Here is a 144,179-nt window from a genome sequence, read left to right as displayed (position 1 = left end):
GGCGGGGAACGTTGGCTTCCTCCATCACTGAAGCAAGCAAGCCTCATGTTAGCTTCAAGCTGCCTGGCTGCTGGCTGCCATCTTGGCTGGCAGTTAATTTGCATATCACCCTGATTAGCCAATGGGAAGGGTAGCGGATGTATAGCTAATTACCATGTTTCTCTTTTATTAGATAGGAGATATATATATATATATATATATATATATATATATATATATCTGTCATTTATTTAGGCTCTGATCTTTATTATCTCCTTCCTTCTGCTCACTCTGGGGATTTCTTGTTATTCTATTTCTAATTCTTTAAGTTGTAGAGTTAGATAATTATTACCAGTTTTTCGTGTTTTTTGAGGTAGGCCTGTAATGCTATGAACTTCCCTCTCAGGACTGTTTTCACTGTGTCCCATAGATTTTGGATTATTTTGTTTTCATTGTCATTTGTTTCCTGGGTGTTTTTAATTTCTTCTTTGATCTCTTTGGTAACCCAATCATTGTTTAATATCTTGCTATTTAGCCTCCAACTGTTTGAAGATTTTTATTGTTTTTATTGTAGTTGATTTCTAATATTATGCCATTGTGATATGGGAACATGGTTGATATGAATTCCATTTTCTTGAATTTGAAGAGACTTTTCCTCTGACCCAATATGTGGTCTACCTTTGAAAATGTCCCATGTGCACTTGAGAAGAATGTATATTCCGTACCTTTGGGGTAAAATGTTCTGAAGATGTTGATTAAGTCCATCTGATCTAGGGAGTCATTTAGGATTGCTGTTTCTATGTTGATTTTTTGTCTAGAACATTTATCCAGTGGTGTCTATGGGGTATTAAAGCCCCCAATCATGATTGTATTGCTGTTGACCTCCCCCTTTATATCTTCCAGAAGGTTTTTTTAAAGTTTTGGGTGTTTCTGCATTGGATGCATATATATTTACCAGATTTATGTCCTCTTGTTGTATCAATCCCTTTAGAATTATGAAGTGGCCGTCCTTATCTCTTGTTATCACCTTCACTTTGAGGTCTAATTTGTCAGATATAAGTATTGCCACCCCAGCTTTTTCCCATTTCCGTTTGCTTGAAATATATTTTCCCATCCCTTCACTTTCAGTCTGTGTGAGTCCTTGGTCTGAGGGGGGTTTCTTTTAGATAGCAAATATATGGGTCATGTTTTATTATCCATTCAGCTACCCTATGTCTTTTTATTGGAGCATTTTTAAAAATATATTTTATTGATTTTTTACAGAGAGGAAGGGAGAGGGATAGAGAGTTAGAAACATCCATCAGCTGCCTTCTGCACACCTCCCACTGGTGATGTGCCCACAACCAAGGTATATGCCCTTGACTGGAATTGAACCTGGGACCTTTCAGTCTGCAGGCCGACGCTCTCTATGCACTGAGCCAAACCGGTTAAGACTTATTGGAGCATTTAATTCCATTTACATGTAAGGTTATTATTGATAGGTACTTGTTTACGCCATTTTTATTCTTTATGCCTCTACCCTTCCTTTTCCTGCCTTTTATAGCAGTTCCTTTAGCTTTCCTTATATTGCTTCCTTAGTGGTAATAAATTCCCTTAGCTCATTTTTGTCTGTGAAGCTCCTGATTTCACCTTCAATTTTGAATGATAGCCTTGCTGGTTATAGTATTTTTGGATTCAGACCCTTGTTTTGCATCACTGTGTATATTTCATTCCATTCCTCTCTAGACTGATGTGTTTTTGTTGAGAAATCAATTGACAGTCTAATGGGAGATCCCTTATAGGTAACTTTCTGTCTCTTTCTGGTAGACTTTAAGATTCTTACTTTGTCATTGGTGTTTGCCAATTTAATTATTATTTTGGTGTCGGTCTTTTGGGGTTCATCTTGTTAGGAACTCTGTATACTTCTTAAACTGTGTGAGTTTTTTCTTCCCAATAGCAGGGAAGTTTTATGTTATTATATTATTTTTTCAAACAGGTTTGCTATCCTTGCTCCATTTCCTCTCCTCTGGTCACCCCTATTATGTGGATGTTGTTTCATTTTATGTTATTCCAAAGTTCTCTTAGGCTCTCCTCCTGCTTTTTAAGTATTTTTTTTCAGTTGCTGCTCTGCTTGGTTGTTGTTTCTCCCTTGTCTTCTAGCTTGCTGATTTGGTCCTCAGCTTCTTCTCATCTACTGTTGATACTTTCTGATACTTTCCATTGCATTCTTTATTGAAGCTATGTCATTCTTAAATTCTCGAGTTCTTCATTTCCTCTTGATTCTTACACGTTTTGTTGAATTTGTCTTCCATCCTTTTCATTGTCTTATGATCATTGCTCTGAATTCTTTCTCTGAAAAATTACTTGCCTCCATTTCATTTACTTCCTTTTCTGGTGATTTCTCCTTTTCTTTCATTTGGGGTTTGTTTCTTTGTCTCCCCTTTTTTTCTGTTCCTTTTGGTTATTTCTATGTATTAAATGAAACCTCTATGTCACCCAGATTTTTTTTATGTTTGTCTTATATAGTAGATGTTTTGTGGAACACAGTAGTGCAGTCTCTCAGGTTTTCTGGGCTTGGTATTCTAGGCATGCCCCCTACTTGGAATATTTGTATTCTCTTGGTGTAGTTGGGTCTTGAGTGTTATGGTCCAAATCATGGATGGAGTCTCCTCTCAGGGTGTCTGGTTATGTGGCTTACTCTCTTCTACATTGACTAAACAGTAAAAATTACAACTCAACAAAGCACAACACAAAGGGAAGAAAACACGAATGTACTCATGACACTGATAACCCCAATAAAATTGGCCACTGGAGAAATGAGAATTAGGAGAGATAAGAGAGAGCAAAAATGATATTGAGAAAAGTAAAAATGTAAGAGAAAAAAGAAAAATAATATACATATATGTGGAGAAAACTCCACAAAACAAACAAACACACACCCAGATAAAAGGGGAGGTCAGAATCTGTAGAAGCAGAGCTTATATCCAGAAAGTAAAGGAATTTAATAAATAGGGGAATGGCCATGGTTCAGTATAGTGGAGGTAGAACGAGAGTGAGTGGATAAGAAGAAAAATACAAAAACAAAATAATCAAGTTAAAGAATAAAAAAGATAATTTTTTAAATTTATCTATCCATATGTTCATCTATTTTTGGAAAAGGATAAGAGAGAAGAGAGCAGATAGGCTTGAGTTTAGTGAGTGAAACTAATTAAGCAATTAGGAGAATAAGCGAGCAAGAGAGTAGAGGAAAAACAAAAGCATTTTAAAAATTGGCCAGCAAAGAGAGAGAAAAGAGAAGGGTGCATGGACTTGGAGCAAAGGACAGGAAATTAGGTATATGAGTAAGCCAACAGAGACTACAATAATAATAATGCATCACTAAAGCAGATAAAAAGATCAATTTTTAACAAGGGGTAAAAAGAAAGGAGAGAGAAAAACTAAAGCTGGGGCAGGAGAGAGAAACAGGATGAAAAGGGAGAAGTGAGGAATAAAAGGGTGGAAAAAAACAAAAACTAAGATAAAATAATGATATAAAAATATAATGAAGAAATATAATACAAAACTAAAAGGTTAAAAAAAGAGAAAGAAAAATATTTTTCTCTCTTAAGTAAAATATAAAAATAAAATAGTGAAGTATCATTTGCTTCAGCCAAGTTTTAATGTCCCGTGGGGGCTGGTTTAAGACTCCTCTCTACCGTTCTGTCTGCCACTTCTCAGTTTTCTGTTAGATAGTCAGCACTGTGTTGAAAGTTCCTAGCGATCCACCACTCCTCTGTGTCTGTCTCCACAGTCTTGGTTGCAGACAGGTGGGATCAATCTGCTCGCTTTGTTTGTCTGCCTGCTTTCAGGCTTATTTACACAAGTGTCAATTTCTTACACAGACTTTAGCTGGGGGTGCTTCTGGAACCAAACAGTCCCTCAACCCAATCCCCCAGGGCTCCCTGGGACTATTCAGATTTTTTATTTCCTCTGCAGAGCTTGAGCCTGGGTGAGGTTGTACTAGTTGCTCTGTGGGTGGCCCGACACACTGTAGTTTCCCAGAACTCATGGGAAGGGTGGTGCAACACGCTGCTGGGTTTCTGAAGCACATGGCCTGGGAGGCAGGGGTCCCAATGTCTGCGGCTGACATGGTGAGACTTTGGTCAGGGTGCACGCACATGGCGACTCACTTCAGGGGGTTCCAGAGCCAGCGGTCTGAATGGCAGTGACTCTGGCTGGGGTGGTGTGCACTATGCGGCTCACTGTGCTATCCCCTATCCGAGATGGTGTCTAAAGCCAGTGTGGGTGGTGGTGAGGCTACGCTCCTAACCCTGGCTGCTCTCCCCTTCAAGATGTTGTGGTTTCTGTGCCAGAGCCACACAGTCTGGAGAATGCCTACAGTGGTAGCAGGGGCTCACTTTCCAGGAGAATCTGATCTGCCAGCCTCTGAAACTCCTGTGAGATCTAACTGTCCCTCCTACACACACACACACACACACACACACACACACACACACACACACCACATGTCCGCACACTCTTTTCTCACTCCCTTACTCACACTTTCTTCCTCATTCCCGTCCTGCCAGCCACCATGTTTTGTTTTGTTTATCTGTGTATTTTTTAAATTTGGGCTTATAGTTGCCTAAAACTAATTTGTAGCTTCTGTCTCTGGCAAATAACTCATAGTGTAGAGACCTTCTAGGTGGTTACAGGAAAAGGAGGGAGAGAAGAAAGGTTCAGTATCCTGCCTCTAGGCCAGCCGGATCCAGCCTGTTTGAAATGAATAAAACTAAAAAAAAAAAAAGACCGTACCCTTTTATGTAATGATGTTTACTTTTAATTTATATTAGTTCACACAAACACTCCATCCATGCTTTTGTTCCGGCCCTCCGGTCCAGTTTAAGAACCCATTGTGGCCCTGGAGTCAAAAAGTTTGCCCACCCCTGCTCTAGGCAGTTGTTTCTTATTTCAAGGTTTCCCAATCCACTTGCCAGTGTTGGGATTTGAACCCAGAGAGCTACAGCAGCCTCTCTTTGGGACAGTGCAGTTAGCCCCCTTATCTGAAGTCTTATTAATCCTTTGTCATTACCTTTTTGAACAAAATCTTTTAGAATAGCTTTTATCTCTAGGCAGATGAAATTTCTGCATTTCTCTTTATTATTTCTATCATTTTTCTCTCTTTACTTTTATCTCTTGTATTTCCTTAAATAACTTATTTTAATCTTTTAGCTGCTTACCAGATAAACTCCTGGTACTGCTAAGAACCCATTTTAATTGATCAGTCTAGGTGTCCCAATTGACATCAGATGTGTCTGGATACACTTCTAGGAAAGTGATAGTGGCACTATCAGTATTTTTGAGTCTTAGGTATTGAGCATAATAACCTAGGCATGCTGGTAAGGAATAGTACTCAGTAAAGCATTTTATATACTCCTCAAGGATCTTAGGTGGGGCAGTAATAAACTGTCCCCTCCCTCTTTCCTTTTTAATTATGCATTGTGCCATGTATCTCAGAGTGACAAGTAGCCTTGTTCCACACTGGGTCAGACTGAAACTGGACGCAATGGGTCCGAGGCTGCCTGTCAATACTTGAGCCAAGACAAGGTTGAATCCTATATGAATGCTTATTCCAGTAATGCTAGCAGTATAGGGAGAATAGTCATCATGGAAATTCTGCTCTGACCCCTCTAGCTGTAACCAGACAACCAAGGGGTCTGGGCTGCCTGTCATTACTTGAGCCAATTAAGCACAAACAAGGTTAAATCACATATGAGCATTTATTCAAATAATGCTGACAGTATGGGAGAGCAGCAGGTCATTCACAAAAGTCTATTCTGCCTCTCCTCATAAGCCAGCTGCTTATATTGGGTAGAAGGACAAAGATTATGTGGGAAAGTTGGAATTACAGGTATGGGAAAGTGGGCACAGGATAATCATTATAGTTTACAAGTCATGCGGACTCAGGGGATGGTCACAGAGGGTGAGTGCCTCTGGGTGCCCTGGTACCAGATTACAGGCAATGGGGGCTGAGGGTTGTAAAGAGCAGATGCATCCAAGACTAGATTGTTTCAGCCACAAGGTTGTAAATGCTTCCATAATAATAGGCAGTTCTCGGGACAGGAGGATGGACTGCATTCCAATGTTAGCTCCCATGTCCAAGGGCGTACAACTCCCCTGCCAGGTGAAAATGTGCTTTCTCTAATCATAAAAGAACCATCATAGTTAACAGAGCATGGTTAATATTTCTTATAATTGTAGTTGGTCCCCAATATTCTATTTCTGCCCCTAACATAGCCAGTTGGCTAATTATACACACACGAGGGAGAAGATAGCTACATGAAGCTGCGAGCTGCAAGTGTAACATGGAAAGGGGAAGGGAGGGCCTGCAGTCTGGCCTTCAGGAGCTCAAAGTCCAATAACAAGATGGCTAATCCTCTATGATGTTACAGACAGTTCAGCCTTTTCCTGAGACCGGAGAATGATCAGTGTTCCTGAGAGAAACTCCCGGAGGGGGTCAGGGACTGGGCACAGCAACCAAATCAAAGCATGTCCTGTCCTTGGTCTGTTCTCAAAATGTATTTTTTTTTTCTGAGTAATGGACCCATTGAGGCATCTTATCTTTTTTTTAGCTTTGTTTCATCCTCCAGTTTCCCAGGGTCTTAAGAAAACTTCTTATCTATAGTTATAAGGTGAATAATTATTAAACAACTGTGGCTCTATTCTTATTACATGCCCTTCCCCACTATCAAGATGACTAATTGCAACAGCAGCAAGGCAAGCAGCAACACAAGGGTTTATATCCAGAACAACACTTTTATTTGTGGTTTTATGCCATAGTCCGTAAGGTAGATGTTACACTGACTCTGTTTGTGCGTAACAGCATGTGGGCACCTCTGAAAAGCACTCTCCTACTCAACTGGGAAAGCAGAAATATCTGGGGAAAAAGCAACCCAGCTTGTTCTACCACTTGTCAGTGTTGACTCAACTAACCAGCTCCTTCCCATGGCATTTAGAGAAAAATCACATCTGGCTACATCCAGAAGAGCTTTTCACAAGCTTAGCTAGTCAATATGAAGGGGTGCTCCTAGGGGCACTGTCTAGGAATCTAGGCAATTGAACCCTCTCAGACCAGAATTTGAGGAGGACCCAGCTTTTGAATTCTGTATTTAGTCTGGGAACTCATGGTGACACGCAGCAAAAGGAACACCCATAGCTGTACAAGTACATGCATCCCAGCAGGCAGAAATAGTGTCCCAGGCAGTCTTGTGGAACCAGCTAGTAAGTCAAGAACAGTCTAATGGCATATCATTTCAGACTGAAGTGAAACTATGCCAGTCTGATCACTGTGCTAGTTATTTTAATAAGTTGTATTATTTAGGTAGGATAAAACCAACAGATCAGGAGATGATTGCCATTGCAAAGATAATTTATTGTACTCATAGATCCTAAGGGCAGGGAGCAACCTCCCTCTGGGAGTCCACATAAGAAATCACAAGGGTTGGTCTGGAGGCAGAGGGGTGGGGGGAAATGGGAAAGAGACTTCATGTAGCTTCCACAAAAGGAAACAGGCTAGCCTGGGTAAGCAGATTTAAAATTGACTCCTTTGTGTTTCAGTGGGTTCTGGGGCGTAAGAGGTGACTCTAGTTGTCTGGTACCTGCCCTTGGGATGATTAGGGCAAGTAGATACTGGCCCAAAGTGTGAGAGCCTGATAAAGAACTTGGTTGGAATGTGGGCTCTGAATAAGTTGGTTTGCATATACTATCTCTAAGAATTGGCCAACTTGGGAGGGGCAATCCTTTCAGAGTCAACAAGGCCCCAAATGCCAATGCATCAGAATACAGAAAATAGAATACATGGTTTATACAGTGAATTACATATCAATAAAAAAGACTTCTCAGAGCCTTTAATAGACTCCTGTACATTGTGAAGACAGAATATATATCATTTTCCAAATTATTAGACAAGAAATCTTGTGTGTGTGTGTGTGCGCGCGAGTGCGTGTGTGTGTATTGGAGCCTTTCATAAGACTAAGGTTTTAGGAAATACATTTTGGAAAATACCAGATTAGAATAATCTATTCCTTGAAGGAAAAAAGAACTCTTTTCAGGATTGGTTTTGGATGAATCTGAGTGTGTTTATAGTGTCTATTATAGTATTTTACTAGCCTCACAGCTCTAGGTTAGAATGTATAAAAAATAAAACAAGAGTATTAAATGTTGATGTAATGCAATAAACTATCTATTTTTGGATAGTGAAAAATTTTATAATCTGATTTTCAACACTATTTAACAATTGAATGATGTGGTTTTTACTGTATAATATAATGTTTTGAACTTAAATTTTCTTTCAGATTGTTTCTGTGAGTCAAAAATTCCTACACAGACATAGTCAAGATGATCCTGATGAGTTCATCTATTTTCGTCCTATCCATGCAGAAGCTCAGGAAGAGGCCAAAAGACAAAAACAACAGAAATCATCCATAGTCTCCCATCAACACACTCAAGAAGGTATTTATCAAAGGGACTCGGGGATTATAAGTCAAATAGTTATGGTGACCACCCCCACCCTCACTAACCAAAGAGTTAGAGAGCACTGCCCTTATAAGACCAAAACCTTCAGGGCTTCTTCACCTAGAGAAAATGCCAGTTAAAGTTCCAGGGGTTCCAGAATCTCAACTCCTAGAAGTTACAGGAACTGCCATTCCAGAGGAAAGGAGAAAAGGCACTGCAATATTTATTGCTGGTGTGTCTGGAAATGAGGAGCTAGATGATATAGAAATTCCAGCTTTGAAAATCACCGGCCTTATCCACCTGCTAGCTTTAATAAATAAATATTTTCCATCCTCAGAACACAGTCGCCCACGAACCCCAATAAATCTGTGGCTGGACTCTCCAGAAAATGCAAAGTCCCTAGGAAATGATGACTTCGAAGTAGCAAGAAGCATGTACCCTTTTAGAGAAAGATCCGTCATTCGGCGTTCCTGGGAGGAACTCTTAGAGGCACCGCTAAACAATGAAGGGCTCCACATTCTCCAAACTATTCCTGCAGAACAGAGAGAGATTGGCTACCTTCAGCTGCCACCAAAGGAAGAGAATCAAGCAACCACCTCACTCAGGAGTCACCATCTCCATGTTTTGCAAGGCCCTTTCCCATTGTTGCCTCAACATACAAAGCTCCAGAGGCAGCACAGTCATATTTCACCAAGATACAGTGATGTCAGAAGCCAAAAACTTATTGCACCCATGTTAAAAGTAAACCCAGAGGAGAAACACTTCTTACCAAGTGATCATGCTTTGTTTACACGAGGTAAGATTTAGAACTTGCTATAACTCCTTTTATAAATTACATATAATTTTTCAGACAAGAAAACTTTTATCAATAAATTTATTTTCAAACTCACTACCTATAAATTTACTTATTTCTATCCCATGAAAATTAGCTTATTCTAAGAGAAATTCTTACCATCCTACAATTTCAATCCTTGTATTTGGTAATTATGTTCTGACTTTAAATTGTATAAATTCAATCAGACACTAGCAATAATCATCCTATCTAATAAAAGAGTAATATGCAAATTGACCATCACTCCAACACACAAGATGGCCACCCCCATGTGCACACAAGATGGCCACCACAAGATGGCCAACAGGGGAGGGCAGTTGTGAGCAATCAGGCCAGCAGGGGAGGGCAGTTGGGGGGAACCAGGTCTACAGGAGAGGGCAGTTTGGGTGGACCAGGCCTGCAGGGGAGGGTAGTTGGGGGGGACCCAGGCCTGCAGGGGAGAGCAGTTAAGGGCGACCAGGCTGGCAGGGGAGGGCAGTTGGGGGTGACCAGGCCTGCAGGGGAGAGAAGTTGGGGGTTACCAGGCCAGCAGGGGAGGGCAGTTAGGGGCAATTGGGCTGGCAGGGGAGCAGTTAGGCATCAATCAGGCTGGCAAGGAACTGGTTAGGGGGTGATCAGACTGGCAGGCAGAAGGTAGGGGCAACCAGGCAGGCAGACAGACGAGTGGTTGGGAGCCAGCAGTCCTGGATTGTGAGAGGGTGAAGGCTGGACTGAGGGACACACACCACTCCCGTGCACAAATTTTGTGCACTGGGCCTCTAGTGTGAAAATAAAACCTTAAATTATATAGACTTGTTATAACATGAGAATTTTTATTTTTCTTATTTTTATTTTTTTAAATAATCCTTTATTGTTGAAAGAATTAAATATGTCCCTCTTTTCCTCCCATTGACCCCCTTCAGCCTGCCCCTGTCCCCCCTTCCCCACCCTAGGCCTTCAGAACCCTATTGTCTGTGTCCATGGGTTATGCATATATGCACTCAAATTCTTTGGTTGATTACCTCCCAACCACCCACCCTCCCCTGCCTTCCCTCTGAGATTCCTTACTCTGTCACATGCTTCCATGTCTCTGGATCCACTCTGTTTATCAGTTGATTTTGTTACCTATATTCCACATATGAGTGAAATCATGTGATACTTGTCTTTCTCTGACTAACTTATTTCACGTAGCATGATACTCTCCAAGTCCCTCCATGTTTTCTCAAAGAGTAATAGATTCTTCTTTTTTACTGCTGCATAGTATTCTATGGTATAAATGTACCACAGCTTTTTTATCCACTCATCTACTGATGGGCACTTGGGCTGTTTCCAGATCTTACCTATTGTAAACTTTTCTGCTATGAACATAGGGGGGCATATTTTCTTTCTCATTGGTGCTTCTGGGTTCTTAGGGTATATTCCTAGAAGTGGGATCACTGGGTAAAATAGCAGATCCATATTTAATTTTTTGAGGAAACTCCATACTGTTTTCCATAATGGATGCACCAGTCTGCATTCCCCCCAAAAGTGTGCTAGTGTTCTCTTTTCTCCACATCCTCTTCAGCACTTATCATTTGTTGATTTGTTGATGGTAGCCATTCTGACAGGTGTGAAATGGCACCTCATTGTCCTTTTGATTTGCATCTCTCAGATGATTAGTAACTTTGAGCCTTTTTCCATGTCTCTTGGCCATCTGTATGTCCTCTTTGGAGAAATGTCTATTTAGGTCCTTTGCCCATTTTTTAATTAAATTGTTTGTCTTCCTTTTTTAAGTTGTATGAGTTCTTTATATATATTGGATATTAACCTTTATCAGATGTATCATTGCCAAATATGTATTCCCATACAGTGGGCTCTCTTTTTGTTTTGTTGGTGTTTTCTTTTGCTGTACAGAAGCTTTTTATTTTTAAATAGTCTCAATTGTTTATTTTCTCCTTAGTTTCCTTTGCCCTAGGAGATGTATCTGCAAATATATTGCTATGAGAGATGTCTAATATTTTGCTGTCTATGGTTTGTTCTAGGATTTTTATGGTTTCATGACTTACATTTAAGTCTTTGATCCATTTACAGTTTATTCTTGTGTATGGTGTAAGTTGGTTGTCTAGTTTCATATTTTTTTTTTGCGTGTATCTGACCAATTTTGCCAACACCATTTTTTGAAGAGACTCTCTTGATTCCATTGTATTAGTATGCTCAGCATTTGTCAAATATTAATTGAGCATAATGGCTTGGGTCGATTTCTGGGTTCTCTGTTCTGTTCTATTGATCTATATTCTTGTCCATGTGCCAATACCAGGCTGTTTTGAGAACAGTGGCTTTGTAGTATAACTTGAAATCTGGTATTGTTATTCCTCCAACTTTGTCTTTCTTTCTCAAAATTGCTTCATCTATTCAGGGTCTTTTTTTATTCCATATAAATTTTTGGAGTATTTGTTCTAGCTCTGTGAAATATGCTGTTGGTATTTTAATAGGGATTGCATTGAATCTGTAGATTGCCTTGGTAGTATGGACATTTTAATGATGTTGATTCTACCAATCCATGAGCATGGTATATTCTTCCACTCATTTATATCTTCTTCTATCTTTTTCAACGTCCTGTAGTTTTCTGAATACAGGTCTTTTGCGTCCTTGGTTAAGTGTATTCCTAAGTATCTGTCAGAGCACAGCCAGAGCCCTGCACAAGCTCTGGTGCTCTGGGTGATTTTGAGTCCATGTATTCTTCCAAATTCTTCCATTCAACTATGCCAATCACAGGACAGGTTCCTTCTTGAACCTTGCCTACTGTACTAACTATTGGGAACTTAGTCCAAGTTTCACCTTTATCCTCTGACACCAAGTGTCAGAGACACAGCAGGTCAATTCTCAGAAGTGGGGCAGATGGAGAAGCCAAGCAAAGTTGTGGGTGTATAAGATGAATCTTTATTGCAGAAGCCAGTGGCTAAATAGCCATCAGACAAACTCCTTACAGCAAAGTCCACACATGCAGACAGCCGGATACTGACTGGTAAATACATATCTTTCCCTTAAAGCAGCGTCAGTCTCTGTACCCACAGTTAGTATCTGAACAGCATCATGCTGCCCCAGTATCACTGCCTTACATCATAACAGTATCAGCTCTCAGCTCCATCTGAGCTCTCTAGCCTCTCCTTCACACACAGGAGCTACATTCTCTATGCCTATAGCTTCTACTTCTCTGAGTGCTCTCCTGATCTGCTCTGCTCTGCTCTGCCCAGCTGCTCTCTCTAGCAGACATTTTTCACACACTCCAGCTGACTAACCCACTTTAACACTATTTAGGCAAAGGAGGCTTCTTGCCAATAGTTACATCCATCATACTGGCTACTGAGGACTCAGTGTACCGTGAGAGTGCTGTGGCCTTGAACCCGCTCATGGTGTCTTGATTAGGATTCCCAAGCTCAGCGTCCTTAGACAGAGCAGCCTTTCTGGTGTATTGATAACAAGGTCTCTGTGCTCCTATTGGCTTTGACTATCCGAGGACCTGGCGTGGTTTCCACAGTATCTTAATTTTTTGTTGTTGCAATGATAAATGGGATTGTTTGTTTAGCTTCTATTTCTGAGAATTCATTATTGATGTATAAAAAAGACATTTACTTATGGGTGTTGATTTTCTACCCTGCTACACTTCCAAATTCATTTATTAAATCTAGAAGATTTTTGGTAGAGTCTTTCTATGTACAATATAATTTCATCTGCGAATAATGAGAGTTTTACTTCCTCCTTTCCAGTTTGGATGCCTTTTATTTTTTCTTCTTGTCTGATTGCTGTGGCTAGGACTTCCAGTACTATGTTGAGTAAGAATGGTGAAAGCGGACATCCCTGTCTTGTTCCTGTTCTTAGGAGAAATGCTTTTATTTTTTGCCCATTGAATATGATGTTGGCTGTAGGTTTGTCATAGTTGGCCTTTATCATGTTGACATATGCTCCCTCTAGTCCCACTTTGTAACATCAGAAATTTTAAATACAATTTTCTTGTAAAATAATTTACAGCCCTAGCAAGTTTGGCTCAGTAGATAAAGCGCTGGCCCGTGGACTGAAGGGTCCAGGGTTTGATTCCTGTCAAGGGCATATACCTCAGTTTCAGGCTCAATCCCTAACCCTGGTTGGTACACAAGCAAGAGGCAACAAAGTCTCTCTCATATCAATATTTCTCTCTTTGTCGCTCCCCTTCCATTCTACTCTCTCTAAAGCTATCAATGGAAAAATATCCTTGGTGAGGATTAACAACAACAAAATTTACAGATAGGTGGATGATCTTGAGAAAATGACAAGTCCTCACTCTAGTACAGTTTTTACCCTATAGAACAGAAGATTTTACCCTCTAGCACACCCATCACCCAGTACCTAAATAATAGGCGCTTAGATTAGAAAGTGAAGGAGTTAATAGACCTGACCCTACTGATTAAGGGAAAAAAAATAATAATTTTCTCCTATATGTGAGCTCTCTAGTGGCTAGAAAGTATTAATGAACAAATGAATGATTAATATTATAGCCTATGACTGCCTAAAATCAATGTTAATAGAAGTATTTATAATGTATTTTATAATTTGTTTATAATGTATTTTTAAATCCTACATTGATGTTTGCTATTAACTATAAGGCATTATTGTGTTTTCATCATTACAGCTACTTAAACATATACAAAAATGCTACTATGGATATAAAATAGTACTAAGAATTTTTAATTATAGCTCATATTAATAGCCTGTCCCCATAACTTCCTGAGATTAGTGCCATCAATCAGAAATCTTTTTTAGAAGTACCTCCACCAAACATCTGAAGGTAGTTTGAGATAAGTACCTGGAATCTAGTCCACACTTAGTTGGAAAATTATAATCTGGCCATTATGTAGTTTGTTTCTTTTCCTTCACAAATTTAGTGCTTTGATAAGTTATTTATCAATAGCTGAAATTCAAGTATAACCTAAAGCCAGCTGAGATCACTTCATTCCTTGAAATATTTTTAAAATTGGCTCAACCCCAATTACATCCAATCTCTTCCTCAAGATTTCTGAAGTTTTGGGGTACTTCCATTCTTATGGTTACCCCCTCTCTGATTTAATGTAACCACTGAATTCTTAATCTCATTAATTTATCATACTGCAAAAGAAATAACATTACTCTTTAGCCATCACCACTGTAATTTTTCATTGGCTAACATCCTGCTGCATTCCCCCTTCTACTTAATGTTTCTCATCCTCTCTCTCCCTCCCCTTTCTCCCACTTTTACATTTTTCATTACCTTCAAATTTCTGGTAATTGTATCGACTATTTAGTCAGAATTTTGTTTTTACTATCTTTCACACCCAAAACAGCTTATCAAGATATTTTTCCAAACAAATGTGGTGCTATCACCATGTGATTTTAAACTGTTAAAGTGATTGGATTGGGATCAAATTTAGGCAAAATTGTGTCATTCTAATTTATAGAAATTCTTCTCAAAACAGAAGCCAATCTTCAATAATTTAAAAGCAACCTTTATTTATGTTTGTTTTAGAGAACACAAAGAAGGAGAACATCAAAGAGACTTGGCAAAATGCCATTTTGTCAGCTTCTGGAGGACATTCTATCAATCCCAGCATTGCGAATTCTACTTCAATGAGGGGTAAACTTGGAATTCCTGGAGACAATGGTAGACATCTGAGGGACAATATTAGAGTCCCCATAGATAATGTTATCATTCCCATGGCTAATGTTGGGGGTTCCATGGATAATTCTGCAGTTCCCTTGAATAATTTTGGAGTTCCCAGGAGTAATCTTGAAGTTCCTAGAGGCCTTGGTGGAGTTCCCAGGTGCCATGCTATTAGAATACCAATGTTTAAGGTTGAAACCCCCAGGAATAATGTTGGAACTTTCAGACGTGTTGTATCCTCTCCACTTATTGAGCTCTCAAAGATAGGTGAACACCAATTATAAAACTGGCACCTTACAAAAACAGTCCTGATGGTTAAATGAACGTACCAAGACATTAAACATAAAAACAGAGCTGTATCAAATCTTGTAATCCAAAATAGTAGATGGAAACCTAAATTCAAAAAGCATAAGTAAATAAATACTGTATATAAATACATTTATTATGGATAGTCTTATCAGAATTTTTGAAACTAGATTTTAATCTATTTGTTAGTTTATTCTGAATGACAACCTTTTGTTAATCTGTAGGATACTTTATTTTGGAAAGTGGTGGACTGTGTAATAGTAAGATGCTTAATTCATCAAGCCTAGATTTCTATTTAGTAGAGATACACCATCTTTATGATTGATAAAAACAACAACTAATCTCCAAATAATATCATACATCTCATAGATTAAAAAAACTTCAGGTTTCCCTGGATACATTGATGGACAAATGAAAGCAATCTCATAGTTAACTGGGAGAGTTCAAGTAAGTGTTCAAGAAACTTATTGACTAAAAGGTCCAGAAAATTCAGCAGAAGATTGTTGAATACAGTGCTTTTCTGAAGTGTCCAGATAGGACCTCTGAAAAAAGTTCACTAACAAGAGTATTTAAGAATACATATTTATTTTTTGTGACATATATCTGAAAAAATTGTAAATATTTACTGGAAGCCTTAAAAATACAAGGAGACAACAACTGTAGAACTGTAAATAGTATATGTGATTGTGATGTAAATACTATGGGTAGGAAAAACTAACAGCACCACAGGATGCCTAAAATATTGCATGCTAAAACAATATTTTTCTTTAAGAAATTAATTTTGTTTATTCTTCCCAACTACTAAGTTATTTTGGCATAAGAATATACCAGACAGAAGGGAGAAAATATTGGAATATTTTTACTAAATTACTGAACAGGATTCCTTTCTTAGAGAAAAGAGAACCACTTTTCATTGTCCTAAATTATTAGTATAGTATTCAAATCACACAAATATATTTATCTATGAAAACTGTTATTAAAATTATTTCACAAATCTCTTAGGCTTGATAAGGTATGACTATATGGTAATGAGACACTATAAACTACATGGGTAAATAATCTCATTGTTTTATATTCATACATAATATGAATTTTGTCCAAATTTTCAGGGCATATGGGTCACTAATCAGTTTGTACATTTAAATTTGCAACTTTCTTGGTAGCTGTTGTATTTACAAAAACAAGGGCAACTTAAATGATGGATGCCACCTAACCCCTTGTTGTGTGCCTTACCACATAGGGCAAGGGTGGTAATCTGTGGTCTGAGTGAAAACTCTTGCCCACTCACACGTTCCATTTGGCCTATGAGAAAGGAGGTAAAGAGGCTAGTTGGCCTCCCTCTTTCACTCTCCTCTGGTTCAGCGTGATTACTGAACTAGAGCCTTGGCCTCAAAAGAAAAGGAAATGTAGTGACATTTCTCTTTACTACTTCTTACCAATTCAGAAGATTGGTTACTGTTTCAGACTACAGTAACATGAATCTTGTATGGGCTAGCAAAACCACAGAAGTAATGGAAGAATATAGGCTGCCATACTTCAGTTACTGCCAATCCGGACTGAGAAAAACCAAAATTACAGTTCACCTTGTTTAACAGATAGCCTACACTATATGCTCTATTAAAATACTGACTTTGTGAAACAGAACTATTACATTTCTAACGTTCAAAGGGAATCACCTTGTGAGTACAAAAAGAGTACATTAAGGTGACAACTGAGAGATGGCTTACTAAGAACTAATATTTACTTAAAACATCAAGGAAAGGAAAGACAGAAAACAAAATTAAACTCAAATGTAGATAACACTGATATATAGTTGAAGATGGTTACTAAAACTAAAGAAAACACCATCATTAAGAATAACAACAAAAAAACAACAACCTTGCTTTGTGATTGTGATTCCTCATGCTTATGATTCTTATAAATTTTGATATTGTGTTTAGTGGCTTAAAATTTAAATACAAAAATTATATGTAAAATGGCCAACTGCTTCTTCATTGTACAACTCTAAGAAATTGAGGCTAAGTTTGTTAAAAAATAAAATGTGAAGATGGTCTCAGAAAATAATGATCAATTATGTAAAGAAAGTTACTTTTAGCATTGGTTTTACTCTGCTAAATTGTGTTAGTTCAGAACTGAGCAATGTAAACCTTTCAGTGATACATAGTTATCTATCTGCAAAGATTGTGCCTTGTCTTAGGGTTATCTATGTCAAGTAAATTATCTGAAGTCAATCAGTAATCATCGCAATTCTACAGAAAAGTAGTAAAGAGCAGAGGATGTAATATATTGAGTATGAAAATTTCATCACAAATTTCACAAAAAGTGGATCTAAGGTTTTCATTGAAAGTTTTAAATTGGAAATCTAAATGTGTAGTGTTGAAGAAAGAAAACAATGAACCATTTCTAACTCCCTTGTTCTTACCAAATAAAAGATTAAATTAGCTTTCATATATATTATATATATTAAAATATATCCACTATAAAATAAGAACATTACTTGCTAAAATCTATGATGGCATACAGTTGGAGAAGTAACTCTAAAGTTATCCTGCATAGTGTACTATGCAAGAAAAAACAGTCACAAAACAATAATAACATATAGTTAGCTTAACAACCCTAGACATTTTTCTTTCAAGACTCTAGAAAACTATAAAGTGTGCCATACTCAATGTGAGTAGAGATTAATTCTTCTAACTTTACCTATTATTTTTACATCAAATCCCCTGATTAGGGATTTAAACCAAATAGATTTTTAAATTAAATTGCACAGTGTACATTCAGAGAAGTCCAAATGACAGTTAATTCACAAATTACTTAGCAATTCTAACTTGAAAAATATTTAAAAAAAGAATTTTTAATAAATAAAGTTTTATTAACCTCTGGTTAAATTTTTAAAATTAACAAATGAAAAAATATTTTCAATGGTTAATAGGATAAGGGAAAAACTAAGAAAAACACCTCTCTAAAAACTAACAAAGATATGGTATTCAAATCACATAACTGACACTTTCATGTCAATCAACATAATGTTAGAAAAATATCTCACATTATTGAATTGAATATTTTTGAAGGATTCCTAGTAGAGAATTCATTCATCCATAAGCACAACAAGAAACTTGGACTAAAAAAACTTAAACAATTTGTGAACCATATTTTTAAAAAATATTTAAAATAATCTGTTTATAATTAAAATTTGTAATATCCATAAAAACCGATTTAATTTTTACTGAATAAGAACAATAAATTTAAAACTCACATAAAGTAGAAATCTTCATTTATATATTGATTGACCTTTTGTTATTTAAAGTTGAAGTTTACCAAAAGTGAGACATAACACATTAGAAATTACTGCTGTCCAACTAACAAAGCACAGTGACCACCTTGTGTACAAGATGAACTGGCTGAGAAATACAATATATTTTACATTAAGAACAACCTAGGAAAACTGAATTTTGACTAATGAGAATTATGTTAAATTTTAAATTCTGACCAAATTGTGCCCATATTTTTTTTAAAAAAGAAGTAAAATGGAGACTTGAAGAATAAGTGGAGAAATATATGTAGTGAAAATTTTATTTCAGAAAATCAAATATCAAGAGTTATGGAATTAAAACATTCAACTATAGAAAAAATGTTTAACCCAAAGAAATCCAGGGAAGGTAATTCTTTTTTTATGATTATTCTAATAGCAGATGAATGTATAATGGTATCTCTGTTTAAGAGTGAAGCAAATATATGCAATATGCATTATTTATTCCAAAATCCATTAATTGGTAAGAGGGCTTCATTAATTACATGGGATATTCATATCTAATGATTATATTTTAAGTATGTTTTAGAAGTGAAAATTCAAAATATAGCAAAGTGCTTTTAATAGGTTATAGGTTATAAAGTACATGTGCCTTGTTCATATTTCAAAAGCAGAGAGCCTCGCTGATGTGTGACAATCTAGTGGAAAATGAGACAAAGAAAAGAGAAGCACAAACACTAGAATTAAACTGTAGCTTTTAAAGTAAATGCCGTTTTCTTAAAAATATTATTTGAAGAAAATGTTTTCCTTTTTTTGCTCTTTCAAAAGTTGTCATTTTTTTCTTTATTAATATGAACAAATAAGCCTTAAAGTTATTTAGTCATTTATTGTCCACAATCTCCTAATTAATTTTCACCCCTTATACATGTTCATCACAACCTTTATTCCAATCCATCCGTCACCTTATTACCCCCCCACCTCTACCCCATCCCTGACCTCTTCTCCATACCTTCATATCTTATCCCTACTTAATCCTTCCCTTGCCCTTACCTCACCTTACTTTATTCTGGATACCTTCTTCATCTCTTACCCTCAACCCATTTGCCACTTTTTTCTCTTCCCATCTCATTCTAAGCTCACACCCTATCTTTGATCTCCACCTCCTTATAAACCCTACTATATTCCTTATTATCACCCTTTAACTCAGCCTATTCCTAAAATTTATTCCAACCCTCACCCCACCTTTTACCTCATGCATTCTAAGCATCACCACATCTTTGACCCTTCAACTCCACTCCAACACTAATCTTAAACTCTCCTTCAATCTTGACCTTCAGAGCTAAGGATAGAATAAAGACTATTAGAATAAAGGTGCACTGCAAAAATATGCCTATTAGAATAAAACCCTAAAGTTGCATTTTTTCAGATGTCAAGATATCCCAAATTATAACATTTATGATATCAACACAGGTAAGTCAAAATTATTTTGTCAAATTATGGGGGCCTGATTACCATTTAGCCCCCAAAGAAATTCTTAATAGGGAAAATAGACTGGTTTGTGCCAGCCTTTCAAAGATTAGAAAAACACATATAAATGTGATTTGGAAAATCTGTCTGCTTTATTTTTTTTAAATTTTGAATGATTTTTTAAAAACGTGTATATTTTTTCTTCTTTCATATATTATAAAGATACCTCTCATCTAAAGAAATACTCATTTTATGCTCTTTGAGTACATGAATAGATATACACTACCAATTTCTTAATATAAATTGTAAAATATGTTAATGAAAAAAGATAAAATATGCACTTTTTGGATTTATCAAAGCGTATTTTTGCTATTAAAAAGTTATATTTTAACATTTTACTTTTTAAGCTCTCACCTCTAGTAAATGTTATTATCTGATGTAACCAATGTCCATCTAGAAATGAAGATCTCTATTATTATACATACATTAGAATAAAATTAAAAAATTATCTTTAAAATAAAATTCACTTTAAAATGCAGTGACATTCAAAATTATAGTTATTATAATACAAAACAGTGTTTGATATATCAGCAATTAATAAAACTGATTTTTCCCAAAAGCTCCCAAATCTTGAAGATATTGACAAATTTTAAGAATTCCTTCATATCTAGTCATTCAAAAATAATTACACACAAATTTGATTATTTTAAAGTTGCAGGATTATAATGACCAAAGTTCATTCTTTAAACCTTCCAGTACTATGTAATGAGAGTTATTGCTAATGCATGTGCAGTACATGAAGGGATTCAAAAGTCTATGAATAAGAAAAATTAATAAAAAGTGTTATTGATTTGGAAATACACATTACTGTAAAACTTTGGTAATGACACCTCTACACATTATACCTTCTCAAATCTTTAAACCCATCAAGCTCAGACCAACTGTTTCAGTTTGTTGTGACTATGTCCAGCATGTTTAAGAAAGTCACTCCATATTTCTCTTTTGCCATATCACCAGTGATTAGAGAACAAATCTGTCTTTAATTGGGAAAAAAATAACAGCCCTCAAGTGTTCCAAGGAAATCAGTGAAAGCTGATGCAAAGCTTATGGTTTAAGTATTCATTATGGATTTAAAATGTCCACCTTTTGAAAATGAAACATCTGACTTGGTTTTAGTTTCAAAGACAAGGAAGACAGTAAAGTCACTGGTATTGTGAAACTCTTTCCATTTCATACTCATGCTGTATTTACATTTTTAAAAATGTGTATATTACCATTAATTGCTGGCCATTTTTGAATTTTGTCTCATTAATTAAGTACCTATTGTAATATGTTTAAGCATTGTACTATTCAAGGTGAAATTTTAATGTATATGTGATATGTATATCTTGGCCTATATTGTATCTTTAAAGTGTGGTGTAGATTGATGTGATGCATTTATTTATTCAGGGGTTGAATTATCACAGCTCTAGTCTCTAGAATTGCTGCTGCTCAATCTATGAAATTATCCTAAACTTTCAAAGCTTACAACAGTTATTTTAATATTTTACTAAGTTAAATTTCTAATACAGAATATTATAGAGGGATTAAGATTATTTAAAATCTTAATTACTAAATAAATTTTATTTCTGTAGCAAAGTTCACCAAACATTCATTCGGGTCGTTTTAAAAAGTGGACAAAACCAAACTTAACTTCTGTACCTGCTGATTGATATACCTGCTGCTTCTATTCCACGCTCATTTGTCCAAGAGTAATGCCATGATGTGGACATTTTTAATTTTTGGATTTTTCTCTCTCTCTCTGTGTGTTTGTTTGTGTGTGTGTGTGTGTGTGTGTGTGTGTGTGTGTGTGTGTGTGTGACTCAGAGAAACAAGGTCATTTGGAGAGAAATGTATACATTATTATTAGCACTTTCTTTAATCATTGACAGTATTGGCAGTACAATGTATTTTTCTTAGCATGCCAAAAGCATTATTTTACAATTTGCAAGAGAATAATTGTCCCCACATTATTGAACTTTCAATATCATTTCATCTGCATTTGTAATATAAGCTTGTAGTTCTTAACTTTGCTCTGCTAAGTTGACAAGCTGGAGAAGAGATATTTTGAATGTTGACTTTTGTGTCCTAATCAACTATGAATAAAAATAGAAAGTACAACTAATCTCCAGATTTATACACTGAAAATCTTGGTTGGTTCTGTATGTTTCATGTGTTTAATTTATATACAAAATCGCATCTAAAGTTTAGTTTCTCTTTTTTCACAAGGTGAACTCTACTCAAACACAAACATGATTAGAAACCTTATAAACTAAAACACTAGAAATGTTTGGTACTACAGAAATAGAAATTAATTACCTCCCCTCATATCTTTAAACCAAATTTCAACTCCTGGATAATATTGTTCTTCTTAAATATTTTCAGTTTTGTGTTTATACCATGTTTGGACTTATACTTACTAGGTTATATAAGCTGAATTACTTTTTTTCTTCCACCTCTTCAAGTAAATTGTGATTGATGCCATTTTCCTATCATATTTCTGCCATGTTACCCTGTTAATATTTTGTGTCTGGTAAAATTCATTGATGGTAAACATCACTGTGTTGTCTTCATTAGGTATATATATTTCTAATACATTACAATGATGTGTAAGGTGCACTGCAAAAATGTTAATTTTTTCTAACATTAATTTGCTTAAAATATATATTTGGCACAATAGTGAAAAGAATATATTTCTTCCTTAAATGAAATTTGCCTTTTGCTTTATGAACTTCATTTGTAAGTGTAGATTTCAATAAATGGTGTCATCTGCATTTAAATATTGGGTTTTCTTTCTTGTGTCTTTTAGAAACACTTTTCTTAGAGTTATAAGCATCTCTAACTAGATATCTAATTCAGATATCTGTAAGGCAGATGACAATAGATTTAACTACTTGAGTGCTCGAAAACTTAAAAACAATATCCCACACAACATAGTCCAATCATTTAAAAAATTGTCAAGCAAGTTTGATGGTACTACTTTAAATATTGAGTACTTGATTATTCAACTTAATTGTTTATGAACAAAGCTTATCAAACAACCTCAAGGTTTCTGAGAAACAAAAACTTTATTATATCTCAGGATTCTGTCATGAATGGGTGTCCATCTATAACTTTTTTTTACCATCTTATTTATTTATTTTTAAAATTTATCTTTATTATTGAAAGTATTACAGATGTCCCTTCACCGCCATTGACCCCATTCTCCCCACTCCAGCCCCCTCCCCAGGCCTTCACTGAACTATTGTCTGTGTCCATGAGCTATGTATATATGCATATAAATTCTTTGGTTAATCTCTTCCCACACTTCCCTTTCCCTCTGAGATTCACCAGTCCGTTTCATGCTTCCATGTCTCTGGATCTATTTTGTTTGTCCTATCACATGATCTCACTTATAAGTGGAATCTAGCAAACAACTATGACTTTTTAAAATTTAAGTATATTTGGTGTACATTATATTCGTTTTAGTTGTACAATATAGTAATTTTATGTTTATATACTTTAATGTGATCACCACACTAAGTCTAGTAACCATCTGTCACTATGCAAACTTATCACAATATTATTGACTGTATTCCCCTTGACCTGTTTCACCAATCCCTCCCCCTTTTCCTCTGGGGCAACCATCAATTTAATCTGTTTCTATGAGTCTGTTTTTGTTTTGTTTTGCTTGTTTGTTTTGTTTTTAGATTCCACATATAAGTAAAACCATTCGGTATTTGTCTTTCTCTGATTTATTTCACATAGCATAATACCCTCTAGGTCCATCCATGTTGTCTTGAGTGGCAAGATTTTATTCTTTTTATTACTGAGTAATATTACAGTGAGGGAGAGAGAGAGAGAGAGAGAGAGAGAGAGAGAGAGAGAGAGAGAGAGAGAAAGAGAAAGACCTCTTCTTTATCCATTCATTTACCAATGGACGCTTAGGTTGCTTCCATACCGTAGCTATTATAAATAATGCTGCAATGGACATAAGGGTTCATATATCTTTTTGATGTTTTTGTTTTCTTTGGATAAATACCCAGAACTAAAATTGCTTGATCACATGGTACGTCTACTTTTGTTTTTTGATGAATCTACATATTACTTTCTATATTGGTTGTTTCAAATTACACTCCCATTAGCAGTGCTCAAGGGTTCCTTCCCTTTTCTGCACATCCTCATCAACACTTGGTATTTGTTGACTTTTTGATAAAAGCCATTCTGACTGGTGTGAGGTAGTATCTCATTGTGATTTTTATTTTCATATCCCTGAAGATTAGTGATGTTGAGCAACTTGCATGCCTGTTGGCCATCTGTATGTCTTCGTTGGAGAAATGTCTCTATGGCTTCTGCCCATTTTTTTTTATCAGATTGTTTATTTTTGTTATTGAGTTTTATTGAGTTACAATGCATTTAACTGGTAAGCTGTTTGTATATGTCCTTATAAAGAGCATAGTTTTTACAACTAAGTGTAAAAAATGGACTACATGTTTGGCTGGTGTGGCTCAGTGGTTGAGTGTCGAGCCATGAACCAGGAGGTCATGGTTCGATTCCAAGTTAGGGCACATGCCCAGATTTCAGGCTCAATCCCCAGTGACGGGCATACAGGAGGCAGCCAATCAATATCTCTCTCTCATCATTGGTGTTTGTATTTCTCTCTCCTTCTCCCTTCTTCTCTGAAATCAATAAAAATATATCTTTTAAAAATGGGTAACACAGTGGAAAAGGTGAACAAAAAAACTTGAGCAAGTACTTAATCAAATATAATACCCATATGGCCAAATAAAACATGAAATGGTGAACAATTTCATTAGACATCAAGGAAATGTAAATGAAAACTTGAAGGAGATAACACTACACAGAATGGCTGAAATGAAAAGACAATGACCAATTATTGATGAAGATGTTGAGCCTTTAAACACTACTGGCACAATTACTGGAAAATGTAATTTGGTACAATCACTTTTGAAAATTGTTGCTTGTATGCCGTAGACCAATTCCAGCATGTCATAATTTCAAGAGTTTCATCAAAAGGTTGATGAGCCTTGGGGACTCAACAGGGTTGAGTCACACATGTAGTCACCTGTTGGGAATGGCTAAAGGCATTTCCCCAAACCTGAATAGGAAACTGATTGTGGCTGCCAGGCAGCTAAAAAGCATCTTAATCTACATGTTATTGCCTCCTGTTGGCCAAACACCTGAACAGTTGTAGGCTATCCCCCAAACTGACAATGCTTCTGTACCCTTTGAAACCTTACCCTTTGAAGTGTATTATCTCCACCTTGCCTTAGGACAAATTGTGTTAATAAAAGCAAGGGTCCTAGACAAGGAGGGGGTCTTCAGTTCCTTTAGCTGAAGGTCCTTTGACCCCCAATGCCTTTCAAAATTATATCTCATCTCTGGACTCTTTATTAGTCTCTGGATTCCTATGTCATCTACGCGCAGCCCCTTTTCCAGATTCCTGAACCCTTCTTGATGCTGGGACAAGAACCCCAGCACTTGTATATATTAAATTTGAACAAAGGCATGTATTATGACCCAGCAGTTCCACTTCTGCCTTTTGGTCAATTATTATGTACCTGCTTCTGAGGGACAAAATAGCTGTACATAAATTTGGATTGAATTTATCAGGGGCTATCTGACGGCACCTTGCCTTATGCTCATGCTCTACTCCTTGCCTTGCACTCAAGGGCTCCCCCTGCTGACATACAATGCTATAGACCCATCCAGCATCTATACATGTGCAACCTCGGATTTGAGGACAATAACCTTCTGTGTCATATACACTGAGTGGCCAGATTATTATGATCGGCCAGATTATTATGACCACCCCATCAGTACTTTGTTGGGCCACCTTTTGCCTTCAATACTGCAGCGATTCTTCTTGGCATTGACTCCACGAGATGTTGAAAGGTGATGCAAGGAATCTGACACCATGCCTGTGAATAGCACTGTCCAGTTCTGTGAGATTTGATGGTTGTGGAAGCACCTGCCTGATGGCTCTTTTAACTTCGTCCCACAAATGCTCAATTTGATTTAGATCTGGTGATTGTGGGGGCCACCTAAGCAAGGCAAAGTCTCCTTCATGTTCTTGAAACCACTCCTGCACAATACAAGCACCATGGCATGGCACATTGTCTTGTTGGAAGAAGCCATCTCCATTGGGATACGCCATCAACATGATAGGATGAACTTGATGAGCAATGATACTTAGTATGTTGTGCTATTCAGACGTTTGTAATTATCTGGTCCTCTAGCAACTTCAGCATGAAATTATAGCTAATTTGCCTACAAAGGTCAGGTGGTCATAATAATCTGGCCACTCAGTGTATATTTAGTGAATAGATGCTAGGAATGAATGAATAAATAATTTTCTCTTTCTTCCCACATCCAGACTATCCTGAGATGGTCCTTATAGCCTCTCAAAGATGAGATTAACTTTGAGATTGAGCAACATAACCTATTAGATATGTTTTCTCCAAGTGGTGGTCAGCTCAGTAACACATCCTTTTGTTGACTTCCCCATCTTCTGAGACTTAGTTACCTTGGGAATATGCTCCCTAATAAAGTAATAGCACATAAACTTTTTTCTCAGGCTCAGATTTTTGAGGAACCCAGGCTAAGGAAATACCAAAATGAATCACATACATAGGTGCATCAAAAGACATGTGCAGGAATGTTTATAGCAACATTAGTCACAATATTTAAAAACTCAAAACAACTTAAATGCCCATCAAAGTATGCTAGATTAAAAATTTGACAGAAGGCCTGAGGTGGGGTGGGAGCCAGGTGGACAGGGGCACAGAAGGAAAAATTGGGACATCTGTAATACTCTCAACAATAAAAATAATATTTTAAAGATTGACAAAGGAAGTAAAATACAAAAGAGAATCTATTGTATGCTTCCACTTATATAAAGTTCAAATGTTGGCAAAACTAATATATGGTGCTAGAAGACGGAGTAGAGGTAATCTTTGGATAGGAGGGTAAGTACTGACCTCAGTCAAGCACAAAAGACTTCTGGAGTGCTAACAATGTTTTATTTCTGTGTACTGTTACATGAATGATTGTACTCTATAATAATTCCCATTTATACACTTTTTTTCTACAAATAGGTTATACTTCAATTTAAAATCTTAAATGACTGATATAGTTCCACCTGACAATTTTTGCTTCTTTTGTCTGTACTTTGTAGTCACACAACCTATAGAATGGGAGAACATATTTGCAAATCATCCTATCTAATAATAGAAAAACATGGTAATTGACTGTACCTTCGCTATGCCTCCCTCCCATCAGCTAATCAGCATGATATGCAAATTAACCACCAACAAAGATGGCGGCTAATTTGCATACTACAGGCTAGGTGGGACAGCGCAGCCGCCAGTGCGAGCCACCATCCAGGCCCCCATGTGCGACCCCAGAAGCCGCCTGCCTGCCGCTCATGATCGGATCTGATCTGGGCCACAGGCCAGCCCCAGAAGCCCCAGAAGCTGGTGATCAGGGGAAAATGGGGATCCCCTGCCTGGGCGAGGGGCGAATCCAGCAATCAAAGGGTGATGGGGGTCCCCTGCCCAGGCCTGATGCCTGGGCCAGAGGTGTCAAGCCTAGACGAGGGGTGGAGCCGGCAATCAGAGGGGCCTGGAAGTCCCCTGCCCAGGCCTGATGCTTCTGGCCGAGGCGTCAGGCCTGGGTGAGGGGTCGATATGGTGATCAGAGAGAGATGGGGGTCCCCTGCCCAGGCCTGACACCTCTGGCCCAGGCGTCAGGCCTGGGCAAGGGGCCGATCCTGTGATCGGAGGGTGATAGGGGTCGACACCTCTGACTGAGGCGTAAGGCCTGGGCGAGGGCAGAGCCAGTGATCGGGGGGGGGGGGGGTGGGGGTCTCCTGCCCAGGCCTGATGCCTCTGGCTGAGTCGTCAGGCCTGGGTGAGGGGCCGATCTGGTGATTGGAGGGTGATGGGGGTTGATGCCTCTGGCTAAGGCGTCAGGCCTGGGTGGGGGGCAGAGCTGGTGATCAGGGGGAGATGGAGGTCCCCTGCCCAGGCCTGAAGCCTGGGCCAGAGGCATCAGGCCTGGGTGGGGGGTGGGGGGGGAGCAAGCAGGCAATTGGCGTGAACTACAGAGGAAACACCTTTTCTGACCACTCTTTGGCTAAGCTCCCTGTATGCCACTGGTAATATTCTTAGCAACTTGGGTAATAAGAATCCAAAACGGTGATCTAGGGTTTTTTACCACATTCCTGGTGAAAAAAACAAAGGTCCATTGCTGGAGGGCTAAGAAATGTCATATCCTGCCCTAGCTGGTTTGGCTCAATGGAGAATGCCTTGGCCTGCCGATGGCAGGGTCTGTGTTCAATTCTGACCAAGGGCATGTACCTAGGTTGCAGGCTCCTCCCTGGCCGAGGCCCAGGTCAGTGCTCATGGAAGAGGCAACCAATCAAAATGTTCCTCTCACTTTGATGTTTCTCTCTATCTTTCCCTTTCTCTTCCACAATCTCTAAAAATCAATGGAAACATATCCTAAGGTGAGGATAAAAAAATAATAAAGAAATTATTATTATATGAAAGACACATCTTAAAAATGCCTAAAGAAAGTTGTCATTTTTTCATGGTGAAGGGACTGGAGTCCGTGTTGATGAAAAAACGTTGCTGGCTGCGGTGACTGGCAGTGGCTGCAGCAGCAGGGTTATGGGGCTGGTTCTTTCCCCTGATCAGCCTGATCACCTCCCACAAAGGGAGGCCAGACTGCGGCTTAGGTCCTATCCCCAAGGGGAGCAGGGAGCAGGCCTAAGCTGTCACTAGGACATCCCCTGAGGGCTCCCAGTATGTGAGAGGGGGCAGGCTCAGCTGAGGGACACCCCCTCCCCGTCCCCCAGTGCACGAATTTCGTGCACCTGGCCCCTAGTATGTCTAATAAAGAGATAATTTCCAAAATATGTAAAGAAACAAAAAATAAATAAAACAAGTGTTTGCAAGGACATGAAAGAAATTGGAAGCCTTGTACACTGCTGCTATTGTGGAAAAATGTATAAGGTTTTCTAAAAAAAATTGGAAACTGCCTAAGTGCCCATCAGCAGATGAATGGATTAGAAAACTGTGGTACATCTACACAATGGAATACTACTCTGCTATAAAAAGAAGGAATTCTTACCATTTGCAACAGCACAGATGGAACTGGAGAGCATTATGCTAAGTGAAATAAGCCAGTCAATGAAAGAAAAATACCACATGATCTCACTCATTTATGGATAATAAAGACCATTATAAACTGATGAACAAAAATAGATACAGAGGCAGAGCAGCATCAATCAGAATGTCAAACAACAGCAGGAAGCCCAGGGAGGGTTGGGGGTGGGGTAAGAGATCAACTGAAAGTCTTGTATGCAAGCATATAAGCATGACCAATGGACACAAGACACTGCGGGGCGGGGGGGGGGGCGGGTAGGGGATGCCAGGGGGAGGTTAAGGGCGGGAAAAAAGGAGACATGTAATACTCTTTGTAATACTTTATGCAATAAAACAAAATTAAAAAAATAAAAATGAACTACTGTATGAACCACAAATCCTACTCCTGGGTATTCCAATCCAAAAGAATTAAAATCAGGATCTTAAAAAGATATCAGTACTGTCATGTTCATTGAAGGATTATTCACAGTGACCAATACATTAAAACAGCCCAATTATTCATTGACAAATAGATAAAGAACATGAGACATTAACATGCAATGAAATGACTTTCAGTCCTCAAATAGGAAATATATATATATATATATATATATATATATATATATATATTACCATTTCAACAACAAGGGTTGGCCTGGAAGATCTGATGGTAAGTGAAATGTCAATCACAGAAGGACAAATACTGCATGATTGCACTTACATGAGGTATCTAAAATAGTCAAAGTCATAGAAGCAGAGAATAGAATGGTTTTCCTAGGGAATGAAAGGCAGGGAAAATTGAGAGTTTTTCATTGGTTATAAAGTTATAGTTGTACAACATAAATAAGTTCATAATAGACTACTGTTACTTCGAAGAAATAGAAAAATTCTTAGGGATTCTGTAACATTCCTCGTCTGAATCATGAAGAACTGGAAAATCTAAATAGACTGGCTAACTGTGAGGAAATTGAAACAACCACTATAAACCTCCCAAAAAGTAAAAGTCCAAGACCAGATAGCTTTACTAGTTAATTCTAACCAACATTCAAAGAATAGTTGATACTTGTCCTTTCAAATTCTTTTAAAAAAATTGAAGAAGAGGCAATATTTTCTAACACATTTTATGAGGCCAGCATAATCCTGATAACAAAACTTGTCAAGGATAACACACACAAAAAGAAAACTACAGACCAATATCTCTGATGAATACATATACAAAAATCCTAAACAAAATAATAGTAAATCGAGTACAACAATACATTAAAAAAAATACATCACAGCCTTGCTGGAGTGGCTCAGCTGGCGTCATGTATACCAGAAGTTGCTAGTTCCATTCTCAGTAAGTGCACATGCTTGGATTGTGGGTTTGGTCCCTGGTCAGGGTGGATACGGAAGGCAACTTATTGATGTTCCTCACATCAATGTTTCTCTCTCACATTGATCTCTCCTCTCCTCTCCTCTCCTCTCCTCTCCTCTCCTCTCCTCTCCTCTCCTCCCTCTCCTCTCCTCTCCTCTCCTCTTCCTTCGTCTATATAGCATGTCTTCAGTGAGGATTAAAAATATACATCACAATGAAGTGGGGTTCATTCCAGGAACACAAGGATGATTCAACATAAGCAAACTGATCAAGGTGTTACCCCACATTAACAATACAACAGATAAAAATCATATGGTCATATCAATAGATGCAGAAAAAAAAACATTTGACAAGATACAACATCCATTTATGATTAAAATACTCAATAGAAAGTGTATAGAAAGTAAGTAACTCAAAATAATAAAGGCCTCATGAGAGACCTGGGAGCAGAATGACACAGTTAAGCTACTTCTAAATTCCTGATCCACAGCAACTGTGACAATGTTTTCTTTTTATACTTATAAATTTTGTGTAAATTCTTATGTAACCATAATGCAGACATCAAGGCCTAGAGATCTTGATGAAACCAAAGAAAAAGTGTGTTTCAAAGAGCTTTAAGAATAATAGTTGTGGTCAGGAAAGAGAATGTTTGAATTTAAAATTTCAGAGGTGGAAGTGATAATAAAATCAAGAGTATAGCTACTATTGTGGATGGCTGAGGTGGAGTGGGAGTAAAGTTTACTATATATGAAGATATGTGTCCAGAAGAATACTGATATTACCCAGAGTCCTCAAATTCTGTTAGATAAAAACCCTGATGGAATTCTAGAATGCCAGTGCTAGAAGTGACATAGCATTATAAATCATCTAGTCCAGGGGTGGGCAAACTTTTTGACTCGAGGGCCACAATGGGTTCTTAAACTGGACTGGAGGCCGGAACAAAAGCATGGATGGAGTGTTTGTGTGAACTAATATAAATTCAAAGTAAACATCATTACATAAAAGGGTATGGTCTTTTTTTTTTTTTTTAGTTTTATTCATTTCAAACGGGCCGGATCTGGCCCGCGGGCCGTAGTTTGCCCATGGCTGATCTAGTCCATCTAACTGGACTTTATTAGTTTCTCAAAGTGTGCATCAAAGAAATGCCCACATTAGAAACAACTGAGGAACTCTTTTTGCAAAATTTTGTTACATCCGAACAAATGATGTAAAGTAATATGCAGTAATCTAAATTTATGAAATTGTCCAGGTGATTCTTTTGTATACTACTTTCAGCACCTCTGACTTAGTTCAACTCTATTTTATAATACTTCTCTTATAAAATCTTACTTTGATTCTAGTACTTTCCATTACACAAATCTTCTTTCTGCGCCCAAAGCAAATAGTAGCAACTGGTAAATCTATAACTATAAATCAAACAACATTTAAATAATATTTTGAATTATTTTTATAAAATGAAAATAAAAATTCTTTACATGTGACATGGCTCCTGCCTGATTCTTCTACCCCTCTCTTCCTGCCTCTAGGTGCTCCCACCTTAGGGTTTTTGCATCTGTTGTTCCCTCTGCCCAGACCCTTATGTTACTCAAGTCTCAGCTCAACTGTCTGTTCCTTGAAGAAGTATTCTCCATTCTCTCAAATTAAAATAATTCCCACTCCATCCCATTCACCCTCTTATCACTATTCACAATTATCTTGTTCCTTTCTTTTTTGTTTTCTTTTTAAATTTTGTTTTATTGCTTAAAGTATTACAAAGAGTATTACATATGTCTCCTTTTTTCCCCCTTGACCTTCCTCCAGCCTCCCCTACCCCCCAGTGTCTTGTGTCCATTGGTTATGCTTATATGCATGCATACAAGTCCTTCGGTTGATCTCTTACCTCCCCCACCCAACCCTCCCCGGCCTTCCCGCTGTAGTTTGACAGTCTGTTCGTTGATAACACACACACACACACACACACACACACACAAAAAAAAAAAACAAACAAACACACAAAACACACACAAAAAACACACCTACAATTAGGCTCTACTATGCCAGAGATTATGTTTGTTTTGTTCATTGTTTCATATGCAGTGCATATAACAATAACAGGCTATGGTGTCCCATGGCCAGGAATGACAGCAGTCATACCTGAGTGTGGGCACTAGGAGATTAATTATCTTTAGCTAATTTAAAATTAATTTAAAACAAAATAAAATTATTCAGCTTTTTATTCTCACCACACACTGGCAATTCTATGCAATGTCAGTGATAAAATATTCATTCCATAGAAAACCTTTTTCTTGATCTAAGTTTTAAACAAATTTTGTGGTACCCTTGACTTTGTTCTGTACCTTGAACGAGTGCCTGGCATACATTAGGCGCTTAGTGACATAGTTTTAGAATGTATGAACTTGCAAGTCTATTGCAGAGGTAACATTTTCTTTGTGACTATATAGTTTATTTATTAAGGCAGCCGGATTTCAGGTTTTTAAAAAAATGTATACTTTATTGATTTTTTACAGAGAGGAAGGGAGAGGGATAGAGAGTTAGAAACATCGATGAGGGAGAAACATCAATCAGCTGCCTCCTGCACACCCCCTACTGGGGATGTGCCCGCAACCGAGGTACATGCCCTTGACTGGAATCCAACCTGGGACCCTTCAGTCCGCAGGCCAACGCTCTATCCAGTGAGCCAAACCGGTTAGGTCCGGACTTCAGTTTTAAATCCTTATCTAGATAAATCCCGTGTACCTGTTACAATGAACATAATGAAAACTTCTGCACCCAACAAAGTAACTTTTAACTAGACTACGGAGAATATTCTGAAAAGATTTATCAGGGTTACAGTCTCCCATAGGGACAAACTGCTTCTCCTGAAGACAGCGGACCAATCATGAAGCAGCTTCCCCAAGAAGCTCTGGAGGGCGGAGAAAGGGCGGGAGCAGGCAGACAAGAGGCGTAACCAGGCGGGGCTGTAGTGAAGGGAGCTGAGTTGAAACGTTTTGTCCGTCTTTGCTCTCCGTCTGAAAACTTGGGTGTGACAGGGTCACAGACATGGCGGCCGTAAGGGTAAGTTAAAAAAACACAGACATACATACAAAAACTTGCTTAGTTTTTTTAGGGGCAGACAGCATTCTGGTAACTATAGAAGGGAGCCCTCTAACTTCAGAAGGGCGCCCCACAGCAAGAGGCGGGGTTGTGAGAGAATTGGCAAGATCTGGGAATCTTTTAATGTTTGAAACCTGAAGACACCCCGCCTCTCCCCTTCAGAGGTTTCTCAGCCGGGGAGTACTCTTTCCTGAATCCCCTGCGTTTGACTGTTTTTACAGCGGCACAATGAAAAGTGGGGAACTGCTGGGTGAAAATGCCCCGCTGGGCGACAAGCAGCAGCAGACTTTTGGCTCTTGATCTGAAACAAAAGAAAGAATCCTGGGCATATGGGGGGGGGGGGTGCTCTGGATCGGGCCTCCTGACCCTTTGAAGGACTTTGTTAAAATGTTATTTGGGGTGAAATAGACCAGGATAGACAGATCTCAAGACTCTCTGAAGTGCACAAGTTTGTATTACTATTGTTAACTTCCGAGTTTGAATAACAAGCCTTTTTGTTTTGAGTTCTGTATGGGAAAAGGTGCTACTTGGGAATCTGCGTACAGGAAGTGACTAGGCTGGCCGCTAGCTTCAGTTCCCTAAGTAGGTTTCAATAACAATAAGGTAGTTGAGAAATATCTATATTTGAAGTGGATTATAGTTATTAAGTGAATTGCTCTTAGTAGATACAAATATGAATAATTCACTTCAGTTAGTTTTTAAATTAGCTCAATAACTGGCTTGATTCGCTATTCTCACTTCATTTCTGCAATTCTGCTTCTTAGAGTTAGCTGAGTTATGAGGACACCTTTTTAACTGGACTCACTGTCTCTAGCCTGGCTCTCATTGAATCAATTTTTCCCTTCACTGGCAGGGTAGTACTTACACTAAAATGCAAATATGATTATGCCCCTCCCCTACTTAAAAACTGTTATTGGCACTCCATTACCTGTCCTCTGGGGTCATGTCAGACTCCTATATCCAGAACACCCTGCCTTGACTCTAGAGCTTCACCTCCTGTCTCTCAGGAACTCTTCTAACATTTGTACTCCAGGCCTTTTCCCTTTCTTTCTCTGGACCTGAAGTGCTATTTCCCATCCTCATCTAGATAGTTCCTGTTTATAGTTCATCCACTCATTTAACAGATAGTTGTGTACTGCCTCCATGTATGCTAAGCACAAAATGCCTTTTTCTAGAGAGTGTCCTGAACCACCTCTCCAGTCTAATTTAAATTGATTGATTGATTGATTTGAGAGAGAGAGAGAGAGAGAGAGAGAGAGAGAGAGATTTGTTGTTTCATTTATTTATGCATTTATTGGTGGATTCTTGTAGGTGCCCTGACTGGGGATCGAACTCAAAACCTTGGTGTACCTGGACAATGCTCTAACCAACTGAGCCACCTGACCAGGGCCTCCAGTCTAATTTAAATAAGTCCTCATTGTGCTCCAAAAAGACCCTGGGCATACTCTTACCTTAGGACTTACCACATTGCAAGTAATAGACAATTTACTCAAATGTTTTACCTTTCTAAACAATAAGCTACTTGAGGACAATACTTACAACATTATTTTTTGTATTCTTAGTACATAGCACAGGTATGACTTATATTAGGTACTCAATAAATTCTACATGAATAAATAAGTGCCAGACAATGAAGATAAAAGGTATTAAGCAGTGAAGATGCAACATGTAACATAAATGACTGTGATTTGAAGATAATTGCCTTGCCTCAGGAGCAAACCAGAATAGTACATTGTCACTGAAGCCTAGAGGAGAGAGTTGAACAGTCCTTTTATTTGGCCATTAATAAGTCATTGGTAGCTACCATTTTTAAAAAAATATATTTTTTATTGATTTCAGAGAGAAAAAGGGAGATGGGGCGGGGAGGGGGGGAGAGAGAAACATCAATGATAAGAGAAAATTATGGATTGGCTGCCTCCTGCACACCTTCTACTGGGGATCGAGCCCACAACCCGGGCATGTGCCCTGACCGAAAATTGAACCTGGGACCTCCTGGTTCATAGGTTGATGCTCAACCACTGAGCCACACCTACCAGGCTGGTAGCTACCATTTATCAAGTGCTTACAACAAGGCCAAGCACTATGCTAAATTACATGTTATTTCACTTAATTCTCAAGACATCTTTATGTTGTGGATATTATGATCACCAGTTTACAAATGAAAAACTAATGCTTAAAAAGTTAAGTAAATTGCCCAAAATTATAATGCTAATGAGAGCTGAAATGAGATAAAGAGGTATGAGTAAAATGGAAGAGGGAGAGCCAAAATTGTTTGGAGTTAAGGAAAGGATAAGGGGTATGAAACTGGCATTCATTTAGCATCTACTTTTATCAGCTGCTTTACCTATATTATTTCAGTTTAATTCTCTTGATGACCCTAAGAAATGGGTAACATCCCCATTTTACATATGAAAAAATTTAGGATTAGAAAAAGTGCTTGCTCTAAGTCATAGAGCTGATAAGTGGAAGAGCCAGTTTCAAACACACATATATTTTTCTCCAAAATCCATGATCTTTCCAGTAATCCTTGATCTTTCTGAAAGAATGGTATATATTACTCTTTAGAGGAGTGTTGTGGTGAATGGAATAAATCTTGGGAAGGGGTGGCAAATTTTTTAAATGTATTTTCATTTTAAAAAGTCAGGAAACTGTATGTTAATTATATTTCAATTAAACTGGGGGGAAAAGTCAGGAGACCTGAGCAGATTTGGAGACAAGGGGAACTGTGCCAAGAACTAGTAAAAAGGAAATATAGTAATAGTAATCCCAGCTATGTTATTGAACATTTAATGAGCATTATGCTAAGCATTTTATGTGAATTTTCTCACTTATGTTTCACAGTGGCCCTTTGAGTAAGTACTTTTTTTGTGAGCATTTTACAGTTAAGGAAACTGAAGTTTAGAAAGGTTGAGTAACTTGCCCACAGTCAAACAGTAGTATGCAATAGAGCTGGATCTGAAATTGCATGATCTGAGTCCAGATCATGGGATTTAAGCTTGAGGAAGCACCTGTGAGGCCAAAGTACCAAAAGGGTGATCTGTGTTAATTTTGAAAACCCAGAGTTTAATCCAAAGAGTAAGGTAGAGAGGATTCCGGAAGGTTGGTATAATTCTGAAAAAAGTTTACATACAGCTTGAAATATTAGAGCTTGTTGAATAGATGTGATAGTGGAACATTGATGTGGAATTAGCCTTAAAGAATAAGAATTGCTAATTCCTCCTGCTGACTTATTTAAAGAAAAAATTATTGTCTTACTAGATTTTAGTAGAATTTTTCTCATTAAATTCAATAGGGTTTCATTGGTTAATAACAGTATATAAATAAAGGTGTAGAACTTTATAATATGACATCTGTATTGTATACTTACTCCCTAGTTTCCTTCCTTCACCATGTATTCGACCCCCTTTTCTTTCTTCATCCCCGCCCCTACCCACTTCTCCTTTAGTAACCACCATTGTGTTGTCTGTATCTATGGGTTGGTTTTCTTATTTGTATATTTGTTTTGTTTGTTCATTTATTGCTTTTTGTTTTATATTCCACATATGAGCAAAATCACGTCCTTCTCTGACTTATTTTACTCAGCATAATATTCTCAAGATCCATCCATCCATCCATAATGACACAAATGGCAATATTTCATCTTTTTAATGACTGAGTAGTATTACATTATATATATGTGTGTGTTTTAAAATTTTTAAAGTAGGTAAAGCGATTAAGAAGTACAAATTGGCAGTTATAAAATAGTCATGGTGATGTAAAGTACAGCATAGGGAATATATAATATTGTAATAACTATGTATGGTGCCAGATTTGCCATGGTGATCAATTTATAAGTTATATAAATGTCTAACCACTATGCTATACACCTGAAACTGATACAATATTGAATGTGAAGAGTAATTGAAAAATTAAAAATAAATACATATGTTAGGAAAAAAAAATGGGGTGGGAGAATAAGATTCCCAGAAGAGGGATCCCACCTCATACTTGTTACAATAGCTTCTATTAATAAGACAAGAAATAACAAGTGTTGGAGAGGATGTGGAAAAGAGGGAACCCTTGCATGGAATGCAGACTGGTGTAGCCACTATGAAAAACAGTATGGAGGTTCCTCCATATTGTTGGAATAGAGTTGTTTATAGTATTTTTTCATAATCCTTTGTATTTCTGTGGGATCGGTTGTTACTTCTCTTTCATTTCCGATTTTGTTTATTTGGGTCCTCTCTCTTTGCTTCTTGGTGAGCCTGGCTAGAGGTTCATCAATTATTGTTTAATAGCTTGCTATTTAGCCTCCAAGTGTTGGATTTTTTTTCATTGTTTTTATTGTAGTTCATTTCTAGTTTTATGCCATTGTGATCTGAGAGGATACTTGATATGATTTCTATCTTCTTAAATTTGAAGAGACTTTGCCTGTATCCCAATATGTGGTCTGTCTTTAAAAATGACCTGTGTACACTTGAGAAGAATGTATATTCTGTGGCTTTGGGGTAAAATATTCTGAATATGTCAATTAATTACATCTGGTCTAGTGAGTCATTTAGGATTGATGTATCATTTCTGATTTTTTGTTTAGAGGATTCATCCAGTGGTGTTAGCGGGGTATTAAAGTCCCCTAATATGACTGTATTGCTGTCGATCTCTCCCTTGATATCTTCCAGAATTTTTTTATGTATTTGGATGCTCCAGTATTGGGTGCATATATGTTTACCAGAGTTATATCTTCTTGTTGAATTGCTCCCTTTAGTATTATGAAGTGACCTTCCTTATCTCTTGTTATGGCCTTCACTTTGAGGCCTAATTTGTCAGATATAAGTATTGCTACCCCAGCTTTTTTTTTTTTTTTCATTTCAATTTGCCTGAAAAATTTTTTTCCATCCCTTCACTATCAGTCTGTGTGAGTCCTTTGTTCTGAGGTGGGTCTCCTGTAGACAGCAAATATATGGGGTCATGTTTTCTTATCCATTCAGCTACCCTATGTCTTTTGATTGGGCATTTAATCCATTTACATTTAAAGGTATTATTGATAGGTACTTGTTTGTCACCATTTTTATTCTTTGTGCCTGTGTTCCTTCTTCACTACCTATCTCTTCTTTTTACAGCCATCCCTTTAGCATTTCTTGCATTGCTGGTTTGGTGGTAATAAACTCCTTTAGTCCTTTATTTGGCTGTGAAGCTCCTGATTTCACCTTCAATTTTGAATGATAGCCTTGCTGGGTATAGTATTTTTGGATTCAGACCCTTGTTTTGCATGACTTTGTATATTTCATTCCATTCCTCTCTGGCCTGATGGGTTTCTGTTGAGAAATCAGTTGATAGTCTGATGGGAGATCCCTTATAGGTAACTTTCTGTCTCTCTCTGGCAGCCTTTAAGATTCTTACATTGTCGTTGGCGTTTGCCAATTTAATTATAATGTGTCTTGGTGTAAGTCTTTTTGGGTTAATCTTGTTTGGGACTCTGTGAGCTTCTTGGACTTGTGTGAGTTGTTTTTTCCCAATATCAGTGAAGTTTTCTGTCATATCTTCAAACAGATTTTCTATTCCTTTCTCTGTTTCCTCTCCTTCTTGCACCCCTATTATATAGATGTTGTTTCATTTCGTGTTGTCCCACAGCTCCCTTAGGCTCTCTTCCTGTTTTTAATTTTTTTTTCCAGTTGCTGCTCTACGTGGGTGTTTTTTCCTACCTTGTCTTCTAGCTCACTGATGCAGTCCTCAGCTTCTTCTAGTCTACTGTTGATGCTTTTAATTGTGTTCTTTATTGCAATGATGTCATTCTTCATTTCTTCTTGGTTCTTCTTCATTTCCTCTTGGTTCTTACACATGTTGTTGAACTTGTCTCCCATCCTTTTCAGCATCCTTATTACCATTGCTCTGAATTCTTTCTCTGTCAAATAGCTTGCCTCCATTTTATTTATTTTCGTTACTGGTGATTCCTCCTTTTCTTCCATATGGGGGCTGTTTCTTTGTCTCCCCATTTTCACTCCTCTCAGGTTGTCTGGTTATGTGGCTCACTCTCTACCCCACTGACTTAAAGGTACAAAATACAACTCAACAAGACACAATATGCTGGGGTCCAACCCCAGCAGGTCCAGGGGTCCCCAAAGGTGTGGACGGAGTCGGCGAAGAAGGAATTAAACAGAGACAGCGTTCAGTTGATCAACAGCCTAGCCAGGATCTCTAGCCAAGTTCTGGTCAGGATCTCCAGCAAAGTTCTGGTTAGGATCTCTAGCCAGGTTCTGTGTCCATGTTCTCTTGCTAGGTTCTCCAGCCAGGTTCTCCAGGTTCTCCAGCCAGGTTCTGTAGCCATATTCCCTCGCTAGGTTCTGTCCAGGTTCTCCAGCCAGGTTCTGTAGCCATGTTCCCTCGCTAGGTTCTGTCCAGGTTCTCCAGCCAGGTTCGGTCACCAGGTACTAGTCAGGTTCTCTTGCCATGTTCTATCCAGGTTCTCTCTCTAGGTTCTTCAGCCAGGTTCTCTCGCTAGGTTCTGTGTCTAGGTTCTGTCTCTAAGTTCTGTATCCAGTTTCTGTCCAGGATCTTTTGCCATGTTCTCTCCAGCGAAGTTCTTCTGTCTCTAGGTTCTGTGTAGGTTCTGTGTCTAGGTTCTGTGTCTAGGTTCTGTGTCCTCTTGTCTTGTTACATCTGTATTTATACCAGTTGATTCCAATCCTATCAATCTCTAGTCCAAAGGTGAGGGAGTTTCTTATCTCCATTCCAGAGAGTAAAGATTATGTAGCTTAAGCATGATTGTTCGTAGTTAAAGTGATTAACTACCCGCCTGGCACTTAGTTAAGAGGTTTTATTCCCTCCCTAACTTCAGGGGAAAATCCCTACCTGGGGAAACAACCTTTCTCAGAGAGGTGACCTTGGTTAAAACACATAGTGCCAAGAAGGTGAGCAAACATATTAAGAACAGTATGCCATATATGCCAGGTCCCTTGAAACAGCAAGGATGGACCGGCTCCCAGCATCAATACAGGGGGCACAAAACATGAATGTGTTCATGATACCAATAACCCCAAATAATGGTGACCACCAGAGAAAAAAGAATTAGGGGAGAGAAAAGAGCACAAAAAGTGATATTGAGCAAAGGAAAAAGGTAAGAGAGAAAAAAAAAGCAGAAAAAATAAGGGGAAAAATATATGTATATGGGGGAAAACTGCAAAAAAAAAAAAAATACAACCCAACAACTAATCCAGAAAATGCAAACAACAAACACCCAGAAAAGAAGGAGGGAAGCTGAATCTGAAGAAGCAGAGCTTATTTCCAGAAGGTAAGGTTAAGGAATTGAATGAATGGGGAAATGGCTACACTTCAGTATAGAGGAGGTACAAAGAGAATGAGTGTATAAGAAGAAAAGTAAAGAAAATAATAAAAAAGTAGCAAATAATAATTAAAAATTAATATATATATAAAAATACATTTATAAAAGAAAACTTATAATCTATCTTTGTATTCATCTATTTTTGGAACAGGAGAATAGAGAGGAGATAGGCCTGAGTTGGTGATTGAAACTAATTAAGCTATTAGTAGAAGAAAAGAACAAGCAAGGAGAGGAAAAACAAAAATCATAACATAAAAAACAACAACAAAACAACAAACATTTAAACAAACAACAACAAGAAAAATGAAAGAAAGAAAAAAGGAAGAAAGAAACAAAAATTTAGCTAGTGAAGAATGAGAAAAGAGAAGTGTACATGGACTTGGAGCAAGGGAGAGGAAATTAAATATATGAGGAGGCAAAGAGAGATTACTTTAATAGTAATGCATCAGTAAAGCAGATAAAGAAGATCAATTTTTAACAGGGAGTAAGAAGAACGGATAGAGAACAACTAAAGCAGGAACAGGAGAAGAGAAACAGGATGAAGAAGCAAAAAGTGAGGAAGAAAGTTGGCATAATGAAAAAAATGAGATAGAGTAAAATAATGATAAAAACGAATATAAAAATGGAATGTAGAACACTAATCTAAAAAATTAAAAAGAAAATGGTAAAATAATAATAAATTAAAATATAATAATAAACATAAAGTGAAAAGAAAATTTTAGTTTCTTAAGTAAAAGATAAAAAATAAAAATGTGAAGTAGTGAAGTTTGTTCGCTTCAGTGGTGCTTCAGTGTCCCATGGGGGCTGGTTTAAGACCCTTCTCACTGTTCTGCCTGCCAAGTCTCAGTTTCCTGTCAGGTAGTTAGCAATGTTGTAGTTCCCAGTGACCCACCACTCTTGTGTGTCATATGCCACAATCTTGGTTTCAATCAGGTGGGATCAATTTCCCCATTTTGTTTTTCTGCCTCCTCTGAGTCGTATTTACACAAGCATCTATTTCTGACATGGCCTCTAGGTGGTGGTGTTGCTGTATTAGTTTCCTATACCAACTGGCCCCTCAACCCAGTCCCCCAGGATTCCCTGGGGGTATTTAGAATCTTCCTTTCCCTTCTGTACTTTAGACTGGGTGGGGCTGCGCTGCTAGGAGGAACCTGGTCTTCAGGAGAAAATGTCTGTTCAGGGTTGGAGGGACGAACTGTTCCAGAGCTGGCTTCCTGCTTGTTTCTCCCTATTCTGCTCCCCAGTTTCCACCAAAACCACCTTCCTCTGCAGTCTCAGTGAGTGTTTTTAATTGAAAGATCCTATTTATTGCGTTTAGCAACTAGAAGTAAGGAAGTTATAAAGACAGAGCACCCATGCTGCCTCGCATCTTTCTCCCCCGGCACTGCGTGGCCAGTATAGAACTTCAGGCTGCCTTTCTGGGTGTAGTCTCCCATGGCTGTGGGCTTAGATCTAGAGTCCCCCCACCCCCCACTGCCAGCAGCCCTATGGACTCCCTTCCACATTCGAGGGCTACACTGACCCCAAGGGCCACGGATTTGGTGGGGCACAGTCTCCCTCTGAGACTCTAGTCCTGGTTGCGTGTGTTTCTTCCTCTAGCACAGATCCCCTATTCCACCTCTCTCCAGCTGCTCTCTGACCTTTCTGTCCACGGATTGCCTCACCAACTGTGTTTAATTTGCCAATTCCGGGTGGATGTTATTTGATTCAGGTGTTTCTTTGGCTCTGCGAGAAGGTGCAGGATCTGTCCGCCTATTCAGCCTCCACCTTGTCTCCCCCTGAACAAACTTTTTAGGCACCTGTGGCCAGGGAGGCTGGAGTCTTGGTGTTCGTGGGTTCGCAGCTGAGGCAGTTGGTCCCTGAACATTGTGGCTGTAGGGTCCTGGGTGGTACCCGAGGTGTCCCCGGGTGAAGGTAAGGCTGGGCTTCCAATCAGCTGCTCACCCCTTCAAGATGGCAGAGCTGGCCGCCCTGGGAGAGATTTCAGCGGTAGTGGAGGCTGCCTGGCCAGGGGAGCCTGGTCCGCTAGTCCCCGACAGTCATTATCTTGCTCACTGCCATCCTGTCGGCTGCCATTTTGGATCATTTAATTCTTTCAAAACATTTTTTAAGGTACATAATTTTATTAGCTCAAAAAATAGGATTAGAGCCCTGATTAGGTGGCTCAGTTGGTTGGAGCATCTTCCCATATACCAAAACGGTTGTGGGTTCCATCCTCGGTTGGGGCATGTACAAGAAGCAACTGATGGATGTTTCTTTCTCACATCGATGTTTCTCTCTCACTCTCACTCTCTCCCCCTTCCTTTGTCTCTAAATAAAAACATATCCTTGGGTGAAGATTAAAAACAAAAGAGTAGAGCAGTGAGGAAATCAAAGTTGTAACAGGAGGTTCTATTCAGAGAAAAGTTTGTTGAGTTTATGGTTTGAGCTATAACATGTTCTGAGTAATGGTAACTTCAGCATGTTCTCATGGAGTGGGTAGCATATAAAGGTCTATGGAGGTGAGGTAAGAACAGTGAAGTAAGGTATTTGGATGGTTTGACCACATGGACATTAAAGTCACTTAGAATTATGGCAGGATTTGGAGTATAGACTAAGAGTTTATCTAGGATCCTTAATCTTTAATTGTGATGAAGTGACCAGGAGGTAGGCAGATGATAGTGCTAATGATGAATAGATGGATGATATGAGTTTCAAAGGAGCAGAATTTCATTCCTTTATGTAAACTTTTTATTGTAATATATCATACATATAATAAAGTACACAAGTCATAAGTATTTTGGTTAATTTTCACAAAAATGATCATACTTGTTCAACAAGCACCCAAATTAAAAAATAAATAGAACATTACCAGCAGCCCATAAGTACTCCACTTTCTTCCCCCACAGAATTAGCCTCCACCATAGATTAATTCTGCCTATTTTTGGCCTTCATGTAAATGAGATTATGCCTTATTTACTTTCTTATGTCTAGCTTCTTTCACCCAATAGGTATTATGCTTCTGAGATTATGCATGTAACACTAGTCCATTCATTATTCCTGTGTGATATTCCAGAGCATAATATAACATGATTTATTTATCCAGTCTATTATTGATGGACATTAGAATTATTTTCAGTTTTGAACTATTACAAATAGTACTCCTATGAACATTATTGTACATGTCTTTGTGGTACATGTAAGTGTACATTTCTTTTGAGTATATACCTAGAAGTGGGGGCACCAGATTGTGCAGCTTTGGTATATATTGCCATATAGTTTTCAAAAGTGGTTATATCAACTTACATTCCCATTCCTGAAGGCTCCAGTTGTTCCATTTTCTCACTAATAAGGAACAGAGGTTTTTATGTAAAGATGGAGAAGTAATGGCTTAGAAGCAGCATTGGAAATTAAGAAGACAAACTCTACCTTCTATCCCTGAGACACATGAAATAGCCTTCACTTGAGGGTGACAAGGGAAGCGGTGACCTCAGGAGTCAGTCATGCTTCATTTCAGGCAAGGAGAAGGGAGAGTAGACACATGGAATGGCTTTTGGAGTTTTAGAAGTATCAGGAAATTTAGAGAGAAAATACAGAGTTTTGTAGGAATTAGAATACAGGAGATGATTTATGACTCTGGGACTATGTTTTGGGGTTTGGGCCAAGGATGGCGGGGATGGGAAGGCACATGGCCATCAAAAGTTTTAAGGTTTCAAAATTCTTGATAATACCAGCTATATATTTCTTTGTGTCAACTGTAGTCCTTGGCTCTTTCCTCTTTTTTTTGGTTAATCCTCACCTGAGGATATTTTTCCATTGATTTTTAGAGAGAGTAGAAGGAAGGGAGAGGGACACACAGAGAGAGAAACATCGATGTGAGAGCAATACATCAATTGGTTGCCTTCTGCATGCACCCTGACCAGGGCCAGGAATTGATCCTGCAACCAAGGTACGTGCCCTTGACCGGAATCAAACCTGGGACTCTTTACCAATGCTCTATCCATTGAACCAAACTGGCTAGGGCAGCTCTTTCCTCTTTTTTTCTTTGAATGTGACTGATACCAGAAAATAGTTGGAACCTAACAAAGTGAAGTTTGTACTTGGAAAGACTGGTGATTATTACCAGCAAAATCAGCTTTTTGTTTTTTGTTTTTGTTTTTTGGTTTTCTGTCAGCATTGTTGAACATCTTAATTTCAGTGTAACTTTGAAAGTTGTTTTGAAACTCTTAGCCTACTTAACCATGTTTGGTATGATTCCATGATGTTGCTTTATGCCATAAAATGAAAATGACCCTCACTGAATATGGAAATAAAATTTTGCTTTCATAAATCCCAAGGTTCTCTAGTATCGCTCAACACTATAAGTCAATATTTCCTAATCCTAGCTGTGCTTTAGAATTTTCTTGGGGAGCTTTAAAAGGTACTGATGTGGGTGGGCATGGACTAGAAGGGGTAAATGGGGAAAGATGGGGACATCTGTAATACTTTCAACAATAAAGATTTTTTTTAAAAAAAGTACTGATGCCTTAGCTCCACTTTAGATGGGGCATTCTACTGTTTTAAAAGCCCAGCAGGTGATTCTGATGTGTTGCTAGGTTTGGAAACCACTAATTGGGGGAGGAGTATGCATGGTTTTTATACAGGTTATAGAGAATAGAGTATTAGGCTTTTCCAGGTGATGAAAAACTGAGGAATATTCAAGTTAATCTTAAGTGCTGTTTTAGTAAAAGGATACTGGAACTGTTCCGCTTCTATTAAGCCATGTGCTTCACATCTAGACTTTCCTAAAGAGAGGATCTAATTGGTTAGCTAGTCACTAATTACTACAAAAATTGCACATCAAGCCACTTTATAAGACAGACTGTAGTTAGCTGCCTTTGGCTCAAGTACCAATTCCTGTTCCAGTCAGTTTTGGCCAGTGCATCAGCCCCTTAGTTCAAAGCATATGTTAGGAATCATAGAAGTGGGCATTGTAATTGGCAGGTGCTCTGAGGCCTCTTAAAAGGGGCAAGGCAGTGGATGGATATTTCTGGGGTTCGTGGTCTTTTTTTAATACTTTCCAGAAATATGTAATGAAGTTGTTGAAAAAATGCTGGAATATTTTTAGAGTTGCTATTAAAATCTAACTTATTAAAGTTCCTGCAATTTAAATTTGGAAATTGGTTCCTTGATAAAAAAAAACAACAAAAACAAAAAAAAACCCCAACACTTTAAGACAACCAATGTAAGTAGCAATCTGTAAAGGACCATGAAAGTTGCTTAATATAATTCGAACATTTGTGGGGGGATGTGACCCATTCCTATAATCGCTCCTGAATGAGACCATCTGTTTGTTATATAGACTTGATGGATATTATTACTCTCAGCCAGGGGTGGGCAAACTTTTTGACTCGAGGGCCACAATGGGTTCTTAAACTGGACCGGAGGGCTGGAACAAAAGCATGGATGGAGTGTTTGCGTGAACTAATATAAATTCAAAGTAAACATCATTACATAAAAGGGTACGGTCTTTTTTTTTTTAGTTTTATTCATTTCAAATGGGCCGGATCCGGCCCACGGGCCGTAGTTTGCCCACGACTGCTCTAAGCCCTTGGTCGGCAAACTGCGGTTCGCGAGCCACATGCGGCTTGTTGGCCCCTTGATTGTGGCTCTTCCTAAGCCTTAGGAGTACCCTAATTAAGTTAATAACAATGTACCTACCTATATAGTTTAAGTTTAAAAAATTTGGCTCTCAAAAGAAATTTCACTTATTGTACTGTTGATATTTGGCTCTGTTGACTAATGAGTTTGCCGACCACTGCTCTAAGCCAAGGCATGAGTTACACAATTAATGTAGATTTGGCCTCCTTTTTTTTATCTTTTCACTCAGTCATTCTGAAACTCACCAGGAGCTTCTCCTATCACTAGGCTAATTACTACCTCAACAACCCTCCTCAGCCTGGCTCCATAGTTCACCTCATCTATCCTATCTAATAAAAGAGAAACATGGTAATTAGCATACAACCGCTACCCTTCCCATTGGCTAATCAGGGCAATATGCAAATGAACTGCCAGCCAAGATGGCAGCCGGCAGCCAGTCAGCTTGAAACTAACATGAGGCTTGCTTGCTTCAGTGATGGAGGACTCCAACGTTCCCCGCCTGCTGCTGCAGGCCTCTAAGCAGCAACTCTAAGCAACTATGTAACAAATATAGAAGCTAAACAAAACCCCAGAAACCTGCTTTAGTCCGCCCGGCTTCAGCCAGCAGGATCGCAACATTGTAAGCAAAGGCCAGAAACCTGCTTTCAGCAGCGGAGGCCTAAGAGCTGGAGCCAAGTCTCAAAGCTAAAGCTGGCCCAGAATAAAAAAAAGAAAAAGAAAAAAAGGAGCGGTTGGGAGCTTCAGTCGGCCTGAAAACAGCCCTCAGCCCCTCACCCAGACTGGCCAGGCACCCCAGTGGGGACCCCCACCCTGAAGGGTGTGTGACCAGCTGCAAACAGCCATCATCCCCTCACCCAGGCTGGCCAGGCACCCCAGTGGGGACCCCAACCCTGAAGGGTGTGTGACCAGCTGCAAACGGCCATCATCCCCTCACCCAGGCTGGCCAGGCACCCCAGTGGGGAGCCCCACCCTGATCCAGGACACCCTTTAGGGCAAACCAGCCGGCACCCAGCGTGCACCAGGCCTCTACCCTATATAGTAAAAGGGTAATATGCCTCCCAGCACCGGGATCAGTGTGAGAGGGGGCAGCGCCCAAACCCCCTGATCGCCCTGCAGCTCTGTGTGTGACAGGGGGCGGGGCCACAACCTCCCCATCCGCCCTGCTCTGTTCATGACAGGGGAAGGCGCCCCAACCCCCTGATCAACCCTGCTCTGTGCCTGATAGGGGGGAGCTCCCCAACCCCCTGACACTTCTATTATAAAGGGCGAATAGCGAAATTAAAATATTTTGTATTTTAATTTTATAATACTATATTATATATACTATTTTGATTTGTAATTTTTGCAGTAATGTAATTACCGCACAAATCTTTCTTCTAATTAATTTCCTTTCAATGTGCATGAATCTGTGCACTGGGCCACTAGTGCATTCATATTTCCAAATCCCTACTTGATATCTTTAGGTATATCAAATTCAACGTGTTCAAAAATTTCTTTATCAAATTTGATTTTTCTTTTGTGTTCCCTATTTCACTTAAGAACATCAATATCTAATCTTGGGATCATCATAAAGTATCCCCCATATCCAAACAATTAACAAGCCTTGTGCATACTTTATTCTTTCTTATACTGTTATTCTTTTACACATTGATAAAACATTTTAATGCCTATAATGAGCAGGAGATGGTGAAAACATTGGGACAAAGACATGCTCACAATAATTATCAGATAATTGCATATTAAAACAATGAGATAACACTTTAGTAAGTTGAAAAAGATGGAATGATGGTGAAATCCTAATGTTGACCAGGATGTGGGAATATAAGCACCCACATTATACTGGTAGGAAAGATGATTGGTACACTATTATGGAGATCAATCTTATATATTTAGTGAAATAAGTATATACACTTACTCTATGGCCTCGTAATTCTGTCACTGAGGGTATATAAAAAAGATATACAAGTGCATAAGGGCACTTATACAAGGATGTTTATTGCAGTATTATTTATGGTGGTGGGGAATTGGAAGCAATATAGTTGTCCATTGCTGAAGTGGATAGGTAAAATAATGTACTAGAGGCCCGGTGCACAAAAATTTGTACACTTGGAACGAGGGTCCCTCAGCCCGGCCTGTGCCCTCTCGCAGGCTGGGACCCCACCGGAGATAACACCCTGCTGGCTTAGGCCTGCTCCCGAGTGGCAGAGAGCAGGCTCAATCCCTAGGTGCAGCCCCTGGTCGGGCTCAGAGCAGGGCCGATTGGGGAGTTGCGCACCGCAGGGCGGATCGGGAGGTTGCGATGCCACCCTCAGTCATGCTCAGGGTAGGGCCGATTGGGGGGTTGGGGCACCGCCCCCTGTCACACTCAAGGCAGGGTCAATGGGGAGGTTGCGGCACCACCCCCTTTCACACAAGTGCAGGGCCAATCAGGGGGTTGGGGCTCTTCCCCCTATCACTCACAGAGCAGGGCCCATCAGGGGGGTTGGGGCTCTGTACCCTGTCACACACAGAACAGGATCGATCAGGGGGTTGGGGAGCTCCCCCCTGTCACGTACAGAGCAGGACCCATCAGGGGGTTGAGGAGCTCCCCCCTGTCACTCACAGAGTAGGGCCGATAGGGGAGTTGGGGCACCGCCCATCAAACATAGAGCAGGGCGGATCAGGGGGTTGGGGCGCCGCACCCTGTCACACTCAGGGCAGGGCCGATGGGGAGGTTATGGCTCTACCCCGTCACACACAGAGCAGGGCCTGTGGGGCGGGGGGGTTGGGGCGCCGCACCCTGTCACACACAGAGCTGCAGGGCAATCAGGGGGTTGGGGAGCTTCCCCCTATCAGGCACAGAGCAGGGCTGATCAGGGGGTTGGGGTGCCTTCCCCTGTCACGAACAGAGCAGGGCGGATAGGGAGGTTGTGGCCCAGCCCCCTGTCACAGACAGAGCTGCAGCGCGATCAGGGGGTTTGGGTGCTGCCCCCTCTCACGCTGATCCCGGTGCTGGGAGGGCTCATGGCTCTGCCGATCCCGGTGCTGGGAGGCATAGTACCCTTTTACTATATAGGATAGAGGCCTGGTGCATGGGTGGGGCCAGCTGGTTTGCCCTGAAGGGTGTCCTGGATCAGGGCTGGGGTCCCCACTGGGGTGCCTGGCCAGCCTGGGTGAGAGGATGATGGCTGTTTGCAGCTGGTCACACACCCTTCAGGGTTGGGGTCCCCACTGGGGTGCCTGGCCAGTCTGGGTGCGTGGCTGAGGGCTGTTTTCAGGCTGGTGGGTAACTGAAGCTCCCAACCGCTCTGTTTTTTCTTTTTTTTCTTTTATTCTGGGCCAGCTTTAGCTCTGAGGCTTGGCTGCAGCTCTTAGTCTCCGCTGCTGAAAGCAGGTATCTGGTTTGTTTGGGTTCTATAATTGAAACACTATTTCAACTCCAGCTCTTAGATCCAGGCTGGCTGAAAGCAGTTTTCTAGGGTTTTGTTTAGCTTCTATATTTGTAACAATGTTTCAAACTGCAAGCTCAGAGGCCGGCAGCGGCAGGCGGGGAATGTTGGAGTCCTCCATCACTGAAGCAAGCAAGCCTCATGTTCGCTTCAAGCTGCCTGGCTGCCGGCCACTGTCTTGGCTGGCAGTTAATTTGCATATCGCCCTGATTAGCCAATGGGAAGGGTAGTGGTTGTATGCTAATTACCATGTTTCTCTTTTATTAGATAGGATATCATGTAGTCTTATATAGGAAGTAGAAAAAATGGGTTATGTATATACATAGGAACACAGACCAATATAAAGGCACGTTTTATGAAAAAGATAAGCAAAAAAACAATACACCATTTACTTTGTGAAAAACTAAGAAACAGATATATAAAAAATTTAAAAATATGTGTACACATTACTACAATATGCATTTTGTAAGGACTCAAAGAGTTAATTATTAAACACATTAAAGTGCCTACCTTTGGTGATTAAAGGAACGGAATCAATCAATATTTTGAAAATGAATCATGGGACACAGCAAAAACTGCCCTGAGATGGAAATTCATAGCATTACAGGCCTACTTCCAAAAACAAGAAAAAGCTCTAATAAACTGTCTCACACTACAACTAAAAGAATTAGAAAGAGAACAACAAGAAAAGCCCAGAGTAAGTGGAAAGAAATAATAAAGATCAAAGAGGAAATAAATGACATAGAGACTAAAAAAAAAAATAAAAGAGTGAATCCAAGAACTAGTTTTTTGAAAAGATAAACAAGATTGATTAAGCTTTAGCCAGACTCATCAAGAAACAGAGACCACCCAAATAAAATCATATATGAAAGAGGTAAAGTAACAACTGACACCACATACTACACCATGGATGAATTTTAAAAACATTGTGCTAAAGAAATGATGACAATAAAGGCAACAAAATGCAAGACTCTACATAAAATGTCCATAATAGACAATACATAGAGATAGAATAAAAGATTGTCTAGGGCTGGTGGAGTATGTATCAGTACTTCATTTTCATTGATGACTAATATTTTTTTATTTTTTATTTATTTACTTATTTATTTTTTATTGTTTTATTGCTTAAAGTATTACAAAGGGTATTACATATGTGTCCTTTTTTTTCTCCGCCCTTGACAATCCCCTGGCCTCGCCTACCCCCCAGTGTCTTATGTCCATTGGTGACGCTTATATACATGCATACAAGTCCTTCGGTTGATCTCTTACCCCCTCCTTCCTGCCCCCCAACCCTCCCTGGCCTTCCTGCTACAGTTTGACAATCAGTTTGAGGAAGCTCTGCCTCTGTATCTATTATTGTTCATAAATTTATAATGGTCTTTATTATCCCTGAATGAGTGAGATCATGTGGTATTTGTCCTTCATTGACTGGCTTATCTCACTTAGCATAATACTCTCCAGTTCCATCCATGCCATTGCAAATGGTAAGAGTTCCTTCTTTTTTACAGCAGCATAGTATTCCATCGTGTAGATGTACCACAGTTTTCTAATCCATTCATCTACTGATGGGCACTTAGGCTGTTTCCAGATCTTAGCTATGGCGAATTGTGCTGCTATGAACATATGGGTGCACATATCCTTTCTGATTGGTGTTTCTGGTTTCTTGGGATATATTCCTAGAAGTGGGATCACAGGTCAAATGGGAGTTCCATTTTCAGTTTTTTGAGGAAACTCCATACTGTCTTCCATTGTGGCTGCACCAGTCTGCATTCCCACCAGCAGTGCACAAGTGTTCCTTTTTCTCCACATCCTCTCCAGCACTTGTCGTTTGTTGATTTGTTGATGATAGCCAGTCTGACAGGTGTGAGATGGTACCTCATTGTTGTTTTGATTTGCATCTCTCAGATGATTAGTGACTTTGAGCATGATTTCATATGTCTCTTGGCTTTCTGAATGTCCAGTTTTGAGAGGTGTCTATTAAGATCCTTTGCTCTTTTTTTTGATTGGATTGTTTATCTTCTTTTTGTTAATTTGAATGAGTTCCCTATAAATTTTGGAGATTAGGCCCTTATCAGATATGACGTTGGCAAATATGTTTTCCCACGCAGTCGGCTTTCTTGTTGTTTTGTGGATGGTTTCTTTTGCTGTGCAGAAGCTTTTTATTTTGATGTAGTCCTATTTGTTCATTTTCTCTTTAGTTTCAAGTGCCCTAGGAGCTGTGTCAGTGAAGAAATTGCTTCAGCATATGTCTGAGATTTTGTTGCCTTTGGATTCTTCTAGAATTTTTATGGTTTCCCGTCGTACATTTAAGTCCTTTATCCATTTTGAGTTTATTCTTGTGTATGGTGTAAGTTGGTGGTCTAGTTTCATTTTCTTGCATATATCTGTCCAATTTTCCCAACACCATTTATTGAAGAGACTATCTTGGCTCCATTGTATGTTCTTGCCTCCTTTGTCAAATATTAATTGAGCATATTGTTTTGGGCTGATTTCTGGGCTCTCTTTTCTATTCCATTGATCTATATGTCTATTCCTGTGCCAGTACCAGGCAGTTTTGAGAACAGTGGCTTTGTAATACAGCTTCATATCTGGTATTGAGATCCCTCCTACTTTTTTCTTTCTCAGGATCGCTGCAGCTATTCGGGATCTTTTTTTATTTCCAGATGAATTTTTGGAGAGTTCGTTCTAGATCTCTGAAGTATGCCGTTGGTATTTTAATGAGAAGTGCGTTGAATTTATAGATTGCTTTGGGTAGTATGGACATTTTAATGATGTTGATTCTACCAATCCATGAACATGGTATGTTCTTCCATCTGTCTATGTCTTCCTCTAGCTCTTTTTTCAACGTCCTGTAGTTTTCTGAGTAGAGGTCTTTTACCTCTTTAGTTAAGGTTATTCCTAGGTAGCTTAATTTTTTTGGTGCGATGGTAAATGGGATTGTTTTTATAATCTCTCTTTCTGAAAGTTCACTATTGGTGTATAGAAATGCCTCAGATTTCTTGGGGTTAATTTTGTATCCTGCTACATTTCCAAATTCATGTATTAAGTCTAGTAGTTTTTGATGGTGTCTCTAGGGTTTTTGTGTATAAATATCATGTCGCCTGCAAATAAGGACAGTTTTACTTCCTCTTTTCCAATTTGGATGCCTTTTATTTCTTCTTGTCTAATTGCAATGGCTAACACTTCCAGTACTGTGTTGAAGAGGAGTTGTGATAGTGGGCATCCTTGTCTTGTTCCTGATCTTAGGGGAAATGGTGTTAGTTTTTGTCCATTGAGTATGATGTTGGCTTTGGGCCAGTCATATATGGCTTTTATTATGTTGAGGTATGATCCTTCAATTCCCACCTTGCTGAGAGTTTTTATCAAAATGGGTGTTGGATTTTGTCAAATGCTTTTTCTGCATCAATTGATATGACCATGTGGTTTTTTTCTTTCAATTTGTTTATGTGATGTATCACTTTTATTGATTTGCAGATATTGTACCATCCTTGCATCCCTGGGATAAATCCTACTTGTTCATGGTGTATGATCTTTCTGATGTACTGCTGGATCCGATTTGCTAAGATTTTGTTGAGGATTTTGGCATCTATGTTCATGAGGGATATTGGCCTGTAATTCTCTTTCATTGTGTTGTCTTTACCTGGTTTTGGTATTAGGGTGATGCTGGCTTCTTAGAATGAGCTTGAAAATGTTCCTTCCTCTTGAATTTTTTATAGTAGTCTGAGGAGGATAGGTTTTAGTTCTTCCTTGAATGTTTGGTAAAACGATGACTAATATTTTATTGTATGGATACACCACATTTTGTTAATACAGTTGCCATTTAATGGACATTAGGGTTGTTTTCACTGTTTGAATATTACCAGTAATGCTGCTATGGACATTTTTATGTAGACATTGTTTTCATTTCTCTTGGATAGAGATCTGGAAGTGGGATTTTTGGGTCATAAGGTAACTCTATTTTTTACCTTTTTGAAGAACTGCCATATTATTTCTCAAAGTGCCTGAACCATTTTGCATTCCCTCCAGCAATGTATGAGGGTTCTAATTTCTCCACATCCTACAAGTACTTCTCACTGTCTATAATTTTTATTATAGCCATTCTGTGTGTATTGGTAAATGGTATGTCAGTGTGGTTTTGATTCCCATTTCCCTAATGACAAGTGATGGCAAGCATTTTTTCATGTGCTTATTGGACATTTTTATATCTTTTTTGAAGAATTGTGTATTCACATTTTTAGCTCATTTTAAAAACAGGTTATTTGCCTTTTTATTAATTTGTAAGATTTAAAATATATATTCTGGATACTAGACCTTCATCAGATATATGATTTGCAAATATTTTCTTCTATTTTTTGGGTTATCATTTTACTTTATTGATAGTGCCCTTTGAAGTGGGAAAGTTTTTAATTTTGATGAAGTTGAATTTATCTTTGTATTCTTAAGTTGCTTGTGTTTTTAGGTGTAATGTAAGAAACCATTGCCTAAACCAAAGTCACAAAGATCTGCATCTGTTTTCTTCTAAGTTTTATTGATTTAGGTCTTATATTTAGGTCTATTATCAATTTTGAGTTGTTTTTGTATGTGGTATTAGATAGAGAATACTTTTATACTGTAGCTTATGAACTTTTGCTTAAAGGACTATTCATACACCCATTGATTTGTCTTAACATCTTTGTAAAAAAAACAGTTGACCCTAAATGTAAGGGCTTACTTTGGGACTATCAGTTTTATTCCATTGAACTATATGTCTATCTTTATGACAATATCACAGTCTTTATTATTGTAGCTTTTTAGTAAGTTTGAAATGGGAAAGTATGAGTCCTTCAATTTTGCTCTTTTTCAAAATTTATTTGATTTTTCTAGGTTGTATGTATTTTCATATGCATATTAGAATTAGCTTGTCAATTTTTACAAAAAAAGCATGTGGGATTTTGATAGTGGTTGCCTTGAATCTTTAAGTCAATTTGGGGATTATTGCTATCTTGACACAACTGAGTCTTCAGATTTATGAACATGGGATGTCTTTCCATGTGTATGTCTTTTTTTCAACAATATTTTGTAGTTTTCAGTTTAAAAGTCTTACATTTATTTTGTAAAAATTATTCTTAAGTGTTTTATTCTTTTTAATAATATTGTAAATGAAGTCATTTTTGTAATTTCATTTTCACATTATTCATTGCAGGCATATACAAATAAAATATATTTTTGTGTGTTGGTCTGTATCCTTTGTATCTTGCAATCTTGCTAAGTTGATTAGTCCTAATAATTGAGTACACACATGTACATGTATATATGTGTATATTACTTAGGATTTTCTACATATAAGATTATGTCATATTATGCCATCTGTAAATAAAGAGTTTTACTTCTTCCTTTCTAATCTACATGCCTTTTATTTCTTTTCTTTTTCTTGTCTAATTACCATGGCTAGAACTTACAGTACAATATTGATTCAAAATAGTAACAACAGATATTTTGTTCTTATTCTTGATCATAATGGGATAGCTTTCAGCCTTTCACAATGAAGTATGTTAGCTGTGGGATTTTTGTAGGAAGCTCTTTTCTATTCCTACTTAATTAAGTTTTGGTGTTTTTTTTTTAATAATGGAAGAGTATTTGTCAAAGGATTTTTCTGTGTTTATTGAGCTAGTCATGTGTTTTTGTTCATTATTTTATTAATGTGATATATCAATTAATTTACATATATTGGACTAGTCTTGCATTCTTGGTCAAATGCACTTTTTATACACCTATATTAAGTTTCTATATTCACAAGAAATATTGGTGTATAGATTTCTTGTAATGTCTTTGTCTGGCTTTGGTGCCAGGAAATACTGGCCTCATAGAATGAGTGGGTATTTTCTGCTCTGCTATTTTTTGGAAAATTTTTGAAAGGTTGGTGATAATTCTTCTTTAAGCTTTTGGTAGAATTTACTTTGAACCTGGGCTTTCCTTGTGGAAAGAGAATCTCTATACAGGTTATACAGGTATATTCAGAATTTCCACTTATTCTTGAGTCCTTTTGTAATTTGTGTCTTTCTAGAAATTTCTCCATTTCAACTGAGTTATCTAATTTGTTGTACCGTTGTGCAGGGGCTGTCCAGGAGACCCTGAGCAATGGATGAACAGATTGCTTTGACATAAATTTCTAGGAAAGAGAGGGCTAAGGGACTGTTTTACTTTAGAAGTAAAAAGCAGTCTGTTTGCCTGCCTTCTTAGGCTTTTATTGTCACAACAGCTTGAACTAAAATTAACCTTTAGATACAATTATCAGGGTAAGTATTCTTGAGAAAGTATATGCTTCTACAAGGTTAGGTCTTTAAAGACTAAATATAGATATTCTAGCAAAACACCTGGGTGATCAGACTTATTTGGAAAAGTCAAGGCTAGGGGCTACAGCCTTTGGCAAGGTGCCTCAGAGGCCTCCGAACTTTCGGAGAATCCTCCTTACAGACATTCCAACCAAGTCCTGTACTTCCCCACACCCTTGTTCACAGTATTAACTTACAATGCTTTTTATTTCTATAAAGCCAGTATGTGATGTTCTCCCTTTCATTATTGATTTTAGTAATCCCACCCTTTTTTTTCTTTTTTCATCTTGGTTACAGAATCAATGTTTTGTCAGTTTTGTTGGTCATTTTAAAGAAGTGACTTTTGGGTGTGTTGATTTTCTGGATTGACTTTCTTTTATTTATTTCATTTATTTTCATTCTAATCTTTATTATTTCCTTCCTTCCGCTTGCTTTGGATTTGAGTTTGCATTTCTATTTTCCCAAATTAAGTTTGAGATTATTGATTTGAGATTTTTTTTATTATAACATTTACAGATATTTATAAACTTCCCTCTCAGAACTGCTTTTATTGCATTCATAAGTTTTGATGTCTTTTTTTTTTCATTCAACTCAAAGTATATTCTAAATTTTCTTGTGGCTGTTTTTCCTTTGACCTGTGGTTATTTAGAAGTGTGGGGTTTTTTTTTTATTACCCTTCAAATATTTGTGTATTTCCCAGACCTTTTTGTTCATCATATCTGATTTACTTCTGGTGTGGTCAGAGAACATACTTTTTTTGTACAGTTTCAAATCTTTTGAGATCTGTCCTGTGGCCTAATATGTGGTCTATCCTGGAGAATGTTCCATATGCACTGATGAGAAGGTATATTCTCCTATTGTTGGGTGTAGTGTGTAATGGAAGTCTTTTAGATCTACTTAGTTCATACTGTTGTTCAAGTCTTCTGTTTTCTTGTTGATTTTCTGCCTATTTGTATCCATTATTGAATGAGATATAGAACTTTCTCTTATTATTGAATTGTCTATTTTTTCTCTTCAGTTCTGTCAGTTTTGTTTCAGATATTCTGTGGCTCTGTTGTTAGGTGCATGTATATTTATGTTTTATTTGGACAGCATACGGTTGAACTTTTTAAAAACAAAGTCTGACATTCTTTGCCTTTGGATTGAATTGTTTAACCCACCCTGATTTAGTGTAATTATTTCTGTGATTGGGTTTAGTTTTCTATATGTTTTCTATTTTGCTTTTATTTTCTATGCCTTGTATTAATGGGTTTTATGTATTTTGCCAATTTTGGGAAGTTGTCAGCCATTATGTCTTCTGTCATCTCCATTTTGCTGTTGAGTTCATACATTGAATTTTTAAAAATTCAGTCATTATGTTGTTCAGTTCTAAATTTTCCATTTGGTTTTTCTTTATATCTTATATTTCTTTGCTGAGACTTTGTGTTTCTTCACTGAGATTTTCTATGTTTTAATTTGCTTCAGGTATTTTCAGAATTGCTTGTTGAAGCATTTTTTTTTGTGATGGATCCTTTAAAAATCTTTGTCAGATAATTTTAACATCTCTGAACTCAATGTTGACATCTTTTTTCCTTTTTGTTTAAGTTTATATTTTCCTGAGTCTTGTTATGATATCAATTTCTAATTGATATTTTGGTATGATATAATGCTCTGGATCATATTCAAAATTTCTGTTTTAGTTAGCTTTCTCTAATACAACTTTGTCAAGGGAAAGAGCATTGCAGCCTAGTTGCTACCAAGTGAGGGGTAGAAGTTAAGGTTCACTGCTCAGTCTCTCTTGACACCCAAGAAGGGAAAGGCCCCCTTGTTATTCTCGAGCAAGGGTGAGTGTTTAGGTCCCTTCTAGGCCTTTGCTCTTATCACTCTGGCTGGGTGGGGTAGCAGTACCTTGTTAATGCTCCTTATATGTCCTTAAGTAACACCACCATTGGGGGTGACCTTGTTATTATCACCTGATGATAGTAAATATCCTGACTCTTCACTAGGCCTTTTTGGATACCTCCCTGGCAGGGAAGGGAGAGGTATGTCCTTACCATCAGTTGATGACAGATATCAAGGTTCCCCATGTAGTCTCTACTGATATTTTGGGGGCCAGAGCTCCTTACTGCCTTGTGGGTAAAAGGTCCACCTTCTCTAACACCATGCTGGTGGGATAGAGAGTGTTAGAATGTCTTATTTCAGCCTAGCCAGGGTTAAAGTATGAGCGTTCCCCCTGAGGCTTTGCTTGTGTGGGTGGGTAAATTGTCTTAGTTTTATCTGTCCTGTTTAGCTATATTAGAGTGATTATTGCTTAAAACTTTTATGTCTTGCTAGACTGCTCCTTTCCTGGTCTTTTGACAGGAGAAAGCACACTTTTCCTGTGTCTTTTGTCTGCACCAGTTGCCATTTCTCTGTCACTGGCTTCTCCAGCATCCAGTCCAAGATAATATGAAACAAAAATAAGCCCATGGACCTCACTATCATGTCATTCCTCAGGTCCTGAGGTACCTAATTGGTTTGTCATCTTCTCTTCATCTTTCAGAGTCTTTTTATACTTATTTTTATATAATATCTAGGATTTTGAGTTTTACTTAGTGGAAGGAATTAGGAAAAGTGTATCTACTCCATCTTTCCAGAAGTGGAAGTCCTCCATCATATCCTTTTCTGACTCCCCTACTAGAGATTATACATTACTTAAGGGCAGAAACAATGTCTTTGCATAGTTCTATCTCTCATGGATAAGATAGCAACTATCTAGTGCATAGTGTTTGTTTAGGAGGTGTTTGTTGACTAAGTTAAAACTGTAATAACTGTTAGATTTTTTTGTCTTCAGAAAAAAGTATCCTGGTTGGAGAAATATAAAAAAAAAATATAGTTGAAAATAGTACATGGTTAAATCTAAATTATCCTGGACTTCTGTGGACTAGATAATTCATGTCCTTTGAAGGTAAATTTTTCCATCTCTGAAAAAACCTGAAAATGAGGATATGTCTCTTATCTCTGCTTCCCCCTGGACACACCTCTGTTATACTGCTTATAACCATGTATTGCATTTATTTTTACATTTTTCTCCCTCGTTAAACTGAGAGTTTCCTTAAAAACAGGGACAATATTTTACTCACATTTGTATCTCAAGACTCACAGGCTCTTGAGATATAGTATGTAATAGATACTTGAATGGTTGTTGAGTGAATGAATGAGTGCATTCTTTGACGCCCATGTACACAAATAGATTTAAATTTTTATTTTAAAATACATATATTTAAATATATTTAGAGGGAAATGTATCATATACATTTAAAATATATTACTAAAAGGGTAATGTTAACATGAAATATACATTTTTTTCAAAACTTCATTTGAAAAAAAGTACTTTTAAAAAGGAATATTACTAGTGACTTGAAGTTTGAACCTTTATTCATAGTTATTGATAATATATCTGCAGGACAGAAGAAATATTTGAAGAAACAAAGACCGAGAATTTTCCAAAAATAATGACATATATCAAGACAGAGCTCTAAGAAGTGGAAAGAACCTCAAGTAGGATAAATACCATACACATAGACTCATCTCATGTCCCTGTGCACATCATTTCCATGCTGCTGAAAAATTGAAATAAAAATGTAGAAAACAGCCAGAGAAGAAAAACACTTTACATAAAGAGGAATAGAGGGGAGAATTGCAGCATATTTCTCAGAAACTACACAAACTAGACTAGTGATGGCGAACCTATGACACGTGTGTTAGAGGTGACACACGAACTCATTTTTTTTGGTTGATTTTTTCTTTGTTAAATGGCATTTAAATATATAAAATAAATATCAAAAATATAAATTTTTGTTTTACTATGGTTGCAAATATCAAAAAATTTCTATATGTGACACGGCACCAGAGTTGTTAGGGTTTTTCAAAATGCTGACACGCCGAGCTCAAAAGGTTCGCCATCACTGAACTAGACAATGTTTCTGTAGGAGAGTATTCTTTGTGATTGCAGCTATGATTCAGAGTTGTTAATTTATGCTTCTTCTTTGCTTTTCTTTTGAGCAATTGAGGCTTCTCATCTTTAAAAACAAAAATAATCCCAACTCCCAAATCCTCACCTTATACTGGTAAAATATTTAATTGTGATCTGTACTTGATTTTATATCATTTTATTCACACTACAGCTTTTTTGTGTTCAAATAGTGGCATGTAGCGTTGGTGGTATAGTGGTGAGCATAGCTGCCTTCCAAATAGTGACATGTAGTTTCTTCTTAAAGGATTGCATCTTTAATACCTTTTCAAGATACAGTGTGTGATTTGCCCTGAATCTTTGATTAAACTGTATATTGGAATTCCTAATCAAAGTAAGGCCTGAAATATCTGAGTATTTTAACTCTATAAAATGCTTCAAGTTCTGTTCAACAACTTAAAATGTATTGATTACACACCAAGTGCAGTACAGATGCACATAAATTCTATGATATTATTTCTGCTCTAAAGGAATTTATATCAGCAAAGAGAACATATTCTCATGCAATGGATACTATTACAAGATAGCATATATTTAACGATTATAATGTAATATAGATCATAAATCTTAAGCAATTCAAGAAGTGACCTATATCTATATAATAAAAGCCCAGTGACCGTTAAGGCGGAAAGTCCAGAACAACTGGTCACTATGATGCGCACTGACCACCAGGGGGCAGATGCTCAATGCAGGAGCTGCCCCCTGGTGGTCAGTGCACTACCATAGCTGGAGCGCAGCTCAGCTAGAAGCCAGGCTCATGGCTGGCAAGCGCAGCAGTGGTGGTGGGATCCTCTCCCGCTTCCACAGCAGCACTAAGGAGCAGCAAGCCAAGCGGTAAGGAGCAGTGAGCAGGCAGGCAGTAAGGAACAAGGAGTCCCAGACTGTGAGAGGGTGCAGGCCAGGCTGAGGGACACCACCCCGTGCATGAATTTCATGCACTGGGCCTTTAGTGTATTATAATAGTTTAAGTCCTCTCAGGTTGAACATTATGATATGTTCCAGGAACTTAAGGCAATTAGGCTGGCCAAATCAGAAAGGTTAATTTAGGCTTTACTTATCTACACTAATAAAAGACAAAGATGCTAATTGACCATACCTTTGCTATGCCCAAGCCACACCCACCAGCCAATCAGAGCAACCATATGCAAATTAACCCAACCAAGATGGCAGCCAGCAGCCATGGAGCTGAAGCAAGCTGGAGGCTTGGTTACCTCGGCAATGGAGGAAGCCAAGCTTCCCGCCAGCCCTGGCCCGCTGTGGCCTCCTCAAGAGGCAACAAAGTTTCAATTATAGAATCTAAATAAATCTCAGATACCTGCTTCCAGCCAGCCTCTACTGGGAGCTTTTGGTGACTGGGGACTGTGTCCAGCTTGGCTGAGGGACTGATGGCTGTTTGCAGGCTGGCCAAGGCCCCCAGTGGGGACCCTCACCACATGGGGGTGTGGACAGCCTGGGTGAGGGTCTGAGGGCTGTTTTCAGGCTGTCCACACCCCCTTCATGGTTGGGGTCCCTACTGGGGTGCCTGGCCAGCCTAGGTGAGGGGCTGATGGCCGTTTTTAGGCTGGCCACGTCCCCCTGGGACCCAAGCTACCAGCATCTCCTTTTTTCCATTTTTTTTCAGTGCCTCCTTGAGCAGAGGCCAGGGTGGGCTGGAAGCAGGTATCTGGGATTTATTTATCTTCTGTAATTGAAACTTTGTAGCCTTGAGTGGAGCCTACGGCCGGCCAGGGCAGGCGGGAAGCTTGGCTTCCTCCATTGCCGGGGGCAACCCAAGCCTCCTGCTCGCTCCAGCTCTGTGGCCACTGCCATCTTAATTAGGTTAATTTGTACTCGCTCCTGATTGGCTGGTGGGTGTAGTGGAGTGGCGGAGTGATGGAGTGATGGTTAATTTGCATGTTTCTCTTTTATTAGTGTATATGGGGATTTCTCCTGCTCTTTCACTTGGAACATCTTTCTTTGTCTCCCCATTTCTGTATTATTTCTGTGTATTATGTAGATGTATGTTTCCCATTCTTGTTTTGCTAGCCTTATGTGTAGATGTTTTATGGGGCTCAGTAGCACATGCTCTAGTATCATCCAAGCAAGGTTCTCTGGGAATGTCCTTTGTGTAGTTTATGTGAACCCTCCTGTGTAGTTAAGTCTTGATTGCTGTTGGCCCATTCATGAATGGGGTTGACATTCAGGCCAGCTGACTGTTAGGATCAACCCCAATCACAGTGTTCGAGTTGCTGTTTAATTACTGACCACAAAAACTGGAATTTGCCCCAGCTGGCTCTGGTGCCTGTCGAGATCTTCTTTGGATATGTCATTAGTGGAGCTTATTGGGTCCTGCTCCTATGTGGTCTGAACACCCATACCCAGGGTGTGTTTGTTGCTGGACCTCCTGTGAGGGACTCAGGTGTAGGTCAATGTCATACATTGCCTGTGATTAGTCCTGGGTTGTCTTTTTGGAGCTACAAAGTGATTCATAGTTTTTGGCTGCCTCTTCTGGGCCTGGTTGTGCATGGAAGGGGCCAAGGTGTACACAGTGATTGGTTTCATCCAACACTGAGCCCAGGGGAAGGTCAGCAAAAGTCCCAAGGCACTCAAAGTTCCACTTCTGCCTGCCTTTGCCCGCCAGCTCCCTGTTAGGTTTAGGCCCTGAATGAGCCTCTGGCTGTATGCCAATTGTATGAGGTGGTTCTCAGTGAGTCACCAGGTAGGGGCAATTTGTGTTCACCAGAATGACACAGGTTCAAACTTGGTGCCTGTGCTGGACCTGAGTCCTCTCTACAAAAGTCCCAGGGTAAACCAAGGCCAGCTATAACTTCCAGCGTCTTAGGGAGTTGTCAGGGTGTTGCCAGCAAAATTCATCAACTCCAGACAGACTAAAATTTGGCCATGTGAAGGGAAATATCTGCACAGGAGCAGTGGTGCTGGTTAGGTATGTGAGGGGGAAATGTCCCTATCCTAAACCCACAAAACTCAGTCTGTCCTCGATTCTGGCAGAACCTCCTTGAGAGCCTTTGCTAGGTAGGGTTGGGCCTTGGGATTTGAGAGGGTGGGGCTAGTGAATCTATTGGGGTGGGTGATGCCGTCAGGCTTGCAAGAAGTAGAGGCAATGACTCCTGCCTGGAGTCACACTACTCAGTTTATGATACCCCCTGAGTCCTTCTGGATCTCTACACCAGGGGCCCAGGTAGCTGACTGCTCCGAGGTGCATGAATTCAGCAGGGTTTGGTTATTGGGAGTTGTGAGGCTGAGACTATTGCACGCTCCCAGGCTGATGCCATATCGAAGGAAGTGGTCAACCCAAGAAAGATGGCATCTGTGGTGTGGAAGAGGGACTCAGCACAGGGACTCTGTTGGCTGTCTCTCCACCTCTCTCCCCAAAGTACCAAAGTCACAAAACCGAGTCTCTCCTCACAGGACTCTAGTCCACTCTGCCCTTTCTGTCCTGGAGCCCACGGTGAGTTGCTACAAATGAAAATGTGTGCATTGGCCTATTAAGAGGGCACCTGGATTTCTAGCTTCTGTACAGAAAAAGAAACCATCAACCAAATGAAATGTTAATCCACTATAATGGGAGATCATATTTGCTGATACATCTAATAATGGGTTAATTTCCAAAATACATATATGAAGGACTTATACTACTCAACACCAAAATGATAAACAAACCAATTAAAAAATTGGAAAAGGATCTGAATAGACACTTATTTCAAGGAGACATACAGATGGTCAAGAGACATATTAAAAAATACTCAAACATCAGTAATCATCAGAGAGATGCTAATTAAAACCTCAGTGAGGTATCACCTCACACCTCTATCATCAACAAATCAACAAATAAGTGCTGGTAAGGATGTGGAGAAAAAAGAACCCTTGTGCACTGCTGGTGAGACTGCAGACTGCTGCAGCCACCGTGGAAAAGAGTAGTTTCCTCAAATAATTACAAATGGAACTGCCTTTTGACCTAGTGGATCTCACTTCTGGGAATATAACTGAAGAAATCTGCAATACTAATTCGAAAGAATATATGTACCTCTATATTTATAGCAGTACAATTTACAATAGCTAAGATCTGGAAACAACCCAAGTGCCCATCAGTAGATGAATGGATTAAAAGCTGTGGTACATCTACAAAATTGAATGTTAAAATAAGAAAAGGAAATCTTATCTTTTGTGTCTGCATGGACCTGGAGATTATTATGCTATGTGAAATAAGCCAGTCAGAGAAAGACAAAAACCATATGGTGTACTTATATATGGAATCTAATGAACAAAATAAACTGAGGAACAAAATAGAAACAGAGGTATGGATTAAGCAAAAATATATGTATATATAACACATTGACACAGACAAAAATGTGGTGATAGCCTGAGGGAAAGGTGTGGGAGCTAGGTGTAGGGGGACAGAGGAGGGCTTGGGGACAGAAAGAGGCTTTGATAGGGGTGATGGGTGCATGATGCAGTGTGCAGATGATATTTTCTTGAGTTGTACACTTGAAACCAATGTCATCCCAATATATTCAATTTAATAATTTTTTAAAAATGTTCTGCTCACTGCGAAGTTTTTTCTTAAAAAAAAAGTGATCCTGATCATATAATCAACAGTATTATTTTAGTATAAAGTAATTATTTGTTGGTGATTTCCCTTCTGGTTTTTAAATATATTTTTATTGATTTCAGAGAGGAAGGGAGAGGGAGAGAGACAGAAACATCAATGATGAGAATCATTGATCTGCTGCCTCCTGCACGCCCCCTATTGAGGACTGAGTCTGCAACCCGGGTATGTGCCCTTGACCAGAATCGAGCCTGGGACCCTTAAGTCCGCAGGCCGAGGCTCTATCCACTGAGCCAAAACAGCTAAGGCCCTTCTGGTTTTTAGAGAAATACAATGTTAATAGCTTATCTGTAGTAAATTATACACTTGGAAATTATCACTAAACTTTAGAATCATGCATTGTCAAAATTAGAAGGAAGTTTGGACATTTTGTAGTGCAGCCTTCTTTCACAAATGGATAATCTAATTCATAATGAAAGCGAATTTACATGTAAAATTTAACATAGTGAGATATGAGCAGAGCCCAGACTAGAACTCTGCTTTACCAATTTACAGTCTGTTGTTTTTTTCCACTATATCACTATTTCCTCTCAGGTCTTCACACTTGAACAGATCAAAGGACACTGCTGCATGCAAAGTTCTATTAAGTTGCTAATGGCTGTCCTGAATTTTGATGACTAATCTCAATTTGTCACAGCTCATTAGGTGCTGGAAATAGACTCACAAGCTGTTGAGGCAAGTATTTGAAAGCAATTTACACTTTCAATATTGTGAGCACAATTGAATTTTCTTACAAATTTCATTTTGAAGGTCTCTCAGATTGTTTGCATGGATTACTTGTTGCATAGCTACTAGTATATTCTAATATGCCAGCATCTACTGAGGCTTGTACCTACCCCACAAGTGTTAAAAATATGCTCTTTGAGTGAAATGGAGAAAGCATAGTCATTTTTAAAATCTATATTGGCCAAAGATCAAATATGTAGGTTGGAATGCTCTGAGGCCAAGATAGAATGAAAGGCAGTGTTTTACTGCATCAAGTGCAACTCTTCTAGCCTGCCACAACATTTACTGCACCGTTAGCCTGACATTCAAAACTGCACTGGTGGTGCTTCAAAGGTAAAAAATACACAGCCATAAACTTAGGAATTTCCTAGGCCCATGCCAGGGAACTGATCTGATCTCATCAACATGTAATTATTGTTCCCCTGTTCCCAAGAAGTAACAGTGTGCTTGTGGAGAAAATACTATCATTGACTAGCTGCAATTGCAATAGGAAGCTAAGAATAAGTGTCGTGTAGTAGTGGGAATTAGATTACCTGTATAGATTGAAGATAGATTGTGGAGAACCTGGAAAATGCAAAATGGTTTTAAATAGTGTGCTAGGTACCAATTTATTTACTTGCAGGGTGGTAATCTAACAAAAGAAGTATTTTGGTTGACGGTGTTAATTATAGTTGGTTGGAATTAGATGAGAATGGAGTGGTGGCCATTGGCTATGACGATGATGATGATGATGATGATGATGATAGTTAATATATATGAACCATTTTTCTGTGCTCATTCCTGTGAGATAGGTAATATTACATCTATAGAGATTGATACCGAATCAAATAATTTGCCCTAAGTTGCACCACTAGTAAGTAGTCTAGCTAGAATTTATAACTAGGTCTAACTCTGAAGTTTCTACTGAGGGAGCCATGCACCCTTAGTTGGAGAGGCATGTGCCCAGCAGCAGCTCACGGAGGGTCCCAGAAGTCACCTGCCAGGGCAGTGGGCTTGTGGTACCCACATGCTAGAGAGGGGTGACTGCTGTGTCTAGAAGCCAGCAGCTGGGGAGGGGCAAGTCACAATTTCTGCTGAGGGAACCATGCACCCTTGGAGGTGGACATACTGGGGTCTGCAGGTCAGTGGGTGAGGCAGCATGACTTTGACTAGAGTGGCTGCAGGATCCCAGGCAGTGTCCAAGGCCAGTCTTGGTGGTGGTGAGGCTGGGTTCCTAGTGGGGGCTGCTCTCCCCTTCAAGATGTCATGGGCTCCTTGCCCAAGCCCCTCAGCCCAGGGAGTGCCCACAACAGTGGAAAGTGGCTCCCCCTTCAGGAGAGTCTGGTTTGTAAGCCCTGATACTCCTGCAGGATCTAACTGTCCCTCACTCACATGCACACACCACACACACTCCTTTCACTCCCTCACTCATTCACACCCTCTTCCTCACTGCCACCCTGCCAGCCTCCATCTTTCTGTAAGGTTTTTATTTTTAATACCCCCAATCTGATACTTTTAAAATATCTGATTTGATTTTAAGGGTTGGCATTTTTTTTTTTCTCTTAGAGGCCAGGTAGCATAAATATATTAGGCTTTGCAGAACACAAAAGGTCACATATTCTTCTTTATGTGTTTATTTTTGTTTTTACAAGTAAGTAAATATTTTTTAAAGTTCTAGTTCAGAGTCCAGACTAGATTTAACCCAGAGCTGTAGTTTACCAATCCCTATTAAAATTTTTTTAGTGTGGTGTATAATCAGCTGCCTCACTTTGGATAATGATGCCTTCTTCATAAGTAATAACTGGTGTTTTGAAAAGGCCTGAGTGAGCCTAAGTGCCTGCTTTCTTTCCATCAAAATCTTGGCCTTCTTTTAAGAGACACTAAGTATATATTTTACTGTGATTATGATTCTCACTAGGGCCTGATTAACATGAAATACATGTGAGAATAAAAATGGAGAGTAAACAGCGACTTAACAAATTTATCCAGCAATCAAAAGGAATGGAAGCTCTTTTCACATATTTAACCCCCAGGATAATAATAAAAAGGAAGGCATTTCCCCCTTTTTCAGATATATTACTTGAGACTCTAAGATAGCACTGTCCAGTAGAAATTTCTTTAGTAGTTGAATTATTGTATATCTATACTCTGCAATATGCTATAGAGCACTTGAGATGGGGCTAGTGTGACTGACTAAAGAACTAAGTTTTAAAACTTTATTCATTTTCATTAATTGGAATTTAATAACCACATGTACCAAGTATTTACCATATTGAGCAGCATAACTCTAAAAGATTAAGTAAATTGCCCAGATTCAGTCCATATATTTCACAATTGCAAATTAAAACCAGGTCTGCACAACTTCTAAACTCACGGTTTTTCCATTATGCCACACTGCCTCATCAGTAAAAGTCAAGGTATCTTGGCCACTGTGAATAATTCTGCAGTGACCATAGAGATAAATATACCATTATGAATATATGTTTTAAAATTTTCAGGTAGATACTCAGAAGAGGGATTGTTGGGGCATACAGTATCTCTTTTCTTGATTTGTTAAGGAACCTCTATATTGTTTTTCATAGTGGCTGTACCAGTTTATATTCCCACCAGCAGTGAATGAGGGTTCCTTTTTCTCCACAATCTCTCAACACTTGATATTACTTGTCTTGTTGATAATGGCCACTCTAACAAGTGTGAGGTGGTATCTCATTGTAGTTTTGATTTTCATTTCCCTAATACAGTGGTTCTCAACCTTGGCTGCACATTAAAATCACCTGGGAATCTTTTTAAAATCCTGATTTCTGGGCCTCATCCTCTGGAAAGTCTGTTTCTTTGTTACTAATGTTGTGGCCCCACCCCATAACAAAGAAACAGAATTTCCAGAGGATGGGGCCCAGAAATCAGGTTTAGAACCACTGCCCTACTAGCTAGCAAAGTTGAGCCTCTTTTCATGCATCTGTTGGCCATTTGTATATCTTCTTGGGAGAGATGTCTCTTCAGGTCCTCTGCCCATTTTTAAGTTGGATTATTTGTTTGTTTGGTGCTGAGTTGTATGAGTTCTTTATATATTTTGGATATTAACCCATTGTCAGAGCTGTAGTTTGCAAATAACTTCTCTCATTTGGTCGGTTGCCTTTTTGTTCTGTGGGTTTCTTTTGCTGTGCAGACTCTTTTAGTTTGATATACTCCCATTCATTTATTTTTGCCTTTACTTCCCTTGCCTTTGGGGTCAAATTATAAAATCCTCTTTAAGATCAAGGTCCACAGTTTAGGACCTATGTTTTTCTCTATGTAATTTATACTTTCAGGTCTTATATTTAGGTCTTTGATACTTTTTTAAGTTAATTTTTATACATGGGGACAAATTGTAATCTACTTTCATTCTTTTGCATATGGCTTTCCAATTTCCCTAGCACCATTTATTTATTTTTTAAGTAGCCTTATATTGATTTTGATTTTAGAGAGGGAGGCAGGAGAGAGAGAGAGAGAGAGAGAGAGAGAGAGAGAGAGAAGAGGAGAGAGGAGAGAGGAGAGAGGAGAGAGGAGAGAGGAGAGAGGAGAGAGGAGAGAGGAGAGAGGAGAGAGGAGAGAGGAGAGAGGAGAGAGGAGAGAGGAGAGAGGAGAGAGGAGAGAGGAGAGAGGAGAGAGGAGAGAGGAGAGAGGAGAGAGGAGAGAGGGAAAGGAAGAAGAAGAAGAAGAAGAAGAAGAAGAAGAAGAAGAAGAAGAAGAAGAAGAAGAAGAAGAGCAGGAGGAGGAGGAGGAGGAGGAGGAGGAGGAGGAGGAGGAGGAGGAGGAGGAGGAGGAGGAGGAAGAAGAAGAAGAAGAAATGAGAGAGAAACATCGATCAGTTCCCTCCTGCATGCAACCCTGGTTGGGGACTGAACCCCCAACCTGGGCATGTGCTTTGACCAGGAATCGAATTGGCAACCTTTTGGTACATGGAATGGCCCTCAACCAACTGAGACACACTGGCCAGGGCCCCAGCACAATTTTTTTAAAATGTCTTTATTGTTGAAAGTATTACAGATGTCCCTTTTTTCCCCCATTAACACCCTCTCCCCACTCCCCCAGGCTTTCATAGCACTATTGGTCTGTGTCCATGGGTTATGCATACAAGTTCTTTGGTTAATCTCTTCCCGACCCTCCCCCATCTTCCCTCTGAGATTCATCACTCTGTTTCATGCTTCCATGTCTCTGGATCTATTTTGTTCATCAGTTTATTTTGTTCATTAGATTCTACATATAAGTGAGATCATGTGATACTTATCTTTCTCTGATTGGCTTATTTCTTTTAGCATAATAATCTCCAGGTCCCTCCATGCTGTCTCAACTGATAAGGGATCCTTATTTTTTATAGTTGCATAGTATTCCATTGTGTAATTATACCATGCTGTTTTGATTACTGTTGCTCTGTAGTATATTTTAAAGTCAGGTAGTGTGATTCCTCCAGCTTATTTCTTTTTACTCAGCATTGTTTTGGCCACTCGGGGTCTTTTGTGGTTCCACACAAATCTGATGTATTTTTGTTTTGTTCTATTTATTGAAAAAAAAATATCATTGGGATTTTAATGAAGATTGGTTTAACTGTTAATTTGGCCATTTTAGTTATGATGATTCTTCTAGTCCATGAACACGGAATATCTTTCCATTTTATTGTGTCTTTTTCAATCTCTTTTTTTTTTATATTGATTTTTTACAGAGAGGAAGGGAGAGAGATAGAGAGTTAGAAACATCGATGAGAGAGAAACATCGATATGCCCGCAACCCAGGCACATGCCCTTGACCGGAATCGAACCTGGGACCTTTCAGTCCGCAGGCCGACGCTCTATCCACTGAGCCAAACAGGTTTCGGCTTTTTCAATCTCTTTTAATAATGCCTTTCATTTTTCAGTATGTAGGTCCTTTACATCCTTTGCTAAGTTTATTCCTCAGTATTTTATTGTTTTTGTTGCAATTGCAAAAGAAATTTTTTTTCATTTCTTTTTATGACATTTTATTTTTAGTATATAGGAATGTAGTGGATCTTTGTACATTGGTTTTCTACACTACTACTTTACTGTATTTGTTTATTGGTTCTAATATTTTTAGTGGAGTGTTTAGGGTTTTCTATATAAAGAATTACATCATCTGCAAAGAGTGACAATTTTACTTCTTCATTCCCTATTTGGATACCTGTTATTTCTTTCTCTTGCTTGATTGCTCTTGCTAGGATTTCTAACACTATGTTGAATAAGAGTGGTACGAGTGTTCATCCTTTTCTTGTTCCTGATCTTAGACTAAAAGCTTTTAGTTGTCACCATTGAGTATGATGTTAGCTGAAGGTTTGTCACAGATGTCCTTTATTATGTTGAGATACTTTTCTTTTGTACACTTTTGGTTGGGTGTTTTAATCATAAATGGATGGTGTATCTTATCACATGCTTTTTCTCCATCTGTTGATAACATCATATGATTTTTATCTTTTGTTTTGTTCATGTGGTGAAACCCATTGAGAGATTTGCATATGTTGAACCATCCTTTTGCCCTTGGAATGAACCCTACTTGATAGTGATGTATTATTTTTTTAATTTTATTCAATTTTAATTGTATTCAATTTGCTAGTATGTTGTTTAGGATTTTTGTATTTGTATTTATCAGAGATATGACTCTGTAGTGGTTTTTTGTTTGCTTGTTTTTGTGTTTTTTTTAGTGTGTTATCCTTGCCAGGTTTTGGTATTGGGGATATGTTGGCCTCATAAAATGTGTTAGGAAATATTGCTTCTTTAATTTATGAAACAGTTTGAGAAAGGTATAAAATCTTCTTTGAATGGTTGGTAGATTTCACTAGTGAAGCCATATGGTTGTGGACTTTTACTTTTGGGGAAGTTTTTGATGGTTCTTTCAATTTCCTCACCGTTAATCTTTCTATTTAGATTTTCCAGTTCTTCCTGTTTCAGGATAGGAATGTTATGTAAATAACCACTGTGTCCTTCCATAGATGATTGGATAAAGAAGTGGAACATATATACAATGGAATACTACTCAGCCATAAGAAAAGATGAAATACTACCATTTGCAACAACAAGGATGGATCTTAAGAATATCATGCTTAGTGAAATAAGTCAGACACAAAAAGTTAAGAATGACATTATTTTACTCAGATGGGATAATTGAAAGCAACAAATAAACAAGCAAACAAAAACTCATTGACACAGATAACAGTATGCTGTTACCAGTGGGAAGTGGTTTTGAGAGATAATAAAGGGTAAAAGAGTTCAAATATATGGTGACTGAAGATTTGACTTTGGAAGTAGAGCACACAATACAATATACAGATGATGTATCATAGAGATGTACATTTGAAACCTATATAATTTTTGGAACCAATGTCACCCCAGTAATTTTTATTTTAAAAAATAATAAAAAATGTATATGAAAAAAAAAAACAGTCAAGATGAATGAACCCTGTCCACATGAGTAGAAAATGTAGCAAATATACTTAGGCATTTTTAAGCTATGTTATCTTTTTAGCCTACAGTTTAGTTAATCAATCCAGACTCTGGACCACTAGATCATAATTACTAAGTAGTACCTATGAGTTTTTTATAGTCTACATTTATTATTATTACATTATGCAAAGTAAGATGATTATACTCTGAGAACATTAGCATGTTGAAAAATTTTCAGGTATTAGTATATGTCAAAAGTATTTTTTTTAATATATTTTATTGATTTTTTACAGAGAGAGAGAGGGATAGAGAGTTAGAAACATCGATGAGAGAGAAACATCGATCAGCTGCCTCCTGCACACTCCCTACTGGGGATGTGCCCGCAACCAAGGTACATGCCCTTGACCAGAATCGAACCTGGGACCCTTGAGTCCGCAGGCCGACGCTCTATCCACTGAGCCAGTTAGGGCAAAAGTGTTTTTATTATATCTAAGGAGTAAGGTCTAATCAGGTGTTTTAGAAATAGTTTATAAATGTTATAAGAATTGACATTGTTCAGATAATCATTTCAGGGCCTTATTACCTAAATTTCCCAAATACCAGAGAGAACATTATTGCTGGCATCAGTTTTAATATGCTATTTATTGACACCTGACATAGGTATGGAGTGGAAATCTTGTTATTTGATTAGTAAATAAATACCTACTGGATATAAGAAATAAAAAATGATGTCTTGGGAAGGCATGCTTAGATAAATCATTCTATATGTGCTAGTGGAAGGCTTGAAGAGGGAAAAAGTGGACAAATTTTCTCTAATTAGTGTTGAGTCTTCATTTTACCCTGTATTTCTGGAATCTCAGCCTAAATCAGAGTCATGCCTAGTTTAAACAGGAAATTATTTAATTAGTTTCTGTGGCTTTCTTTACTCTACTCAGAAAATATTGAAAAATGTTTCAGAAATGAAATATAGGCACTATTAGAGAATGTTTAGAAATTTTTGGCCAGGATTTCTTCCAGTTCTGCACAATTACACTTGCATGTAAGCCAAAGAGACCTCTTCTCTCTGGATGTTATTTATTGATTTCAGCAAGTCTCCTTTCCCTTCTAAAGAATCAAGATCTTAAAATATTTGTTCCCTGGAAAGCTTTTCATTTGGCCTGTTGAATATGTAGTTTTGGGAAATTACTTTGGTACTTGAATAAACACTGGAATACTTCGTTCTTAGATCCTGTAATTTTCCTGCATTTTAAATTCAAATCAAATTATATAAAAAACACAGGTCATGTTGGCTTTTCACTCTGTGAAACCAGGGGCTGGTGTGTGTGTGTGTGTGGGGGGGAAACGGGGGAGAATGCATTGGGAATTTAGGGGAAAGGTATTTGTAATGGAAGGAAACTTTTTAAATTAATAATGTAAATTTGTATTTCCAGATGTAACCTGATTCACTCAGTACTTCAAATCACCCTTTCCTATATTTCTTCATAATATTTATGACAATTTGTTATATTCCACATAATATAGTTATTGTGTTTATTATCTGTCTCTGTTCTACTAGAATGTCAGCTGCATGAGAGCAAGGATCTTTGTTTTGTTCACTGATGTATCCTAAGCACTAAGACTAGGGGCTAGCATACAGTAGTTACTCAGTTAATATTTGTGGACTGAATGAATACCATGATCTATTCCACTTCATCCCTTAAATTTTATATTCATTTCTTCCTGGTAATTTTTGTATGTTGCTATATTCCATATGAAGTGGGTAGTTAAGTTATTGGTAAAAATAATACTCTACCATCTAGTATGAGACGAGAATTTTAGGAATTATATCCTAAAAATGTTTGGAGAAGTAATTTATAATGCTTCAGTTTTCAATAAGTTTTAATGAAACCCATAGTGTTCCACAGATGCCCACAAAATGTATTAGGAAATTGAGGATGGGAAACTTTTCAAGCACCCCTATGTTCATAGCAGCATTATGTACAATAGTTAAGCTCTGGAAACAGCCTAAGTGCCCATCAGTAGATGAGTGGACAAAAAATTATAACGTATTTATACAATAAAATACTATGCAGCTATAAAAAGGGATCTGTTACCCATTGTGACAGCATGGATGGATCTGGAGGTTATTATGCTAAGTGAAATAGCCAGTCAGAAAAAGACAAGTATCACATGATCTCACTTATATGTGGAATCTAATAAACAAAATAGGTCCAGAGACATGGAAGCATGCAACAGACTGACAAATCTTAGAGGGAAGGGGAGAGGGGGTTTGGGAAGAAATTTAATCAAAAAACTTATATGCATAACCCATGGGCACAGACAATAGTGCAGTGAATGCCTGGAGGGTTGCAGGACCCCAGTGGAGAGGGGCAAAGGGCGGAAAATGGGGGACATCTGTAATACTCTCAACAATAAAAATAAATGTTTATTTATTGTGTATATCTTTCTCAGATGCGAAAGCTGACAATCATGCCTGCAGGGCTGATATTTGCATCTATAAGTGTGCATGCAGCCAAAGAAGAGGAATCCAAAAAGCAGCTAATGAAACCAGAGCAGGTAACTTGTGTATAAATGTTTGTGAATTTTTTTATAATATAAATATGATAAAATGAATTATTATGTTGTTACACCTACTCATAAAAAATGTCTTTGAAATATTTGTTAAACACATTTTATAAGTTGAGAGAAACAGTTATAAGGTGTCTTAAAATAAACACTGTATTATATTTAACTCAAAATTTTAATATGCTAATTCCAAGGAAAAACATTTGGTGATTTTTCTCAATGAATAATCAATGAATAGTACAGGGTCTTAGTACTTTTAAGCTGTCTGGTTTTTCTTTCTTGAAAATGTATACAGGTATTTGGAAGTGTTAGTTTAAGAAACTCATTAAGATCTCATTTTTGAAAGTGACTTTGTATGTTTTCTAGTTCAGCCTTCTGTATGTTACTAAGGTACAATAGGTACACTAAGTGATCATTTATCTTCTACATGAATATAACTCTGGATTAAGGAACCTAAGGCAATCCATTCAATTTGCTGGCAGCTCTCATTCAATTTGAGGTCCTTGCCCTAACCGGTTTGGCTCAATGGATAGAGCATCGGCCTTTGGACTCAAGGGTCCTGGGTCCGATTCCAGTCAAGGGCATGTACCTTGATTGCGGGCACATTCCCAGTGGGGAGTGTGCAGGAGGCAGCTGATTGATGTTTCTCTCTCATCAATGTTTCTAACTCTCTATCCCTCTCCCTTCCTCTCTGTAAAAAATCAATAACATATATATTAAAAAAAATTTGAGGTCCTTTCTTAGGTCAGACAAACCTGTGTCATAATAAGTTCTACCCATTTGCCTTGTATCTCTTACATTGGTACCATACAGAAAAATTCTCATCTCTCTTTCACCAAACAACTCTTCATATGTTAACTACTTTTGTTCCCTGGATAAGTATATTAGTAGCTTAAGCCTTTCTTTGTATGTCCATAGCTTTTAGTTCCTTCATTCTGAAAATACACATACACACACACACACACACACACACACACAAATAAAAGGGTAATATGCTAATTAGATCCGGAGACCTTCCAAGAGACCTTCCGGATATCCTTCCGAACAAAGCCATGGTGGCGGGGCTGAGGCAGAGGCGGTTAGGGGCAATCAGGCCAGGAGGGGAGGGCAGTTGGGGGTGATCAGGCTAGCAAAGGGGGCAGTTGGGGGCGAGCAGGCTGGCAAGGGGGGGGCAGTTGGGGGCAAGCACCTGGCAGAGGGGGCAGTTGGGGGCAAGCAGGCCAGCAGGGCGGGCAATTGGGGGTGAGCAGGCTGGCAGAGGGGGGAAGTTGGGGGCAAGCAGGCTGGCAGAGGGGGGTGTTGGGGGTGAGAAGGCCAGCTAGGGAGGCAGTTGGGGGTGAGCACGCCAGCAGACAGAGTGGTTAGGGGTGATCAGGCAGGCAGGCAGGTGAGCAGTTAAGAGCCAGTATTCCCTGATTGTGGGATCAGGCCTAAACAGGCAGTCGGACATCCCCCAAGGGGTCCCAAATTGGAGAGGGTGCAGGCCAGGCTGAGGGACACCCCCCCCTTCCGTGCATGAGTTTCATGCACTGGACCACTAGTAGTGTGTTTGTGTCTGTGTATGTGTGTGTGTGTGTGTGTATTGATTTCACAGAGGAAGGGAGAATGAAAGAGAGATAGAACATTAATGATGAGAGAATCATTGATTGTTGCCTCCTGCATGCCCCATACTGGGGATCGAGCCCACAACACATGCATGTACCCTGACCGGGAATCGAACCATAACCTGCTTGTTCATAGGTCAGTGCTTAATTGCTGCCACACCAGCCAGGCAGTTCCTTCACTCTCTTAATCATTCTTTGCCATACATATTTGGGATGGTTAGCATTTTCCTCAGGTTTAAATATTTTGACCACTGCTCCATTGAGTCAGACTCTGACTTCTGTTCTAGATAATATATTTATATTGAAGCTGCCTAAGATCACATTCACTTTTATATACTTTATATATTTTTTTTATTTCGTGTCCTAACAATCAATCTCATGTCTAAAATTTAGCAAAATTACCTTTGATCATGACATAGTGAACTTGTAGTTCTTAAAATTTGTTAAATTTTTTATATGAGCCACTGGTAAGGTATGTCTTTTCCCAAACTGTACTTATGCATATAGACTTTTGGGATTCAATTGCAGGTATATATATGCCTGTTTAACTTTCATCTTGTTGATCTAGTCTATCATATAGGCCTATTGATATCTAATTGTGGTTACTGATTCGGTCTCCATTTTCCGTTTTCCTTTTCCAGCTTTAAGTCACCATAATGTTTCTAATATACTTAGAAATGTATATTGAATCATATGGGTTGAAATCTGAATATTGACGCCACCACTGACTATTTAGATAACATTGCACAAAATTCTTATTGGAGTCTCAGATATTCTGTTGTATGAATGTACCATTATCAAATGTACAAATTTCATAATTTTTTTTAAATTTAGCTTATTTCTAATAATTTGTTTACTGTAATAGTACTTTGTCGAAACATTCTATACACAAAGCTGTATGTAGATCTATAACAATTTCCTTATAATAAGTTTATAGAAATGGAATTGTAGGTCAGAATGCATAAAAATTTCAATACATTGTCAAACTGACATGTATAAAATTTAACCCAAAATATTTTCTGAGTTCCTCTTGCATATGTGTGAGGCACTATTCTAAGCATCTATATTAATAAAAACCCAATGACTGGAATGGCAGAACAACCAGAATGACCAGAATGACTGGCTATGATGCACACTGTGGCAGCCAACTAGCCTGATCCGGGCCCCAATCACCCCTCATTTCCCCCCTCCTGGCAGGCCCAGCCCCCAATCGGCTCCTGACACCCCCATCAGGGGCAGGGCCAGCGGCCAACCACCTGTGGCCCTCCCCCTGGTCGGTCCCACCCCCAATCAGCCCCCAACACACCGATTGGGAGTGGAGCTGGACAGCCAACTGCCTGTGGCCCCTCCTCCTGGCCAGCTCCATCCCCAATCATCCCCCAACACTATGATCAGGGGTGGGGCTGGCCGACCAACCACCTACGGACCCTCCCCACAGCCAGCTGCAGCCCCTTTCCCCTACCGGTACGGCCCGATGGGCCCCCATCAGGGTGGGCCAGCTGGACTCCACCCATGCACAAATTTGTTCACTTGACCTCTAGTTGTATTATAATAATATAACCGTAAACTTTTATTAATTTTTATTAGCAGTCTAGGATAGATTCACTTCCCTACTAGCTTGCTATCTCTCAGTATTTTTTTTCCTTTTTTAGTCTGAGAGATATGATGGTTTTAAGCCTACCTTGACACTCCAAAATCTAGGTAGGAAGATCAGTAACTAGCATTTGACCCTAATATCTGCATTTGCATATTTCAGAATTTAAAAATAAATTTGTACTCTTTACTATATTTTGGGATATACAGAATTCCTTGATATTTAGTGTTTTCCCTAGCACATTTTAAATAGAATTTAATAGAATTACTTGTTAAAGTTGGTGTCGCTAAGTGCTAGGGACTATCATTCCACAAAGGGCCCATTTCTTAAGGAACTTACAATTTCTAAAGAAATGAAAATATGATTTGCATGCAACTTTTTCATGTACTTTATTGTGTAAAGTGAGTTATGGATCTACTTACGTCTAGTTACAATAAAGTCTCTATTCACTGTATGAATGAGGTGTTCTGATTAATTGATTTTTCTGGTAAACTTGTGGCTAATTAAATGTTCTTTTTTTTTTAGTTCAATTCTTCTTGTTAAGCGTGACTTTAAAAAGTAGCAATATATCCCTGCCTTATTAAGTACAATCTAGTGAATATAATTGAATGCCTCTTTACTAGAAAACTCTGGAGAGCTGTGGGGTGACCAATTATTTTAAACCATGAACTTTGCAGTATTCAGATCTGTAAAATGACTGGCAATTGGTCTGTGTGTAGATATGGTCAGCCATCACTGGATATTTCTTTTTAAAAGATTTCTATGATACATGAGTTTGACCCATTTTCTTCTTACTTGCTTGTTTTCACCAAAAAATAACAGAGGAGAATATTGATTTTGGAGTTCTAGTTACTTTTGTTAAATTTAATTTAAATGTGGTTTTATAGCTAACTGAATCTAATTGTAATTTCTAATCGGGTATAAGCAAGTTATATTTATAGAATACATAATGAGATTGTTCTTCCCTCAGTGGAGACAGAATTATCATAGTAGGCTTGAACCTTTTTTTCAGCTTTATAGAGATACTAGGGGCCCAGTGCATGAAGATTCATTCACTGGGGGTGGGTCCTTCAGCCCAACCTGCACCCTCTCCAATCTGGGAGCCATCAGGGGAGCCCTCTCCAATCCAGGAGTTTCTGTCTGTCTTTGCAATCATATGAGCAAATTTTCTGAGACCCCCAACCCAGTTTAGTTTGTTGCTCAGAGAATAATAGGGGCTTTTTTTTTCTTTGCTTCATTGGTGGACATTTCCTGGAAGTTTCAGGATATCTTCCCTTTAATTTTTCCTAGACACTCTGATTTTACTTATGTCTCTCACCTTTGCTTTCCCTCCACCCCCCACCACAATAGTAACTTGCTACAGGCTCACTTTGCTCTAGTGTCTGGGAGATACACCAGCCACCAGAACTATGCTTCCCAGCATTCCTTGTGCTCCCCATGCTCTGGGCTTCTGCATCAGGTCCTGGGATGCCACCAGAACTACTATTCCCAGAATTCCTGGTGCTCCTGCGCTCTTGGTTTTCCCTTCTTGCTCTGTCTCCATCCCATGCTCTCCCACTCTGTCAAGTCCTCCAAGCCGCCAGCTCTCCCTCTCTGCTCTCTGTCTGGTGGCTTGGGGAGCCAAGTTCCCCAAGCTGCTCCACTCTCTGCCGGCTCTCCCACTCTACTCTACACCGGGCAACTGTGTATGCAAATTAATCTGCCATCTTTGGTTAATTTGCATACTCACTCCTGATTGGCTGGTGAGCGTAGTGGAGGGATGGTCAATTTACATGTTTCTCTTTTTTATATAGGATATTTGACAAATAAGAATTGAATATATTTAAAGTGTACAATTTGATATTTTCACACACACACACATATATGCATTGTAAAATGATCACCACAATCAACCTAATTAACATATTTGTCACCTCATATAGTTACCATTGTGTGTGTGTGTGTGTGCGTATTAACACTCAGAGCTACCCTGTTAGCAAATTTCAAGTGTTCAATACAGTATTGTTAACTATAGTCACCATGCTGCACATTAGATCGCTGAAACTTATTCTTCTTACCTAAGTGTACTCTTTCACCTCTTCATTTCTCTCTCACTCCACCTATGGTAACACTATTCCACTCCCTACTTCTGAATCTGTTTTAGATTCTACATATAAGTGAGATCATATAGAATTTTTCTTTCTGAGTCTCACTTATTTCACTTAGCATAATAATCCTCTAGGTTCATCCATGTTGTCAAAAACAGGTGGATATCCCTTTGCTAAGGGAGCATAATATAATATTATATGTAAGTGTTTGTTTTGAAACCTTAAAAATGTTGGTAGTCTATTATACACACACATTTTCTTTTTTAATTTAATTTTTAAAAAGTTTTATTGTTGAAAGTATTATGTATGTTCCCTTTTTTCCCCATTGACCTCTTCTAACCAACCTCCACCTACCCCCAGGCCTTCACCACCCTATTGTCTGTGTCCATAGGTTATACATATATGCATACAAGTTCTGTGGTTGATCTCTTCCCATTCCAATAATCTGCTGATGGGCATTTAGATTATTTTCATACTAGAGGCCCGGTGCATGAAATTCATGCATGGAGGAAGGGTTTTCCTCATAGCAGCCTGCACCCTCTCCAATCTGGGACCTCTCAGGGGATGTCTAACTGCCTCTCGCAATCTGGGACCAGTGGCTCCTAACCTCTCACCTGCCTACCTGCCTGATCTCCCCTAACCACCTCTGCCTGCCTGCCTGATCGCTCTTAACTGCTCCCCTGCTGGCCTGATCACCCCTAACCACCTCTGCCTCACCCCGCACCCAGGACCCAGGATTCCCTCCTCCAGCTGGTCGCAGGCACCTGGGACCTGGGCTTCCCTCTCTCTGGCCAGCTGCAGGCACCCAGGACCTGGGCTGACTTCGCCCAAGCCAGCAGCAGCCACAGGGGACTGTGGCCGGGCGGCTTCTCCCAGGCCACAGACACAGGTGCCCTGGACCACAGGGTGGGTGGCTTGTCCCTCTCCCCAGCCACAGCTGTAGGATCTGGCACCATGGACCTTTGGGCGGATGGCTTGTCTCTCTCCCAGGCCGCAGTTGCAGGCACATCCACTGGCACCCAGGACCATGAGGCAGGCGGCTTTTTCCTCTCCTGGGCTGCAGCCTGGCTGGTCTCCATTCCTCTCTCCCCAGTGTTGAGTGTCTGAGCTGTTACAGCATGATGGCATGAGGGCATGATGACCATTTGCATATTAGTTTTTTATTATATAGGATCTTAGTTATTGTGAATAATGCTGCAATGTGGAAATGCAGGTTTCTCTTGGAGATCCAGATTTCATTTCCTTTGAACATATTTGTAGAAGTGGTAAAGGTACTTCTTAAAGAGAGAAGGAGGAGAAGGAGAAGGGGAAGGGGGAGGGGAAAGGAAAGGGGAAGGAGAAGGATAATTATTATTATTGAGGTACATAGTTAAAAGAAAAAAGGGCAATAAATATGTACCTATCAATAGCCAGTTTAAATGTAAATAACAAATGTTCCAATCAAAAAGCATAGGGTAGAAGAACCAAGATGGTGGCATAGTAAATGCCAGTACTCACCGCCTCCCACAACCACATCAAAATTACAACTAAAATACAGAACAAACATCATTCAGAACCACCTGAAATCTGGCTGAATGGAAGTCTTATTAACTAGAGAAGTAAAGAAGAAAGTACAGTGGGGCCTTGACTTACGAGTGTTCCGACTAACGAGTTTTTCGAGATACGAGCCGTCTCTCAGCCGATTTTTTGCTCTGAGTTGCAAGCTAAAATTCGGGTTACAAGCCAGCTTCAGATACCCCACCACTAGTTGGTGCAGCAAACATCACAGTGAACGCCACAACATCAGCCCAGCATTCACGTGTCTCACTCGTTCACTTTATGATTTGACATACGAGTAATTTGAGTTACGAGCTCCATCATGGAATGAATTAAACTCATAAGTCAAGGCCCCACTGTACATCAAGACTGGTAGGAGGTTTGGAGGTATGGAGTGGGCTGGTCCAACACCCATGTGTGGCATTTTTTAAGTTGGGAGTGATATCTCATCTGCAGTGGACTCCCTTGAGGAGCAAGGGGTCCCAGCCCCATACCAGGCCCTCAGCCCAGGGTTCCAGAGCTGGGAAGAGAAATCCTTGTAACTTCAGGCTGTAAAACCAGTGGGGATTGTCACTGAGTGACATAGTGGCTGCTGTGTCACTCAGGAAATTACTCTTAAAGAGCTGGTGCACGAATTTACTTGGACTTCCTCCCTCTGAGCTCCTGTGCTGGGACAACGGCTTTGGGGGATCCAGGGACATCTGGAGCAGAACTGGATTGTTCGGCATCAGGGAAAGACCTATGCTGAGATCTTCCCTGTTGCGGAGCTGACTGGCAGCCATATCTGAGTTTCCATCAGCTTGGCTCACATTGTTCCCTCCATCCTAGGAATTCCTCCCCATCCAATTTTCATCCCCACCCAAGTTGTTTGCAGCAGCTTTTCTATATGAATGGCCTGTCCTATCTCAGGTTTCAGATTTTTATAAAATCTCTCAAACAAGCAGCAGCTGGTGTCAGTGTGTTGCATACCTATCAATAAGAGGCCCAAGACCTTCACAGTGTGGCCTTGCCGGGGCACTTCCAAACACAACACAACTAGCAGCCATCTACAGATTGATGTGTAGCTCCTTCCAGGTGGCCCCAGGCAGTGGCTGACTTTTCACCTCCGGGGAGGCCCCAGAGCCAAATCAGCTGGTGGACAGCTTCAGACCACACCAGATTACAACTCTACACATCTACAAGTGACACACTCAAGGGGCAGTCTCAATGAGCACAAAAGCCCCACTGAAGCAAGTCCTGCCCCATAGGGCTGTCTCCTGCACAGAAGCTCTTCCACTGTATTTGCAGTCAGTCTTCACAGCCAATTGGCCTGGAGGTTAATTCCTCCCAGTGATTCCAATAGCAATCAAGGCTCAACTACAACAAGACTGTGCACAAAGGGGTGCACAGAGTGCCCAACTCAGGTGACTGGGGAGGCTGAGCCACTGGGCCCTATAGGACACCTACTATACAAGACCACTCTGGCAATTCCAGGAGATATAGCAGCTCTACTTAATACAGAGAAACAAACACAGGGAAGCAGCCAAAATGCAGAGACAAAGAAACATGTCACAAATGAAAGAATAGAAGAAATCTCCAGATAAAGTACTAAATAAAATGGAAGCAAACAAAATACTAGATACAGAGTTCAAAACAATGGTTAAAAGGTTGCTCAAGGATCTTAATGAGACCTTCAAGGGACTTAGTGAGATTGTCAAGATCTTGAATAGAATTTTAAGAACCTTTGTGAGAACATCAAAGACATGAAAAAGGACCAATCAGAAAGTAATCATACACTAGCTGATATAAAGAACAATTTACAGAGATTCAACAGTAGAGCAGAGGATTCCGAGAAACAAGTCAACAATTTGGAATATCAGGAAGCAAAAAAACACCCAATCAGAAGAGCAAAAAGAAAAAAGAATCCACAAATATGAAGCTAGTGTAAGGAGGCTCTGGGACAACTTCAAGCATTGTGGGGTGCATTCACATTATGAAGGTCCCAGAAGGAGAAGAGAGAGAGCAAGAGATTGAAAGCCTATTTTAAGAAATAATGACAGAAAACTTCTCCTACATTGTGAAAGAAATAGACATAAAAGTCCAGAAAGTGCAGAGAGTCCCAAACAATATGAACCCAAAGAGGCCCACACTAAGATAATTCATAATTAAAATGCCAAGGTTAAAGACAAAGAGAGAATCCTAAAAGCAGCAAGAGAAAAGCAGTTAGTTAATTACAAGGGAGTGTCCATGTCACATCATTTCTCAACAGAAACTTTTTAAGCCAGAAGGGAGTGGTAAGAAATATTCAAAGTGATATACAACAAGGACCCACAAACAAGATTACTCACAATGTTATCATTTAATATTAAAGGTCCGGTAAAGAGCTTCACAGACCAGACACTGCCTCCTGCACACTCCCTACTGGGGATATGCCTGCAACCAAGGTACATGCCCTTGACCGGAATTGAACCTGGGACCCTTCAGTCCACAGGGTGAACCAAATGGGTTAGGGCAAAGACTTTTCTTAAAAAAGGCATGAGGTAGCTAAATGTATAGGAAAGCAAGACTTACATATATGGTGTCTACTCGAAACCCACCTCAGAACAAAAGTTATAGTCTACAAATAAAGGGATGTAAAAAGATATTTTGCATAAATGAAAAGGAAAATAAAGCTAGGGTAGCAATACTTATACCAGACAAAACTGACTTTACATCAAAGGCTACAGTAACACTATATAATGATATAAGGACACTAAATAATGATAAAAAGGAACAGTCCAACAAGAAGATATAATACTTGTAAACACGTGTGCCCCCAACACAGGAATACCTAAGTATGTAAAGCAAATGTTGATGGACATAAGGAGAGAGATTGACGGTAATAGAGTCATAGTAGGAGATTTTTACATCCCATTGACATTAATAGGTCTTCCAAACAGAAAATCAAGGAAACAGTGGCCTTAAATGACACACTAGATCCAATGGTTTTAATTGATACCTTCTTATATTTCACCCCAAAGCTACAGAATGTACATTATTTTCAAGGGCATATGTAACATTTTCTAGGAGAGACCACATGTTAGGACACAAAACAAGTCTCAGTACATTTAAGAAGATTGAAATCATATCAAGCATTTGCTCTGACTATAATGGTATAAAAGTAGAAATCAATCACAAGGGAAAAAAAGGAAAAACACCGAGAAACATGGAGGCTAAATAAGATGTTACTAAACAATGAATAGATTAACAATGAGATCAAGGAAGAAATCAAAAGATAACATGAAAATAAGAACACAACAACTGAAAATCTGTGGGACACAGTGAAAGCAGCTCTAAGAGGGAAATTCGTAGCATTACTGGCCTATCTCAAGGAATAAGAAAAATCTCAAGTAAAAAATCTAGCTGTACACTTAAAGGAACTTCAAAAAGAACCACAAACAAAGCCCCAGTTGAGTAAAAGGTAAGAAATTGCAATGATCAGAAGAGAAAGAAACAAAAAGGAGTCTAAAAACTCAGTACAAAAGATTAATGAAACCAAGAGCTGCTACTTGGAAAAGATAAACAAGATTGATAAAACTTTAAACAGACTCATCAAAAAAAAGGGGGGGGATAGGACCCTAATAAATAAAATCAGAAATGAAACCAATGAAATAAAAAGGATTGTAAGAAAATATAATGAACAACAATATTCCCAAAATACTGAACAATCTGGGCAAAATAGATAAATTCCTAGAAACATACAATCTTCCAAAACTGAATCAGGAAGAATCAGAGAATCTGAATAGACAGATGACAACTAATGAAATTGAAGCAGTAATAAAAAACAAAACAGAACAAAACAAAAAACCTCCTAACAAACAAAAGTATTGGACTGGATGGCTTCACAAGTGAACTTTACCAAACATTCAAAGAAGAACTAACACCTATCCTCCTCAAACTATTCCAAAAAATTCAAGAGCAAGAAACACTCCCAAGCTTATTTTATGAGACCAGCCTTATCCTAATGTAAAAACAGATAAGATAAATATACTACAAAGAAAAAAATTAGAGGCCATTGTCTTTATTTTTTTTATTTAATATATATATTTATTTTTTAAATTAAATCTTTATTGTTCAGATTATCACAGTTGTTCCTCTTTTTCCCCCCCATAGCTCCCCTCCGCCCTCACACCCCTACTGTCCTCATCCATAGGTGCACGATTTTTGTCCAGTTTCTTCCCGCATCCCCCATACCCCTTTCCCCCCCAAGAATAGTCAGTCCACTCCCTTTCTATGCCCCAGATTCTATTATAATCACCAGTTTATTCTGTTCATAAGATTATTTATTCACTTGATTTTTAGATTCACTTGTTGATAGATGTGTATTTGTTGTTCATAATTTGTATCTTTACCTTTTTCTTCTTCTTCCTCTTCTTAAAGGATACCTTTCAGCATTTCATATAATACTGGTTTGGTGGTGATGAACTCCTTTAGCTTTTTCTTATCTGTGAAGCTCTTTATCTGACCTTCAATTCTGAATGATAGCTTTGCTGGGTAGAGTAATCTTGGTTGTAGGTTCTTGGCATTCATCCCTTTGAATATTTCTTGCCACTCCCTTCTGGCCTGCCAAGTTTCTGTTGAGAAATCAGCTGACAGTTGTATGGATACTCCCTTGTAGGTAACTGACTGTCTTTCTCTTGCTGCTTTTAAGATTCTCTCTTTGTCTTTTGCTCTTGGCATTTTATGATGTGTCTTGGTTGGTACGCTTGAATCTGTCCCAGAGGCTCCTTACACTATCTTTGTATTTTTGGATTCTTTTTTCTTTTTGTTTTTCCAGTTGGCTGTTTTTTGCTTCTTATTTCAAGTCTTTGACTTGATTCTTGTGATCCTCTAGTCTGCTGTTGGAACTCTGCATAATATCCTTTATTTCAGTCAGTGTATGCTTAATTTCTAGTTGGTCCTTTTTCATAACCTTGAGGATCTCACTAGACTTTTTGAGGGTCTTACTAAATTTATCGGTGGTTTCTAGAAAGTTCTTGAAAAACCTTAAAAGTGTGGTTTTGAGCTCTATATCCAGTAGTTTGCTTTCCTCCATTTCTGTCATTTGTGTCATGTTTCTTTGTCTCCGCATTTTTTACGCTTCCCTGTGTTGATAGAGTGGCTTTCTGGTGCTAGGCGTCCTATAGAGCCCAGTGGCTCAGCCTCCCCAATTACCTGAGGTGGACACTCTTGGTGCACCCCCTTGTGGGCTTTGTGCACAGTCTTATTGTAGTTAAGCCTTGATTGTTCTAGGTATCACTGGGAGGAATTGACCTCCAGGCCAATTGGCTGTGAGAATCAGCTGTGTCTGCAGTGGGAGAACTTCTGTGCTAGAGACACCCCTCCGGGGAAAGAGTTGCTTCAATGGGGCTTTGGTGCTCACTGAGTCTGCCCCCAAGTGTGTCCTTTATGGATCCGAGGAGCTGCAATCTGGATGGTCCCACTCTGACTACCGGGCACACTGGCTCCTGGATCTCTAAGGAGGTGCTAATCTAGCCTCTGCTTGAGGCTACCCAGCAGGAGCTCAGCTGTGCAGCAATGCAAGTTGCCCTGGGGCTTTGGGCCAGCTTTAAGTTTGTTAGGTAATTTTCAGATTGCAAAGGGCCAGGCCTTTCATATGCAAAAGCCAGCGCACAGCTTGGGTGGGGCGGGGGTCCCAGGGAATCAACAGGGCGGAGCAAGCAGCTATGGCTGCCCTCAGAGGCCCTGCTTCTCAGTGTCCTGGCAATCGCTGCAAGCACCTCTGAGAGAAAGCTGCCCTCTATTTCCGACTGATGCCAGACAGTCCAGGTTCTCACGTATGAGTCTGGGTCCCCAGGGACTTGCCCGGAACTGGAGCTCAGAGCTTGAGACTCCCTACCGATTGAAAAAGACAACCGTGTCCTCAGCCGCCAGCCCTCCCTGCCTCCGTACCTCTGTACTTTACTTCTGCACCGCACCTCCTCTGAGTCTTGGTATGCTTTTCTCTTTCCTTCTAGTTGTAGAACTTCCACTCAACCAGCCTTCCTGTGGTTCTGGATGATGTCCGTTCCGTCTTTTAGTTGTATTCTTGAAGTGGTTGTGCTAAGCAGCAATCTCCGGTGTTTACCTATGCCGCCATCTTGGTTTTTTTCGAGGCCATTGTCTTTAATATAGATGCTAAGATCTGCAACAAAATATTAGCAAACCAGATCCAGAAATGCATTTAAAAATCATATACCACGATCAAGTGAGATTTATTCTGAGGATGCAATTTTGGTACAATATATGCAAATCAATAAACGTGATAACCATCACATAAACAAAATGAAGGATAAAAACCACATGATCATATCAATAGATGCAGAAAAGGCATTTTATAAAATTCAGCACCCTTTTATGATAAAAACTCTCAGTAAAGTGGGAATAGAGGGAACATACCTCAACATAATAAAGGGCATAAATGACAAATCCACAACAAACATTATATTCAATGGGCCAAAACTACAAGTGTTTCCCTTAAGAACTGGAAGAAGACAGGATTGTTCACTTTCACCACTCTTATTCAAAATAATACTGGAAGTCCTAGCCATAGCAATCAGACAAGAGGAAAAAATAAAAGGTATTTAAATGGGAAACAAAGAAGTAAAACTGTCATTATCTGCAGATGACATGATACTATATAAAGAGAATCCTAAAGATTACACCAATACGCCACTATAACTGATAAATGAATTCATTAAAGTAGCAGGATACAAAATAAATATACAATAATCAGTTTCCTTTTCATACACCAATAATGAACTATCAGAAAGGGAAACTAAGAAAACAATCCCATTCAAATTGCATTAAAAATACCTAGGAATAAATTTCACCAAGACCTGTACTTGGAAATTTATAAGATGTCAAAGAAATTGAAGAAATTACCAACAAGTGGAAGCATATATAGTTTTCATTGATAAGAAAAATTTGTACACGGTTAAAATATCCTTAGTAACCAAAGCAACATTCAATGCAACTCCTATCAATGATAACAATAGCATATTTTATGGAAGTAGAACAAATGTTCCAAAAATTTGTGTGGAACAACCAAAGACCCCAAATAGCTATAACAATCTTGAGAAAGAAGAAAAAATATGGAGGAATCACCCTCCCTGATACCTACATAGCCATTGTAATCAAAACAACATAGTACTGGCATAAAAAGAGACATAGATCAATGGAACAGAATAGAGAGCCCAGAAATGAACCCACGCCTTTATGGTCAATTAATATTGGACATAGGAGGCAAAAACATACAATGGGTTAAAAATAGTCTCTTCAATACATGGTGTTGGGGAAGCTGTCCAGATACATTAAAAAAGGTGAAACTAGACCACCTTATTACACCATATACAAGATATACTCAAAATGGATTAAAGACTTAAATGTTAGACTCAAAACCATAAAAATATGAGAAAAAAAACATAGGCAGCAAAATCTCGGAAATTTCCAGTCGCAATATTTTTTTGTGATTTGTCGTCTTGGGCAAGGGAAACCAAAGAAAAAATAAATGGAACTACATCAAATTAAAGCTTTTGCACAGCAAAAGAAAATTATTAACAAAATGAAAAGACAACCTACTGAATGGGAGAACATATTCACCAGTGATACATCTGATCAGAAGTTAATATCCAAAATTCATAAAAAAACTTATACAACTAAACACCCCCCAAAAATTCCAACTAAAAAATAGGCAAAGCCTGCCCTGGCCTGTGTCTCTCAATGGTTAGCATGGTGGCCTATGCACCAAGTGGTCTTGGATTTGATTCCCGGTCAATGGCACGTACCTGCGTTGCAGGTTAAATCCCAGCCCTGATTAGCCACCTGCAGGAGTCAGCTAATCAATGTGTCTCTTTTGCATTGATGTTCTCTCTCTCTCTCCCTCCCTCTCTCCCTTCCCTCCCTTGTACTCTCTCTAAAAAGCAATGGAAAAAATATCCTCAAGTGAGGATTAACAAACAAAAATAAATGGGCAAAGCACCTGAATATACACTTCTCCAAAGAGGACATACAGATTGCCAATAGTCATAAGAAAAGATGCTTACCGTCTCTAATCATCAGAGAAATACAAAATAAAACCATGATGGTATATCACCTCACACCTGTCAGAATGGCTTTCATCAATAAATCAACAAACAACAGAGTGCTGTAGTGTTGGTGGGAATGTAGATTGCTGCAGCCACTGTGGAAAGCAGTATGGAATACCTCAAAAAATTAAAATGGAAAAACTTTATAACCCAGTGATTCCACTTCTGGGAATATATACAAAGGAACCTAATACACAAATTAGAAAGAATATATGCACCCCTATGCTCATAGCAGAGTTATTTACAATAACAAATCCATAAACAGCTCAAATGTTCATCAGTAGATGAATGGATAAAAAGGGTGTGGTACATTTCCACAATGGAATACTACTTGGCTATAAAAAAGGGTATCTTACCCTTTATGACAGCATGGATGGACCTGGAAATCTTTATGCTAAGTGAAATAAGCTAGTCAGAGAAAGACAAGTACCATATGAATTCACTCATGTGGAATCTAATGAACAAAATAAACTGACAAACTAAATAGAAACAGACCCATAGATAAGAGAACAGACTGACAGTTGTCAGAGAGGAGGGGTGTTGGGAGCTACATGAAAAAAAATTGAAAGGATTAAGGAAGAAACACACAGACAACAGTATGGTGATTACCAGAGGGAAAGGAGTCTGGGGAGGAGGTAGAAGTGAGTTTAGGGGAGATAAATGGTGATAGAAAGAGACTTGATTTGGTGTAGGGAACACACAATCACGTATACAGATCATGTATTGGAGAATTGTACACCTGAAACTATAGTTTTATTAACCAATGTCACTCTAATAAATTAAATTAAAAATATATATCAGTATTTTTAGTTGAATTTAGCAGGAATGTTGGTGAAGATTCTTATTCTGCCATACTGTTGGAAAAGTAATTTCAGATTTTTTATATTTTTGACATGAAGTTTGTTTATCTATTTATTTTTGCCTCTAGCTCCCTATATATACTTCACCACCTCTTCAATCTAAATATGTTGAAGAGCAGCCTGGTAATTTACAAATGGGCTTTGCCTCCATCCGCACTACAACTGGTCGTTATATTGGCTGGTGCAAGGTAAGTCTATTCTAATTGTTGTTCAATATTAGAGGATTTCTTATTTGTATTGCATACCAGTTGTTCCAGTTACCCATTGATGTGTAACAAACTACCCCCAAGCTTAGTGGTTTAAAACAACAACCATTCTATTATATTTCATTATTTTGTAAATCAGGAATTCGATTGGAGTTCAGACAAGTGTTCTTCTGGTGTTCTCAGAGGTCACTCAGTGGGATTCATCAGGTGAATGGCCTGATCTAGAGGTCCAAAACAGCTTCATTCTCATGTCTGGCAACTTGTCACAGATGCTAGAGCGCTGTGCTCAGTTGGGAATGTTGACTAAAGCACCTACACATGGCCTCTCAGGCAAGGTGGCCAGATAACTTACATGGGCAATTCAGGGCTCCTACAGAAAATGTTACAAGAGGTCCTAGGTAGAATTTGCCAAGTTACTTACCTATCCTCACATGTCTACAAAAGTCTCCTTTACAGCATTCTAGTGTTACTAAGGCCAATCTAATTTTTTGAGGGAGAGGAAAAAATGCCACCCCTCAATACAAGTAGCAGCAAATAATTTGTGGCCATATTTATTCTACCATACCACTACTTCATAGATTAAAGTAGTTCAACAAGCATTTCCTAGTATGTCACCTACCATGTATAAAACATTGTTTGGCCTATTACATGAAGTTCTGAGATTACTTTTTAATTGCTTCTTATTTGACTAAGCAAAATTTTCACTTGTTTTGTTTAGCTCATAAGATCAATTTGACTACAATGAGCTATGAGGCAAAATATAATTCACCTTATTTTGATACTTAGCCTTCAGTCAGCAGTACTCAGCAGCAGTGGAGTAAGCTGATGCAGTACTGATGTTGCTTTATCATTGGGTCAACATAAGTGTGTTAGCATCAATGTCTCAAATGTCAGTGTCATAATTATAATGCTGGTACCATTATTTTCATCATTCTGACCTAATAGCTATACTAATTTACTTCAAATCTAGCCAATTGTTAACTTTGTGCCTTTTTTGTTTCTAATCCATTCTTTTTAAAAGAAAAATCTAATAATCTGATTGAAATACCAAATCTGTGAACTCTGGCTATTCTAGATGATATTTAAAACATCCAGTGAATATATTGTGTGTTTTTTTAATTTCCTGTCAAATAATTCTAATGGTACTACTGTACTGCACACTCTTAATAGTTTAATCTCAGAGTGAAATATCTTAACTAATGGTTCTGAATCATGCCATCAACTAGATGATTCATACTTTAGTCTCCTGAGACCTAATTTTCCATATTGTCTCAAAGTTGTTTTTTCAGTGAGGTAAATTGTTTAGTGAGATACTTAAATTGCTATTTAACTATCATACAATTTAAGAAAGATTGAAAGAACTTTATATTTGTTAATATGCTGAAACAATTAGGTTGAAGGAGGACACTTTTGAATGCATTTCATCTTCAATGTAAACAATGTTTCCTCTCTAATTTTCCTCTAAAAATGTAATATGTTTTTTAAAAATTAATTCTGACTCAAATTACATTCTGCATTAAACTTTGAATCATGTAGGGCAAATTCAATTTCTACTCCTACTCCTTGATGATATTTTGAAGTTTAGATAACTGTGATCCCCAGTGGTAAAAGTGAATTTCTAAACCTAGCTATGGAAATTTTTCCAAAAGAAATTACTAGTTTGTTTCTTCAACAGTTACATGATTTTCCACTCACCTGGTCAATAAGTATAATGTGAAGGTGAAATTTTCTCAAGAGGCAGTCCCTAAAGAGAAGTAATTTCATGGCAGTTAGGGTCTATGTTGGTTTGTACAGCTTGAAGCCATAGTGAACAGAATAAACCTGTGCATCTCTGAGCACCATGAAAATATCTGAAGCAAAGTTATTAAAACCAAGATATCTCAATACCAATAACTTATTCTTTTCCCATCTAATATACTCTTTTCCATTTTATTTGCTTAGAAAATCTCTCTTGTTTTTTTAGCCCATGGTTTAAAAGCAGCTATTTTAGAGAAGGAGACCATACATTTAGATTGTGTTTTTTGGTTCCTTCAGTGGAGTACAGCATGTCTATGTGGAATTACTATGAAAAATCATTTCATGCCTTCCTTTTCTTCTGCTGTAATTGAGATAGTACCTATCACTCAATAAATGTGTATAACAATATTTCTTGCATCAAAATAAATTAGTTGGAAACAGGTAAAATGAAAAATTTGATTTAAAGCTTTAATCCTTCCATGGGTTAATTAATCTAGATTTGTAGATAATTTATGTTGCTATTTAAAAACAAGATGGAGGCTAGCCTGTGTAGGATGATTTCTATCCTGAGATAAATGTCTTAATTAGGTTTTTTTCTCATTCTAATGCACACTTTTAAAAAAGGAGATGAAGTACTTTTCTTTAGGCTTTATGTTGTTGCTGCAGCATCTTTATTAATCAGATATTGCTTCTAAGCTGAAATATACCTCTCTTTATGCTTTATTTAAATTCCATTCAATTTTCTAGGCCATTATAAAATCAGATGACAAATATTTGTATTTCTGCAATAAGTTTTGTCTGACCTGCTCTGATTATTTTATAGGCAGTACTTATTTAATATGAGGAAAATAGTAAAGTATTATCCATGTTAAATAGAATGAAAAGAAAGAAATCAAGAAAAGCTAAGTTCAACAAATATCCTCTTAGTGAATAAATAGGAAAGTTAGATTTAGATTTGGGTGCAATGCTATCAACATTTTAGTAAAATAGCAATGTCAACTGTTTGATCTAATTGTCAACATTTTAAAAAATGCAGATATCCTTTTTTCCCCTTTTTGCTTAGGGTGTGTATGTCTTTGTGAAAAATGGGATAATGGATACAGTTCAATTTGGAAAAGGTAGGTGAGTAAATCACTTGTAATTAGGAATGTTCCATTGTCTTTTTAACTTGCAATGTTAAAATGTGAAAAAAATAAACATAGTATGTTATCCATTATTATGTTTTAACAACTGTAAAGATACTCTGCATAGCAGTTTATAATAATAATGCCAAAACAATAGTATCTACAATTTATTTGTCTATTATTATATGCTAAGTCACTATGATAGGCATTTTATATAATTTATCTAATTTTTTTATAGCAACTTTGTGACTTGGTATTTTATTTTATTATTATTTTTTTAAAATATATTTTATTGATTTTTTACAGAGAGGAAGGGAGAGGGATAGGGAGTTAGAAACACTGATGAGAGAGAAACATCGATCAGCTGCCTCCTGCACACTCCCCACTGGGATGTGCCCACAACCAAGGTACATGCCCTTGACTGGAATCGAACCCGGGACCCTTGAGTCCACAGGCCAACGCTCTATCCACTGAGCCAAACCGGTCAGGGCATGACTTGGTATTTTAAATATTCTCCTTTTGCAGATGAGGAAACTGGGGTTTAATTAGGTTACCAAGACCACATAATTAGTAAGTGGCAGCATCTGAATTCAAACTGTCAAATTGTCTTTATATTATATACTCATAAAGCATAAATTAGAAACATGTCTCCATTGTTATTAGTTACTTTTAATAAGTGCTACTTGCAGTTAAAATACATAGTATTTTGCTATTGATTATTAGGAAACACTATACCAATCAGTCACACCCTAGAATATTTGAGCTAATGTGTTTGAGTCTTTAGTTTGATAATGGTGTTTGGCATCAGATATAAGTTCTTAATTTTTTTTACCTAAGCCAGATGTCAAAATAAATGTATAGAGGACACAAAGATCAGGGTAAAATTTTAAAAGTCTCTACGATATTGATATTGATGACCAGTATATATATTATCATTATTTTATATATGTTGTGGGAATTAATTCCAAATTATATTCTCATCAGTCTTGAGGAATATCGTTAAACAACTGATTGCCATTAAATAATTAACAATGATAGAAGAGTGTGGCTTTGGACTGCATAGAACCAATACAATTAAAATGTATAAAAAGCCAAGAAATCTAGTCTTCTGCACACTTTCCATCTACTTTCTACCTAGGCTCACTTCTCATCCTGATCATTTTTTTTATCCTCACTTGAGGATATTTTTTCCATTGATTTCCAGAGAGAATGGAAGGGAGGGAGGGGGGCAGAGAGAGATAGAAAAGCATTGATGTGAGACACACATCAATTGGTTGCCTCCTTTAACCAGAAATTGAACCCTTGACCCTTCAATCCAAGGGCCAAAGCTCTAACCACTGAGATAATCAACCAGGGCCTGATCATCTTGATTTTAACCAAGATCAACATCAGCTCTGAGGTTACTGGGAGTAGTGGCATGCAGGATTTAATGCTTACATGTATCCCTAAACTATTATTTAAAGTTCTCTAATAAAGTATTTCAGTGCTTACTGGATCCTACCAATGTTTGAGTAGATAAGTCAGAATAATTTCTATTATATGTAGAGAGTACTTACACAATCAAGAATTTACTTTATAATAATCCATATTAAGGTACTGACTGTAGCATCATATTTCATTGAAGAGTAATAACCTGTATTGTTAAGAAAACAAATATGAAATCAGCTTTGGAAGGAAGATTTAATTTTGTAACAAGTAACTATTATTACTAGCTTTTAAGTCACTGCTTAAATCATTATTTTGTATAGTTCTTTTGAAGAGTGTTTAAATCATTTGCTATTATCTCTACTTGTTCTGCATTATACCTATGTAGAATGCCCAGTTGTATAAGTCATTTATATTAATTTTTCACTGATTTCTTGAGATGCATATGTTTATCTGAAGGATCCACCACGAGATTTTCTTCCGAAAATTGGAGTGATTACAGTTTCAGGATTAGCAGGCTTGGTTTCAGCACGAAAAGGTAGGGTTTAAAAATATATATATATATATTCTCTTTTTCAATTACAGTATATTAATTTCTGAATTTTATTGTCACAGGAAAACCTCATATATTTTATTGAATATTATTAGGATAGGCTACCTTAAAACATTCAGATTCTACAGTACAACATGATTACTTTTATTAAAACCTTTTTGGGTTTTTAAGAATATACATATTTCCAGAGATGTTCAACATCATTAGTTATTAGAAATGCAAATGAAAACCACAATGAGATACCACTACACACCTATTAGAATGTCTAAAATTAAAAAGGCTCTCCCTCCATGGAGCACGCCCCTGCCTTTCCCTTTCTCCTCTCCCTGCCCCCACACTCCTCCGGCCCTCCATCCCCCACACAAAAAATATAATTTAATTAAATTAAAAAGACTAACCATACCAAGTAGATTTGAGAATGTAGAGCCACTGAAACTCTCAGACACTACTGGTGGGAATATAAAATGGTACAGTCATTCTGAAAATAGTTTGTCATAAAGTTAAAGATATGCTCACCAAGAGACCCAGTAATCCCACTCTTGGGGATTTACCCTGGAGAAATGAAAAACATAAACACAAATGTTAATAACAATTCTATTCATAATCACCAAAATTTGGAAACAGTCTAAATGTCTTTCAGCAATTAACTAAACTGTGGAACATCAAATAAAGGAATACTACTTGGGCAACAAAGGATGAACCATTGATACATGCAACAATCTTGATGAATCTGAGTTAAAGAAGCCATTCCCAAAAAGTTTAATACAGTGGGGCCTTGACTTACGAGTGTCCCGACTAACTCGGCCGGTTTTTTGCATTGAGTTGATAGAGTAATTTGAGTTAAGGAGCTCCTTAACGAGCCCCTTAACAAGCTCGGTCTTGGAACGAATTAAACTCATAAGTCAAGGCCCCACTGTATTGTATAATTTCATTTATATGACTTTCTCAAAAAGACAAAACTATTGTGCTAAAGAGCATGTCTGTGGTTTCCAGGGGTTAGGAATAGGGAGAAGGTGTCAATACAAAGGGATAGCATGAGGTGTTTTTAGGAGCAATAGAGTTGTTCCATATTGTGATTATGATGGTGGTTACATAATTCCATATATTAAAATGGATAGAACTGTACACCAAAAAAAGGTGAATTTCTAGTAAGATCATTTACAAATAATATTTTAAAAAATACAACTACTCCTATTTATATTATAATGTATCGTTGTTTCCCATCTTGTAGATAACTATTTTTAAAAGGTCTTAAGAATCTCTAGCTATCAAAAAGAAAAAGATCTGGAGAGTTTTACAGTAATGTAAAACTAACCACTCAAACTACTTTTCCTTGCTTAGTCATGACAACCAATTTTCTGGAGGCTATATTAAGGATTTGAGACAGAGATACTGATGTATGTAGGAGAGAAAAATGTATTCCCTCCTGGTCCTGAGATTCCTGGAACTGACATCAGCCATCTCAAAATGGAGTTTGGAAAGTAGGCAACTGACTCACCACTTTCCTTTAGCACAGTGGTTCTCAACCTTGGCTGCACATTAGAATCACCTAGGAATCTTTTTAAAATCCTGATTTCTGTGCCTCATCCTCTGGAAATTCTGTTTCTTTGTTAGTAATGTTGTGGCCTCACCCCATAACAAAGAAACAGAATTTCCGGAGGATCAGGCCCAGAAATCAGGATTTTAAAAAGATTCCTAGGTGATTCTAATGTGCAGCCAAGGTTGAGAACCACTGCTTTAGCACATGAGATTTGATATATTTTCTTTCTTTCCCCCCTCCTTGCACTCTGTATCTCTACCAAATTTGTCCTTCCTTCCCACTGTTCTACTTGTGTAGAGAGTCCCTAAGACCACCCCCAGGTTTTCCCATTAGCTAGGAAGACTGAGAGGACTCAGCCTGCAGTCACATTCATGGCTAGGATTTAGTACAGTGAAAGAATGCAAAGTAAATCAGCAAATGGAAAAGGCACATGAGGTACGGCTTAGAGGAAACCAGGCATAAGCTTCCAAGAGTCCTCTCATAGTGGAGCCATATAAGGTGCTCTTAAATCCTCCACTAATGACTTGTGACATTATGTCAGATATCAATCAGGAAAGCTCTTTAGAGACTGAGTGACCAAGGTTATTATTGGGGCTGGTCATGTACGTATTGTCTGTCTAAACATCTACGCAAATTCTAGACTCCCAGAAGGAAAGTAGTTGTTCATCATAAACCACATTACTTATACAAACAATTTGGGTACAGTGTACCACCTAATCAGGGAATGTTTACTGTCATTGTAAGGAACTGCTTACCAAGCAAGTGCCCAGATGCCAGCCAAGAGCCAGCCTGGCTAGCAGGCCTTTCTAACAATGGCAGTCTTAGACATACTCTGTTGACTTTTTTTTCCATCTTTAAATCACTTTCTTCATAAGCATGTGGTGAACTTTGTATTTTCCCATTCTCCATTTCTGGTTATAGTAACCCTCTCAGCAGGCATTACTGCTTCCTCTCCATAGTCAAGCCCTTACTAAGCATCAGTAGTCATTTTGGTCACCTTTCATTCATCCTCTGTCCACAGCTGAGTTGTCAGTCGTTGTCCCCAAACTAAATTACATGGGGTTGGAAGTCACAGCTCTGAACCAGTCTGGAATCTGTTATCAGATAACTTTATGTTTGGTTTTCCCAGTCCTTAAACTTTCTTTCACTTTCCCTAAACTGTAAAGTTGCCTGCAAACACTGCCAGATACTTTTCACCTTGGTCTTTCCTGATATATCAGATAGGCTGTTTCATTTTAAATTAAGGGATGTAAGAGTTGTTTCAGAGAATAAAAGTACTTACCCCCAATTACAAATCCCATCATCTAACTACCCAGATCATATTTAAAGATTCTAAGGTACCCAGACAAGCATTTAAAGATACATATTGTTTTGCAACAATGGTCTGTTGGAATTAAGCTATGGCTTAGAGTGATGGGTTTCAAACTGTTCTACAGAACCCCAGGTTCGATGGAAGTTTAGGGGTGGTATGAGGAATAGGGTAGGGAAAAGCTATGCAGGTGGGGCTCAACACTGGGCTTCCCTCCTGTGGGCTAATCAGAGTGGTTTCAAGTTTATAGGTTTTATATATGAAGTTGCTAGTGACAGTCTGTCTCTAAGATTTGTTTTAAAAAGGATTTTGCTGTACAAAATGGTTTGAAAATGACCCTTAGGTGCTTAGATAAGACACTTTTAGAAATGAATTGATTATCTCAAGTTACTTGCAATTATTAAACTGTTACTTCACTATCCTAAGTTAATGACAAGAAGGAGTTACGTATTTTTTAAAGTCCTTAGCTGATTAGTTAATTGGATCTTTCACCTTCTTAAACACTTAATCATAAAAGGATATATAAAGAAAGTCCATTTCAGTTTAACATGGCTTAGGACATGAAAAAAATACCTAGTTTAAAAAAGAATAAATCATCAATCCCCTTTGTATAGGTAATTATCATGTTAGATTGAGAATACCTTATTAAATTGGATGTGAAAACTAAAGTATATTAATTGAACTGTGATCCTTAAGAACATCTTGATTGGTATTATTACCTAATGTGTAATTTAACATAGGGTGATGGCTTAATGGGAACAAAGAGAATATTGAGATTATAAAAGCATCAGGTTTCTGGTAGTATCCATTAGGAGTTTAATTGTTTGAATTTCTTAGGTTCTAGATTTAAGAAAATTGCTTATCCATTGGGATTGGCCACTTTAGGAGCAACTGTTTGTTACCCAGTTCAGTCCGTAATAATTGCAAAGGTAAGTTGATTTTAAGTGAAAGCTGCATTTCAGTATTTGTTTAAACTCTTGGTATGATAATATGTAAATGTCATACAGTATCTAGAACATTTAATTTTCAGCAAAATATATTTAGTATCATCTCTTATATTGGCAAAATCACATTAGCATCTCAGCATGGCAATGCCATTCCTAACTATATGATCATCACAAATAAATAGGATGAATTCAATATAATTCATCATTATAAAGGCTGTGTGATGATTAAGTTCAGAGACACTGAATTAGAATTTATGGGGATAGCCCAACCAGTTATAGCTCAGTGACTGAGCATTGACCTGTGAACCAGGAGGTCACAGTTTGATTCCTGGTCAGGGCACATGCCAGGGTGGCAGGCTCAATCCCCAGTAGGGGGCTTGTAGGAGGCAGCCAATCAATGATTCTCTCTCATCACTGAAGTTTCTATCTCTTTCTCCCTCTCCCTTCCTCTCTGAAGTCAATAAAAATATTTTTTTAAAAGAATTTACGGGGATAAATACCATTCTATTGTACAGTTATGTAAAATTCAAATAACAGAAAATTATACCTGCTGGCAGCTGTCATTTGGACAGATTAACATAATGTAAGAAACAGCCATTTGTTAGGTACCCAGACAAGATAACAGAGGCTTCTGAAAGTGGGGAAAAAAATACAGACACATATACAAACTCAATTTTGAAACCATCTGGAACTAAGTAACATTTCCCATGAAAATCCGTATTATGGTTGTTTTGTCATTTTCGTGTTTGCAAATCCAAATATTTTCCTAGTAATTTTAAGAACGTGTGTCAGTATTTTATTTTGTTTTTAACACAGATTCTGAGTGAGGAGAGCTTTATAATATGCAGTCTTTTCTTCCTTTCCTTCTTCCCTTAATTACCAATATTTAAAATATCCCCTCACACTTGAAGCAGTATATAGTGCTACCAAAAGGACTTTCTGTACTTATCATTATGGAAACTCTTCAATTATTTTATGTAAATAAAACTGTGTATTCAGTACTTTACAATGTCAAGGATATAGCACCCTCTGTAGCTTGTAATATAATTAAATTATAAAGCATATAGCTAACAAACAAAACATTATTCATTAAAACTTGTTATACTTGAGATAATTGATGAATAAAATGATACATTTATTTTTTAAAAATATTTCCTAAAATTGATGAAGGAATTAACCACTTAAATTCATGTAATATTAGTACAGAAAGCAACCTTTGAGCTCATTACATTCAACTTTCTCAGTCAACAGTAAACTGTAGTCCAGAAAAATTTCACGATATCTATTTAATTTGTATAGGGCTCTATTCAGCTTCAGGTGTTGTATTTTCATGCCATTTCTCTTCCCAGTGCATGATACTGCCACTGATTCTTTTTGTTTGTTTACAGTAATCATATCGTGGGTTTATCAAATAAAATTGATACGTACTCATCCTTAAATAACTTTAACATTACAAAAAAATGTGTAGGAGAAAACAAACTAACCCCATGAAATTATTCCATTCAGAAAAATTATCAGTGTTAAAATTTGATAGAATGTTATTCTAGTCATATATTCATGCCTGTGTAGAGATAGAAAAATAGGTGGGTGAATAGGCAGATATGATGTTATAAGAACAAGATCATAGTATACATAGTATGCATTTTATTTTGAATTAAATAAATAAAGTATTAAATTCAATTTACTTTGACAGATGGAAATAAAAAGAAAAGAATTGCTTATCTTTAAATAAAAATGTATATGTTAAAAGTTATTAATATGAATTCCTAAAAGTTCTTTTGAGATTAAATAATAATTGTTACTTAAATTTCTAGAGTTTGGACCCTTGCTTTCTTTTAACTCTCATATAACAATGTCATATGTAACATTTGGTGAATTCTAATATATATATATATATATTAGATATATTAGATATTAGATGTGAATATATATTTGTATACATTAGATATAAATGTATATATCTATACATGGGTTCTTTTTTAAGTGTCTTTCTTTATTGATTAAGGTATTACATATGTGTCATTATCCCCCCATTGCCCCTCACCCCCCACTCATGCTCTCACCCCCGTGGTGTCTGTGTCCATTGGTTAGGCTTATATGCATGCATACAAGTCCTTTGGTTGATCTCTCCCTCTTACCTCCGCCCTCCCCTACCTTCCCTCTGAGGTTTGACGGTCTGATCTATGCTTCTCTGTCTCTGTATCTGTTTTTGTTCATCAGTTTATGTTGTTCATTATATTCCATAAATGAGTGAGATCATGTAATATTTATCTTTCTCCGGGTTATTTCGATTAGCATAATGCTCTCCAGTTCCATCCATGCTGTTGCAAATGGTAAGAATTCCTTCATTTTTAAAGCAGCGTAGTATTCCATTGTGTAGATGTACCACAGTTTTCTAAGCCACTCATCTGCTGATGGGCACTTAGGCAGTTTCCAAATCTTAGCTATGATAAATTGTGCTGCTATTAACATAGTAGTGCATATATCCTTTCTGATTGGTGTTTCTAGTTTCTTGGGATATATTCCTATAAGTGGGATCACTGGGTCAATTGGGAGTTCCATTTTTAGTTTTTTGAGGAAACTCCATACTGTTCTCCACAGTGGCTGCACCAGTCTGTATTCCCACCAGCAGTGCACAAGGGTTCCTTTTTCTCTGCATCCTCACCAGCATTTGTCATTTGTTGATTTGTTGATGATAGCCATTCTGACTGTTGTGACATGGTACCGCATTTCGTTTTGATTTTCATCTGTCAGGTGATTAGTGACTTTGAGCATGTTTTCATATGTCTCTTGGCTTTCTTTATGTCCTCTTTCAAAAAGTATCTATTTAAGTTCATGCCCATTTTTTGATTGGGTTGTTTATCTTCCTTTTGATAAGTTGTATGAGATCCCTGTAAATGTTGGAGATTAAACCCTTATTGGAGATAACATTGGCAAATGTGTTCTCCCATGCAGTGGGCTTTCTTGTTGTTTTGTTGATGGTTTCTTTCGCTGTACAGAAGCTTTTTACTTTGTTTTTTTATTATTATTATTGTTTTATTGCTTAAAGTGTTACAAAAAGTATTACATATGTCTCCTTTTCTTTTTCCCACCCTTGACAATCCACTGTCCCCCCCCCCACCCCCCAGTGTCTTATGTCCATTGGTTATGCTTATATGCATGCATACAAGTCCTTTGGTTGGTCTCTTACCCTCCCCTTCCTGCCCCCCAACCCTCCCTGGCCTTCCTGCTGCAGTTTGACAGTCGGTTTGAGGCGGCTCTGCCTCTGTATCTATTTTTATTCATAAATTTATAATGGTCTTTATTATCCATAAATGAGTGAGATCATGTGGTATTTTTCCTTCATTGACTGGCTTATTTCACTTAGCATAATGCTTTCCAGTTCCATCCATGCTGTTGCAAATGGTAAGAATTCCTTCTTTTTTTACAGCAGCATAGTATCCCATTGTGTAGATGTACCACAGTTTTCTAATCCATTCATCTGCTGATGGGCACTTAGGCTGTTTCCAGATCTTAGCTATGGTGAATTGTGCTGCTATGAACATAGGGATGCATATATCCTTTCTGATTGGTGTTTCTGTTTTCTTGGGATATATTCCTAGAAGTGGGATCATAGGGTCAAATGGGAGTTCCATTTTTAGTTTTTTGAGGAAACGCCATACTGTCTTCCACAGTGGCTGCACCAGTCTACATTCCCAAGAGCAGTGCACGAGTGTTCCTTTTTCTCCACATCCTCTCCAGCACTTGTCGTTTGTTGATTTGTTGATGATAGCCATTCTGACAGGTGTGAGATGGTACCTCATTGTTGTTTTGATTTGCATTTCTCAGATGATTAGTGACTTTGAGCATTTTTTCATATGTCTCTTGACTTTCTGAATGTCCTCTTTTGAAAAGTGTCTATTTAGGTCCTTTGCCCATTTTTTGATTGAATTTTTTATCTTCCTTTTGTTAAGTTGTATGAGTTCCCTATAAATGTTGGAGATTAAGCCATTATCAGTGATAACATTAGCAAATATGTTCTCCCATGTGGTGGGCTTTCTTGTTGTTTTGTTGATGGTTTCTTTTGGTGTGCAGAAGCTTTTTACTTTTATGTAATCCCATTTGTTTATTTCCTCTTTAGTTTCCATTGCCCTAGGAGCTGTATTGATGAAGATATTGCTTCGGCATTTGTCTGAGATTTTGCTGCCTGTGGATTGCGCTAACATTTTTACGGTTTCCCGTATTACATTTAAGTCTTTTATCCATTTTGAGTTTATTTTTGTGTATGGTGTAAGTTGGTGGTCTAGTTTCATTTTTTTTCTTGTGTCTGGCCAAATTTCCCAGCACCATTTATTGAAGAGACAGTCTTGACTCCATCGTATGTTCTTGCCTCCTTTGTCGAATATTAATTGAGCATAGTGGTTTGGGTCGATTTCTGGGTTCTCTATTCTATTCCATTAGTCTAGATGTCTGTTCTTGTGCCAGTACCAGGAAGTTTGAGGAGAGTAGCTTTGTAATATATCTTGATATCCGGTATTGAGATCCCTCCTACTTTGTTCATCTTTCTCAGGATTGCTGCAGCTATTCGGGGTCTTCTTCTACTCCAGATGGATTTTTGGAGAGTTCGTTCTAGGTCTGTGAAATATGCTGTTGGTATTTTAATGGGGAGTCCATCGAATCTAGATTACTTTGGGTAGTAAGGATATTTTAAGGTTGTTGATTCTACCAATCTGTGAACATGGTATGTTCTTCCATCTGTTTATGTCTTCCTCTATCTCTTTTTTCAGTGTCCTGTAGTTTTCCGAGTACAGGTCTTTTACCTCCTTAGTCTAGTTTATTCCTTAGGTATCTTAGTTTTTTTGGTGCGATGGTAAATGGGATTGTTTTTTTAATCTCTCTTTCTGTAAGTTCACTGTGTATAAAAATGCCATAGATTTCTTGGTATTGATGTTGTATCCTGCTCAATGCCAAATTCATTTATTAAGTCTAATAATTTTTGATGGATTCTTTAGGGTTTTCCATGTGCAGTATAATGTCATCTGCGAATAATGACAGTTGTGCATTTTCTTTTCCACTTTGGATACATTTTATTTCTTCTTGATGTCTAATTGCTATGGCTATCACTTCCAGTACTATTTCAAACAGGAGTGGTGAAAGTGGGTATCTCTGTCTCGTTCCTGTTCTTAGGTGAAATGGTTTTAGATTTTGCCTACTGAGTATGATATTGGCTGTAGGTTTGTCATATAAAGCTTATATTATGTTGAGGTATGAACCCTCTATTTCCATTTTGCTAAGGGATTTAATCAAGAAAGGGTGTTGGATTTTGTCAAATGCTTTTTTCTGCATCACTTGATATGACTATGTGATTTTGATCTCTCAATTTGTTTATGTGATGTACCACGTTTATTTATTTGTGGATATTGTACCATCCTTGCATCCCCAGAATAAATCCTACTTGGTCATGGTGTATGATCTTTCTGATGTAATGCTGGATCCAATTTGCTAGAATTTTCTTGGATTTTGGCATCTATGTTCATGAGGGATATTGGCCTGTAATTCTCTTTCATTGTGTTGTCTTTATCTGGTTTTGGTAATAGGGTAATGCTGGCTTCATAGAATGTGCGTGGAATTGTTCCTTCCTCTTGAATTTTTTTGAATAGTCTGAAGAGGATAGGTTTTTGTTCTTCCTTGAATGTTTGGTAAAACTCCCCTGAAGCCCTCTGGCCACAGGCTTTTAATTGCTGGAATCTTTTTGATGACTGCTTCAATTTCCTCCATAGTTGTCAACCTATTGAGATTTTTAGAATCTTCCTGATTGAGTTTTGGAAGGTTGTATTTTTCTAGGACTATGTACATTTCCTCTTGGTTGTTTAGTTTATTGGAATAGAGTTGTTCATAGGATTTTTAACAACCCTTTGTATTTCTGTGGGGTTTGTTATTTCACCTCTTTCATTTCTGATTTTGTTTATTCGGGTCCTCTCTCTCTGCTAATTGGTGAGCCTGGCTAGAGGTTGATCAATCTTGTTTATCCTTTCAAAGAAGCAGCTCTTGGTTTCATTGATCTTTTGTAATTTTTACTTCATCTCTATGTCATTATTTCTGTTCTGATCTATATTATCTCCTTCCTTCTGCTCACTCTGGACTTTTCCTGTTGCTCTCTTTCTAATTCTTTAAGTTGTAGAGTTAGATGATTTGTTTCCATTTTTTCTTGTTTTTTGAAGTAGGCTTGTAGAGCTATGAATTTCCCTCCCAGGACTGCTTTCACAGTGTCCCATGGATTTTAGATTGTTGTGTTTTCATTCTAATTCTTTTCCAGGATGTTTTTAATTTCTTCTTTGATCTCTTTGGTAACCCAATCATTGTTTAATAGCATGTCGTTCAGCTTCCAAGTGTTTGAATATTTTTGGTTGTTTTTGTTGTAATTTATTTCTAATATTGTGCCATTGTGGTCTGAGAAGATGCTTGATATGATTTCAGTCTTCTGAATTTGGTGAGACTTTGCCTGTGACTCAATATGTGGTCATGAAAATGTCCCTTGTGCACTTGAGAAAAACATACATTTTGTAACTTTGGGGTGAAATGTTTTGAAGATGTCTATTAAGGCCATCTGATCTAGTGAGTCATGTAGGAGTGCTGTTTCTTTGCTGATTTTTTTTTTGTCTAGAGGATTTATCCAGTGATGTCAGTGGTGTATTAAAGTCCCCTACTATGATGGTATTGTTTTCAATCTCTCCCTTGATATCTTCCTGGGTTTTTTAATGTATCACGGTTATATGCTCTTATTTATCGATCCCTTTAGTATTATGAAATGGCCTTCCTTATCTCTTGTTATGGCCTTCACTTTGAGGTCTATTTGTGCCTCACTCACACACACACACACACACCCCACATGTCCACTCTCTCCTCTTTGGCTCCCTCACTCCCTCACGCTCTCTCCCTCACTGCCGCCTTCTTACTGCCTCTCTAGTTGGGTCTGGAGTGTTACTGCCCTCTTCATGGAAGGAGTCTTCTCTCTGGATGTCTGGTTATGTGGCTCGCTCTCTACCACATTGGCCAAACAGGATAAAATTCACCTCCAGAAGACATGACACAAAGGCAAACACGAATGTACTCATTACACTGATAACCCCAATATAAGTAACCACCAAAGAAAAGAGAATTAGGGGAGAGAAAAGAGAGCACAAGTGGGATCGAAGAGAGAAAAGAATGGTATGAGAGAATAGGAAAAGAAGAAAAAAGGAAAAAGGATATATATATATATATATATATATATAGAGAGAGAGAGAGAGAGAGAGAGAGAGAGAGAGAGAAAACACCAGAGAACGAACAGATAAACCGAGAGAGAGAGAGAGAGAGAGAGAGAGAGAGAGAGAGAGAAAACACCAGAGAACGAACAGATAAACCAAAACATATGAGTATGGGTCTCTTAGCTAGAAGTCAATATCATCTTTCTTATAGTTAGTCATATCTATAATATATCTTCTATTGTCTCAATTTAGGTTTTTTTGCTTTGTTTTTGTTGTTGTTGTTGTTTTATTGCTTAAAGTATTACAAAGGGTATTACATATGTCTCCTTTTTTCCCCCCGCCCTTGACAATCCCCTGGCCTCCCCTACCCCCCAGTGTCTTATGTCCATTGGTTATGCTTATATGCATGCATGCAAGTCCTTCGATTGATCTCTTACCCCCTCCCTCCTGCCCCCCAACCCTCCCTGGCCTTCCTGCTGCAGTTTGAAAATCAGTTTGAGGCAGCTCTGCCTCTGTATCTATTATTGTTCATAAGTTTATAATGGTCTTTATTATCCATAAATGAGTGAGATCATGTGGTATTTTTCCTTCACTGACTGGCTTATTTCACTTAGCATAATGCTCTCCAGTTCCATCCATGACGTTGCAAATGGTAAGAGTTCCTTCTTTTTTACAGCAGCATAGTATTCCGTCATGTAGATGTACCACAGTTTTCTTATCCATTCATCTACTGATGGGCACTTAGGCTGTTTCCAGATCTTAGCTATGGTGAATTGTGCTGCTATGAACATATGGGTACACATATCTGTTCTGATTGGTGTTTCTGGTTTCTTGGGATATATTCCTAGAAGTGGGATCACAGGGTCAAATGGGAGTTCCATTTGTAGTTTTTTGAGGAAACTCCATACTGTCTTCCATAGTGGCTGCACCAGTCTGCATTCCTACCAGCAGTGGATAAGGGTTGTAAAAAATGGAATGAGCACTTAAAATCATTTTGTAAATAATATGAGTATAGAATCCTATTAGATTTTTGTTATTTGTCCCAGTCTTTTATTGTTGTCTTGGTCACCTCTAATTTGATAGCAGTTATTTTTTTTTAGTAATTTACTTAAACATTTTAAAATTAGATTTATTGGGTAACATTAGTTAATAAAATTATATAGGTTTCAAGTGTACAATTCTCTAATACATTATCTGTATATCACATTGTGTGTTTACCACACAGAATCAAATCCCCTTCTGTGACCATATACTTGACCTTCTTTAAACATTTGCTACCTTTCTTCTGGTAACCATAATACTGTTGTTTCATTTTTTGTTTGTTCATTTGTTGCTTTCAACTTTATATTCCATGAATTTGACCTTAAAGGCAAAAGCAAAAATAAATGAATGGGACCGTATCAAACTAAAAAGCTTCTACACAGCAAAAGAAACTATCAACGGAACAAAAAGGCAACCAACCAAATGGGAGAAGATATTGCAAACAACACTTCAACAAGGGATTGATATTCAAAATATATAAAAAGCAGATACAACTCAACAACAAATAAAACAATGATCCAATTGAAAAGTAGGCAGAGGACCTAAACACAAGTCTCCCAAGAAGACATATGAATGGCCAACATATATATATATAAAGATAAACAACTTCACTAGCTATTAGGGAAATCAAATCGAAACTACAGTGAGAGAAAGAGAAAAAAATCAATGGAGGAGAAACCAAGATGGCAGCATAGGTAAACACTGGAGTTTGCTGCCTCGAACAACCACTTCAAAAATACAACTAAAAGACGGAACGGACATCACCCAGAACCACAGGAAAGCTGACTGAGGGGAAATTCTTCAACTAGAAGGAAAGAGAACAGCGTACCGAGACTCAGAGGAGGCGCAGTGCGGAAAATACAAAGGTGCGGAGGTGCGCGCGGAGCGGGCTGGTGGCTGAGGGCACGGTTGTCGTTTTCAATCGGGAGGGAGGCTCAGGCCCTGAGCTCCAGTTCTGGGCGAGTCTCTAGGGATCCAGACTGAAACAGGAGACGCGGGACTGTCTGGCATCGGTCGGAACGCAGGGGCAGCTTTCTCTCCGAAGTTTGCAGTGGTTGCTGGGACTCTGAGAGGCAGAGCTTCTGGGGTCTGGACTGAGAGCAGTCATAACTGCTCCCTCCACCCGCCCTGTTTGATCCTGTGTGACCCGCCCTGCCCAAGCCCTGCACAGAGCCATTTGCCAGATAGCCTCAGGCAAAGGCTAGATTAGCACCTCCCCAGAGGACAGAAGTTTTCCCACTGCAGACACAGCTGATTCTCACAGCCAGTTGGCCCGGAGGTCAAATCACCCTAGTATTAACTACAACAATCAAGGCTTAACTACAACAAGACTGTGCACAAAGACCACTAGGGGGTGCACCAAGAAAGCATAAAAAATGCGGAGACAAAGAAACAGGACAAAATTGTCAATGGAGGATATTGAGTTCAGAACCACACTTTTAAGGTCTCTCAAGAACTGTCTAGAAGCCGCCGATAAACTTATTGAGATCTACAAGAAATCTAATGAGACCCTCGATGTTGTGACAAAGAACCAACTAGAAATTAAGCATACACGGACTGAAATAAAGAATATTATACAGACTCCCAACAGCAGACCAGAGGTGCGCAAGAATCAAGTCAAAGATTGGAAATGCGAAGAAGCAAAAAACACCCAACCGGAAAAACAAAATGAAAAAAGAATCCGAAAATATGAAGATAGTGTAAGGAGCCTCTGGGACAGCTTCAAGCGTACCAACATCAGAATTATAGGGGTGCCAAAAGATGAGAGAGACCAAGATATTGAAAACCTATTTGAAGAAATAATGACAGAAAACTTCCCCTTCCTGGTGAAAGAAATAGACTTACAGGTCCAAGAAGCGCAGAGAACCCCAAACAAAAGGAATCCAAAGAGGACCACACCAAGACACATCATCATTAAAATGCCAAGAGCAAAAGACAAAGAGAGAATCTTAAAAGCCGCAAGAGAAAGAAACTCAGTTACCTACAAGGGAATACCCATACGACTGTCAGCTGATTGCTCAACAGAAACTTTGCAGGCCAGAAGGGAGTGGCAAGAAATATTCAAAGTGATGAATGCCAAGAACCTACAACCAAGATTACTTTATCCAGCAAAGCTGTCATTCAGAATTGAAGGTCAGATAAAGAGCTTCACAGATATGGAAAAGCTAAAGGAGTTCATCACCACCAAACCAGTATTATATGAAATGCTGAAAGGTATCCTTTAAGAAGAGGAAGAGGAAGAAAAAGGTAAAGATACAAATTATGAACAACAAATATGCATCTATCAACAAGGGAATCTAAGAATCAAGTGAATAAATAATCTGATGAACAGAATGAACTGTTAATTATAATAGAATCATGGACATAGAAAGGGAATGGACTGACTATTCTTGGGGGGGAAAGGGGTGTGGGAGATGTGGGAAGCGACTGGACAAAAATCGTGCACCTATGGATGAGGACAGTGGGTGGGGAGTGAGGGCGGAAGGTGGGGTAGGAACTGGAAGGAGGGGAGTTATGGGGGGGGGGGGAAAGAGGAACAAATGTAATAATCTGAACAATAAAGATTTAATAAAAAAAAAAAACTACAGTGAGATACCACCTCCCACCTGTTAGAATAGCTATTATTGCCAAGACAAGTAATAACAAGTGTTGGAAAAGCTATGGAGAAAACAGAACCCTCATTTACTGCTATTGGGAATATACACTGGTACAGCCACTATAGAAAACAGAATGGAGGTTTCTTACAAAATTAAAAATAGTTACCATATTACCCAGCAACTGCTCTTCTAGGTACCTACCAAAAAAAATTGGAAGGCATTTATTTGTAAACTAGAGGCTTGTTGCACAGATTTGTGCACTGGTGGGGGTTGTGGCCTGTGAGGATCAGCCCGCTGCAGGAGTGCCACTCATCCCGGTCAGCCGAGCGGCTATGGACCTGCCCTCTGAGTGGCTGATGAATGAGGAAATTAGTCTGAGGTGATATTTCGTGGTAATGTCTTGGATAAAGGTTCGTTCTGTGTCCTGGAGGAACCTGGCGGAGAGCTTTGCACCTGAAAGCCACTCAGTGAATGTCCTTGATGTGTGATGCCAGGTTGGTGACACCGTCACGGATGTTCAGGGCAGCCGTGCTCCAGGATCCTCAGCCATCAGGACAGGCTCCCCGGGGGGTCCAAAGTCATGTCCCCTCATGCCATCCACCTATGCCAGCTCCCCACGCTCTTTCATAGAATACACCTTAGAGGGCCTGCATCAGCTGGTGGGGTCAGGCCAGAGTCTGGATTGTCTCAGGTATTTGACAGGTGCAGAGACTCAGCCTCACCCTGGGCCTGCTAGCATCCACTCATCCCAGTCAGTCCAGCAGCAGTCCCACTGGTGGTCATTGCATGTCATAGCGACTGGTCGAGCGGTTGTTCCACTGTTCAGTCGCTGGGCTTTTATATATATAGGAACACATCCCCTATGTTAACTACAGCATTATTCACAGTGACCAAGATATGGAAACAGTGGAAGTGTCATTCAATAGGTGATTGGATAAAGAAGATGTGACATATATACAATAGAATACTGCTTAGCCATAAAAAAGGATAATATAGTGCCATTTGCAACAACATGAATGGATCTTGAGAATATAATGCTAAGCAAAATAAATCAGATGGAAATAGTCAAGAACCATATGAATTCACTCATTTATGGAATATAAAACTAAAAATAATATACTTTTTTGAGTTTTTACAAAATATGTAGCTTAATTTTTCTATACATAACAATTCTTTTATACATATTTCATCTTATTTTGTTACATTTAAATTGTTTAATTATAGTAAAACTGATGTAGAGACTTAGAAACAAATACAACTTATTCTTGGTAAGCATACAAATCACCCATAAAAGACAGTATTTGAGCATAGTGGAGAGTATCCGCTAGCAATGAATATTCAGCATCACATGAACATCATTTATTATAACTTTTTAAAACATCTTCAACAAAGCAAGTCTCTTAAAAGGAAGTCAAGTGAACCCTGGCTAGTGTTGCTCAGTTATTAGAGTGTTGGCTATCGCACTGATGAATCGCAAATTCAACTCCCAGTCAAGGGCACATACCTGGATAGCAAGTTCGATCCCCAGCCCTAGTTGAGGCACGCAAGGGAGGCAACCAATTGATGTGTCTCTCACATCGATGTTTCTCTCTCTCTCTCCTTCCCTCCCTCCCTCCTTACCTTTCACAGGAAAATATCCCAGGGTGAGGATTAACCAAAAAATGTCAGGGAAGAGCTCTTCTACTGTATGTATAGAAGTAAAGGTCCCATTCCTTTCAAGATTCTCCAAAGGGTCTATGATGTTGAAAAAGTTACAAAACAACATCCAGAAGGTCCTTTGAGAAATAAAAGTAACACTCCACTTATTCACCATTTGGTATATACACTTCAAGATTGTATTACTCTTTGCTTTTTATATTTTTCTTCACAATATTATAACTTTTAACTTATGTAATGAGTAATAAGTAATGTGTCTTTGAAAGTTATAAAACAGGAATAAACTTATCTAATGTTTTGAAGCCTATTTTTAAACTTGAAGACATTTAGAGATATATGTTGTTTCTGTATTAAATGACTCAATATTAGAAAATGGTGGATGCTCCCCAAATTTTACATTTTATAGAGTTAGTACAAAATTTCTGGATTTGGCATGAATACGACATTCATTCAACCAGTATTTGTTGTCCATCTACCATGTATTTTTAACTACACAGCATAGACAATGAACTAGACCAAGAGAACAAAAGAGAATGTTCAAAACCAAATATATTGAATACGTCTTTATATACATTATAGAGCAAAAGGAGGGTATTGCCAGGAGTCGGTCCATCCTTGCTGTTTCAAGGGACCTGGCATATATGGCATACTGTTCTTAATATGTTTGCTCACCTTCTTGGCACTATGTGTTTTAACCAAGGTCACCTCTCTGAGAAAGGTTGTTTCCCCAGGTAGGGATTTTCCCCTGAAGTTAGGGAGGGAATAAAACCTCTTAACTAAGTGCCAGGCGGGTAATTAATCACTTTAACTACGAACAATCATGCTTAAGCTACATAATCTTTACTCCCTGGAATGGAGATAAGAAACGCCCTAACCTTTGGAATAGAGATTGATAGGATTGGAATCAACTGGTATAAATACAGATGTAACAAGACAACAGGACACAGAACCTAGACACAGAACCTACACAGAACCTAGAGACAGAAGAACTTCGCTGGAGAGAACATAGCAAAAGATCCTGGACTGAAACTGGCCACAGAACCTAGAGACAGAACCTAGAGACAGAACCTGGCTGAAGAACCTAGAGACAGAACCTGGCTACAGAACCTGGATAGAACATGGCAAGAGAACCTGACTAGAACCTGGTGACTGAACCTGGCTGGAGAACCTGGACAGAACCTGGCTGGAGAACCTAGCGAGGGAACATGGCTACAGAACCTGGCTGGAGAACCTGGAGAACCTAGCAAGAGAACATGGACACATAACCTGGCTGGAGATCCTAACCAGAACTTCGCTGGAGATCCTGACCAGAACTTGGCTAGAGATCCTGGCTAGGCTGCTGATCAACTGAACGCTGTCTCTATGTCATTCCTTCTTCGCCGACTCTGTCCACACCTTTGGGGACCCCTGGACCTGCTGGGGTTGGACCACAGCAGGTATGGTAAAGCTGGCATTTCAGATCAGTGTGTAAAGAAGTAATGGAATGTTCAAGAAATGTGTTGGAATAATTGGAGTTTTGGAAAAACACTTAATCCTTTGCCAAATATTATGTAAAAATAAGTGCCAGGTGGAATAAAGATCTAATCATAAAATCCTTTTTAATAAAAGGCTAATTAATATGCAAATCAATCGAATAGCAGAACGACCAGTCACTATGATATGCACTGACCAGGGGCAGATGCTCAACACAGGAACTTCCCCCTGGTGGTCAGTGTGCTCCCACAGGGGGAGCGCTGCTCAGCCAGAAGCTGGGCTCATGGCTAGCCAGAGGGCACAGGCCAGGCTGAGGGACCCCCCTGAATGCATGAATTTCATGCACTGGGGCTCTAGTATACTATAAAAATATTAGAAGCAAAAACATGGATATGTGTGTAATCTTGAAATAGGAAAGACCTTCTTAAGCAAACAACCTAGCAGCTATCAAAGAAAAAATTTAATGTATTTTCCTACATCAAAGTAAATATACTTCTATTTATTACGGTATACCATACCCAAAGTTAATAGACAAATGAAAAACTGGGAAAACTATTTTCAACATATATAACAAAGAATTAAATTATATCTTTCATATATTAAGAGCTTCTATAATTTACTTTTTATTTTTGTATTTAAGTACAGTTGATATCAATATATTGGTTATCTTAGTTTTACGTGTATAATGTAGTGATTCAACATTTTAATACCTTACAATGTGATTGCCCCATTAATTCTAATAGTCTTCTGTCATTGTAAACTTATCACAATATTAATGAGTATATTCCCTTTCCCCTTTCCACCCCTTCCTTTCTGGTAACCATTTCTTTGGTCTCTGCTTCTATGAGTCTGTTTTTGTTTTGTTTGTTTTGTTTTTTTAGATTCCAAATATAAGTAAACCATTTGCTATTTTTCTTTCTCTGCCTGACTTCCCCTAAGAAAATGAAAGTATATAAATTTCAGATATTGTATTCTTCATTTCTAACTGGTTCTTTTTTATGGTTTCTATGTCTTTTTTAATGCTTGCTACATCTTTAAGTTCTCACTGAGGTCATCCATTCTTCCTTAGGTCTTTGAGCATCCTCATAACAATTGTTTTAAACTCTGAATCTGGTATCTGGGTTGCTTCCACTTTATTTAATTATTTTTCTGGGGATTTATCTTATTCTTTCATTTGAGGCATATTTCTTTGTCTCCCCATTTTATCTCTGTGTATTAGGTAGATCTGCTATGACTCCCAAACTTGTTATGATAGCTTTATGATGTAGGTGTTTTGTTGGGCTCAGTAGAACAATCTTCCAGATCACCTGAGCTCCAGCTTCCAGGAATGTTTTGTGTGGGTTATCTGCACCCGCCTGTTATAATTGAGTGTTGAATGCTATTGGCCCTTGGTTGGGTGAACTTAACTGTTCAGGGTGGTTGACTATAAGGATAAACCCTGAATACCGTGTATAAGACATTGTGCAGTGACTGCTTCCCTAGGCAGAGTTGTTCTCAGAAAGTCTGGTGCTTGCTGGAATCCCCCTTTGAGTGTGCTGCTTGTGTGGCTAGTTGGGTCAAGCTCTGGTATGGTCTGAATCCCACCACTGGTTGTGTTGGTTCTAGGTCCACTTGGACAGTGTTCAGGTATAGGTCGATATTAGACATGTGTAACCAGCCTTGGGCTACCTATCTGAAGCTACCACACTATTCACTGTTTGTGTCTGTGTTTACTGGGCCTTTATAATCATGGGAGGGCCAATCTGTGTAAAAGGGTTAGCTTCCTCCAACTTAGAGCTGGGGAAGATCTATAAAAGGTCTGAGGCTCCCTGAGGGCCACCTCCCCTTGTTGACTACTCTCCCTCTAAGATTGGTTGATCTTCCTAAAGAGTCTTCAAAAGAAAGGCTGTAGAGTGGTCTCAGGATGGCCACAACCCACAGACTCTTCCACAGGTTGTAAACTCAGTAGAAAGTGGTTATTGGGATCAGGAAGATAGAGCTAGTGGGTCCCTTACTTGGGGGCTGCATAGTCAGGCACTCAATGAGGGGATAGTTGCCTCTACTCAGTCTCTGCAAGAGTCTTCAACTCTAGCTCCCCCAGGAGCAGAGTGGAGGGGGACAATGGGAAGAAAAAAGGAAACATCTGTAATACTTTCAACAATAAAGATAAATTTTTTAAAAATGACATTGATTTATGGGTGATAATTTTGTATCCTGCTACTTTGCCAAATTCATTTATTAAATCTAATAGTTTTTTTGGTGGAGTCCTTAGGGTTTTCTGTGTACTATATCATGACATCTGCAAATAATGACAGTTTCATTTCTTCCTTTCTTATTTGGAAACCTTTTATTTCTTCTTCTTGTCTGATCACTGGGGCTAAGACTTTCAGTACTATGGTGAATAAGAGTGTTGAAAGCAGACATCCCTGTTATGTTCCTGGTCTTAAGGGAAACACTTTTCGTTTTTGTCCATTGGATATGATGTTGAGTATAGGTTTGTCACATATGCCCTTTATTATGTTTTGATCTCAGTAGTCCCATGTTTCTGAGCTTTTGAAAAAATGCTTAGTCACTGATCATCCAAGAGATGCAAATCAAAATGACAATGAAGTATCACCTCACACCTGTCAGAATGGCTACCATCAACAAATCAAAAAACAACAAGTGCTGGCCTGGATGTGGAGAAAAGGGAACCCTTGTACACTGCCGGTGGCAATACAGACTGGTGCAGCCACTATGGAAAAACAATACGGAGTTTTCTCTCAAGAGCTTAAAAATGGAACTCCCATTTGGCCCACTTCTAAGAATATTTCCTAACAAAACCTGAAACACCAATCACAAAGAATATATGCACCTCTGTTCATAGCAGCACAATTTACAATACCTAAAATTTGAGAAAAAAAACAAGTGCCTATCAGCATATGAGTGGATAAAAAACCTGTGGTACATTTACACAATGGAATACTATGCAGCTGTAAAAAAGAGAACTCAACATTTGCACAGCATGGATGGACCTGGAGAGTATTATGCTAAATGAAATAAGCCATTCAAAGAAAGATACGTATCACATTATCTCACTCATATGTGGAATCTAATGAAAAAATAAACTGATGAACAAATAGATCCAGAGAATAGAAACATGGAAAAGAGGGAAGGTGGGGGAGGGTGGGTGGGTGAGAAGAGATCAACCAAAGAACTTGTATGCATATATGCATAACTCATGGACACAGACAATAGGATGGTGAAAGCCTGGAGTAGGGAGTGTCATTGGGCAAAAGAGGTCAATGGGGCAAAAAGGGGACATACGTAATACTTTCAACAATAAAGAATTTTTTAAAAAATTGGTACTGGATTTTGTCAAATGCTTTTTCTGCATCTATTTATATAATCATATGATTTTTATCTTTCATTTTCTTTAGGTAATGTATCATAGTTATTGATTTGCAAATATTGTACCAGCCTGAATCCCTAGGATAAATCCCACTTGGTCATGGTGAATAATCTTTTTAATATGTTAATGTATCCAATTTGCTAATATTTTATTAAGGAGATTGGCATCTATGTTATCAGGGAAATCAGCCTATAATTTTCTTTCATTTCAGTGTCTTTTTTAAATTAATTTTTTTAAAATATATATTTTTATTGATCTCAGAGAGGAAGGGAGAGGGAGAGAGAGATAGAAACATCAATGATGAGAGAGAATCATTGATTGACTGCCTCCTGCACGCCCCACACTGGGAATCGAGTCCATAACCTGGGTATGTGCCCTTGACTGGAATCAAACCTGGGACCCTTCAGTCCACAGGCTGATGCTCTATCCACTGAGTCCAACCAGCTAGGGCCATTGTAGCGTCTTTATCTAGTTTTGGAATTAGGATAATGCTCGCCTCATAAAAAGAGCTTGAATGTCTTCCTTCCTCTTGAAATTTTTGGAATAGTTTGAGGAGGATAGGTGTTAGTTCTTCTTTGAATGTTTGATAAAAGTGCCCTGTGAAGGTGTCTCGTCCATGACTTTTGTATACTGGTAGTTTTTATTAGTATTATTATTGCTTCAATTTCATTAATTGCTATTGGCCTATTCAGGTTTTCTGATTCTTCCTGATTCAGTTTTGGAAGAGTGTACGTTACTAAGAATTTGGCATTTCAACCAGGTTTTCCAATTTGTTGACTATAGTTGTTTATAATATTTCTTACAATTCTTTGTATTTCTATGGTGTCAGTTGTTACTTTACTGCTTTTGTTTGTGATTTTATTTATTGCATCCTCTCTCTTTGTTTCCTAATGATTCTGGCTAGTGGTTAATCAATCTTGTTTATCTTTTTAAAGAGCCAGCTCTTGGTTTCATTGATCTTTTATATTGTTTTTTATCTTTTATGTCATTTATTTCTGCTCTTATCTTTATTTTTACTTTCCTTCTACTTTCTTTGGGCTTTCCTTCTTGTCCATCTTTTATTCTTTTAGTGGCAGTGTTAGATATTTTATTAGAGATTTTTCTTGTTTTTTTTGAAGTAGGCCTGTAGTGCTATGAACTTCCCTCTCAGAACTGCTTTCCCTGTGTCCCATAGATTTTGAGTTATTGCATGTTCATTTCATTTTTTCCCAAGAAATTTAATTTCTTCCTTCATCTCATTGGTGACCCTTTCATTGTTTAATAACATGCTATTTAGCCTCCATGTGTTTGAATGTTTTTTATTGTTTTTATTGTAGTTTATTTCTAGTTTCATGTCATTGTGATCTGAGAAGATGTTTGATATGGTTTAAATCTTCTTGAACTTTTAGAGACTTATTTTGTGTTTTCATCTGTGACCTATATTTGAGAATGTCCCTGTGCACTTGAGAGGAATGCATGTCCTGCAGCTTTGGGGGAAAATGTTCTGTAATTATCAATTAAATCCATATTATCTGGTGTGTCATTTGGGGTCACTGTTTTCTTTTTTTATTTCTTTTGTTTGGAAGATCAATCCAGTGAAGTCAGTGGGATGTTAAAGTCTCCTACTATGACTATTGTTGTCAATCTGTCCCTGTATATATGTATATGTGTGTGTGTGTATATATACACACACACACACACACATACATATACATATACACACACATACACATACTATATATATATATACTCATATATTGGGTACATATATGTTTACCAGTATTATATCCTCTTGTTGGATTTATCCCTTTAGTATTATGAAGTAACCTTTATTGTCTCTTGTGTCGGCCTTCATCTTGAAGTTTATTTGTCACTTATAATATTGCTACCCCAGCTTTTTTTGTTTGTTTCCATTTTCATGGAAAAATTTCTTCCATTCCTTCACTTTCATCCTGTGTGACTTTTGTTCTTAGGTAGGTCTCTTGTAGACAGCATATATATGGGCCATGTTTTCTTATCCATTCAGCTACCCTATATCCTTTGATTGGAGCATTTAATCCATTTATATGCAAGGTTATTATTATTTTTTGTAAGGTTATTATTGATAACTACTTATTTATTGCCATTTTTATTCTTTATGCCTGTGTTTCTCTATATATAATTCTTATTATTAAAGCAGTCTCTTTAACATTTCTCGCAATGCTGGTTTGTTAGCAATAAACTCTTACCCTTTTATTGTCTGGAAAGCTCTTTATTTCATTATCTATTTTGAATGATAGACTTGCTGGATATAGTAATGTTGGTTTCAGATCCTTGCTTTTCATTATCTTGAATACTTCATGCCATTCCTTTCTAGACTGTAGAGTTTATCTTTGGAAATCAGCTGACAACCTTCTGGGAACTCCTTTATAGGTAATCAATTACTTTTCTCTTGCTGCCTTTAAGATTCTCTCGTTGTCTTTAATTTTTGGCATTTTAATTATGATGTTTCTGACCATGGGCCTCTTTGGGTTCTTCTTGTTTGGGAGTCTATGTGCTTCCTGAACTTGTGTGGCTTTTTCCTTTACCAGATTAAGGGAGTTTTCTGCCATTATTTATTTAAACAGGTTCTCTATCCCTTGCTCATTTTCTTATCCTGTTTCTCTATGATGCAGATATTGTTACATTTCATTGTTGTCCCACAGGTCCCTTAAACTGTCCTCATGTTTCTTAATTGTTATTGTTTTGGTTCTCTGATTAATTATTTTCCTCCCTGTCTTCTAATTTGCTGATCTGATCCTCAGCTTCTTCAAATCTTTGGTTTATTCCTTCCACTATATTTTTTATTCTGCTATGTCATTCATCATTTCTGACTGGTTGTTTTTCATAATTTCTATGTTGTTTTCCATGCTGTTGAGCATCCTTATAATCATCACTCTGTACTCTGTATCTAATAAATTGCTTATCTCCATTTTATTCAGCTCCTCTTTTGGAGATTCTCTGGTTCTTTCATTTGGGGCTTGTTTCTCTGTGTCCCCATTTTGGCTGCCTGTTTGGGTTTGTTTCTATGTATTAGGTAGATCTGCTATGACTCCCAGTCATTGTGTGGTGGACTTATATAGCTGGTGGCCAGTTTTCCTGATCACTTAACCTAGGTTCTCTAAGTGTGTCCCTGTGTACTTATGTGTCACTCCTGTTGTAATTGAGGTTTTTGTTTTGTTTTGCTTTGTTTTCTAATGTTTTTTTTTATTTTGTTTTATTGCTTAAAGTATTACAAAGAGTATTACGTATGTCTCCTTTTTTTCCCCCTTGACCTTCCCCCGGCCTCCCCTACCCCCCAGTGTCTTGTGTCCATTGGTTATGCTTATATGCATGCATACAAGTCCTTCAGTTGATCTCTTAACCACCGCCACCCCCCCAACCCTCCCCAGCCTTTCCCACTGTACTTTGACAGTCTGTTCGATGCTGCTCTGCCTCTGTATCTATTTTTGTTCATCAGTTTATAATGGTCTTTATTATCCATATATGAGTGAGATTATGAGTATTTTTCTTTCATTGACTGGCTTATTTCACTTAGCATAATGCTCTCCAGTTTGATTGCTGTTGGTTTTTGCTTGTGCTCGACTCACAGGCTGGCTGTCAGTGAGGCTCAAACCCCAACACAGTGTGCAGACTGCTGTTCGGGTGCCTATCACTGGAGGTGGAATTCACCTCTGCAGGATTTGGAGCCTGGCATTATCTCCCTGTGGACATACTGCATGTGAAGCTTTTTAGATCCTGCTCTGTAGTTGTCTGAAGCTAGCCACTGGGTTTGTTGGTTTGGGGCCTCTTCAAAGGTCTCTGGTGCAAGCCAGTGTCAGCCAGTGTTTGTGACTAGACCTGAATATCCTGATTGGAGCAATCAGTGATCCACATCTTGTAGCTCCCTCTGCTGGGGCTGGGTGTGTAAAGAAAGGACCAAGCTGAGCACCAACGTGTGATTTTCCTCCAGGCCCAGAAGTGGGGCAGGCAATGACTCAAATCATCCAGAGATCCACCTCTGCTTACAGGGTGATTGTTATTCTCCCTCACTAAATGAGCCTCAGGCTATAGTCCTTAGCAGAGCATAAACTCCACAGGATTGGTAGAGGGGGTTTCTAATGGGTGGGGCAATTTCTTTCCGCAGGCTAAAGCTGCAGTGATGGGAAAGCTTTGCCTGAGAAATATGGCTTCTGCAGCATGAGGGAATGACTCTGCCACAGCCTAAGGAATCTGCACACACGATTTAGTGTGTTGGCCCTTTAAAAGGGTGCCTGTGATTCTTGCCATCTCTTCCTGCTGGACAGAATCCTCAGTGCTTTTCACAGCCAGATGTTATGTGGGCACATTTCCTGGTTCTGCTATTAGTACCAGGGGAGCCCAGCTTTGGATTTAGTCCCCAGAGTTCTCAGTGGGAACCCCCCACAACTGAGATATCCTTCCAGAACTTCAGCTGTTGCCTGTGAGCCCGGCCAGCCCTCTTGTGTCTCCTTACTTCCTACCAGTCCCCATGTGGCCTCCATTTTATGTGCTTGGTTATAAGGGTTCTCTCCAGCCAGCCTTCAATTGATTATTCACGATGATTTATCTGTATTTTAGTTGTAATTCCAAATTGGTCCTGGGAGAATGTCAGTGTAACTTTCACTTAATCTTTCACCATTTTGGAATCTCCCCTACGAATACTTCTTCTAGAAGCTGAAGTCCTTTGGGGTTCAAAATCAGTGATAGAGTGTAGATAGGGGTAGGTGCCATATCATACTATGGTTCTCACCTTTACCTTGCATTCCCAGTTATGTCTGCCATTTTTTTTTCTTTTTTGCTGCTCAGATTTGGTGTGTTCTGCTACCTTGTCTTCCAAATCACTGATTTGATCCTCTGTTTCATCCAACCTTCTGTTTATTCCTTCTAGTGAATTTTTCATTTCAGAAACTGTATTCTTCCTTTCTGACTGGTTCTTCTTTATGGTTTTTATGTCCTTTTTCATGTTGTTGAAGTTTTCATTAGGCTCCTTGAACATTCTAATAACCATTTTATTTTTAACTCTATGTCTGGTAATTCCTTGCCTCCATTTCATTTTTCTCTTATTTTGGAGATTTCTCCTGTTCTTTCATTTGGGGGCATGTGTCTTTGTGTCCCCATTTTAGCTGCCTCTTTGTGTTTTTTTCTATGTATTAGGCAGATCTTCTGTGTTTCCCACTCTTGACAAGGTGGCCTTATGTAGTAAGTTTCATTTGGGACCTGTGGCACAGTCTCCTTGATCACCTGAGCTGGGTGCTTCAGGAATTTCCCATGTGTGTGTTTTGTGGGTGCTCCCTTTTTTAATTGAGTCTTGAGTGCTATTGGCTCATTCATGCATGGGTTTGACCTTCAGAGTGACTGAGTGTTAGGGTTAGCTCCGACCACAGTGTACAAACTGCTGTGCAGGTGCTGACCAAACCAAGTGGAATTTATCTCAGCAGGGGCTGGTGCCTGCTGAAATTTCTTTTCAATATGCTATTTATGAAGCTAATTGGACCCTGCCCTGATGTTGTCTGAAGTTGGTCATTGTCTTACTGTTTCTGGGTCTTCTTGGGAGGGATTCTGGTGCAGATCAGTATCAGTAAACTGCTTGTGACTGGCTCTGAGTAGCCTGTTTGATGCTACAAAGCAGTCCACAGTTTGTGGGTGCCTCGGCTGGGCTTGTGTGTGCATTGGAAGGACCAAGCTGAGTCACCAGATAGGGGCGAGTTGTGTTCACCAGATTAATAGTGGTTCAAATTCAGTGCCAGTGCTTGGTTTGAGACCACTCAGAAAAGTCACAGGGTATACCAAGTCTAGCTGCCACCACCCGGGTGCCATCAGACCTTTGTGGTTGGATAGGGTCTCAGAGTCATCAGGGTGAGTCCTACAGAGTTTATCAGGTCCAAAGAGAACAAGATTTGGCTGTGTAAAGGGAAGGTTCTGCACTGGTTCTATGTGTAAGGGAAAAATTTCCCCCATCCTAAAGCCACAAGACTCAATCTGCCCCATATTCTGCCAGTAGCCCAAGCTTACCAGGCAGGACTATTGGGAATCATGAGGGTGGAACTAGTAGATCTCCTGTGAGGGAGTGGCGCTGGTCAGTCTTGTGCGAAAGTTGGGGTAGTGGCCCCCACCCCAGAGCCACACTATTCAGTCTGTCTCGGATTATTCCTAGAACTCCTGAGGAACCCATGCTCAGCAGGGCAGTGGCCACAGGATTAGAGAGGGTAAGGCCACCCAGAGTCTAAAGTGTGGGGCTAGAGTATCTCCTGTGAGGGTTAGGCACCTGTCAGGTTCACCAGAAAGCATGCGTAATTGGGCTCCACCTCAAAGCCACAAAACTCACTCACAGCCTGAGTCTGCCCAGACCTCTACACCACAACCTTGGTAGTTGACACTTCAACAAGGTGATGCTCCACAGGGTGGGGCAACAGAGTGTCCAGAGGCTGGGGCTATGCATTACCCTAGGGCAGTGGTCAGCAAACTGCATCTCATGAGCCACATGCGGCTCTTTGGCCCCTTGAGTGTGGCTCTTCCACAAAATACCGACTTCTGTGCATGGGCCATGAAGTTTCATTCACACTGTACATGTGCACCCGCACGTGGTATTTTGTGGAAGAGCCACACTCAAGGGGCCGAAGAGCCGCATGTGGCTCGCGAGCTGCAGTTTGCTGACCACTGCCCTAGGCTGATGTCCTAAGGAAGGAAGTGCTCCACCCAAGAGAGATGTTATCTGTGATGTGGGAGATAGACTTAGCACAGGCATTCTGGCAGCTGGCCCTTCAGGTCTCTCCCCAGAGCCACAAAACCCAGTCTCTTCCTCACTGGAATCTAGTCTGCTCTGCCCTTCCTCAGCTGGAGCCCAAGGTGAGTGGCTGTGAATGAGATTTCATGCATTGGCCCTTTAAGAGTGCACCTGTGTCCGTAGCAGACTCCGAATCTCCCTCGTGGACATAATCCCCACCAAATTTCACAGCTAGATATACGTGGTTGCCTCTTCCTGGCTCTGGTTCTCTGGGATGGGAAGCCTGGCTTGTGGTTCAGACACCATACTCCTCAGGGGTAACTTTGCAGGTGAGATATCCCTCCAAAATCTCAGCCCATGCCCATGGGAGCAGGGGGTGGGGGGGGGCAGCCCTTTACACATCTCTGCCCTTTCTACCTGTTTTGATGTGGCTTCATCTGTAAATTCTTGGGTATAATACATCTGTTTAGCTATTCTTCAGTTAGTTAGTCAGGTTGATTGTTCTATAATTTAGTTGTAATTTCAGTTTGGTCCTAGGAGGTGGTGTGTGTGACTCCCATCTACTCTGCCTCCATCTTGGATTGGGCTATATTCCATTTGTTTTAAAACACTATGTGTGAATGTATATAATCTTATATACTAAAAGCCTAATATGCTAAGTGTCTGGTCGTCTGGTCATTTGTTCAACCAATCAAAGCATAATACACTAATGATATGCTAAGGCCACTCAACCAGTCACTATGGCATGCACTGACCACCAGGGGGCAGACGCTCCAACTGGTAGGTTAGCTTGCTGCTGGGGTCTAGCTGATCAGGACTGAGTGAGATGGCCCAGACACACCCTGGAGCCCTCCCACGGTCCCTCCCTGGCTGGCCAACCTTCTGAGTCCCTCCCCAGCCCTGATTGTGCCACCGGTGGAGTCTTTCGGCCTGGCCTGTGCCCTCTTGCAATCCAGGACCCCTCGGGGGATGTCAGAGAGCTGGTTACAGCCCAATCCCGCAGGCTAGGCCGAGGGACCCCACTGGTGCACGAATTCATGCACCAGGCCTGTAGTGTACATATGAGAGTAAAAATTCAGTAAGAATATACACGCAACAATGAACAATGCTTATGCTGGGAGGAAGAAGAGTACTTTCTTTATACAAGTGGATTGATTTATTTTTCTTAAATGTAGCATGTACTTAGCAAAAATAATAAAAATATTTCTACTTAATGGAAGAAAACATAGTTTAAAAAAATTGTTTATAGAAATTGTAATTCTGGAAAGCTCCATAAAACACCTTTAAAACTTGAATAATCAATAGCTGTTGAAATTACCTTAACCATAAGGAACATAAGGATGGAAGGACAGAAAGAAGGAGTCAGATTTTCAAACAGGAAGAGATATAAATGAAAGTGTAACAGCAGCTTCAGGAATTCAGTCAGCAACCTAGCCTCTGTTTTAGTGTTTGTAGTTCATTTTTTATTTCATGTTTCTGCAAAAAGAGTATTGTTCTCTGTAGAAATACATAGATGCTTTTTCTTTATGCCTCGAAAAAGCAACAAAAATTTAAACAGAAGCATTAACTTTGTAGCATGTTAAAATCTTCTTTTCTCAGTCAGCTGTTTATTATCTCAAACTGTCTTTCCCAAACTCCTCTTAAATTGGCTGTTTTAAATTCACAATGTGAATGCTAACTATAAAGTTTTTAAGACTTTATTTTTAGAGCAGTTTTAGGTTTATAATAAAATTAAGGTGAAGGTACAGAGATTTCCAGTACAACTCCTGCTCCCACATATGCATAGCCTCCTCTGATCCCCTGCTAAACTGGTACATTTGTTACAGTTGATGAACCTACATTGACACATAATTATCACCCAAAGTTCATAGTTTACATTAGAATCCACTCTTGGTGTTGTACTAACTATATATTTTTTTAGCCTTTTACATGAGGCAAACAACATTTCATACAAGATTTAGAAAATGGGGCTTTATGTTATATCATCTAGAAATTCATTCATGCATTTTCTGTTGATTCTAACTTGGGTGTTAATATAAAATACCTGACATATTTTTAATACTTCTTATTTTAACTCTTAAAAATAGGTCATTTGTCTCACTTTTTGTTTTAATTAGGTCACCGGGAAAAAGGCATATGCTACAAGTCAGAAAATGTATGAAGCAGTTAAATCATTGTGGACAAAAGACAACAAAAAAGAGTCACTTCCTGAACCTAAAGAAAAAATTAAGGTTGAGTTTAAAGGGACCAAACAGTTTTGTTTGGGTGGGTGTTGGCTTGTACTGAGAGTCCTGGACAGAGGTCAAGAACAGAATTAGAAAAAGATGAAGGAACATAATACCTTTGCATGCTATACTTTTATATTTTATTCTTTTAGTAAAATGATTTACTCATGAGGAAAATCTTTTTGCTAAACAGCTAGAAAACTCTGCTGAAATAGAAATACCTGCAAAAACAGCTCATGACCCGAAGCACTCAGTGGGTTTGCCAACAGAACTCAGATCTGAAATGAAGACAAAATCAGAATTCACCTCAGGTTTGTTTGGATAATTCAATTTTGTTTTTATTATTTCTTTTAAAATGTTATGATTATATAATTATTAGTTTGAACTTATTTATGTTTTTCCGTATTTTTGTTTCTCATATCTGTAGTCTGTATATATTTTTAGGGTATGAGGTATTCAGGTACCTGGGATTTTTCTTATTGCGACAGATAGTTCATAATACAGATCTGTTCACTGGGGGTATAGAGTAGCACTGGCAGGTTGGATGAGTGAAACATTGAATATCACTTTATAAATGTGGGCTTTTTAATCAGGTGGAGTAAAATGTGCTTTTCTTCACTCTGTCAATTTACAGGCTATAAATATGAGCCATATCTACATAGAAGGAATATCAGCTTTCCATTTCTTATGTTATTTATCCCATCAGCAGTCTTGGCTTCCACCATCAGTTTTATTTAGTTTAGATACTGGGAGAACATTCAACATCAAATTGTAAAAATAGCACCAATTATAATACTAATAACTTTGCTAGTATTAGATAATGACAAGTAGTACTTTGTGGTACGAGTTAGTGACAATTTTATTTTCTACGCAAATACTATAATAGTTTTACTGTGATCAATAAGAAGGTAATAGAGTGTTTAAAGCATTTTAATATGTATTCACATAAATTCACCAATCACTGGCTTACATAGGTTTGTCTACCTGTACAGTGTCAATGGTACTACCCATTAAGTTGTTTTACTGCAAAAGAAATAAGACCAACTCAAAGGTAAAGAATTAGGAAATAATGATAATATTTCATTATTAAGGTGCCCTTATTGAGTACCTTCTCTGTTGTGCAAAGAGCTGTAAATATATTGTGATATTCAATCCTCACCCAAAAACAAAACAAAACAAAAACCTCTGATGTATTTGTAATTGTAATCAGTTTATGATGAAGAGACCGAGACTTGGGGAACTTAAAAGTACCTTACCCAAAATCGTACAGCTTATGAGGAGCAGAGTTGTGTTTACAGATTAGATCTACCTGACACCAAAGTTCAAGATATTTCCATTGTGTACAGAGTAGCTAATTTAAAACCAAAGTTTAGTTTCTGATTTCAGCCTCTTCCTTTCTCATTTAATCTTTATAAAAGCTGTTACTGAGTAACAAACCTGATTTGTTTTACACTTTTCCTCTGTCACCTCTCCTTTTCAATCAAAATGACGTACAGTTCTTACACTCTCTTTGAGTAATCTACAGTCGACCATATTTCCACAAGTATATAGTATATCAGGTCATTTTCTAAGTGCCTGTCAATTCCAGAGTATCTTTGTGAAGTTGAAACATGTCACAGTTTAACAGTGGGACCAATCCATCCCTAACCAATATCTTCATCTATATATATATACCTGGATTCTGGAACCCTTTACCTGCCTCCATGGGTAACTTGGTATATGAAAAGCATTCTAAGGAGACATGTAGAGGGAAGAGATATGCCAGTACCATTCATCCTTATTACATATCATTCAGAGTTGATTATGCAGTAGACCCTTCTGATTCACCATTTCCATCGTTCTACTTTTCACATGCAGTTCCAATGGTCTAAGACCTGAGAAACAGTAGTGATTATAAGCACAAATTTTAGAATAAAACATGGGTCTGAAATCCTCAAGCCTCGGTCTCTTCATCCATAAATTGGGGACCATAATAGTGTTTTTCTCACATAGTTGTGAGAATTAAATGCAATATTGCATGTAAAGCACAAAGTACAATATCAAGCACATACTAATCTCTCCATGAGTGTTAGAAGGTATCATTGTCATTTGACTACTGTAATTAGCCATTTGCCAATAAACAAATTTATTTTCAGTGAGCATAATTTGGGAGCATGTTAATTAGCTGGGGAAACTAGTCATGGCCACTATGTATCAACTTACAGAATAGATTGGGTAAACTCTCTATATAATATATATGTAATATATGATATATTATATATATATAATTTTCATAGCTCTGGATATGAGTTTGAGTTTGTTTTTTTCTTATCATACATATATATTTATGGTGAAAATTGTGTTATTTTGGAAATCACAAATTTGGAAATGTGGTGACATTGACCTCTCTAAAATCTGATGAAAGCAGGGTAAAATCTCTCATTATCTACAGAATTAATGTCACTCTAAAGCACATATCGCTCACCACCTATTTTTTGTACATTTCACAAGCCATAAATGGTTTTTACATGATTTAAATGGTTGAAAAAATCAAAATAAAACTATTTCTTAACAAGTTAAAATTCGAATCTCAGTGACCATAAGTAAAATTTTATTGAAACATAGCCACATTTGTTCATTTGTGTATTATCTGGCTGCTTTCACACTGCAATGGCAGAGTTGAGTGATTGCATTGGAAACCTTATGGTTTACAAAGTCGAAAATAGTTACTCTATGGCCTTTGCAGAAAAGTTTGCTGATTCCTAATTAAGAGGGATGAAGTGTTCCTTGCATACATGACACATTTCCCTCCTTATGATATTTGCCAGGTATTTTTATGGACCAGGAAACTAAGTAGCCAGTATCAAAACCGCTGAAGGTCAAAACTGAATTTGCTACAGATTTTTAGTGCAAGGGAGACAGAAAGTCCCCAGGCTTTCAATACAGCTTGGGATTGTCATATCTGAGGAACAGAGAGGAATCAGAGGTTGACTGGGTTACTAAAACTACAGCTCAGTTCAATGTGTGATTGGATTGAGATGATAAGCCCTTCACCCTTCCTAAAAGAGGGAAAGGGTTCCATAGCAGGTAGAAAATATCATGTGGAGTTTCTCCAGTTCTTTGATACAGTAGCCACCATACAAACAAAATACTAGTCATATAAAGAGGCAGGGAGATATGCCTGACAATCAAAAGAGGAAAAAAATAACAGACCCACAGGTGATCTAAATATTGAAGTTAGGAGAAAAGGACTTTAAAGTAACTGTGATCAGTATCTTAAATAGAAAACACAATGAACAAAATGGATGAAAGGATTGAGAATTTCACAGAAAACTTGGTATCTATTAAAAAATCAAGTATATATTTCTGAAGTGAAAAAATTAGTGCCAGAAATTAACTCATTGGATGGGTCTCACAGCTGACTAAATGCAGGGGTGGACAAAAATAGGTTTACAGTTGAGAGTGTGGAAAACACAGAGTTTATTCTTATATTATTACTTGCTAATTATTGTATTATTTTTTCATACTAGCAACTGTAAAACTACTTTTGCTCACCCCTGTACAAGGGAGGACAGAAGTAATGAACTCACATAGAGGTCAATAGCAAAGAGCCCAACTGAAGCAGAGAGAGCAAAAAGAATGGGAAGACTAGAACAAAGTATGAGAAAGTATTTTGTAGTGACTAGTATGTTTAAGTATTCCAATTACTGAGGACCTGAATGCTGGATATCGTTCCAATTTTATACAAAAGAAACAGAAACAGAATTTCTAACACTTTTAACTTCACTCAGCAATTTATTACTGATCTGTCCCATTTTGTGTAATATAAATGAGATGATATGTAAACTAAATTATTAGTCAACAGATATCACTAATGGCTATTTGTGACAATAACTCATCGCTGTTTTAAAACTTTAAACATCTTTATTCCTTTCCTGTTTTAACACTTTTTTTAAAAGCCTGCTAAAAACTTTATGCATAAAGTGTTTCTTATTAGAGATAAAAAATAAGGAAGTATAAAGAAACACATTATAATGATGGAGATTAAGATTCAAGATGACTTTTATGACGGCTAATCCTTTGGGAGGATAGAGAACCCTTGATCAATTCAAGGGATGAAGAAATTTATAAGAGAGGAGATATAAGCCTTAATTACTCAGAAAATAATGAGAATGAATCTTTTTAAAAAGCAGGAATAAAATTACATAGGCTAACTGGTTCTAAACCAGAGGGATCCACATCACAATTATTTGAGTTTTTTGTTTTGTTTTCTAAAATTCACTCAAACTAAGAATATAATTCAAAATCTCCAGTGGTGAGGCCTCTAAGCAGGTGATTATAGGAAAAGCTCCATAGAGCAGTGATAGCGAACCTTTTGAACTCGGCGTGTCAGCATTTTGAAAAACCCTAACTTAACTATGGTGCCGTGTCACATATAGAAATTTTTTGATATTTGCAACCATAGTAAAACAAAGATGTATATTTTTGATATTCATTTTATATATTTAAATGCCATTTAACAAAGATAAATCAACCAAAAAAATGAGTTCGTGTGTCACCTCTGACATGCGTGTCATAGGTTCGCCATCACTGCCATAGGGAATTCTCAGTGCATATTCCTCTATTTAATAATGTCTGACATAAGCTATAGGTAAATTAAAAATTTGAAACCTGTCAACAAATTTTGAGAAGTGACAACCTAAAGGTAAAGGGGCTTTTCAAATGTATGTGAGCTGAATCTTTGACTAGACTTTGGACAAGAACATAAATTGAGAAAATAAATAGAAGTGTTAGAGAACTTAGTTTATGGCATTTTTAAGCAAATTAGACACATTCAGACTTATATAAAATATTTGTTATATGCTTATTATAGTATGCCTAATAAAACTATTTCCTAGTACACTTTTTACTGGCACCAAGCAAAGGCTGCCACAAGATGGCAATAAAGATACATTTGGGAAGGGAGCAGGGAGAACCATTTAACGTTTTTTGTATGCTATGGACCTCTTCTTAGAATATGTTTTTTAATGAATTAAATAAAATACATAGTACTATATGACCTTCCTTAAATGTATTAACCAACAATATATAACAAAATATATAATACACGCCATAGTTTTGAAGTTGTTGTAAGTGTAAATATTTTAAGATAACTACAACTGCAGTGTGATATGAAAATATCTGTGATTTCTATTAGTCACAGAATCTAAGATACTGTTAATATTATTTTGGTTTGTTTCCTAATTCATTATTGAAGTAAATGTCAATTTTTAATCAGAGGTTAATGAAAGTAAAGATAAATTCCCCCCATCCGATCTCATAGATCACACGAATTCTATACACAGACCCCCTAAACTTAAGCACCACATTCTATGGAAAACTGTATTAGTTCCATGGGTAGTGATTACTAATGATCTAGTTGTTTGTAATACTTTTGCTGGTGAAGTTACATATAGGTATATCATTTTTCTAAAATGACAGGGGTAAAATAAATCATTGTATATACAGTTATTTTTTATCTTTGTTTTCACCATAAAACTGGAAATTAAATGTCTGGGGGGAGGGAAGGTGTATTTCAAAAATGTAGTAAAATCATTTAAAAACCAATCAGATTTTGAAAAACATATTTAAAATAAAAACTTTCTAAAAATATTTTTTCTGATGTCACAAAGAAAATATAAAAGTAGTTCTCTCTTGCCTACTTAACACGCACAGAGTATTATATATATAGAACTTTGTGCACATTATTATATTGAATACTAAAAATAATTATGTGACATTGTTCCTCCTCTAATCTCCATTTACTGAAGAGCTAGGGTTGTTGTGTTGGGGATCAGGTAAACCTGGCTTCATTCGTTACTCCACCACTTATCAGCTGAGTGACATTGATCAAGTTTCTTAACATCTCTAAATTAAAATTTCCCTATCTGTAAAACAAATATAATATAAATGTGTCATCTATCTCTTGGTGGTGTTCAGAGACAATGCATGAAAATAACATAGCATCCTGCCTGGCACACAGTCAGCTGATCGAAATCACCAGTGGTATCCACATTGCCAAATCCAGGAATCCATTCTCAATCCCACCTCCTGCGTCCATCAGTAGCTCTTAACACAGGTTATTACTCCCTCCTCCTTGAAACAGTCTCTTCACTTGGCCTTTGGGATACCACTTGCTCTTGGTTTTCTTACTTCACTAACTGGCTGTTCCTTTTCAGTCGTATCTGCTATATTCTCCTAATCTTCTTAACTTCAAAAAATTGGAGTATCCAAATGGCTCAATGCTTAGAGCTCTTCTCTGAGGCTCTAGATCAGTGGTTCTCAACCTGTGGGTCGCGACCCCTTTGGGGGTCAAATGACCCTTTCACAGGGGTCGCCTAAGACCATCGGAAAACACATATATAATTACATATTTTGTGATTAATCACTATGCTTTCATTGTGTTCAATTTGTAACAGTGAAAATACATCCTGCATATCAGATATTTACATTATGATTCAGAACAGTAGCAAAATTACAGTTATGAAGTAGCAGCGAAAATAATTTTATGGTTGGGGGTCACCACAGCATAAAAGGTCGCGGCATTAGGAAGGTTGAGAACCACTGCTCTAGATGATCTCATGTAGTCCCATAGTTTTAGATACTGCATTTAGGCTAGGATTGTGAAATTTATAAACCAGCCCAGACCTCTCCTGAACTCTATAGATTCACATTGCTAGCTGCTTAGTCAACATCTCTACATCTTTAGATGACTACTTAGGAGTTCAAATTTAACATATCCAAAGCTTAACACTTCATTTGCCTTTCCCCAAATATGCTTCTCCCACATTTTTCCCTATATCAATAAATGTCAACTCCATTCTTGCAGTTTTCTAAGTTACAGTCTCTCTCACACAACATATTAATCCATTTAGGAAATCCTGTCCATTTTACCATAGGACTTTCTCCATAACCCAGTCCCTTTCTGCCACCTTCACTGCTACTGCCCTGATTAAAGCCAATAGCATCTTTCTCCTGGTGTACTGAAATAGCTTCCTAAATGGTCTCCCTTCTTTCACCCTTTTCCCCCTATAGTCTCTTCTCCCCAGAGCTAAGAGTGATCTTCAAAAAAACCATATCATGCCACTCCTCTGCTCAAAACTGCCTAGTAGCTTTTCTTCTCACTTAAAATAAAAAAGAAAAACCTATTATGGCCCTTTGTGTCATAGCATTCCATTGTTTTCTGAACATGTCTCTTATCACTCTCATTGCACCCACCATCACCACATCTTGCCACCTCTGTTTCAGCCCTATTGGCCATTTTGTGGTTACTCAAACATGCCTCAGGTATATTATACTTGCTCTGTTCTCCTCCTATAAGTCATTTCCCTAAGATATCTACAGGCTCACACACTTATCTCCTTCAATTACACTTTTCTAGAAAGATTTCCCTGGCCACCCTATTTAAGATTGCAAATTACCTAGGTACTCCATATGCCCCTCCTGTTTTATTTTTCTGCGTAGTGTTTACTGACATATTATTTATTTTACTTAATTGTCGGTTTTACCCAACTTGGCTGTTATGTCTATATTGGGAGAGATTTTTAACTTTTCCCCCCACTGATGTATTCCTAGTACCAACAATAAATTTGTTGAATGAATGACTAATTTTTTTTTCATTTTAATACTTTACCAGGTGCTACACAGTTTACGCCTGACCCCAAGCTCATGGATCATGGACAGTCCCATCCAGAAGATGTAGATATGTACAGCACTAGAAGCTGAAATAGTCTACATAAACAATTACAAGATGTGAAGTTCCAAATGATAATGAAAGAAATGTAATGGGTAATTGTGATGCATAGAGCATAACTTAAAGCAAATTTATCCCATACATCTTCTAATGTATGGTTTGACCAATCAAGTAAGTGATTAAAACACAAACAGAAAATACAATCGAAACAATATTAAATGATTGGTGAAGAGGTAGAGGTAGTAGTATTAAGATGCATTTGATGACTTAAGGGTGTTTATAAACAAAAAATAGATTAAATATGTGAACAATTATGAGACTAAGATCTGAAAAAATACGTATTTACTTATACACACATGTATTTGCTTTAGCTTTTTCTCACTATCAATTCCCAACTTGTGACATTAATGTCAGCTAAATTAGAATGGTTTGGGAAGGATATATTCTCTATCCTTCTCTTTTTTCATTTCCCAGAACAGGAATAAAATATCCATATTTTATGACACTTGGGATTGGCTTTGTCTCTTTGTTTTATTAATGTTGACTTCTCTTAAATGTCCAAAACACCTGTAACTATTTAGGAGGACCATATGCTCCATGGGACCTCCAATACTGCTTAGCAGACCTTCTACCAGTTCCTAGGTGGTTTCCTATTCTGTTCTCCAGGAGAGGTTATTACAGACCTTTTATTCTCAAGTTTCCTATACCTGCCAAAGATGACTGTGTTTCCTATTACATGGAGGGAAAAAACAACATAAGTTATTAGTCATGACCATTCACAACTTTTTCCCATCTACCTTTAAGACTTACCTCTTTTCAGCCATGTCATCCCCCTTTCTAAGGCTAATGCTTCTATTTGGGTTCCTGTTCTCATTCCTTCTCTTTTTTCCCCAGTACCATTTTATATCTTCAGTCTTTGGTTTCTCTTTTCACTCAGTTATTCCCCCTCAACTTCTAAATAGCTTCTGATCTTCTTTATCTAAAAAAAAAAAAAAACCACAAAAAAATTAAAAAAAAACAGTAACAAAAACTTTTCCCTAACCTTGCCTTTATTCTTGAGCTACCTTTTCTTTCTCTAATTGTCACATTTCATTAAAAAGTAATTAATGTCACTTTCTTACTTCCTCACTATCAGTTCCTAACTTATGGCATCCTGACCTTTATACTTACTTGAATTTTCTATAATTATTCACTATTCACCGACCACTCCCTCCTTGAAACACACTCCTTCCCTGTGCTCTCTGTCATTCCTGCTTCTCTTGTTATTCTTTATTCTTCTCTTGCTCTGAATCCCTTAAATGCCTAGGCTTCTCAGGTTATATTCCTAGTTTTCTTTTTCTCATTCAATATGCATTCTAATTTTCTCGTTTATTAGTCCTCACCGAAGGATATATTTTCTAGTTACTTTTAGAGAGAGGTGAGGGTATGAGAGGGAGAGGGAGACTGGGATGGAGGAAGGAATTATTTATTAGTTTTATCTATCTTATATCCCATAGATGTCCCCAATATCAAAATGCCTTAGACTAAATTACTCTGCCTCTCTCTCCTTATTTCTGTTTCTCAGATCTATTCTACCTTCTCTCCTTGCTCTCCTTGCAGTCTTCATCATCACTTTCCTAAATTATTACAGTAGCCTTCTGGTTAATCTGCCTGCTGTCAGTCTTGCTCTCTGTCACTTCAGAATGTGTTTTGCTTGGAAGCAATAATAAACCAATTAATAGTAGCTTAAATAAATGAGAGTGTATTTAAAGTCTAGAATTAGGCAGTACAGAGTTGGTACAGGAATTTATTGGTGCCATCAAGGATCTGGACATTTTTTCTTTCCACTCTGGTCTTTAGCATGTTTATTTGTAACCTCATGTTCACAAAATGGCTACTGTACCTCTGGTAAACACCTACACATTCAAAGTAGGAAGAAGGGTTAGGACAAACTGTGCACCAGATGCTTCTGACCCCCATTTATCAGAAAAGTAAATGCTTTATTAGAACCCCTCTCAGAAGGCTTTTCTCTATATCTTGACTAGAGCTTGCCATATAGCCACAACAAAGGTGACTCAGAGAGATTGGCAAATCATTTGTCTTCTATGAAAAAGCAAGGGAGAAGGGATTTGGAATAGGTGTTGAGTTTGAGCTAACACACAGTGTCTGCTACCCTATTCTTCGAACCTGTCATATTATTTTGACATAGTTATCTTTCTTACTATTACACATTGTCTTTTGGAAATCTTCAGTCTCTCATCATTGCCTACAGGATCAAATCAAGACTCCTTAGCATGCATACAAGGTCCTTCATATATGATACCAGCTCAACTTTAATCCTATCTTCCCTCTCCCCACCACACTACTACCAATGTATGTTATAGTTTTTGTATAGTATACCCCTTCCTTCTTGAACATGCTCTGCTCTTTTATTCCTCTCTCTCTCTCTCTCTCTCTCTCTCTCTCTCTCTCTCTCCATATGCTGGTGCCTCCTCTTAGAATTTTTTTTTCTGTCTCATCCTGTTCCATATTCCATCTTCCTCATCTTTCAAACCCAGTTCCAGTGTCATTGTTCTGCAAGGTAGGATTTAGATGCTCTCTCTTGTACATTCTCATACACTTTGTACTTACAGCTGTGATAAAATAAAATCTCACTATACAACTTAATATAAAACTAAAACTGGTATTTTTTTTCACAGATAAGGCTCCACTTGGTACCTACTTGTAGGTATGAGACAATCATCTTTGTGTAGTTTTTATGCCCATAATACACCCTGGTACATAGTAGGAACTCACATTTTGTACCATGCTGGTTGCAATACAGGATGCAAAAATAATTATAATTCTATCAAAGGACTTATATTCTACTTGAAAGAATGGAAACATATAGAAGTACAGTGATATGAGTAGTATCTCCCCTTAGTATAACCAAAGAGCTACAGATGGTCAAAGATGCAATGTAGTTCTGAGATCATGTCAAGGTGGAGAAGCAGTTCACTTACTAGTTTTTTATAAGTCATGTCTTCAACATTTAGCTAAAGTATTTTAAATGCTTTTTTTGTACTTCAGATCTGTTTATAATCAAACATCAATATTTCATGAAATCTAAGACACATTATCTCTAGTAAAAAGTGCTTCCAGTTATTATTCCAATTTCTGATATGTTCAGATATAAAAATAGAAGCATCTTAAATTTAGTGAGATATGGTAAGTAAAAAATAAATATCCTAAAGCCAAATATAAGTGATTTTTGAATTATGTGCTCTTTTGGATCATCTACTCTGCCACTAGTTTTAGTTTGGTAATGGAGAGGTGACTGAATTGCAACATCTGTTTCAGAGTGAAAAATGCATTAAACTACAGCTTAATCACTTGCTCTTTTGTACAACACTCAGAGGCAAACTGCTGTTGGACTCAGTTGAAATTGAAATGTTGAAGCCTATGTTTGAACAAGTTGTGATGAGTCCTCTTTCACTCTTCCCTTGCTGTGTACAGTAGTTTTCCTTTGTTAATCCTGAAAAGATACCAGCACTCCCTGAAAACAGCACTCCTTAGACACAGACAACAGCTTGGTGATAACCAGGGGGGATAAATGGTGATGGAGACATGACTTTGGGTGGTGAAAATACAATACAATATAAAGATTATGTATTATAGGATTGTATATGTGAAACCTATGTAATTTTATTAACCAATATCACCCCCATAAATTCCATAAAAAAGAAAAAAGTTATGTAAAATTTAAAAATGGAAGCTGAATGATTCCATTTAACATGTTACTTGCTTCAGTTAAAAGAAATGAAATGTGAAACCGTATATCTAGTTGTTATATATTCTTAACTAGAGGCCCGTTGCACAAAGAGATTCGTGCAATAGGCCTTCCTTCCCCTGGCTGCCGGCACCGGTTTTCCTCCGGCACCCAGGACCCAGGCCTTCGCTCTGGAGGGAGCCTTCAGTCTTTGCAGCTCCGGCCAGAGCCGCCTTCAAGCCTTTGCTGCCCCGCCTGGCTGCCTCAGGTCAGGTCACACACGGGACACCCGCTGCCCCAGGTCGCAGATAGCAGGCCTGGATGGCAGCAGGGCAGGTGGGATGGTGCTGTCCCGCCCCACCGCCCCGGGTGGCAAATAGCAGGCCCGTATGGCGGCGGGGCAGGCGGGATGGCGCTGTCCTGCCCTGACTGCAGTATGCAAATTAGCCGCCATCTTTGTTGGTGGTTAATTTGCATATTGTGCTGATTAGCCAATGGGAGGCGTAGCAAAGGTGTGGTCAATTACCATGTTTGTCTATTATTATATAGGATAGCTTGCCTTGAAATTCAACTCATGAATGTTTTTCATATATCTTTTTCCTAATTGGAAATGTAGTTCCAAAGGTAATGGAAAAGATTTTGAATTTATCTTAACGATCAATGGAGAGGAAATCAGTCCTATCACTATCATCATAGCAGAGTATATTTTTATTAATTTCTAGACAAATCAAAAAAGTATTTTGTCAAGATAAAAGTATAGCTATAATAACGTGGCTTATTCAAACCTTGATGAGAATTAATAAAATACTATTCTAATCTGATTGAGTCTTCACCTCATACAAGGATAACTAGGACAATGATCAAGCTCATAAAATAGATATGAGTTACATTAACTTAAATATACTAAAGCCCTATCTCTATTCCTTAATTTAAAATATACCATTTTAATTTATAAAGTATAAATAATAATGTAAGTGTAGTTTGACTTCAGTAAGGTTATATGACATAAAAGTCCTCTATGTAAAGTAACTTGCCAATCTGGATGTTGTATGTAAAATAGTATGTGGTAAATCTATAGGTCATTTTGACTAGGGAGAGGGAAGAGCTGGTATAAAGGGAATAATGCTTTGAATTTAGAATGTTTTTCTTCCAAAAGAATATCTTTGTGTTTTCTAAACTATTAAGGTAATAAAATCTCACTGGACAAAATTGCAAACAATACAGAAATGTATAATGAAGAAGGTTTAAGTCCCATATAATACAAACTTTAAGAGATAAGCCATCTTTTAACAGTGTGCAATATATTCTTCCAATTTTTTCTATACATACACAAACATAAGTACATACCACATATTAAAAAAAAGAAATCAACAAATGACAAGTGCTGGTGAGGATGTGGAGAAAAGGGAACCCTAGTACACTGCTGGTGGGAATGCAGACTGGTGCAGTCATTATGGAAACTATTATGGAGTTTTCTCAAAAAATTAAATATGGAACTGCCACTTGACCCAGTGACCCCACTTCTAGGAATATATCCTTAGGTTGACATCTGGGGTCTCTGTGCTGTTCCATTGATCTATATGCCTGTTCTTGTGATAGAACAGGATATTTTGTAATACAGTAGGTCATTGGGTTACGTCAGAGATCTGTTCCTACGGCGCAATGTAACGCAATTTTCGCCGTAAGTCAGAACCCATCTACATAAGCACCTACGTCACTCACATGGAGCACATACACAGCAGTAATGAAGTGAAACAGTAAAAAAAAATTAAAAGAAAAATAATAATTCCTGACCTTTACTTGTGGTAAATAAATAATAAAAAACATAAAGCATATATGTACATATGTTGAAATGATGGAACTTTTTTTTTTTTTAATAAATACTGTAAGTGGGAGATGGCGACGTAACCACAAAACAATATAAGTCGAGTCCAATGTAACCCTGAGGACTGCCTGTATAACTTGATATCTGGTATTGTGATTCCTCCAGCATTATACTTCTTTCTAAGAAGGCGGTAGCTATTTAGGGTCTTTTTTGGTTCCTTATGAATTTTTGTAGTATTTTTTCTACATCTATGAAATATGTTGGTATTTCAATCAGGATTGCATTGAATGTACAGATTGCTTTGGGTAGTATGGATATTTTAATTATGTTAATTTTACCAATCCATGAACATGGTGTATTCTTCTACTTGTTTATATTTTCCTCTATCTCTTTGTTCAATGTCCTGTAGTTTTTCGAGTATTTTACCTCCTTGGTTAAGTTTATTCCTAAGTATCAGGTTTTTGTTGTTGTTGTTGCAATGGTAAATGGAATTGGATATTTAGTTTCTCTTTCTGAGAATTCATTATTGGTGTATAAAAATGCCATGGATTTCTGATTGTTTTTGCCGTGCCAGCACAGCCAAGGGTTCAGTGAGCCTGAGGAGGGACGGTGAAGGATTAATGAAAAGACAGACAAGAGAAAATAGCTGGGGCTCGGTGGATCTCCTGTGCCTGGATGAGAACACAGAAAGAGATCCAGCCGGCAAGCTGAGGCTTTACTTTATAGTCAGAGGAAAACAAGGTAGTAGTCAACATAGTTACAATGTTCTTTTGAATTTCACTTGTTTTGGCAGCACTTGCTGCATCTCCCACAGCCCATTAGCTACCTAAGAAGGATCTAGGGAGTGGCCATAAGGTCAAGCTTAATTATGCTAAGAGGGCTCTGCCCTCTAAGCTAGGACTTGTTTATAGCTCTGCCACAGGTCAATCGAGGCTTAACCCTATAACCGCACCCTACACTTGTTAATTTTATAACATGCTGTGTCGGCAAATTCATTTATTAAATTGAGTAGTTTTTTGGTGGAAACTTTTTGGTTTTCTATGTACAATATCATGTCATCTGTGAATAATGAGAGTTTTACTTCCTCCTATCCAATTTGGATGCCTTTTATTTCTTCTTGTCTGATCACTGTGGCTAGCACTTCCAGTACTATGTGGTAAAGAGTGGTGAAAGTGGACATCCCTGTCTTTTTCCTGTTCTTAGGGGAAATGGTTTTAGTTTTTGCCCATTGAGTATGATGTTGGCTGTAGGTTTGTCATATAAGGCTTTATTAGGTTGAAGTATGATCCCTCTATTCCCACTTTGCTGAGAGTTTTTATCAAAAATGGGTGTTAGATTTTGTGGATTGCTTTTTCTATGTCTATTGATATGATCATGTGATTTTTTGTCTTGCAATTTATTTATATGATGTATCACATTTATTGATTTTCAAATATTGTACCAGCCTTGCATCCTATAATAAATCCTACTTTGTCATGGTGTATGATCTTTCTAATATATTGCTGGATCTGATTTGCTAATATTTTGTTGAGGATTTTAGCATGTAAGTTCATCAGGGATATCGGCCTGTAATTCTCTTTCTTTGCAGTGACTTTATCTGTTTGTGGAGATATGGTAATGCTGGCCTCATAGAAAGAGCTTGGAAGTGTTCCTTCCTCTTGGATTTTTTAAAGCATTTTGAGGAGGATAGGTGATAGTTCTTCTTTGAGTATTTGGTAAAACTCACCTGTAAAGCCACCGGGTCAAGGAATTTTGTTTAATGGGAGTTTTTTTTTTTATTATTAATACTTCAGTTTTATCAGTTGTTATTGAGTTATTCACGCTTTCTAATTCTTCCTGATTTAGGTGTGGAATAGTGTCTTTTTCTAGGAATTTGTCCATTTCATTTACATTGTCCAACTTGCTGGAATATGGTTGTTCATAGTATTTTCTTACAATCCGTTGTATTTCTGTGGTGTCAGTTTTTAACTTCTTTCTTTTCTGATTTTATTTATTTGGGTCCTCTTTGTTTCTTGATGAGTCTGCCTAAAGGTTCATCAATCTTGTTTGTCCTTTCAAAGAACCAGCTCTTGATTTCGTTGATCTTTTGCATTTTTGTTTTAGTCTCTATGATATTTATTTCTGCTCTGATCTTTGTTATTTCCTTCTACTTACTCTAGGCTTTTCTTATTGTTCTTTTTCTAATTCTTTAAGTTGTAGTGTTAGATTGTTTATTAATAATTTTTTCATGGGCTTATTGTTTTGTTTTGCTTTGTTTTTGAGATAGGCCCATAGTGATATCAACTTCCCTCTCAAGACTGCTTTCCCTGTGTCCCATAGATTTTGGGTTGTTTTCTGTTCATTTTTATTTGTTTCCATTAAGTTTTTTTATTTCTTTCTTGATCTCAGTGGTAACTCACTCATTATTTAAAACATGCTGTTTAGCCTCCATGTGTTTGAATGTTGAGTGTTCTTACTGTATTTGGTTTCTAATTTCATGCCCTTATGGTCAAAGAAGATACTTAATATGATTTTAATGTTCTTGAACATGCAGAGACTTGTTTTGTGTCCTAACATGTGTTCTATCTTTGAGAATGTCCCTGTGCACTTGAGAAGAATATCTCTTCTGCTGTTTTGGGGTAAAATGTTCTGTAACTCTCAATTAACTCCATATCCAGTGTGTCTTTTAGAGTCACTGTTTCCTTGTTGATTTTTTTGTCTAGAAAATCTTTCCAGTGAAGTCAGTGGGGCCCCCAGCTTATGGCCAAGGATGGGAAACAGAAATTCTAGGCCTGGGAAATACATTCTCCCAAAATAGTCCATTGGGAAGAATGCTGAGATTCTGGGCAGGGGCAGTTCCTGAACCAGGGACAGAAGACATTGCTCTGTGGTGTAAACTTTTAGTGTGTTGCTTGCGCCTGTATAAGAGTATTTGTTGATGTTTTGTGTCTCTTTGTTGTTTGTTTACTTTCTTTAAAGATAGGGCATGTCCTGCTTTGGGGAAACCCAGTTATGTGTGGTGGGGCTGAACATGTGACAGAGACTGCAGGAAAGTCCCAGCAGCTGCCAATATATTTTTTTTTAATCTTGGGGGCCCTTCCTCTCTCCCTCTCAGAATGTTGGCCACCAGAAACTCTTGGCTAGTGAGATTTCTGTCTGTATGTTTATAATGTAATTTTGGCTTTTTATCTTTTAGGGAGTATAGTTTGCTCTTCCCTGGTTTATGAACATGGGGAAGTAAGCTAAAGAGGCTGGTTTGAGCAACAAGGTTAATGCTTCCATGATAATGGACAGGTCTTGAATGAGGATGGACCCCATTACAAGGGTGACTCCCAGGTCCGGGGGGTATATGACTCCCAGCCAGATTAGTATGTCCTTTCTTTGAACAGAGTGGGCAATCATGGTTAACAGCATAATTAATATTTCCCATAACTATAACTAGTCCCCAATGTTCTGTTTTTCCTCATAACACTGGGAAGAACATATCTGTAGAAGTACCCTCTAGCTGTGAAGCAGGGACACTCCTGTTTTTACAAAGAAAAATAAAATAAAATAAAATAGTACTTTCATATTGAGTTATCCCTGTTACAAAATTGGTCAAGAAAATTCTTTAGGTAATAATTGGCTTTAAAAATCTCAAAGTTGTTAAGATATAATAAATAAGATATAACTAAAATGAAGGATTTATGATAAAGCTTTTCAGTACTAAATATCTATACTACTAAAATACTAATATGCTAATTAGACCAGGAGACCTTCTGGAGACCTGGACATCATTCTAGACAAAGCTGGGGGCTTGGAGTGCATACCACCCCCAAACGGCCCTCAGTCCCTCACCCGGGCTGGCCACAACCCCCTGCAGGGACCCTCACCCTGATAGGGGCATGCCTGCCTGCAACCGGTCCTCAGCCCCTCACCCAGGCTGGCCACGACCCCGCAGGGACCCCCACCCTGATGGGGGTGTGGCCAGCCTGCAAACGGCCATCAGACCCTTGCCCAGGAACACCCCGCCCCCAGTGGGGACCCTCACCCTGATGGGGGTGTGGCCAGCCTGCAGACAGCCATCAAACCCTTTCCCAGGCCCACCCCACCCCCAGCGGGGACCCCCACCCTGAAGGGTGTGTGGCCAGGCTGAAAACAGCCCTCAGCCCCTCACCCATGCCAGCATCACCCCCAGTGGGGACCCCCACCCAGATTCGGGACCCCCTTCAGGGCAGACCAGCCGGCCCCCACCCATGCACCAGGCCTCTGTCTATACCAGCCGTGGGCAAACTATGGCCCGCGGGCCGGATCCGGCCCATTCGGCTGTTCTATCCGGCCTGCGGAGCCGAAAGAGCAGAGGGTTCTCTTGCTCTCCCTTCCGCTCCTTCACCAACAGCAGTGTTAACATGGCAACGTCGGGAAACATGGCCGCAGCTCCTCCTTCTGAGTCCAGTTTAAGAACCCATTGTGGCCCTCGAGTCAAAAAGTTTGCCCACCCCTGGCCTATACTAATAAAAGGTTAATATGCTAATTAGACCAGGAGACCTTCCGGACAAAGCCATTGTGGTGGGGCCAAGGCAGAGGCAGTTAGGGACAATGAGGCTAGGAGGGGAGGGCAGTTGGGGGTGATCAGGCTGGTGGGGGGGCCAGTTGGGGGTGAGCAGGTCTGTAGGCAGAGTGCTTAGGGGCAATCTGGCAGGCAGGCAGGTGAGCATTTAGGAGTCAGCAGTCCCAGATTGCGAGAGGGATGTCCAACTGCTAGTTTAGGCCTAATCCCTGTGGGACATCCCCTGAGGGGTCCCATATTGGAGAGGGTGCAGGCCAGGCTGAGGGACACACATATCCCCCTATGCATGAATTTTGTGCACTAGGCCACTAGTGTTAATAATAAAAGTCCAGTCACTCAAGAGGAGATTGCCTATGCTCTCTGTTGAAGGAAGGGGCCAGTCATCCTTCTCCCTATAAAAGTAAAAGTAGAGAAGCCTAAAAGAGAACAAGGGCAGACAGAGAAATGAGATCCCTTGTCCTGCCTTCCCCTCACTATACAACCAGGGGACAATCTGAGGAAACAGCCAAGATGGTGATTTAAAATCCCAGCCTCCCCCTTATCCAACCAGCCCTGAGGCCTCTGCACCACCAGAAACGAGCTTTTCTAGGTTGTGAAAGGAGTTGGAGCAAAAAAAAAGTTAAAACCTTTGCTGGAAGACCCATGTGGCTTAGCTGACCAGCTAGACCTATTTTGGGGCCCACAAGTGTATATGTAGATCTGAGTTAATGTCTATCTTGGGAATACTATTCTCAGGAAAAGAAGGGGGAATGATTTGAAAGTTGGCTATGGCTATCTGGGAAAGGGAGCACCTGGCTAGCCCTGGTGTGCTTCCAGCAGATGTAAGATTTCCAAACCCAGGAGTGTCAGTCGACCCTAACAAGGCCCATAGGGGACACATGAGAGATCTCTCATGGAAATAACACAAAGGGATTAGGAAAGCAGTTCTC

The 144,179-nt window shown here is 38.4% G+C and overlaps 1 protein-coding gene across 4 annotated transcripts; it reads left to right on the top strand.

The window, feature by feature from the left end:
- Positions 1 to 33,423: 33,423 nt before the first annotated feature.
- Positions 33,424 to 134,151, top strand: APOOL (apolipoprotein O like). 4 transcript variants are annotated; one of them, XR_013997336.1, is made up of 10 exons: positions 33,436 to 33,534; positions 74,431 to 74,535; positions 90,378 to 90,497; positions 93,316 to 93,370; positions 95,241 to 95,339; positions 99,041 to 99,132; positions 118,849 to 118,904; positions 125,352 to 125,465; positions 125,653 to 125,770; positions 133,114 to 134,151. XR_013997336.1 is itself a non-coding variant. In XM_081115461.1 (10 exons), exons 2-10 carry the CDS (start codon positions 71,561 to 71,563, stop codon positions 133,200 to 133,202), a joined length of 897 nt encoding a protein of 298 aa, XP_080971587.1. In that variant the 5' UTR covers positions 33,436 to 33,534; positions 71,529 to 71,560; the 3' UTR covers positions 133,203 to 134,151. The 4 variants fall into 4 exon arrangements, 3 of the variants coding, with proteins under 3 accessions (XP_080971588.1, XP_080971587.1, XP_080971586.1); XM_081115461.1 differs by lacking the exon at positions 118,849 to 118,904 and adding an exon at positions 71,529 to 71,665; XM_081115462.1 differs by lacking the exon at positions 118,849 to 118,904 and having other exon boundaries at positions 33,424 to 33,534.
- Positions 134,152 to 144,179: the final 10,028 nt, after the last annotated feature.

This window comes from Myotis nattereri (assembly GCF_964212035.1).
Source record: "Myotis nattereri genome assembly, chromosome: X".
Taxonomy (NCBI): Eukaryota; Metazoa; Chordata; class Mammalia; order Chiroptera; family Vespertilionidae; genus Myotis; species Myotis nattereri.
This window is presented reverse-complemented; position numbering and strand designations above follow the sequence as displayed.

Excerpts from the sequence above, each read along its gene's own strand:
- APOOL (XM_081115460.1), top strand. The coding sequence starts at position 69,378 with ATGAGAGAGAAACATCGATCAGTTCCCTCCTGCATGCAACCCTGGTTG. Across the intron at positions 74,536-90,377 it reads AGCTAATGAAACCAGAGCAG|CTCCCTATATATACTTCACC; the intron begins GTAACTTGTGTA and ends TTTTGCCTCTAG. Across the intron at positions 93,371-95,240 it reads TACAGTTCAATTTGGAAAAG|ATGCATATGTTTATCTGAAG; the intron begins GTAGGTGAGTAA and ends TGATTTCTTGAG.